General features: G+C 40.1%; 6 protein-coding genes and 1 pseudogene across 8 annotated transcripts; 4 read left to right on the top strand and 3 right to left on the bottom strand.

Annotated features, from left to right (window-relative positions):
* The first annotated feature begins 1377 nt into the window (after window positions 1-1377).
* Window positions 1378-2469, top strand: LOC124860603 (annotated as a pseudogene).
* Window positions 2470-10439: 7970 nt separating this feature from the next.
* On the bottom strand, window positions 10440-14039 carry LOC124860346 (rho-related GTP-binding protein RhoG-like). The gene is made up of 2 exons (XM_047353601.1): window positions 13917-14039; window positions 10440-13369 (listed from the first exon to the last, which is right to left on the bottom strand). The coding sequence occupies exon 2, from the start codon at window positions 13338-13340 to the stop codon at window positions 12765-12767; it is 576 nt and encodes a 191-aa protein (XP_047209557.1). The 5' UTR covers window positions 13341-13369; window positions 13917-14039; the 3' UTR covers window positions 10440-12764.
* Window positions 14040-18209: 4170 nt separating this feature from the next.
* fhdc2 (FH2 domain containing 2) lies at window positions 18210-29260 on the bottom strand. The gene is made up of 12 exons (XM_047353600.1): window positions 29079-29260; window positions 27423-28006; window positions 27263-27324; window positions 24622-24724; window positions 24303-24388; window positions 24002-24102; window positions 23637-23707; window positions 23382-23489; window positions 21813-21883; window positions 21295-21412; window positions 21045-21206; window positions 18210-20952 (listed from the first exon to the last, which is right to left on the bottom strand). The coding sequence occupies exons 2-12, from the start codon at window positions 27882-27884 to the stop codon at window positions 19081-19083; spliced, it is 3216 nt and encodes a 1071-aa protein (XP_047209556.1). The 5' UTR covers window positions 27885-28006; window positions 29079-29260; the 3' UTR covers window positions 18210-19080.
* Window positions 29261-54197: 24937 nt separating this feature from the next.
* Window positions 54198-70059, top strand: ogt.1 (O-linked N-acetylglucosamine (GlcNAc) transferase, tandem duplicate 1). Of its 2 annotated transcripts, none has more exons than XM_047353026.1 (22): window positions 54198-54554; window positions 57370-57520; window positions 58741-58984; window positions 59072-59140; window positions 62373-62489; window positions 63171-63250; window positions 64079-64274; window positions 64377-64517; window positions 64610-64710; window positions 64798-64951; window positions 65129-65230; window positions 65326-65505; window positions 65793-65951; window positions 66045-66134; window positions 66634-66759; window positions 66897-67067; window positions 67153-67269; window positions 67502-67675; window positions 68096-68248; window positions 68443-68695; window positions 68789-68912; window positions 69002-70059. In XM_047353026.1, exons 1-22 carry the CDS (start codon window positions 54518-54520, stop codon window positions 69180-69182), a joined length of 3120 nt encoding a protein of 1039 aa, XP_047208982.1. In that variant the 5' UTR covers window positions 54198-54517; the 3' UTR covers window positions 69183-70059. The 2 variants fall into 2 exon arrangements, with proteins under 2 accessions (XP_047208982.1, XP_047208981.1); XM_047353025.1 differs by having other exon boundaries at window positions 57340-57520.
* An 881-nt stretch (window positions 70060-70940) lies between these two features.
* gcna (germ cell nuclear acidic peptidase) lies at window positions 70941-78503 on the top strand. Of its 2 annotated transcripts, none has more exons than XM_047352864.1 (13): window positions 70941-71096; window positions 71335-71449; window positions 71555-71663; window positions 71760-71832; window positions 71923-71972; window positions 72063-72129; window positions 72212-72282; window positions 72600-73016; window positions 73097-73262; window positions 73370-73514; window positions 76955-77090; window positions 77239-77443; window positions 78013-78503. In XM_047352864.1, the coding sequence occupies exons 2-13, from the start codon at window positions 71363-71365 to the stop codon at window positions 78239-78241; spliced, it is 1755 nt and encodes a 584-aa protein (XP_047208820.1). In that variant the 5' UTR covers window positions 70941-71096; window positions 71335-71362; the 3' UTR covers window positions 78242-78503. The 2 variants fall into 2 exon arrangements, with proteins under 2 accessions (XP_047208820.1, XP_047208821.1); XM_047352865.1 differs by having other exon boundaries at window positions 70986-71096; window positions 71331-71449.
* A 1494-nt stretch (window positions 78504-79997) lies between these two features.
* cetn2 (centrin, EF-hand protein, 2) lies at window positions 79998-83195 on the bottom strand. The gene is made up of 5 exons (XM_047352858.1): window positions 82905-83195; window positions 82554-82718; window positions 82327-82455; window positions 80995-81132; window positions 79998-80800 (listed from the first exon to the last, which is right to left on the bottom strand). Exons 1-5 carry the CDS (start codon window positions 82905-82907, stop codon window positions 80711-80713), a joined length of 525 nt encoding a protein of 174 aa, XP_047208814.1. The 5' UTR covers window positions 82908-83195; the 3' UTR covers window positions 79998-80710.
* A 790-nt stretch (window positions 83196-83985) lies between these two features.
* Window positions 83986-94251, top strand: nsdhl (NAD(P) dependent steroid dehydrogenase-like). The gene is made up of 7 exons (XM_047352888.1): window positions 83986-84220; window positions 84306-84467; window positions 85910-86056; window positions 86122-86250; window positions 86451-86593; window positions 92677-92779; window positions 93380-94251. The coding sequence occupies exons 1-7, from the start codon at window positions 84200-84202 to the stop codon at window positions 93710-93712; spliced, it is 1038 nt and encodes a 345-aa protein (XP_047208844.1). The 5' UTR covers window positions 83986-84199; the 3' UTR covers window positions 93713-94251.
* Window positions 94252-105035: the final 10784 nt, after the last annotated feature.

Genomic DNA, 105035 nt, shown 5'->3' with positions numbered 1-105035 from the left:
TGCCATATCACAGCATTCCTTTGGCCCAATACTTGTGCTAGATGGACGCGTCATTGCCAAGGACTACCGAACCATTCTTGAGGACCATGTGCATCCAATGGTTCAAACATTGTATCCTGAAGGCGGTGCACCAATACACACAGCAAAACTGGTGAAAGATTGGTTTGATGAACATGAAAGTGAAGTTGGACATCTCCCATGGCCTGCACAGTCACCAGATCTAAATATTATTGAGCCACTTTGGGGTGTTTTGGAGGAGCGAGTCAGGAAACGTTTTCCTCCACCAGTATCACGTAGTGACCTGGCCACTATCCTGCAAGAAGAATGGCTTAAAATCCCTCTGTCCACTGTGGAGGACTTGTATATGTCATTCCCAAGATGAATTGACGCTGTATTGGCCGCAAAAGGAGGCCCTACATAATACTAATAAATTATTGTGGTCTAAAACCAGGTGTTTCAGTTTCATTGTCCAACCCCTGTATATTCCCGCACTAAAAACAGTTAATTTGTGTTAATTTGTGTCACCGAAAGTGTAATTTTCCACAATTTACTCACAGCTTTTGTTGCTATGGTCCGCCATGGCTTCCCCTGCTTGACCAATCCGCTTTCGACCCGCAATGAATTATGGGAAATGATGGGCCGCAAAGGATACTCACGACCCATCCTTCAAATCGGGCAAAATAAGGACACATTTGTCGTCCGCATTTGAGGGAGTCATGATTCATGAATTGGGACAGCCTTTGTCGCCGCGCTGTAACGTAATCGGCCTACAAATACGGCCTTCGAAGGATGCAGCCCTGAGGCTGACTTCCGGGTCAGCCTTGGCGTTGGTACATTCCCTTTCCGGTTGATTTTCTGAAATGTAAAAGTATTTTCTGAAATGTAAAAGTGTTTTCTGAAATGTAAAAGTGTTTTTTGAAATGTAAATGTTTTTCGGTACTTGTAAAAGTGTTTTGCACCCCCCGGCCACCGTACGAAAAGGATCGAAAACCACGAGCTGGTAAGTCAAATAAGTCCTTCAACATCTTACTGCTAATAAAACTGATTTTATTTTAGACTTTTATAGGACGAGAATAGAATGTAGAATAACAGTTTTGGAGAAATATGACAAGTTTTGGGTCAGACACTGAACTTTTATATATGGATTTTGTAAATATTGAGAAATAAATATAAAGAATGTATTTTAAAGTTAATTCACTCAATGTTGATGGATAAAACGCTACAAAATACTTCCTTCTAACATTTATGTGTTAAAAAGACTGTATATTAAGTACATTTGTATAGTAATAGCATAATATGTTAGCGATAATTGATAAATACTGCTATTTATTTATTTCCATTTCCGATCAGGTGCTGCAGCCGCAGGTATTGTAAGGGGAATGCAGACCATAAAGTGTGTGATAGTGGGTGATGTGGAAGTGGGTAAAACCTTTCTTCTCATCGCTTATACAACCAGTGTTTTTAAGGACAAGTACCTTTCTGCACTGTTTGACGATTGCACTGGTGACATAAGTGTGGATGGCCACACTGTCACCCTAAATCTATGGGACACAGCAGGCAGTGAGGGGTACGAGCAGCTGCGTACCCTCGCCTATCCTCAGGCAGATGTTTTCATCGTCTGCTTCTCTATTGGTAGCCCTTCCTCTTATGCTAACATCAACCTCAAGTGGAAACCTGAGGTGTCCCAACACTGTCCTAAAGTGCCAATCCTGCTGCTGGGCACCAAGAAAGATTTGCGACGAAGAAACGGAGAAGAAGTTAAAGGAGCAAGGTGTGGCCCCTACCACCCATCAGCAGGGGGACATCCTGGCCAAGCAGATCGGGGCTGTTAAGTACATGGAGTGTTCTGCTCTGCAGCAGGAAAACATCAGAGAGGTGTTTGAGGAAGCTGCCAGGGTGGTGTTGTTTCCAGTCCCTAAAAGAAAACATAAAAAGTGTGTGCTGCTTTAATAAATAGTTCCCAGATTTGGACAATGAAGGGAAATAATGGAGATCAACAGTAACAAAGTCACGCTGAGGAACAAAGGAGTAGATCTGGTTTCTTCAGTCCTCAGTTTTCTCAGGCATTACTCCTTTCTTTCTTTTGATCTCCTGGAGGAGAGCTGTTAAAGGACTGTCCAAATAAAAGCAACAGACCACATGTCAAGTATCAATTTGTTCTTGATTTTGTTTTAAAAATTTTAATTTGTTTCACATTTTCAGTGTTTTAGATTATTAGTATGTGTTTTACACTAAAGAATTATTTTGATCATTTTGTCTTCTTTCCTCTGGGCTTCCTGTAAGTTTTTGTCTGTTTCTTGGACTCTTCCCATCTTAGCTCCAGGGTTGTTTTTTTTTTTTTTGGTTTTACAAAAGAAACACATTTTTTGAAGTTAATGACTAAATATACTTTACTAATGTTTTAAATGATATGCCAACTCAGTGTAGAACAAAATTTTGAAATGGATTTTAATATTTGTTTTTTAGAGTTCTGCTGGAACTCGTTTCTAGTCTCAATTCTTTAGCAGTCTCTAACAGGTTTTCATTTGGGATGTTCATGTACTTGTAAAAGTGTTTTGCACCACCCGGCCACCGTAGTATTTCGCCTGATAATGGCAGCTTTCTCAGGGGAACTGTCCATTATTTAGAAGTTACGAGCAGGAAGTAATGCAACAAGGTACTTGTAAACAATGTCCTAATCACAGAAAGCCCCTTCGGTGTAGTCTGTCTGTTAAGGCGAGTTTTATTGCAGCGCAGTCGAGAAGCGTTGAAATCTTTTTTCTGTAAACAGTAGTACCTCCTCTCACCTTTAGGGGCATCAGTGTGCTCCTGAATCTCCGTCTGTTTAAAAAACACAGACTTTGATAACAAACATTTATATCTCTACATTAAAATTATTGTTAAAATACGATTGCACTTAAGTGTTTTTCAGTGTAATGGTGCTGTTTCTAAACATTTCTAAATATCGCAAAACTTATCTGTCAACTAATTAAAATTTGTATTTTCAGTTGCTAGAATACACTTAAAGGAAAATTTTTTGGAAGCAACTAATCAGTTGCTTGTTGACAAAAACAGGGAATCAAACAATGACATGGCAGCAGCTCAATATAGACATCTAGATGTGATGAAGATTACTCACTGAAGTTCAAACTGAGCATCAGAAAAAGGAAGTGGTATGACTTTTGTCGCTAGATGACCTTGTCTAAATATTTTAGAAACTGTTGATCTACTGTGATTTCCACACACAACTATCTATTAAGGAGAAAGAAAGTGGAAAAACAGATTAGTATTGCCTAGTCCAGTGAGTCTTGATTTCAGCTGCAACATTTAGATGGGACCATGCCATCCAGATCCAAAGACAATGTAGCACATTTGGGGTGTTGTTAAATGAAAGATTCACTTCATGGATATGCAGACAGCAAATCTGCAGCAACTGCATGGTGCTATCATGTGAATACATCAAAACCTTTGAGGAATGTTTCTGAAACCTTGATTAATCAATGCCATAAAGAATTAGTGCAGTTCTGAAAGCAAACATGGCTCCAACCTGGCACTGGCAGGATGTGAGTGTAAGTAGACAGATAACTTGATAGACAGAATCTATTAACAGGTTTTACTCTTGATCTTTTTTGACACACTCCCCAGGATGCACCCAAGACTTTTACTTGAAAGGTTTTTTTTTAAACAGGAAGACACAACCTGACTTCTGACTGTGCAGGGAGGCCCTGGATGTGCTGCTTGACCTTCTCCAGGAACAAAAACTGCAGAACAAAGAAATTTATGTTTTTGTTCTCTTGCTGACAAAAAAGCACATTTTGTCCCCCTGGTGCTAGAAAATCTGCAAGGGAGACACATCATCCCAAAAGGATATTTTTCTTTCAAACTACAGAAAAGTTTTATTCATGTGATGTTAAATTGGTATAAAAACTTGGAAGACTGTAAAAGAGGAAAGAGCAGAACAAAGTTTAACAGAACTCTAACTCTTATTTGTACTCACCTGTCTTAGGTTAAAGAGCACAAACATAGATCCATTTTTTCTGGAATGCTGTAAGACAACCCTAAAAAATCAAAATAAAATAAAAGAAGATGTTAGACCTGATATATGTTGTAATAAGCTGCAAGAAGCACACATGAAGTTGTATCAGGGCAAAACATCTGATTATAAATAAGATCCAGACTGAAATTTCTATTTTTGTTTATTTAGTTATACATCAAGGTTGGTCAATCTGGCACAAACACCACAGCTAAGCTGATTTTACAAGTGTTCAATAGAGGTCAGGACTTTAAATTAAGGCAGTTCCCTGCTCCCCACTTCCAAATTCTGGAGAAAGTCTTTGTTAAAACTCTACTCTGTAAGGGCGAGGACTGACAGAAAAATAAAGTTTGTTCCCAAACACAAGAGAAGAAGAGTTGTAACTTCCTTAAGTACATTGAATGTAGCAAGATTTAAAGTTCGAGTTCAGCGTGAGTTAAAACCTTAGTTGAAAAACATTTCCCTGAGCTTTTATTCTGACACACAATTAATCATACAGATGATGTTTATGCTTATTCTCAACCTCATCTGGGGTCCTGCTGTAAAGCCTTGGATTTAACATGAATTTACTGAAATACTTCATCATTACACTAACAAGTAATTGATGTCATACAAGAATCTGAATGCTTATTTGTTTAAAAAAAAGAACATACCTGATTGTTCAAAGGTAGAGAGAAGTGAGACAAGACCAAGACCAGAAGTAAATTGTTGACTAAGGCAGAAGAGAGTCTGCCCAGTGTCGTTATGAAGACACAGCAAAAGTCAATTTCATCTGAGACGCACAAGTCAATACGTTACGTACACCCACAGGACTTCCTGCTCCTGTCTGACGTGCCATTATTTATATGATCCCAGTTATGAAGACAGATTGATGCCAGGCTGCTGCCAGGAACAATAAAGCTTCAAGGCCTGGAGGAGTTGTGAGATGAGCTTCACTGTGTGAATCTGCAGAAATGAAGTAAGTTCCAAGTACTTTCAATAGGAGTGATTCTTTTCCATCATCTAACACTAATTTTTCAGTTTACATTGTATGTTTTTTGAGTTCTTTGCCTCATAGTCGACCTCATTCAGACAATCTTTAGCCACACAGACATCTTTTACACATAGTGAGTCTTTAATTTGATATTCTTTCTCATATTCGATTTTATGTGAATGATCAAAAATCACTTTCACAAACAGTCAGTTGTGGGGTCCCTCAGGGGTCAGTTCTCAGCCCTAACCTCTTCGTAATCCTTATCAGTAGTCATTAAATCTCCTTTCACTGCTATGCTGATAACACACAGTTGTACATAAAAACAACTGCTGCAGCTCCTCGTTCATCTGCATCTCTACCTTCATTATTGGCACCATCATAATCGTCATCATCTCAACCTGCCGTATGTCTGGAGGAGATAATTCAATTCAATTCAGTTTATTTATATAGCGCCAATTCACAACACATGTCGTCTCCTGGCACTTCACAAAAGTCAGGTACATACATTCCAATTAATCCTAATCATTGAACAGTGCAGTCAGATTCAGTTATTTATTCACCTAGATAAAGGTGTGGATGTTCCACAACTTCTTCCAACAGCTCCAAGATGGAAGCCATCATAGTAGCCCCCCCCCCACTAGATTCAGTTATCTCCTATAAGCAGCATCACTTTCTTGGGTCACGACATTCCCCATTTTGATTATGTAAAGTGCAGCACAGATAAAATGCATTACACTATTATTAATATTATTGTTATTATTATTATGTTCTATGCCTTAAAAAACTAAATGGCTACATTGATGTGAGAGCATCATCATATCCTGCAAAAGGTGACGGTGGTTCAGGTGGAAGGGGTTCGTCTTGTAACCGGTGGGTTGCTGGTTTGAACCCCCGCGCCATTCATCTCAGTTGTTGTGTCCTTGGGCAAGATACTTTACTGGTGGTGGTCAGAAGTTCGGTGGTGCCAATTGTATAGCAGCCTCACTTCTGTCAGTCTGCCCCAGGGCAGCTGTGGCTACAGTGTGGTCTTCCACTGTCAGTGTGTGAATGGGTGGATGACTGATTGTAGTGTAAAGCGCTTTGGGTTCCTCAGGACTTGACACAGCACTGTACAAGTACAGGCCATTTATCATTTGAAGCAAGCATTAAACTGAAATACTGATCCATTTAAAGAATAGGTTCTAAATCTAAAATATAAATGGGCAATACAAGCATCCATGTCATTTTTTGAGAGGCTTTGAAGACGGAGGCTCATCCATGCACCTGATGGAGATGTTTCTTCTGGTAACAACGAGTGATTTCTTGAAGGAAATACAACTTAATCTTCAGTTTTCTTCCCCTAAGTGGACAGGCCCTGATGTGCCAGGTTTTAATGGTTAAACAGGAACTTAGTTGTCACATGTCTCAGAAGACAGTAGCTTCCAGAGGCTGAAGAGCTGAAGGAAACCCCGAAGACATAAATGAGGTTGATTCAGGACTTCCAGAAGCCTGAAACTTAGAGCAATCAGCTGTTCACCGATCAAGTTCACTTCTGTTGTCTGGATAAAAAGGGCTGTAGATGAAATCAGATTCTTAATTTTGAGGCACAATCTAGGCACAAGCTTGGTTGGTCTCACTCTTGTGCAGGTAGTGTTTTTCATCAGGGTGTGGATTGATTTTGTTCCCTTGTTGGATTCTTGGTATCTCTAAGTGAGGGGGATCTTTCGGCTTCTTCTCATCCATCTTTTCTACTAACGCCAGCTCTCTCTTCCTCCGACTCTTATGCTGGCTAAGGGAAGTGACGATGACTATTTCGGTCAGTGAGGCATCTGTCAGAGGATTCTTGACTACATGGTGTGCTGTGGCAACGGCTACTTTTTCTGCTGACTGGCAGGTCATGTGATCTCAGTCCGTCTAGGCATATTGTTACCCTTCTCAGGCAGTGGTTGATGGCAGCATTCAGTCCTTTTTACAGGGCTACCCACATTTTCTCTCTGTACTCTTTCAAGTCTTCTCCTTTTTTGTAAGCGGCAATGGGAGAGTGGATGACAGCATAATAAGAGAGGTTGGCCCCACTAGTCAGATCCACCTTGCTTGCTTTGTTCTGGCTGGATTGTCTTCTTAGCTCTCGAAACTCTTTTTTGTAATCTTCCCCTGCCTGGGCTCTTAACTTTTTCCTAAATTTGTTATTGTGGATCTTGAAGTTGTCATTTGGGAAAACTAACAGTACGTCTCCCTCTATGTCCCAGGGGTCTCCGATAACTTGGTAAAGTCGAGTCCCATTTTGCAGGGAAATTCGTCTTGCATCTGTGGGCATTGGGTCTTGGACTTTCCTCATCATGACTCTGTCTGACTTCTGACTAACCTTTCTTGGCTCTTTTTCTTCGACATATGTCTTTCTGGTCATTCTGAGTTGGTTACGGGCACTGTTTTCTTTGGCTTCTTGTTCAAATTGGAAGGTAAGGTCTCTTACTTTACTTGTGTGGGGTCATGCTCCCTGTGGCTTGGGGTGTTGGTCATAAGTTTGAGGGCTCCTTTATGGCACTCGAGGGCTGCTGACAACAGCTGCTTGATAGTCTCTTGCAGTTCTGCCTTGCTCTGGGCAATCCGTTGAGGGATGTTGCCCTTCTGCCTTATGATGTAGGGGGTAATAGTTGGTCCTTGGCTGGCTTCAACTTCTCTTTGGTCTTGCTCTTGTTCTGACTCGTTGGCCTCTTCTTCACTCTCTGTTTCTTCCGTTAAGTCATAAGTTGGTATCTCTAAGTCAGCTCTGTGGTCTTTTCTTTGCTCCGGTCTGCCATACTCACTACACTCCTCAAGCAAACTCTCTTTGTCGTCATCTTGGATGGCTCGGAGCTTTTCTTTGAACTGGGTCATCTTTCTGGTCTCTATTTCATAATCTTTTAACCTTGCCGTGGCTCTGGCATTGGGGTTTGTGAGGTACCCGTTCAGTCCAGACTCACTGGAAACCATCTTTACAATCGGGTCATATTTTTCGGATGGACTGTACAGTGACACCAGTTTCCCCAGTCCCCACAGTTCAAGGAACCCTGTCCACCAACGTAACCATCGACTAATGTCTTCCTTTCTCTGGACTGCCTTGGGGCATGGTACCACAACCAGTCTAAATCCATATTTTATCTCTGAACAATAGTATACTTCATGTCTTTGGAGGTGGTTTGTTAGCTGACTTTCTAGTGCTTCTTTCGATCGCTCTTGGTTGAAACTGAGGAACATTTTCCTTACCGATTAAACCCATGTTGAATATCTGTCTAGCAGCACCTCAGTAGATAAGGTGACTCAAATAATTGAATGTCTACGATTTAACTAGAACTTTATGTGTTTTCTTTAATTAGTAACGCTTATGCAGGGGTCAGTAACAGCTTAAATTCGGCAACACATAATAATTTCAATAATAGAAATGAATCAATCAACTTTTGGCCTTGAAGATTCCAGTAATAGCCATGCAGCAGGCTGTAGTCTCATCCTCCCTTCCTTAAGTTGGTCTTCAAAAGATTCGCTGTCAGCAGGCTCTTGTCACTCCTAGTCATCCTACAGTTCTCTCCCTAATCTGCTCAGTTTTGAACTTTTCACAGTATTACACATTCCATTCTTAGCTTTCTGCATTTACTTTAAAACACAGTTTATTCATGCTTCACAAATGATCAACGTTATATCTCTTTCATATATAGCTGATTGAGAATTTTAATGTTTTTTATTTTAATTATCAGTTCTCAATCATATTTCAATCTTATGTCTTTTAACTTGTTAATCAAAGATTACTCATTCATTTAATACTTGTAGAAAATGGAAAATCATTATACATAATTTTCTTGGTTACACTTCAAAAGATAAGACAGTCAATATGTGGCTCCACACAGGCCTCTCCAGTCTCTCAGTCCCAGAATATGAGAATATGCGTGTTTCACTCTCTATTGCTTCAACTGTGTATTTTAATAATTATTGCATGGATTACACATAAGGATATTTATTGAAATTTTTATGAATTTAACTGTGAGCAGTTAATGAATGTTGCATGGATTACATGGAAAGATCTCACCTTATTTTGACACATTCAACGTGCCGGAACAGGTATTTTTCGGCCCCCTTTAACTTGACAGTGACGTTCTTTCATTTGACAGAACATCAGGCAGTAATTGCAAATAACTCTCCAGCAACTCTGAAACAGGTTTGACTACCACTGATATGTTATTCTACGTTTACTCTCTGATTCTCACATAACTACTGCTCTGTTCTTTGTGGTTTGAAGTTTATATAGCTCATGTGACAATGGTGTGGTTAGCACAGTAAGGAAGGCCACCAGTATGAGTTTCATTCTGTATGGAGAAGCAGAAGTTATTCCCCATCCATGTTAGATTTCTTTTATTGCTATAATTATGGACTCATGTTGAAGAATATCAAGGTTTGACAAGATTATTTTCTTCAAGGATTCCCATGTATTAAGTGCAATCCTTTTTCACATCAACTGTGGCCAGTTTACCTATATTTGCTAAAGAAAAACATCTCCACTGCATGATGCTGCCACCACCCGGTTTCACTGTTGGGTTAGTAAGATTATATCTAGGGGATTCTAAAGTAAAAGGGGGCTGATTACATATGCACACCACACTTTTCGGTTTTTACTCATAAAAGCTTTTCAAAATGTTGTAATCTTCCTTCCACTTCGTAATTATGTGGTGACTGTGTTGATCTATACCATAAAATCCTTATAAAACACATTTATGGTTATGACGTGGAACTGGTTAAGGGTTGTCTATAGGTACTATAGCAATGACACTGCTCAGTCAGGCCACAGTGGAGGTTTCCACAATTCACACTTGGCAAACTTCACTTATTTCCCACTAGACAAGACAATCACATAAATTCTGCAAGCTGTCAGCATCGTCCTCATTGTACAGCTTTCAGAAACAGACCGCAAGAGGAAATGCTTTCTGAATCTTGCTACAGCAATGTTGTAATGAGGCCTTGTCTGAGTTCAATGCATCTGCCACTTGTCAGAACCTCAACCCATAAAGGTCAGAAACATTTCCAAGTAAGCAGCAGCAGCATGCTGGCTCTTTAAGCCCCTCAGATTTCTTTTATACAAGTGATTATTAAATTTAGGTAGCAATTTCCCTTAAAATGTGCAGAAACTTACTAAAGCAGCAGGTTTTGAACAAAGATTTTCATCATTATGTGAACGTTAGCTCAAGCGCTGTTTCCATCTTGTGTTCAGATGTGGTAACTGAAATTAAATATACATGAACATTACAAGCATGCTTTAGAAACACATTGTGGTTTAAAGAGCTAAAAATATGAAAAGCTGTGCATCAATGTGACTCATTACTCTGCACCTCAGTAGGTGTACGCTCTATTATTTCCTCACTGCTATTATTAAAAGGAAAGTTAGATGTACTTGACAACAGACAAGAATCCAATTTAAAAAGGTAGGGGAGTCAAAAACATAATGCTCACTGGTATTAGGCACCATTTTATTAGGCATAATTTAAAATCATCTCACTGTTAGTTCATTTATACAAATATGCTTTTGTTATTTATAAAACAATTACAGATTTCTACAAATCAAGTTCCCAGTGTAAAAGCGTAGTACCACGCACACGGCAGCATATTGCTCCAGGACACAGATACAGAGAGCCCACAGGTGAATGTTCTGCTTTAATAGCACTTTCTGAGTAAATTTGGGACATGATGAAGGAACAAGAGGGAAAAAAATAAGTCTTCCACAGATAACGGTTTTAAATACTGTGCACACACACATTCAGCGCTTGTCAGACCCCTTCAGAAAATTTCACACTTTTAGTAGATCTCAAAGCGCATCCATGTTGTCACACAAAACCTTGTGCTTGTTTTACTCTTCATTTATTCAAGACTCTGCACAAGGCACAATCTAAGTAAAAGTATTGAATACCCCAGATGGCAGTGTAAATACAATTAAGTGTAAGGGTTGCTATTTTTGCAGCTACCTGGAAGCACAAACAAGCAAAGAGTTATAAAAATACTTTAGAAAAATATAAAAATCTTTAAATGTGGGGCAGCGACAACCAACGCAGCTCTTGGAAACAATAAGCACAAGTTGCGCTTGTGCTTTGCCCTCACTGCACTATGCAAGGCAGGGATGTAAACCACAATCTGTTAAGAGCTGTGAACCCCGTTTCACAGATGCACACAAGACTTGCTGTGCAAGATGACAGCTTAGCACCTGTGTTTTACCCAAAAAAAAAAACCCCGCTGAAAGTAGACTGTATTTACTGGAAGGAACTGAGGAAGAATACTGCTAAGAACTTACAAAAACAAATCTGAGCTTTTGGATTTGTGCATCAACTTTTCTTGTAGTAATTGTAGCAGTATGATGCGACCCTCTGGGCAAGACGAAGATGTAATGGTCTTTGGTTTAGATAAGGCACCCAATCAAATGAACGGCTTCTTCTGTACTGTCAATATAGTATAGCTGGGTTAAAAGGCTACATATGATGCTGCCTGAAAGTTAAACCACAAAACACAGGATGACATGTAAATCGCTTGATGTGAACCAGTGAAACTTATTATGGTAATATATGGTACAAGGAGTCGATTATACAGTGGTCTTTCTCCAATGACTCTAGACAATGATGTGGTTGAAAAAAAGGGAAGCATTATGGTGCTGTAGTTTATCATATGTGATTAAAAATAGAGAAAAAAACATTTTACCGATCAAATAAACATGAGCCATTACAAAAAATATAGTCAACTTTGGCAATAACTGCACATGTAAGTTAAAAACATTTCAGGATTAAGTAAATCATTTAAAGAGTAAATTCACAACTAAGAAATACACTCTCCTTAACCCCACCTCGTCAAAGAGGAACTCTTAGGTACGTTTCTATTGGCGCTAAAAATAAGCCTGAGAATTCAGATGCAAAACAGAGGAAAGCTAAGCTGCGGTACAGCTTCCTGACTTGGTTGACTTGAGGAATCGTGAACCAAAATGTAATAATTTGGTAAAATTAAGATGTTTACTCCGCTATTTGGGAAATGGGCACTTAGTTTGCAGCTCCTAATGGGCAAAGCTTATCTGCAAAGAGCCATTAGCTCTTACTCATAAGACAGTAAGAGAACAGAGCAAGAGGCAGGAAGTGCAACTTGCCAGTCAACTCTAACATACCAGAATAAGCTGAAGAGGAACTGCTGTGATTTTAACCATTAATCTGTGCATCTGACTAAGAAGCAATGGCATTTGTCCAGGAGTCATAACACATTGTCTGGATTCAAGCTAACTGAAGTCAAGCACAAATTCAAAGATTCAGGATCATGTTGTTGACCTCAAACTTGGCAGTTCAATATACATCAATAGGCAACTCAAAGGGTATTGATGGCAACTTTGCTTGAGACTCAATAAGATGCAACTTAGGTGAGAATATGAGGTAGTCGCTAGTTCTCCACCTGAACAAACGCAGATCTCCTTCCTCCAGTCAAACAGGGAATGGCTGGTTGATTTGGATATTTTGGCTTGTGGCCACCGTGATCATCATATTTTTTAAAGCACAGAAGCTATTAATCAAGAAGCTGTAAAATCAAAAAGCTGTAAATAATAAAAGTTAAACTTTTAAGGTCTGTTGCCTTCATTTTGAAACAGTCACTTTGGTGATGAAGGCAACTCTGTGAGATCCTCCAGGAGATAAGAAAGGACAACTGTCAGGTGGGCTGGAAGCAACTAGATGGCGTTCTTTGTTCTACAGCCTCTCTTTTGCATCCATGGATCTCCATCATTCCTCTCCATAGTCCAAATCTGAGAACCATTTATTACAACAGAACACATTTTTTGGGATTCTTCTTTGTGACTGGATACAACACCGCCCTCACAGCGTCTGCAAACACCTCCCTGACATTATCTTGCTTCAGCGCAGAGCATTCCATGTACTTGACAGCTCCAATCTGCTTGGCCAACGCGTTGCCCTGCTGGTTAGTGGTAGGGGCCAGACCCTGCTCTTTTAGCTTCTTCACAGTTTCTTCATCTCCTCTCAGGTCTTTCTTGGTGCCCACCAGCAAGATAGGAACGTTGGGGCAGTGGTGGGACACTTCAGGGTGCCACTTGTGCCTCACGTTTGCGTGGGATGAAGGGCTGCCAATGGAGAAGCAGATTATAAAAACGTTGGTCTGAGGATAGGAGAGAGTACGCAGACGATCATACTCCTCCTGGCCCGCAGTGTCCCACAGGTTGAGGCTTACAGTGCGGCCATCCACACTCATCTGAGCGCTGTAATTGTCAAACACTGTGGGAATGTATTCTTCTGGGAAGGCATTAGTGGTATAAGAGATTAGTAGGCAGGTTTTACCCACTGCCCCATCACCCACCACCACACACTTAATGGTCTGCATCCTGCCAACGACCACTGGGGCTGTAGCACCTGACAAGAGAAACACAATAAATAAACACCTGAACGTTTACAAATTTCAACACTAAAACTTACTATTCTAAAAGCCTGTGACAACAAATCCCAGAGATTAAGTACAGTTTCACATTCAGTTGGGCTAGCTGTAGCTACCGTTAGCTCTTTGGCTTAGCGTTAATTACCGTTAACCAGATAGGTGTGCGATATTCCTAACTGTTTAATACCTAAATCAGTCAAGAAAACTGTACTGAAATGATGGCCACGAAAGGAACACGTAGTCACACGCACATTTTCCTACTTCTTAATATTTCACGATATTCATTTATAACACTAGGCGTTCCCCTGTGACTGGAATCAAGCTAAGGAACTAGCACGTCTGTTGCTAACAGGCTAGCTAATTAGCAAACAAGCTGAGCCTTAATTTCCAAACACTTTATAAGAGACTGATTTCTGCCAGCTTACTGGTCTAACAGTTACCCAAAAAATTTGATTTTATTCTAAGGTATACCTCAAATCTGATAACTTGCTGTAAAAGTGAAACATGAATAACTTAGTGACTTACCGCCACTTAGCTTTCGATCTTTTCTTGCCTGGTATAGTCAATCACAGCCGCATCCGGGGAGTTGCCCATTACGTAAAAGTCAACGTGAATAGCGTAGGCTGGTAAATGTAGTTTCACTTTGTGACAGCTGTTTTCTTCCAGCAGATGGCGATGCTACGCCTTTCTCTTTTTCTTCGATTTTCAAACTCCTTTTTTTACATCTCATAAGCTTGAATCAAAGCTTTAGTGATACTGAAATCCATTGGAAATACTTGAAAAGTATCTGAAACTTTCAGTTTTTTCCTTATTTTCGCATAGCATACCTTATTTTGTGTACGGATTTTTATTTTGTCAATATATTTCCAAATTTCTCAATAAGCAAAAAGTTTACAAAACAAGTTTATTTACATACTGTGCAAATGTTGTTAAAAGTATAATTTTTTCACATTTCACTATGCATGTATTTTGTGTATCACATTATTGTCACATTACTACCACAAACTTAAATCTATTGTACTGAGATTTTACGATAGATCAGAACAAAGGACTACCTATTTACAATTAAAAAAGAAGCATGATACATGGTTTTTAACTTTTTTTTTTAACATATCAAGATCTGAAAGTGATCCGTGCATTTGCATTCAGCACCCTTTACTCTGGTACCTCTAAATAAAAGCCTAATTGGTAAATACTGTATACTTGTGTGTCATTCTCAGTATAAATACAGCTTGCTCTGTAAAGGCCTCAGAGGTTTGTTAGAGAGTATCTGTGAACAAAACTCACCATTAAACACTAAGGTACAAACCACAAAGGTCAGCAAGACAGTTGTGGGGAAGTTGGAATGAAGTTATAGAACCAAATTCTAAGGCAGCTGTACCAGAGATATACCTTTTGGACTACATGCAAACTGCTAAATGTGGAGGACAACTAACAATGGACATCACTTTGAACCATCCCCAAGGTAAAATATGGTGTTGGCAGCATTATGCTGTGGGTGTGCTTTTCCTTGGCAGGGATAGGGAAGCTGCTCATAATTGATGGCAAGATGGAAGGAGCAAATTACAAGACAATATTGGAAGAAATCTTGTTAGAGGCTGTAAAAGAATTGAGAGTGCAGATCTACCTCCCAGCAGGATAACAACCTAACATATTCAACTAGAGCTGTAACATAATGGTCCAGATTGCATCATCACAATTCTGATTGCAGCAAGATCTGGTTCTACAAAGCATTGACTTGGGTGAGCTGAATATAAAATGCACTCTAAGTTTCTTAAATTCTTATTTAGAAAATAATTTTTAAGATTGTGTTTTTTTAAAACATACCTCATTTGGATTTTGGACAGAACATATTCCAAATTATTAGAAAAGTAAATAAATCAAAAATTCTAATACATAGCATTGAAGCTCTTGAAAAACGTTACAAGAAATGAATATGTTAGATTTAAATAAAGTTTAATAAATATTCATGACTATAAAAATAAAATTGTGTGGGGCAATGTTACCCAGCACCATTTACGTTTCTCAGAAACCCTGTTTATCTCCCAAAATTTTATTTTCACCTTAAAGAACTCAAATATTGGATTACATAGTCACATGTATAAATCTGACAAATCAGATTTCAAGACAAATCAAAAGGTTATACACTGCTCAAAAAATAAAGGGAACACTCAAATAACACATCCTAGATCTGAATGACTGAAATATTCTCATTGATACTTTGTTCTGTACAAAGTTGAATTACACAGTGGAAAAACACACTACAGGCTGATCCAACTTTGATGTAATGTCCTTAAAACAAGTCAAAATGAGTCTCAGTATTGTGTGTGGCCTCCACCTGCCTGTATGACCTCCCTACATCGCCTGGTCATGCTCCTGATGAGACGGTGGATGGTCTCCAGAGGGATCTCCTCCCAGACCTGGACTAAAGCATCCACCAACTCCTGGACAGTCTGTGGTGCAACATGATGTTGGTGGATGGAGCGAGACATGATGTCCCAGATGTTCTCAATCGGATTCAGGTCTGAGGAATGGGCGGGCCAGTCCATAGCTTCAATGTCTTCATCTTGCAGGAACTTCTGACACACTCCAGCCACATGAGGTCTAGCATTGTCCTGCATTAGGAGGAACCCAGGGCCAACCGCACCAGCATATGGTCTCACAAAGGGGTCTGAGGATATCATCTCGGTACCTAATGGCAGTCAGGCTACCTCAGGCGAGCACATGGAGGGCCGTGTGGCCCTCCAAAGATTTGCCACCCCACACCATTACTGACCCACTGCCAAATCGGTCATGCTGAAGGATGTTGCAGACAGCAGATCGCTCTCCATGGTGTCTCCAGACTCTGTCACATCTGTCACATGTGCTCAGTGTGAACCTGCTTTCATCTGTGAAGAGCACAGGGCGCCAGTGGCGAATTTGCCAATCCTGGTGTTCTCTGGCAAATGCCAAGCATCCTGCACGGTGTTGGGCTGTGAGCACAACCCCCATTTGTGGACGTCGGGCCCTCATACCATCCTCATGGGGTCAGTTTCTAACTGTTTGTGCAGACACATGCACAATTGTGGCCTGCTGGAGGTCATTTTGCAGGACTCTGGCAGTGCTCCTCCTGTTGCTCCTTGCACAAAAGCGGAGGTAGAGGTCCTGCTGCTGGGTTGTTGCCCTCCTATGGCCTCCTCCACGTCTCCTGGTGTACTGACCTGTCTCCTGGTAGCGCCTCCAGACTCTGGACGCTACGCTGACAGACGCAGCAAACCTTCTTGCCACAGCTCGCATTGATGTGCCATCCTGGATGAGCTGCACTACCTGAGCCACTTGTGTGGGTTGTAGAGTCCGTCTCATGCTACCACGAGTGTGAAAGCACCACCAACATTCAAAAGTGACCAAAACATCATCCAGAAAGCATAGGTACTGAGAAGTGGTCTGTGGTCCCCACCTGCAGAACCACTCCTTTATTGAGTGTGTCTTGCTAATCACCAAAGATTTCCCCCTGTTGTCTATTCCATTTACACAACAGCTGTGAAATTGATTGTCAATCATTGTTGCTTCCTAAGTGGACAGTTTGATTTCACAGAAGTTTGATTTACTTGGAGTTATATTGTGTTGTTTAAGTGTTCCCTTTATTTTTTTGAGCAGTATACATTCTATGATTGCACTCATTATCTTGAGCAACACATTCGTATCAATAAAGGCACTGTGTTACAGTGTGCTTTAAACCACAAACACAAATGTTTGCAATATACATTAACTAACTTTTAAAGAGATACATTTTGTAGTGTTGGTGGTGTCCTGCATGCCTGGAGACGATGGGGATGATGTCATCTCCAAGTACTGAGGCAGGTTAAAAGGCCAACTGCTGACCAACAAGTGGAGACTCCAGCACCCAAAGAGGCATCAGTTTATTGCTTTTCCCAAGAGGTTTTGGCGTCACTGCAGGCTATAAAAAGCAAATTCCCACTGGGACCCAACACCCACAGTCACCCACCACACCAGCCCTCACACCCCTTCAATTTCACCAGGGGATTCCACTGGAGGACTATAGCATTTCCACGGTAACGGTCACTGAAAGAATTGGGGCGACTGTGTCAAGAGATGCAGGAAGAGGCAGTTTTAAACAAGAGGGAGGGGATAAAATGAAGGTGAAAAGAGAAGCTGTTGTTGTGGATGAGTGGAGAGTAAAAGTTCTCAATGCAAACAAAAACAAAATAGTACTGAACTTTTTCATTGTCACATTACTACCAAAAATAACTTTATTAGGACTTTATGTGATAGAGCGATAAAGCCATGAGAAGTTCAGTTTGCAGTTTGTCAGCAATAAATGGGACACATAAAACATGTGGAAAAAGCTGCTCTGGTCAGATAAAACCAAAATTGGACTTTTGGACTTGATGCAAAATGCTATATTGTTTTGAAAACTAACACTGCACATCAACCTAAACATGCAGTACCATGATTACTGAGGAAAGATGTTGCTGGCAGCATCATGCTCTGAGGATGCTTTTCTTCAGTAGGAAGCATGGTCACAACTGATGGGAAGATAGATGGCACTAAATACAGAGGTTAGTGGAAGAAAGCCTGCGAAAAACGTGAAACAAAACAACATCCCTAACCGTGTATTAGAATGGCACAGTCAAAGTATACACCTAAAAATAATTGGAAATCTCAATCAAGAGTTGAAATTTGAAATTAATGGACACTCTCAGCCAAACTTGACTGAACTTGGAATATTTTGTAAAAAATAAAAAAAAAATAAAGAAAAATCAGCACATCTTTAATTGCATGGAAAGGTGGCCTTTCAACATTTTGACTCAGGTTGGGTACACTTTCAAATTTTATTTGTAATAAATGTTGTAAACCATGTACATTTGTCCTTCCACATCACATTTATACAGCAATATGTGTGGGTCCATCACATAAGAACCCAATTAAATACATTAAAACCTACAGGTTGTCAGGTTGTAACGAGAAAAAATGTGGAAAAATCCAAGGAGTATACTTCAGCAATACTTCAGCAAGGCACTGTGTACATCATACAGGAACCTTTAGAAGACTGAAGACACTATTTTCACAATAATTTCTTATTTTTTTTCCTCTTTCATTTGTTTTTACAAACACATATCTTGAAGTGAATAATTATATTCAATAACGTTATTGATTTTTACATAAAATAAAATTGACAGTAACCATCTCTTTAAGCCTCGTTTCAGTTTGTAAAGTGCAGCTTTTTGATGAGGCCAATCAACAACAAAATAAACTTTTCAATATTGTACCAGGTTCAGCTCAAACAACACTGAATACTAAGGGAGAGGGCCACAGTGTGCATACCATTTGATTACTTTCTTGAAAACTACTTTTCAACCCAGGATATGGACTAAAATAGCTTCCTAAAGTGTGTCTAAGCATTAAGGCTATTCGACAGGATAAAGTCTTTTGTTGTCCTACTGCCTGCAAAGGACACAAATGGGTGTAAATAGAGGTAGATTGTAGAAAATCCACTACCCAGCTAATGTGTGAAAAACGAGATAAAACGTATCCCCAAAGCTCTCAGTGCCAAATCACATATAGGCACTCAAATGGATGAAAACACTTCACTTAAGGTTAACTGAAATTAACTCTAGGTTTAGCTAAAACTGAAGAATACCAGAAATCCATACAGACATGAGAAATTTGACAAGAACAAGCCCTGTCGTCATCTCCACAGGGGCTGAGCTGCAGTGCCCCGGGGCATTTTGAGACTAGGAATCCGTGAAGTAGCTGGGGTTTTCGGGTTAGCAGGTGAGGCAGCCCCGCATGTTGTTGTCTTGGCTGTTTTACTGCGAGCAGCTGAAATGACAGCTGTGCGTATGGTCTTGGCAGTGGCTGAGGATGGGCTGTTTGCGGTCCCCGACTGGGATGGAAGCTGGGTCTCAGAGTTTGGAGCAACACGTTTGGACACACGAGTAGAAGCTCCTCTGATAAAGGCCGACTGGGTGCTGCCAAAGACCTTCTCATGTGGAGTTCTGTCTGAAGAACTCCGAGTCAGAGTGGACTTCTCTGGAATCTGTGACTCATTTGCAGTTTTCTCCTGCATGCTGGTACTTCGCTTCACTTCCACCTGAGCTACAGCTGGTCGAACAGAAGGGGATGAGCGGGCTGAAGAGCTGCGGGGAATGGACGGCCGTGTAGGCAGAGGTGGGTTAACAGTTGATGACGCTTCGTTTGAAGGCTCAGTTTTGGAGCGCACTCTGGGGATGCCTTTGCTGTTTGAAGGAACTTTCCGTGACACAAACCCTCTCTTTGCTCCAATACCACTACGCACCGCGGTCTTCACGGTTCTAGCCTCCTCCTTTGATGCTTCAGACCTTGGCTCAGTCCCCTCATTGAGGTCGACTTCTCTCTCCTTCTTCCACTTGGAGCAAAGGCTTGGTGTGGGTCGCGGGAGTGGAGAGGTTGTGGGAGATAGTATCTCATAGGACCGTAGACCTTTAACCAGAGTGTGGCACTCCAGTGTTCCACCCACTCGTGAGAATGACCTGGCAGTCTCTTTACCAGCAGCTGGCAAAGTAGAGGCCTCCTCTGGCTGTGAATGGCTAAACTCTGGCTGACTGGAGGGCATCCAGTCCTCCTCCACTGGGGTTAAAACCATTCCAGTTTCTCCCTCTTTTGTTAAACTTGCCTCAGGTAAAGAGATTCCTGCACTTATTTTAGCTGTTGGACGATGCTTTGTCTGTGGTTGGGATGTTACCTCCTCTGTGGATGATTGTAATTTAGTTTTAGTCATTGTGTCTCTGTTGGAAAGCGGTCCACAGGTATTATTGGACTCATGAACTGAAGAGCTTCCAGATTTAGACTGAGCAGGGCAATTGCTGTTGGTAAGCCTCTGTCTGTAAGTGGAATTCTGGCTTTTAACACCCTGGGCTGATGCATCGGTGCTTATAGCAGCAGAGTCTGTACTAGAACTGTTCAAAGCCATGTGTTCATGAGAAAAATCTCTCTTTTGAAGAAGTCCTGTTGTCCTCAGTTGGTCACGTAGTGAGTAAGAAATGCTCTCAGGCCCATATTGCTCCAGAGTGAAGCTATTTCCATGTTGAGAGGAACTAAATACTGCAATGTGGGAGTCTTTAACTGCTTCCATGCTCTGTTTCAATGTTCTAATGCCTCTTTCCAGAACAGACTTTTGGTCAAAGGGGGAACATCCGCCATCAGTCTCTGCGGAGCTGCAGAGTAAAGCACTAGTCTCGTGGTCTGAGGAGCTGTTTGAGTGGTAACCAGGGGATGTCGGGCTACTACCCAAAACTGGGAAACTCTTGAGAATGGAGCTGTTGAGATGAGTGTCATTTTGCATGTGGTGTGTGAATCTGCGAGAATTAGTAATTCTAAGACTACGGCGACTCCAAGTGTATCTCAGGTTCTTCTCTAAAAGTCTTTCCAGTTCATCTTGGTTTTCCTGACTGTGAGGCTCTCTGGCAAGACTCAGCCCCAGGTCCAGACCTGTACAAACTGCAAGGGAGCGACGTTTTTCCACAATCTCACGTTGACGTTCTATACGTTTCTGCTCCTTAAGTTCCCGTTCCTCATTTTCCTATTTAAAAAAAGGGAAGAAAAATAAATATTGGTCATGTTAAAGTGATCAACGGTGCAGTTAGGTTTCTGCATCCCTCCACAGCAACTTACCTTAACAGCTCTTTGGAACCTGTGGCAGAACAAATGGAAGACCATGCAAGCCTCCTCTAGCTGTGTGCCATCATCTTCACAGAAAAACTCCATCAATGCTTGACTCGACATCCTCATACCCTCTACCTCATCATCGGCCTCCTTAAGTTGCTCTTCAGCCCTCTGCACAGAGATAATAACACACATTTAAAAATTTTCTTTGAAATTGATCTTTATTTCAAAGCAGGTGATGTATACCAGTGATGTATACCTCCAGAAACGATTGTGTCTGTTGCTTAATATCTGTTTCATTCTCTATACTTGTCCTGAGTGCAGCCACTCTGCTTTTTAACTTTGCCAGGTCATCTAGGACACCCTCTTCACACAACCTGCAGAGATATACAATAGGCACTGTTGTAACTCTTGTATGTTTAATGAAAGAATACATGCCTAAAACATAAAGTGAAAGAGGTAAAAAATAGATGTGCATGATCCAAAGTGGAAATACAGAAATTACATCACATCTTTATTAGATATATACACAGTATTGCATAGCCTATTACTTAAGGAGCTCAGATGTTGGCTCAGAGTAAGAGCATTATCCTAATGAACTTTCACAGTGGCAACTAGCTAAAGGGTGTGTTTAAATAATGCAATGGATTGCGATGTTTTAGCAGACTACAAGGACATATTTTTTTTTTTTTTTGAGTGGGCTTTTTATATTCCCTAATAATTAATCACCGCAGAATCTAGGATTCGACAGGATCCAAGGTTTGGGAAGAGACTGACCTGGAGGCGGAGCCAACGTGGCCTAGTTGGCTGGGAAAAGACAGTAAACTCTGGTCTTTTTTCACAGCTTCCTGTGGAGGCAAACACAATTGATTATCTATCCATTGTCTAAGAAGATGTAACATGTCATTTGTAAAAAGATGCTTATTAATGTGCTCTAAGGAGCTTTTGGTTTTGGGAGCTTACCTCACAAATTGCTTTATACTAAGATGCCTAAAACTATTTCTTCTTGCAAACGTTATGCTACCTTTTTAATTTGTAAATCTAGCTGTTCAAATATAATGATGTAGCATCGAGGTGTGAAAGGTGTAGCCACAATGACTTGAAGGAGGCATTTATTTTTCAAAACGTCAATGTCATGTAGAGCATGAATGATGACAATGACAAACTGTTATTCCTGACTATTTTTCGTTGTGATTTCCAACAAGCCATGACAGCAAGTGGGAACGTAAGTATTAAACAGTCAAATTAAAACTGGCCCTCCATAAACCGATGGAGAACATCACTTTTTAAAAAGATGTTACAGCTCTAGTTGCCTTTATTCCAAATTATTAGACAAGAAATAGGCACAGAGGGGGGGCATGCACCACCCGCGGGAATATCCCTTAAATCTACTGTCCGATTTTATTAAATACAACCTTATTACAAAGAACAAAGGTAGCTGTATCATACTGCACTTCTATCTCTAAAAGGGTATTTCCACCAAAGAGGTTCCAGTTCTACATCAGGGTTGGTTTGGACATGTTGCTTTTCCATACCTAGTGAGTCGCCACAGAGCCACATCAGTACGTTCAAGTAATAAAAGTGACTATGAAAGTAGCTATTGTGCTCTGTGCTCACCATTTTAAAACAAAGAACAAGAAGGTGATGGACAGAGCCTCATTTTAAGTATGTTTGGCAAAAAAAACAAAACGTGCTGATCCTGATTCAGGTTTTTTTGTTTGCTGTTGGTCTCATACCCCTTCCCCCATTGCCTCACAAAAGCAGCTCTTCACTCAAGCCCAGAAAGGGGTTGGCCCTACAGCAATATCAGTTTATTGCTGCTAGAATTGACTTTGTCGATGGAAACAGAACAAACACTAGTGCTAAGCATTCATGGGTTCAATTAAAAAAATATTACAATAAACTATCAGTCCTTAGAAATCTGCAAGCAAATAGCAGTTTTAAAAATCTTTCTAAAACAGCAGGGCTGCAGGACGGATGGTGACTATCTCCAATGATTATTGAGCAACTGGCAGGGTGCTCCCTGGACAGTTTGATAGTCCAGCACATAGATAGGGTTAGCACAAAGACACACAAAAGGCAACAGTGGACAAATGTAGTTACACCTTGGGGCAATTTAGAGTGGCCAGTTGATCTCAAATACATCTTTTGGAGACTGTAATTAAGCCAAAGTAGCCTGTACATGCAAGGGGAGAACATGCAAACTCTACACATCATGACCCTGGTCTGGATGGATTTCAAATTCGCATTATGCGGCAACAGTGCTAACAACTGTACCAATGTGCAGCCTACCTACTGGTAATAATAGGTAGGCCCCCAAATTTAATCACACTACTTAGAACATACCAGAGCAACAAAATGCAGCAAATTCATCCCTGGCTTGTTGGCTTTGGTGTCTGCCAATTTGAGAAGTGATGAAATTCGAAAGCCAGCTGCATTCCCTGCATACCCACCCTGAAAAGAAATGCAGACAACTTTAAACAATGGAACAAAACCTTGAATGCAAACCTAAATCCATTAACAACAAAAGCAGAAACAGAAACGAACTGATCTGGCATTTTCAGAACTATTCAATAATTGAGTGATTGACTGACTACTCACAGCATTCATGTAGTTTCCCGCTTTCAGCACCAAACGGAGGATGGAGTGCAACTCCGGACAGCTCAGCAGTTCTAGGAGTGTAGAGATAATCAATATTGTGCCTTAGGGTTTAAGTAATGACAATTAATGTGTATCCAGCTGACATCATAGCCATGAAGCAAGTCAGCAGCTTATATCCAAAGAATGAACAGTGAATGCAAGTTTCTCCTAAGACACAGAGTAAGCCTGAATGCTAAATAGCTTATCTCTTTTCCAGTGCGGTGCCTGACACAACCACTCAAGACTAAACACAAGAATTTTAGCCAATCAATACAGTCTTGTGTCTTTGTGGCAGCAGAGTACACAACTCCCTGCTGTTACTTTACCTCTCGCCGCCTCCCTCAGACATCTGGCTGCCACACACAGAGAGGTCAGAGCAGGGTCAAACTCTTGCTGTAGGATCATGGCATCCAGACGAAGCCGAAAACTGGCAGAAGAGAAATGAGTAAGATGGATTAATCAGCGGGGAGGTTTGACTGATGACTGAGACAGAAAGGCATTCGAGATCAGTCTTCTATATAACAAACATGTCAGAAAGAGTAAAGAAGTATGAGACAGAGTGAAAATGTAACGAAAACGTATTGGGATGCATGTATATTTATATTTTTATGGCTGACGGGGTTGTACCTGGGAACTTCCACTAAAAGCAACATGAAAAGATCAGGTTCTCCAAGACAGCTCTGTTCTCCACTAAACCTCCTAAGGCGACATTCCTGAAAGAAAGAAAATATATGCTGTAAAAACTCAAAAACAACTTGTTAAGAGTCAGGTCCCATATATTTCAGCAGAATCTTCATCTGGGAACAGACCACATCATACAAAGTGGTGTAATGGCAAACTTTTGATTATCCTAACCAAAGCCAGATGAGTAAGGGGAGCAGGGTGGGGGAAGGTGAAGAGGAAGCAGACTGTCACTCGTAGTTGCACGCTAGATTAAGCCCTTTACCTCCTCACTGTCAGGCAGCAGTTTGTAGAGCTCCACGAGCTTCTCTGCTCCATAGCGATCTCCAATACCGTGCCTGATATCTTTGACAATCTCCTTAGCTGGCCTGTAGAAAGAAATGTACCAACTTATTTTACTTTGACAGCTTAAGACAAAAAGAAAACTAGAAGAGTGCCTAGAAAGAAGAAAAGTAACTGATGAAAGAAAGTGACCAGAAGACAAACAAAAGGCAGACATGCTCAGGAGACATTTAAAGACTTTGGATGTCATGGTGAAAAAGGGAAACTGAGACGACTGTTTATCCTCTGCCTTACTTTCTCAGATTGAGACCTGGGTCTACTATTCCAGCAATTTTTCATTATACTTCCCTTCCTGTTACATCCCCCTACTCATGACCATACTACAGAGAGTATTCCTTATCCTCAGAGCAGTTCATTTCATTCAATGCTCTCTATTCAAATGACAGACAACAGTTGTTAAACTCACCTAAAGGTGCCAAAGAATAAATTATTTTTGAAGCAATTTTATTTTTTAATTGGAAACACTTATCGTTAATCTACTAGAAACAAAACACTGAATGCAATGACGTACATAAAGACTAAATACTAAATTATATTCAAGTCTCAGTCAGACAAAGAAAACACAAAACCAGATTTTGTTTAAACTGCAGTTGGGTTAAAAAAAACTGTTAGTGTTGCTCTTTATGACAGATGGTAAACAGGCGCCCAACAAGACAAATGCTTATGTACAGACGAGACTCTTTTCACAAAAAAAGGCTTTTCCCTGCAAGTCCCAACAAATCTAGTTTAGAAAAGAAAGCATCTCCAGTTGAGAATCTTATGGTGGAATGGCAGCATCGCAACTTGGCACTTTCCATGACTCTGTGAGCAAGGATTGCATAATTGTCAACATAATAGTTCCGGCTGTCCTAGAGGTTAGTGTATTTAAACTCACCTAAATGGTTATAAAGCAGCTTTTCCCAATATAATAGGGGCAGCTTTGAATCACGCATATGTACCAAAAGGGGCTTTTAGAGAACGGGTGAATAAAACAAGCCACGGGTGGCTTCTATGTCTGCGGGGGGTAGATTTAGGATTAGGCATTTCTTTACGGGTATCAGCAGGTGTCACCTCTGTCTCCTAAAGAGCCACTTACTCATTGCCATCCGTAAAACTCCAGCTGCTTAGGGTGCTCAATCCCTAACAATACACCAGACACCCCCTTCACTGAAGGGGTTTTACACCTCTGACACCTGCTAACATCTGACATATGGCTGTTTCCTGCAGTTCAAGTCAAGTAATAACCCCTTGGGTCCAATTGAAAACATCTGTGCTCCCTGTTTTTTAAAATCTCCTTTCAATTTTGGTTTATTTGGTGAATTGCAGGTGGAATATCTGAGTGCCCAAACTGTTGACCATAGCTCAGAGTAAAGGTTTAAAAGGAACTTCCTTGGGTTATCATTGTGTCAAACAAGGTTCAAAGTGTACAGACCTGTGAAAAAGTATTATTCCCTTATATTTTTTCTGCTCACACTTGAATGTTTCAGATCAAACTAATTGTGATATCAGAAAAAGATTGGTAGTCAAGTAGTCTGGTGGTCCTTTGGTGCCTCAGGACCTGGGAGACTTCTTGAAAGACAATATCCAGACATCAGTTTGTGACTTTAACCTCAAGTATACTGGCTTATGCCACAGTTCAATGATCCAAAGCACACCAGTAAGTCCACCTCTGAATGACTAAAAAAAAACAAACAAAGGTTTAAAAGTGACCTAGTCAAAGTCTAGACTTCAATACAACTGAGATGGTGTGGCATGACATTAAACAGGCTTCAAAACCCTCCAATTAAAACAACTCTACAAAGAAGAGTAGGTCGAAATTTCCCAACAGAGTTGCATAACAGACAACATAACATAACACTTGATGGAAGTTGCTGCCGCCAATGGTGGCACAACCGGTTTAGGGTTTAGAGGACGATTACTTTCTCACACAAGGCCAGTGTGGTTTTGACTGCTTTCAGCCCTGAATGGATAAAATCATCATTTGGAAGCTACATTTGTATTTATTCTGGTTATCTTTAATATTAAAATTGTTGTTTGGTGATCTGTTTGACGGTCTGAAACATTTAAGTCTGACAGAAAAGCTAAGAATAAAATAGTAAACTTTTTTTCCCACTGCACTGCAAAATCAGTCAGGCCATTCAAAAGCCCAGTTCCAAAGACTATTAAGTCAAGGCCTATACAATATATTGCAAATGTACTATTATCACTGTACACAATATGCACATTGCAAAGAACGTCCTGTACTGGAATAAATGTTAGCTTATAATTTAAGAACCAGGCATTTAGGCTCTCTGTGTCTGTAATATATTTTGTGATGCATGTTTAATGCAGCGAAACATGCATTAGATGGTAAGAGGTGGTGGGGTGAAAAACTCACAGAGAATATATAGATATGTTTTTCAGTGCTAAAACAGCAGATGACAGCCAGAAGCACCTTTTACAACAAAACTTTGTAGCTGAGATGGAAATAATATTTTGTTTTCCTTTTCTAATCAAATCCTAATGATATAGAAGGAAGACAACAGTAAACCTTCAGCAATGATCCGTTTGAAACTTTAAATCTACTGAGGAGTGAAGAATCTTACATTTTGAACTGACGTAGAAATATTCCTATGTTCATACTGCGTTTGGAATCCAGTAGGAAAATCTGTAAAGAAGCAAATACATACACACAGGTAAGACCATCGGTGACATCACATTGAAAGTAAAACATCAAAAAGTTTGTTGCCATTTAAATGTTCTGACCTCTTCCGGGCCTTCTTGTGGGGATCTGCGTCGTAGCAGTGTCGACTGTCGCCTCAGTGTCACAGTTCTGTCCCTTGGCTTGCTGTCTTTCTGACCAAACAACTCATCTAGAGAATGGAGGTCTATAGGAAACTCGTCCTCACCAGGGGCTGCACCACTCCACACGCTTTTCCTCCCTTCCACCTTCTCTTTGGGGATACGCTCCCAGTTCAGCTTCCTCAATCGACTCTGACGGACAGTATCTGCCCGGCTAACTGGTGAGGAAGATGCAGGTGGAGGCGGGGGAGGAGGTGGAGGAGGAGGGGGTGGAGGTGGAGCTGGGGGTCCTGGAGGAGCAGCCAACACCTGATGTGTCTCCATGGCTTTTACTACCATAGCCTCAGTGGTAGCAGAGCAATTTGGGAGCTTAGTTCCATGAAAGGCTTGAGATTCCTTGACAGCCACGCTCAGGTTGATATGCATATATGCGCGTCTTGTCTGGTAGTTGGAGTATGGGGTTGCCACGGGTGAGCAGGCTCTGCTCCCCTGCTCTAAAAGAAGTATTTTTAACACTCCAGAGTTTTTGCTCTTGGTCCAAGTTCGGTCTGTAAAGTTTAAGACACAAACGGATGTAAAAATGGGAATTACAGATCAAGAAATCAAAGTTTCGCCAGAGTTTTACCAAACAACCAGCTTTAAATTTTGATGACTCACATGACACCTAGCCCCATTTACTCTTTTATTATCAACCTGCTTTTGGTGCACAGGATTCCCCTGATCTAAAAGTCCAGCCAGTGACTCAACTTTCACTGAAAATATCAAGGTATTTTTTACAGGAAAGTACAGGGAAGGCAAGACGAGTTCTTCCCAAATGCGGGTTGTGTGAACAGCTTGTCTTATCCTGTTTCACCTCATTGCATGTGCACACACACCTCATCATAGATCTTCCTTTCTAATTATAAAAACCAGACGCACCAAAGGCAAGCAAAGGCAGAGGGTTAACCATAAAAACAAACAAATGAAGGGTCTGCAGCCTTACACATCACTCCTTTCCCTACCTACATCTGAAAGACTGCAACAATGCTCGTATCACCAAGTTCTAGACTGGGTCAGTTGCACACTTGGGTCTACTTTCAGACAAATCTAATGAACTATACGGCTTTGTCTCTGCATTTGATACAAACATACCATTTCTTCATCTCATGCGCTATTTGCCGTAAGTCATGACTTTTAGAAAACTCAGCAGGGACGCGTTTGATGGCCCATCTGATCCATGGCGATCCGCATGAACGCGCTGCAAAAACCACCGCCAGCAATCTCAGTCATGATCGGTTCCTGAGATCTGTATAACCATTCAATGAGACCTCCATCCTGACAACTGAAAAATGTCTTGCGAGAAAATTTGTGTATTACTTAGATTTTAAGAATAGTTGCTGAGAAGCAAAAAACGAATTAAAGAGCAAAATAGTGTCTCTTGATATTGAAAGTTTTCACCTTTTTCCATGTTGCCACTGGATGTAAGATAAGCTGTATCTTACGAAATTATTTTTATATTAGTATAATGTAGGTTACCCAACAATAACTTGTATTCCAGCTATGTTTTAAGGAAAAAAATATATTGTTTTCATTATTTTCGTTTATGCTTCAGAGTCCAGTCAGGTTGTTAATTTGACTTACCTGAGGTCCACACAAGTGAGTCTTAAAGCCGACAGAAAAAACAGCGAACTCCGACATTTGCGCTCACTTTATTTGCGTTTCTGTAGATTCCTTACTACCTAACATTTTTGCACGCTGCTCGCTGTAATCTCATGTCCTCCTCAATTTGCGGAGAAACTTCCACACTGCTCACCGCGAGCGCGCAGGCGCGCACCCCACATTCATGTGCGCTTTTTTTCCGCATCCTCCCAGTTTTCCCATGGGCGGACTGAGGGTTGTCAGGTGGTATAAGGTCAGTCTCTAGCTTTAATAAACATCTACACTTTGAACATTTCGATGCCAGGGGAATTTATGGGATATTTATAATGCAACATTTGATTTTATAAGTAGTCTTCAGCAAAGTATGGTAGCTATAACTCCTTAACCCACATGCCTTCTCTTTTTATAGTAATAAGAAATTATTTCCATGTTTTAATGTCTCATTTAGATGTTTGCAACCCTTGCCAGCCCAAAATAAGACTATACCGGGCCTTGGAAAATTAATCACATATTTTTTCACATCTTGTTATGTTACAACCACACATTTATAATGGAACTTTTAGTAAAATGTATGGTAATGAAAAGTAAGAAGTATGAATAATGAAGTGAAAAATATTACATTGTCAACATGCTTTAGAGAAATAAATCTGAAACATGCGTTGTGCATTTCTATTCAGCCACCTTTAACTGTAACTATATAAAAAATCCAGTCACTTAATTAATGAACTGAGTCAACATCTATGTAATTTAATCTGGACTTTTTTGTGACACCTAATGTGTGGAGGACCAATCCTGCCACAATTAAGAATACACACAGAAATAAATACTTTAATGACTCAATAAAATAGTTACTGGGCCAAAAGTAGCCAGAAAGATAAATTAGTGTGCCATTAAATGCAACAAAATACAGAAAAGATATTTATTCAATAATTGATTTATGAGATATAGATTTATTTTTCTATATTAATCTTTAACTATTGTCATTTATTCATTCATTTTCTATACCACTTATACCATTTGGGTCATGGGGAGCTGGTGCCTATCTCCAGCAGTCTACAGGTGAGAGGCAAGTACACCCTGGACAGGTCACCAATCCATCACAGGGCAACACAGAGATGTACAGGACAACCAACAACGCACACACTCGTTTACTACTAAGGGCAATTTAGAGAGACCAATTAACCCAACAATCATGTTTTTGGACTGTGCAAAGAAGCCTGGGTACCTGGGGAGAACCCAGGTACCCAGGACCTTCTTGCTGCAAGGCGACAGTGCTACCAACTGTGCCACTGTGCAGCCCTTGTTGTAAATGATCTCTTTGCTATTACGCCTATGTTGTATTTAAACCAATAATGTTTACTCATACTTTTTTGAACTCTATATTTTTCCTTTGTTTATTTAATACAAGTAGAATTTTTGCTGTTTTATTTTTTTCCAGCCTGTATTGTTTTTGTAACCACCCAAATATATTTAAAACATGTTTTCTCTTATCTGAAAAAATATTTTTCTAAGCCCATTTATTTCTGTCTTTCTTTTTCACATTCCTTGGTCTCTGTATTGTCTTTTCCGCCTCAACATGCAGCTGGAAATGTAAAAAGGAACAGGGCAGGACAGAGACAGAGGGGGCAGTCTTTGGAACAGCATCATCGCCTCAGCTTCTCTCCTATTGGCTGAGGTCAAGTCTCCAGGAAGTAGCTGTTGAGCCTCATATGGCTACCTACCTGGTTCTGAAAAGGAGCTGCTAGCATTCCAGCAGCTAGCAGGAGCTTCTGCCATGTTGTTGCTTAAGAAGTCAGGAGCTATGTAGATTTGCTAGTCGGGATAGTTTACTGTATCACGTTGACTTTAACTGAGGGAATACTTCTGTTTGCTGACGTACAAAGAGGCATTCATGTTTACGGACCCGCTTTCAAAGTAATAGCATGCATCAGTGACTGAACTGTATTCCCAATCTAACCAGAGGAAACATATTTCAAGAACTTCAAAATTAAATTTGCATCTTTAAACATTTCTAATAATACTTCATGAAAAGATTCAGCTATGTGTTCATAAGAAATAAAGCCTGATAAATATAGGAAATATTAATTGATAATCCTTTTAATGTAAATTGCCATTCAAGGATTCTATCCTGATTAAAAGTTCACCTTCTCAATGGTGTCGCTTAATATGATTAATTCATATGTCATGTGGGATTTTGAAATTAAAGCTGCATAAAGATGTCTCTTTCTAATTTTATTCAAAGAATAAACCCCTCAGAAAGTCAATGAATGGGCTCAGACAAATATGTTGGGTAAGAAAATACAACAGGGGGATATTAGAGGTGAAAATATATCAATGCTTAAGAAATTTAAAAAACAGCAAAATCATTTGGAAAATAATATACTTCTGAGGAAAAAAAACATTTTTAAATATATTTGGCTGGTAATACATATGAAAGAAATGAAAGGGGTAGGAAAAATAAAACAACAAGAAAGTCACTTGTATTAAATAAACAAAATATATATATAAAGTTCAAGAAAAAAAGTATGATTAAAAATATGTGGTTTAAATAAAAAATAAGCATAATAGCAAAGAGATAGATTGTTCAATTATTGAAAATCTCTCCCTTTTATTATTTTGTTGCATTTGATGGTGGACTAATTTATATACCTAGCTACAATTTGGCCCAGTAATTATTTTATTGAGTCTTTTATTTATTTCTGTACATATTCTTAATTATGGCAGGTTTGCATTTCCATACCTCAAAGGTTAATTAGAGAACTTTAGTGAATAAACAGCATCATCAAGACAGAGGAACATAATAGCAAACAGGTCAGAGAGTGGAGAAGTTTATAGTAGGCTTCGTAAGGAGCAGTCTTCAACACATCAACTTTAAATTGAGTTGGAGTATGGCACAACTACAAACCTACCAAGATATGGCTGTGTTGAAGGTTTACCTTCCTTCTTGTTTTAAAATTGCCCAGTCAAAGTCCAGACCCCAAATCCAATTGTGAATTAATAGCAAAACTTGAAACCTGCTGTTCACAGATGGTATCCATTTGGTCTGACTGAGCTTGAGCTTTTTTTGAAAAGAAGAATGGCCAAAACTTTTACTCTGTAGATGTGAAAAGACATCATGTAAGACTTATGCGAGTAACTATTTTAGATTGATATAATTAAAAATATGTATCCTGCATAATTTTCCTTCCACTGGTTACTTTGAGTTGGTCTACCACATTAAATACTATTAAATTACCAAGAAGTTTGTAGTTGTAATGTGACAAAATACAAAACAAGTTCAAGGGGAATTTTTTGAAAGCCACTGTAAAGCATGTCCAGTGTCAAGAGCTCTAAAGACAACATGATATGTCTCTGTTTCAGGTTTATAATCAGATCTCTGATATGTAATTGGTGTAGAAGACCTTGATCATGCCTAGAGGGGTATGCTATTGAGAAGCTGAGAGAAGGAGCAGATGGGTATTAGACATGGGAAATGATGTCTGCATCTCCTCCCTGAAGCAGGAATGACACATAGGTGAAAGCTAAGAGGCCAGAAGTCCCTTCAGGGTGCTGAAATGTCCCAGGTGCTAGGATATGGACCCATGACGCCAACCTTTCATCTAAGGTGCTGGAGCACTCCTGGCCCACATCACCTAGCTCTCTCCAAGTCCAGGTCAGGTAGCCCCTTTCACAGGCTGCGCTGACAGACCCTCTTCATCACATGTGGGGCTGCAGTAATTAGCAGGTTATGACCCCAAATATCTGGCTTTTATTGTGTTTGAGCCATGAAGTATGTTATGGTGTACCCTGCCAGAATAAACCTCTCTCAGGAAACTTCACTTTCTGTTCAGTCACTATCTTCTCATAGTTGAGTGCACCTCTCAGAATACAAGGAAGTGCTTCTGTTGAGAGACAGCAGCTTTATAGTCCATGAGGGGCCTGAACAACACTGCACAATTACACCTATTATGCCAGCATTTCTGCGGTAAGGACATTGCAACAGTGATTAATGAATAGCAGGGACTTAACTTGGCTCCCCCCACTGGTTTCACTAAAATGGGTTAGACTGGAAGGACACAAACAGTCCTCCAGCTGGACCAAATAGAGAACATCAGTGTTTGCGTGTCTCTTGGCTCATCCTTTTATGAATGACGGTGCTCATTTGTAACATTTGCAAGTATTTATCCAAGACAGGAACAAGAACTTTGAGCTTTTTCTGTTATGCGTAGCCTTTCTTTGATGTCTAAACCTGTTATACTTTATTTCCTAATGGAGACATAAGGCGTAAACACAAGACTGCAGTGCCAACTACCCTGAAGCTCAGCTCTTAGATCAGTGGGGTGGTTGCAGCCATGGCAGCCAGCTTTAGCCCTTCATCGTCTCCCCCTCTTAATCTCGCTTTGAAGTCCTAGAAGGGTTGCTCGAAGGTGAAGGCTATTAGCTCCCATCTCCCCTACTTTAAACACATGTTAGAGATATATTGAAGTCTTTACAATGCTCTTAAACAATCCCAAAATTCAAAATACACAAAAACGTGTTTTGCATATTCTTTTTTGATACAGTGATCAGTTTCTCTCCAGTGACCTCTGCTAAAATTGGTATTAACGCTGCAGAAATGAATCTGGATGCAGCTAGATCAGTGGAATAGATTTTTTTTTTTGTCCAGATGCCCCATTCAATAGGTAGTTGGTGAATGAGGCAGTAAAACTGTCCAATGTGAAACTATTTATGCTATGAGTGAGGGTTTTTAGTGTTGATCTGTCTCTGGTATGCCTTCTGGGTCTAGGCTACTTCCATGGTTGAATAAAATAGGTCACAGTGATTGTGCCTCTGCAGGGGTACCCAACGCATGCATGAACTTAGTGTGTGTTTAATTGTGCAAGAGGAAAGCTGTATTTATGCACACACACAAACTTACACATTCACCTGGATCTGATTCCGGACTGTGGGTACAGCAGGTCTGTGGTGGTATTCCTAATCAAACCCAGCTTCCTCAGATCTTTCTTGGTTTTCCAGCTGCACTCACGTGCAGTTGTCCTGAATGGACCGACAAAGATTTCTGCCTCCGGTTAGAGGACCTGATAAGGAGTGACAGCAAGAGACGAGCAGGATATGTTCAGAGACAAACATATGTGAAACCTAAGACTGGACACACATTGGTCATTATCTGACTTTTTAGGTACCCTGTTCTGTGCATAGCTGCACAAAATATTATTTGAGACTGCAGAGAAGAAGCATTTTTCTTTTGGGAGTATGTCAGCACGTCATCTTGTGATTTTGGTTATTTAAATTACCTTAGGTTAGACAGAAAGAACACATGAGGTTTGTGTTGACATGGCCTTGAATAATGTGTTGTAATTGCTTCAGTTAGACTATGCAGGGCTGAGGTGCTTATGGTCAGTTGTCCATGGGGGAAGGGTTGGCCCTGTTAGTCTTGCCACATCTGGTCACTGAAGCCACTTCCGACTCCAATTAGGATTTCCTGAGACTCAATAAAAGGAATTATTGGCTCACAAAAACACACAGGCATACTCACTCACTTGTCCATTGTCTTCAGCAAATTCAGCTGCTGTACTCATCATACAAAATAGAACTACGGTCTTACTATCTTTTTTGTCTGAGATCAAAACATTTTGTATAATGCCTAGCAAAAGTATTTTTACCTCACTTTACAACTATACATTTCATTAGATTTAGTTAAAATCTTATGTCATAGACCAACACAAAGTAGCAACATATTGTAAAGTGGAAGGGAAATCATTTATGGTTTCCATGTCAAAGCTGACGACATAAATCCCCACAGCATGATGCCATCAACATTTGTTTAGTGGGGAGATGTGTTCAGAATGATGTGCCGTGTTTTCTGGCACACAGCATTTTACATGCTGGAAGAGACTTTAATACCAACCAAAGAATGGCTTTCTGCTATCCTCGCATCCATTAAGATCAGGCATTTGGAGTGCCCAACTAATAATTGTCCTGTTAACAAACTATCTCACCTGAGCTGTGGATCTCTGCAGCTCCCCCAGAGTTACCATGGTTCTTTTGTGTGCTTCACTGATTAATGCTCCCCCAGGCCTGTTGTCTTAGATGAACATCCATTTCTTGGTTGTTTTTCAATGCGGTACTCTCTATTTTCAGACGATGGATTGAAAAGTTCTCCATGAGATTTTCAGAGCTTTTGATATTATTTCATAACATAATCCTGCTTTAAACTTCTCCACAACTTCATTACCGAGCTGTCTCGTGTGTTCCTTGTTTTTCATTATGCTGTTTGTTCAGCGATGTTCTAAAACCTCTGATGCCTTCACAAAACAGCTGTATTTACAATGAGCTTAAATTACTCACAGGTGGACATCAGAGAGCAGTTGGACTTTATTTTCAGGGTATCACATTAAAGAGAGGAAGAATACTGAAAACCACATGTTTTTATTTTTCTCTGTAAAAACGTAATAAATTATATATCCTGTTTTCCCACTAAACAGTTATGTACTAAATACATTAAAGTTTGCAGTTCTAATCTAAAAAATGTGAAACAATGAAATGAATGTAAACATTTTTGTATACACTGTATGTGATTGATAGTAAGATGATAAAAAGAATACATGTCAGGAAATAGAAAGTAAATTTCGCCCTTCATCTCTGAAACAGCATGAGAATGGATTCAGAGAAACACTGATAGGGGTTCTGAGCGGCTGCTTGTGTGGCTAGAAGGATCACACAGTTAGTATATAAAGGGCTTAGCCTGTTGTAAAGAAGCAACTAAATAGAGATTGACAAAGCGCGTCGGTCAAACAAAGGCCTCTCCCTTGGTAGGCTGTGTGTATATAGCACGAAGAGTGGTAAACGAATGGACTTTGCTGGGTTGGTCTTGTATAAAATCTATAGAGAGTTATCAAAGCAAGGCCCCCACCATAACAAACTCAACCACACATGAAACTGGACTTTAATTAATTCTATTGACTCAAAACTATATTTTGGGGTTCCAAATGACATAATTTAAAAACTCTTGAAAACACTTTAATTTGGCTTAGTTTCCATTAAACCACCCAATGATATGATCTGGAGGAACTGGCTTCTTACGGTTGGTTACATATCAGTGTTGATCGTATGGTCTACGTGCTTTAAGTTGAGTAACGCAGATTCCCCTCTACATCAACCCATACTCACCAAGCTCATAAACACACAGACAGTCACTTCAACCATCCAAACCTAATTATTCCAGGCCTGCTTCCCTGTGCCAACTAGTGATGTCACCCATCGAGAGACAGTGGGATTGCTGGCTTGGTGCCTGATGGCGGCCACACTGACAGGGAGAAGAGGCGAAACAAAAAGAGGAGGAAGTTAGAAAAGAATTAGTGGTTGAGAGGTTTGCAAAGAAGGAAAATGCGGGGACACCCCCAGAGTTTTGGCCTGCCCCTCTTGTTGGAATTGTAGAGATTAACCTGCTCTGCTCCTGAACCCACAAGCCCCGGTCTCCTACTTTCTGCTCTTTCTGCCTCTCCTGTAGACTTTCAAATAAACTTTTAAGGCTGAAAAGAAAATACAGGGGGAGCCATGAGAGGAAGGTCCCAAGTGGTCTCCCTCTGGGATTAACCTAGCTGCCGCTCTCATCCCATCATTTCCACTGGAATTCACTGAGGCTCTGCTGAAGCTTGTTCATTCTCACCAGCTTGTTACATAACAATGCACGGTGCCTGCAGCACTGGAGCTGTTGGTACAACAAGGCACCCTTGGGCCCCAGAAGCCCTGAGCCAAGGCCCAGTTTCTGATGTTGTGAGGGGAACTGGTTGACGCTGTAGCTGTGGTGTGACTGACTGGACATTTGGGACAGACGTCACAACTGCTAACTAATGAGTGCTGCAAAATTGTTGAATAGCTTGAAAATATTGTTCAGAGTGATGGGAAATATGTTCAATTTCTTTCTTGTGAATAGAGAAATTGTATGCAACAACTTTTTCTTTCCACGTGTACTCGTGCTAATGCGTCAAGTATGGCCTTATGGGAGTGTTTTGTCTTTTTTTGGCAAAAATGCTAAACGAGCAGTTTGTACTGGAGATATAACAGTTAAAGTGCCTTGCAAGTGTTTCTATCCCTTTTGATATTGTGTGGTGATACAACCACAAACCAGTTTGTTTTATTGGGTTTTGATGTGATAGACAAACACAAAGTTGTCAATAATTGTGAAATGGAAGGAAATAATGCAAGGTTTTCAAAGTTTTTCACAAATAAAAGCCTGAAAAGTGGGATATGTGTTTATCTTTAGCTCACCTTGAGTCAAACCACCTGTCAAATGTAAGAAACACTGGTGATTTCTGGTGGTTTGCATCAGCAAGTCTGATTTGAAAGAGAAAGGAGGAGTTTAAAGCGGCTCAAGTGGTAGTTGGTAGAAGGTGAGTCTACATTCCAAAACTACATAAATTTACAAAAAACATTACAAAGTTTGTCTTATCAGAGCAGAATATAAATAAATATACTTTGATCTAAACCATTTCATTGTCACTCAGATTGTATGTTTAAGCTCATGCCCAGCTGAAGGGTGAACGTCCACCCCAGTCGTTGGCAGCCTGCAACAAGTTTTCTCCCAGGATGGCTCTGTATTTAGAGTCCTTCCAACTTCCAGTCCGCTCCGACTAGCTTGCTTGAAGAAAAGCATCCACCACCATGTTTCCCAGTATGTTCAGGGTGTTTACCACATACTTCCACATGCTTGCTGCGTCCCCCTGCACGGCGTTTAGCAAACAAGCAAATAAGGGACAATAGGATGACACATCTTAAGGTTTTCTTCTAACAAGGCCAGATAAAGGCCTGATTTCTGTACCGCACAATGACAGATTCCCCCAATTTAGTTCAAAACTGTAAATACTGATAAAGCCCCAACTATGTGGTTGGTACAGCTCCCATTGATTTCCAGCATTTTGTTTCTTTTGGTACTTTGTGCGTTTTTGATTAAACTCAACAGTATTAAGAATAGCATTGTACATGCCGGCCATCATTAGCTGGAAAAGATGCCTGAGCTAAGTTTGTATAACAATCTAATACATTTGAGTTTAGATAGCGATATTCAGGTCAATAGTTATTTTTGATTTTTCTAAATAACTGTTTAGATGGAGTATCAAAATGGGTACTCCATTTTGATACCCGCTGTACTGCTTTGAGTAATACTGACTCAAAATCTCATTATCTTCCTAATCAGACAAAAATACTTACTTACACCACTTCTACTGTAAGGATGATCTCAAAGGCACGAACAGGATGCAATAGAATAAAATACAAATGACTTAATGTGAATCAGATAAATAGGAAGCATGGGTTTTTTCTTTCTCCTCTCTGGAAATCACGTGCAAGCCCCCTCTCCTTTCCATCCTCTCCCGCTGACACATGGAGAGCTGGCGTGTTTGGCAAAGGGGGAAAAGAGAACAAACAAAGAGATGAGTGACCAATGTGGAGATGTGACAGCCAGCTGAGTTATTTGGTCAAAACCAAGTAAAATAGAGAAACAAGTTGTTGCTAGGCTGTGCTGTAAGGAAGAGAGAGTAGTCCAGCTGAGCTGCATTGAAAAGAACCACCCCTCTGTTTACTTACACACATATACCGCTTTATAAGCCCTGCGATTACCATCAATTTCCCACTATTACCTTTTATCACTGTTTTTGAGCTTTATTAACCACTCAACCTTTTAAAGAGATCTGAAGGACTTACCAATAGAGTGGACAGAAGTTTGCAAATAGCAGAGAATGTTGGTTGTAAGAAAAACACATTTTATATAAAGGTTTTCCATTTCATAAATACCTTGACATATTTGGTAGAGATTAGTCATTCTGATCACATCTATATTTTAAGGTAGAACCAAGGTTTCAGCTGGTTTCAATTTATTTTGTGCAGGCTTTTACTGTGCGGCGTTTGCAGCTTTCACCCAGGTCATGTTAGTAATTACCCTATTCCCAAAGTACAAAACCATGCTTGTGGGGCACAATGTCTATGTGCAGAGTAATTTGTTTCTTGAATTTGTGTGTGATAAACTGAAAACACTGCAATGCATAGACACAATATATAGTTTGTCGAATTTTTATCAATGCCATTCAAAAGCTTGTTGAGCTGTAAGTCAACTAATATAGATATTTCAACATGAATACATAAAGAAAATACAAAATAGTTAAATAGGTTTTTTTTATAAAATCTATTTATAAAAAAAGACTTGATTTCAGGATGAAGTCCTTAGACCCACTTTTAGACCCTTTGCTGGTACTGTGGGTCCTGGGTTCTTCCTGCATGATAATGCCTAACCTCATGTAACAAGAGTATGCAGGCAGTTTCTGGAGGATCAACTAATTTATACCATTTTCTTTTTCAAAGATATTTTTTGCGGCACTAGCGGCGTTTATTTTTATTTGAAAGTAGGCAGACAGGAAGTGGGGTGAAGAGAGGGGCAAGGACATGCAACACAGATCACCGGATACGGGATTCGAACCAGGGACAGCTGCGTCGAGGACTGAAACCCCCATATATAAGTCGCCCTCTCTACCACTACGCCAATGTGCACAGAATGTTCTTTTATTTGCTTGTTTGTTTCTTGATTTGTGTATATACAGGGGTTGGACAATGAAACTGAAACACCTGTCATTTTAGTGTGGGAGGTTTCATGGCTAAATTGGACCAGCCTGGTAGCCAGTCTTCATTGGTTGCACATTGCACCAGTAAGAGCAGAGTATGAAGGTTCAATTAGCAGGGTAAGAGCAGAGTTTTGCTCAAAATATTGAAATGCACACAACATTATGGGTGACATACCAGAGTTCAAAAGAGGACAAATTGTTGGTGCACGTCTTGCTGGCGCATCTGTGACCAAGACAGCAAGTCTTTGTGATGTATCAAGACCCACGGTATCCAGGGTAATGTCAGCATACCACCAAGAAGGACGAACCACATCCAACAGGATTAACTGTGGACGCAAGAGGAAGCTGTCTGAAAGGGATGTTCGGGTGCTAACCTGGATTGTATCCAAAAAACATAAAACCACGGCTGCCCAAATCACAGCAGAATTAAATGTGCACCTCAACTCTCCTGTTTCCACCAGAACTGTCCGTCAGGAGCTCCACAGGGTCAATATACACGGCCGGGCTGCTATAGCCAAACCTTTGGTCACTCATGCCAATGCCAAACGTCGGTTTCAATAGTGCAAGGAACGCAAATCTTGGGCTGTGGACAATGTGAAACATGTATTGTTCTCTGATGAGTCCACCTTTACTGTTTTCCCCACATCCGGGAGAGTTACAATGTGGAGAAGCCCCAAAGAAGCATACCATCAAGACTGTTGCATGCCCAGAGTGAAGCATGGGGGTGGATCAGTGATGGTGTGGGCTGCCATATCATGGCATTCCCTTGGCCCAATACTTGTGCTAGATGGGCGCGTCACTGCCAAGGACTACCGAACTATTCTTGAGGACCATGTGGATCCAATGGTCCAAACATTGTATCCTGAAGGTGGTGCCGTGTATCAGGATGACAATGCACCAATACACACAGCAAGACTGGTGAAAGATTGGTTTGATGAACATGAAAGTGAAGTTGAACATCTCCCATGGCCTGCACAGTCACCAGATCTAAATATTATTGAGCCACTTTGGGGTGTTTTGGAGGAGCGAGTCAGGAAACGTTTTCCTCCACCAGTATCACGTAGTGACCTGGCCACTATCCTGCAAGAAGAATGGCTTAAAATCCCTCTGACCACTGTGCAGGACTTGTATATTTCATTCCCAAGACGAATTGACGCTGTATTGGCCGCAAAAGGAGGCCCTACACCATACTAATAAATTATTGTGGTCTAAAACCAGGTGTTTCAGTTTCATTGTCCAACCCCTGTATATCCTATGCGGTATAGTATAGTAGCATCTCTACACAACAAAGGTTCACTTCATCCCAGAAAATATGCAGAAAAAGATACTCTCGTCTTCATGCGTCCCCCACAGTCACCTCTGATTCTGCGTTAAAAACTATAGAGGAAATGGCCTCAGAGGATAATCATGGGCTCGCCCAGTACAGAAACCACAAAGACAGAGGAGAACAAGATAATGGAGGATCAAGGGAGACCCCAAGAACAAACAAAGTAAACAAAAAAAAAAAGGCAATAAAATATATGTGTTGAACCACAAAGGTCAAAATCTAGTTCAAAGGATAAACTCAGAGGCCACAGGTTACCCTCAAAGGTTATCAGCGACTGGGGTAAAAGTGCCATTGTAAACTCAGATCCATCATCCAAATACCAATCCTGATAACAGATTTCAGTGTGCTGTGCTGCATTCTGGCTGACTCACTGGTGGTGACTGTGTGGCTTGTTGCTCTGGGCGTGTCTGAATTTGGAGCTGGGGTGTGAGAGGAAGTCAGTGGAGGGCAGAGGTGTTGAACCCAGTCATCCTGTTGTTAGTGGTCACACCTGTCTGTTGTTCACAGAGAGAGTGAAGAGTCAACAGTACGTGCTAAGTTTGTACATTGTGAAATTTAATAGGGGGGAACCAGTTAATTATACCATAACAATAATATGGCATGGAAAAAGATGCATGGCTTAAAAGCTGAATAGACACAACAACCAAACAACAATCCTGTAATACACCCTCTTCTGTTCAGTTGCAGTCTTGTGTAAATTGTGATAGCAAAGGTATTTAACGTCTTTCTTGTTCAACAACGCCATGTACTAGAGTGTGTACTTAATTCTTAATGGTCCAACAACTCTGACTTGAACAAAAGGAGAAAAAGGAGAAACTGATGAGGGAGGTGATGACTTCAGAATCTCACTGTTGTAAATCCAGACCCAACTTGTTTTATTTGCTTATGTTCGCTTTGTCTTGGTTATGTAACCATCTTAAGCCCTCCTTGGTTGATTCATTATTCCTTTTCTTGTCGTGCAGGAGACCCCACAGTGAGTCCTGTGCATCTCAGTCTTGTCCAGCGAACTGCAGAGTCACATATGTGTCATTGCAATCTTAACGCATAGGTTTGTACTGTGTTCAGGCAGAAATAGAGTACACTTCATAACTGTTGTTGGACCCGTTAACAATGTGGCCATCATAGTTGTTAAGAGTGGTATGATGTGGCACATGGGGACTGGAAGGATCCAGGGGCCACAGATCTGGGCACAGAGTGGGTCATTTATACATCGACCCTTTGAATCATGAATGACATGGAGGTTTTCTTTGAAGATCTTTCTGGTGAGCCCTACAATGTAAAGCTGGTTTTGCATGTTGATATGGATCCCTTGTATTGTTGTACTGTATGTATTCACACATATCTCTCATACAGTGCCTTGCAATGAATTAACATCCCTTTAACTTTTAGCATTTTGCCACGTTACAACTACAGAGCATTGCATATTTGATAAGGATTTTTATAATTGACCAAGACAAAGTAGTGTAGTTTTAGTACAAATAGAAATCTTAACCGTTTGGCAGTCATTTGTATTCAGCCCACTTAAATAAATGCTTCATTGAACCATTTACAGCTGGAAAATGGTTCAACAGCTGGAAGTAATTTGTTTTCTTCTTTGCACACCTGGAGAGTGAAACATTTGCTCATTTTTCTTTGCAAAATAGTTCAATCTCAGTCAGACTGGATGGAAAACATCTGTGAAGTCTTGCCACAGATTCCCAGTTAGATGTAGGTCTTGACTTTGACTCGGCCATTTTACAATTTGAAATTTGAAATGTCTGGTGTGCACAGTGAGCCCCTTTTCTTTTATACCCGTATAACTTGACCAGCCATGGAAGAAGGGCAATAATCACAGAAACAGCCAAGTGGCCTATTGTAACTTTGAAGGAGCTGCAGACATACACAGCTCAGGAGGGAAACTCTCCAAAAAGGCCAGTTTGCAGTTCACCAAAAGCCATGTAGGGAACACAGAAAACAGTTAAATAATGTACTATTGTAGTACTCCGACGCCAAAACTGAACTTCATGCCCACCATGCAAAGAATGTACCATGGAAAATTAACACTCTGAACATATTTAAGCTCCTTCAATAAAATGACAGAAGCAGCATCGTGCTGCTGGGATGCCTCTTCTGCAGGACAAGAAAGCTAGTCATAAATAAACATACAACCAGAGCTACAATAAAAGACTTTAGATTAAAGCTTAAACATGTATAAGAATTGCCTAGAAATAAGAGAATGTTTGGTAAGACAAGAAATATTCACACTGAGTTTAACCTATTATTATTACACAAGAGGATTATTTTTAAAACAATTTCAAAACTATACAATATGTATCATTGTCCTTTTGCTTCACAATTATGCACTATTTCTGTTGGTCGATCACAAAGATCCCAATAAAATACATTGAAGTTTGTGGTTCTAACTTATACAAAGAGTGAAAGAGCTCAAGGAATGAAACAGAATGCCACCAAAACAATTTTTACTGACTTAAGTGGGATGACTTTGGCTAATTAACAAAATGACATGCTCATGCTGGTGTGCTACCAGGTGCTTGATATGATTGTAAAAACATGGGAGGGCTACAGACTGTGCAGCCAGGTCTCCAGTGGCCATAATAACATAGTACTCTCATAAAAATAACAGATAAGCTAAGGGTGCCTATTATAGCTGAAAACAGTGATAGAGCATAGTTAAAGAACTATGTTCTGCCCTGTCTGAATAGGTTTAAAATAAATGAAGATGAAAACTGTAGAAAGTTTTGGTGTGAGGAAAGACTACAAACATTTTGCTTTGTGTGTTTTGAAAAGACATTAACAAAATAGTGAATAGTGACTTTATCATAGATCCATAAGCATACATCCAGTATTTTATGTTCTGGCCCCATTTCCCCAGCTGCGCAAGGCAGAACATTGCAGAGTAATCCTAATTACGCGTTTGTTGGTTTTAGTATTATGTATCACACAATTGGGGATTTGCTCAACTGCAAAAAAGAAGAAAAAAAAAAAACAGGTCTTCACAACCTGCATATGAGTTCAAATTGCTGGTTATGTCACAGAATTTTTTTCTCCCCTCGTTTCACAACATTAAACACTACATAACAACAATTACAACTACTTAATGGCATTGCTTTACAAAGACAAAACCTACAATCAGAATAAACATATTAAGATATATTCACTGCTTGATTACAGCTCAACATGTTTTAATATATTAGACTGTAATCGGTGAAAGGGCTTGAAGCTTAAACGCTTAAAATTAATATTCTTGAATTTTCATTGTGTGTCAGATATCTCACAATCAGAACTTTAGTTTTTTTTCCCCACTTCCAGTAAATTAGTAAATTCCTCTTTCTGTTGCCAGTTTCTCAGGCCCAACGTCCTATCACCACTGTTCATCTGCACAGCCAAAGATGAAAGTTACTGAACCAGACTGAAGTAAACATGACAGCAGCCACATTCTCCATTGTCTCAGACCGAAGTGTCTTTCCCTCTTGTTTTGGCCAGAAAAGTGCTACACTTCAAAGTGACAAAGCATTAGAATCAAAATGTCTGCTATCAATCTTTTCCACGCAGCTTTTGATATGTTATTTTTCCATTTAGAGTTGCTAGAACAGCCAATATCTTTGAGACCTGCTTGTGTGTTTTCCCCTTATTTTCAGCAGAAAACAAATGGCCCTTATCTGGAAAACAACATGCTCTCTTGTGTTTGAGTCAGTGCTTCAATCTGAGCCAATATCCATTTCCTATTGTTGATGTGCTTCCCATCTTAATTGTGGCTGAATTCAGTTATCTTCCTGGTATGGGTTTTCACACGCTCTCACAACAACCTGGGGATGCAAGCACAATATAGACCATAAAAACTGGTTTCTGCATAATTCCTTTGCATAATACTTGTGTAGATAAGCCAAGTTACACACTGCTTCCATGGTTCTCAAACTGTGGTACCAGTACCACTGGTGGGACCTGGGGGGGTGTCTTAAATTGTTTTTTAAAGAAAGTTTCAGACAATTTTATAAAAGGTAAATGCATGCAAGCTAACTGTGATGCAGAGATAACATCCAACAACAACAAAAATGATTTTTACGTTTCACTTGAATATTTGTTTTCAGGCCTGTTGGTAAATGTAGCAATGATTTTAACATATGTCTTGGATTATTCACAACACTGGTTTGTAACCACAGGAAAAGGACAAGTGTTATAATAAATAACTTGACCATTGCATCTTCAGACAACAAATGTTAATGATTGTTAACAATGCTGCTATCACAAGAAGGTTTCTCACAGCAGGTATTGGTATTTCTTAAACCATTTCTGTAGTTTATATCACTAAGGTGAAAATAAACATATTTGAAGTGTCAATTTCTTGCATTGGTTAAGTTAGTAGCCTAAACAATGTTTCAATGATGTGGACCATTAAAATGCCTATAAAAGATCCATCATTTGATATTATTTGTCTCTCACAACGGCTAGTAATAAAAATGTTACCTCTGTCCGTCAACATATTGCAGACAACTTTGTGCAACTTCAGACTGGTGAAGGTGACTTACATCATAAAATTAGCAAAGATGGTCAGAATGCGAACGACATTTAAGAAACACAAAAACATTTGGCAATCCAGTGAAATTCCTTACAAGGAATGAAAATTGTTAGAATATAATTGATCGAGATGTTTAACTTGATGAAAGGCCAAGGAGTCAGCTACTCTATTGCTACTGCCAAATGTCACTTGTATGTTGATTCTCTTGACCTGTAACTCCTTTGTTTTAACAGTACAGTTGGATACAGCAGTTGAATCTACCTTCAAAGCATTATTTCCAGGCAAGGGAATTCTGTGCAGAAATATTAAGATAATTCTGAATAAACAATTATAGATTTGAAGTTTGCTACCAAGGTTCACTGTAATGTGTGTAGGGAATTTCTCTGCAATGTGGGACAGAAATTATCTGACCTCTGACTCAGTTTTATATCCTTAATATTTTCACTTTCTTTTACCGTCAGCAAGTCACAGATTCTCGTTATTCCTGTAATTGTTTCACAGGAGATAAGAAAGCAAAAGTAAGGGATGTGGTCATCTAAATATGAACAGCTTCCTAATAAATCAAAGTACATTTGTTTAAACTTCGCAGAAAAAGAAGGTCCTTTTACAGAGATAAGAACATTTAGCTGAACACAGTCTGTTAAGCTTTCAACAACAGAAGCTTTGCAAAAAAAAGCACTGTTATGTGATGTTATGTGACTGTGATTTTGCAAAGCAGGGTTATTCCTTTAATAAAAAGAAGATGTACAGGAGTATTACCAAACCCTTTATATAAAAGGATCGTTAACATTGTGTCAACAAGAAAAAGATGTTGCTAACTAATAAATAAACAGAATTATTTTGTCATTTGGACTTGTGTCTAACTTTGAGTGGATAAGTGATTACTATTTGCATGAAGTTCAGTTTGCAGTCAGAACAGGGTGTGATCAGCTCGTTTAAGCCAAGGTCCCTCACAAATTAGTGGTACACAAAACTGCCCTTTTTAACTTCTAAGCCTAAAGTTAGACCACAGTAGTGTGGACAGAGCACATGACATATTGCAGAAAATGGGCAGCATACCTGCAGCACTGACCTCATCTGTACTTCATCATTCTGATCTTGCTCCTTGCATTGTTGCATGTGTTTTCATTGTGTGCACTGCAGACACAATTTATCATAATATGTTTCATTGCACTCCATGGCAAGAGTTGTGGAAGTAGCAGTTGACAAGCTGGAACTACGCCTTTTCCTCCAGACTCTTTCCCTGTTCCCTCCGCAGCCGCCTCGGTCCAACCCTTTTCCGACTTATGCTGTGTACACACAGATAAATAGAAGTGTGCTTTATGCATGTGCATAAATTGCAAAAATAACTTTTTTTGAGCTACAGAATAAAAAAATAGACTTTTAAGGACTACAGCTAACCTAAAAAGATCCAATTTTGAACAATGGTGGACAAGAGTGACAATATTTGCAAAATGTTGTCAAAAACTGATCCTTCAGACACTGGTGAATAAACTCTGTATTGTATATTGAAACGAGTCCCTGTTTCCGCAACATTTCTACAACTGTGTGTGTCATATAAACAGGATATCTAGAGAGGAAGAGCATGTGGTGGGAAAAGACATGGACATTCAGGGGCTAGAGGTACAGCTGTAGCTGCATGAACAAATAATTGTATGAGAGGAACTAAAGAATCGCCACATTGGAGAAGAAGCAAAAGTGGGGATCTAAATAAGAAGATGACCCCAGACTAAACTGCTATGAGCTATGGCTGGGAGCAGGAAGTGGAGATAAGGAACACAACATGAAATATCCTGCAGAAATCCAGTTCTGTGCTGCTACTGCTACTTATTATGATGAAGCTTATCTTCTCTTACTTGATTTAATCCTTTATTGTGGCATGTGAGTGGTTACATAACTTGGAACAGTGTCAATAAGTCAGAGAAAGAAAAGTTATCATCTACACTGTAAGGCATACGGTATAGACTGTCCATATTTAATGCGAACAGGTGCAATAAGCACAGTTTAAAAGCAAGCGTTCTTTTAAGCTGCTTATATGAAATATGCAAGTGGAGCTGATTTAGTTTTAATTGTCAACAGTGGTGTATTGTGCTTGGAGAGGGTGATTTCTTCTCTCTAGTGGTGACCTTATTTGAGAACAAAGTGTTTCCCCCAATCATGACTGACTCAGAAGGTACAGCCGATTATGCATCAAGAGAGGGTTAGTAACGCATGGTCCATTTTTTGGGGATAAAAGGTTTTGTAAAGTGGAATGACTCCTGCGTGAGAATACGGTCCTAGAAGTCCTGTTCTGTTTGCTCCTGGCTGCATGCTTCAGGTCAATTACTCAGTAACTGTTACTGATGAGGAAAAGCATTTGAGAGTTGCAGAAAAACAAGGAGACACTGAAAGAGGTGGTAACTGGCAGGTAAATTACCAGCAACATTAGTCAAAAAGAAAAAAGAGCCACAGCAAAGCAAGATTTCTTTGTGATTTAGTGTAATAATCAGAGTTTGGTAGTACATCAGTCTCCCAGTTTATGGTTACAGTGCATGTATTGTTTCATCCGGCTCTCAACAGGTGTACACCTTCAATTGAACCCAAATAAACAGTGGAATATGCCAAGACAAATGCTTTGTATTCAGTATTAAAGACAGCAAAGATGTCAAAACTTCAGGGATTTTTGTGTAATAGTATTGACAAGAACACCTAAAATGTGAGACTTTACACATCTTTAACTGTCTAATTACCTTGAAAATGCCCTGGCCGGACTTTTACAGTTATCCAAACAACATCCTATCCTGGCTCTGAGACTTTAAAACATTGGTGTTATTAGGACCCTGAAGAGTTATGCTTAAAAAAAAGTGTTGTATGAACATCAGCGAATATATGTCAAAATATTTTTTATATTAATAATTTCTATTTAAAGGTAACTCACGGGGCGTATTTTACAAACTATTTTCCGAATTTCTAAATCAGCAACATAGGATCTTTCAATTAAAAAGTCTAAAATGTGAGTTATTACATGTCTTTAAAACTGAAGAGCAAATAGATCCAAGCCAAGAGAGGTTTATTCTACAATGATTGTTCACATTTCTATTCTCTCTGAGATTAAACCAGATGGTAGAAACTTTTTTTTTGTATTTTTCTTTTTAAATGTGTAATGTGAAAATCAGACAGGAAATTCGTGTAGAAGCGGGAAAGACATACAATGAAGGGTCATGAGGTTGGGAGTTCAACCCCGCACAACCACATTGATTACCAACAGATGATATTTTGAGACTGATATGTTTAGGCGACTGTATGATTTATACACATTATTATAAATAAAATAACTTAATAACATAATATGCTACATGCTAAACATCCTTCATTCTTTGTCAATTTCATTTCGGATTAACTATAAAAAATTTATATGGCAAAAGATAGGTTATAAACCTAAAATATGTTATTCTAAATCACCACAAGAGACTGGGATAATTGTCCCACACAGCAATTCAATTGGCAAGTGAATGCGGCGAAAGAAGTGTATAAAACTGTCAAAGTAACACAAAATTAGATATTTAAAGATTATGTTTGCTCCCACTTTAAAACTGGACAAGATATGTAGTGAAAATGAGAAGCCACTGCACAAATCAAGTCATGCATACACAGGAACGTTTATGGTGCCAAAACAGCAAGGAAGATACTGCACTCATCCTTCTACACAGCTGTGTCATTCCCAGAAAAATCAGAATCTAAAAAGTTCCTTCCACAGAAATCACATCTAAACTGTGGTCCGTTCAAAATATTTTAAATAATACAAAGTAGAAACAAATACTATAGCAAGGGTCTTGGGGTCATGTATGCGTGGCTCCACAGAGGCAAAATCCCAGGGAGTAAAAACCACTGGTGACCACTGGTGACCACTGGAGCTAAAAGTCAGTCAGTTGGTGTAACTGAGAGCAGAGACTGACAGCGCCAGGTATGAAAGGAGTATTAATGTCCTCTGCACCATCACTCGACTCCATGTGGAGAAAAGGTGTCAGGATGGAAACTGGGAAAGAGAGACATATAGGGTGAAATAGGTAGGGATCACAGTCAGATTAACAACAGGTGCTGAATGCAGAGATTTAAAAAAGTACTGGGCAAGTCCTGACACTTTCCCTGCAACAAAGGAGCCCTGATGTCCCTCTTCTGTGCTCTCTGACACTGCAATGGACACAAAAAACAGGTAGGGTCAAAGTGCAAATGAATCCTGCAAGATATCTGTCAAGAAGGAGAGATCCACAGCTTGGGTGAAAGAATATGTCCACAGGACTATTAGTCATGTACTTTACCAGTCTTAACCGAATAGAGACCGGAAGAAATTCACTGTTGAGTAAAGGGTCATACCCATTTGCAGGTTCCAACAAGACCCAGAGTGAATCCAACAAGCATGTTGAAGAAGGTCCTCTGGTCAGATGAGAACAAAATTGAACATTTTGGCCTGCATGTAGGGCAACACTAACAATGGACATCACCCTGAATACACAGTCCCCACAGTCAAAGATGGTGATGGCAGCGTCATGCTATGGGGAGGCAGAGCCAGGGAGGCAGGTCAGAGTTGATGGGAAGATGAATGGGGCTAAATGCAAGGTAATCCCCAAAAAAAGTTGTTAGACTTGAGACCAGAGGTTCAGCTTCCAGCAGAACAACAAATTCTAAACATGCAGCCAGAGCTACAACATAATCAAAGCATTTACATTATGTGTCCGAAAGGCCAAGTCAATGTTCAGTCTGAAATCAAGCTGAGAATCGATGGCATGAGTTGAAATTGATGTTCAGATACAATGAATCACTATTTCTCATCTGAAAGGGCTTGGGTATTTTGCAAAGAATGGGCAAAAATGCCCATTTCATGTGCAAAGTGGGCAGAAATATTCCCCCTAAAGACTTGCAGCTGTTGTTGCAGCAAATGAATGACTCAGGGGGGCTAGCTACAAATGCACTTAACATTATCAGACTTTTATTTCCAGAAACATTTTCAAAAAACAAAAATCTTTTTTCTACCACTTTCTACCTGCTTTGTGCTTGCTAACTGCATAAAATTCCAATAAAATACACTGAAGTTTGTGGTTAAGATGACAAAATGTGAAAAGGTTCAGTGAGTATGAATACTTTTACAAGCACTGTATACTTTGCTGTAAACTAGTGACCTTATGTGCAACTTGGAAGAATACAGCAGATAGCAGTGCAGTTTTATGCATACTTGTTATGTTCAGACACAACCTATTACCACAACATTGATGGCTATAAAACACCAGTCTGCAGAAATGTCTTAAATAAAGGGCAGGAGGATGAATCAAACCTGATGATTAACCTGTTTGGCACCAGGAAGGCTAATTTTGGCCTAGTTGGACTGCTATAATGTTTTCCACAGAGAGAACACTATTAGATTACTTATAAACATACATTTGGAAACAAATGGTCTGCCTTGAAGTATGTTAGTGTGGCAGTCACAGCTATACCATAAAAGTGGAGGAAATACCTTTGTTCTGTTGTTTCTTTGCTTTACTCAGTGGGAAAACTCATAATGACAAACATGTCTGCTGCTGCAAGCCATCTGGAAAAGCAATAATGCATTAAACCCAAAAATTACAGTTATCTGCTATTCATATATTGGTTTATTATTAATGTCTATCACTTCTAAAATTCATCAGTGTAGCATTGAATGTAGTTTATAATCAGTTTGCCCCTGCAGTGCTTTGCTGATGTATTTATACCCCTAAACTATTTCAGTTTTTGTCACATTGCATAATAATATTTAGTGTATTTTACTGAGATTTTATGTGACAGACCAACAGAACGTAGTCAATAATTGTGAAATGGAAGGTAAAAAATAAATGGTTTTCAATGTGTTTTAAAATCTAAAAAAAGTGCCATGCATTTCACAAGATATACATAATTCAGTAACAAATTGCAAATGATTGTATTTATGGGGTGTCAGAGGGTGACTGAATATAATATATGCAGGACAAATGTTTCTGATTTTAATTTTTTATTTTAATTTTTATTTTATTTTTTCTGATTTGCAAAAATGTTGAAAACATTCATTTTTCCATCACTTTAGGTTAGTCTATCACATAAAATGTTTGTAGTTGTAATGTGACCAAATGTGGAAAAGTCTAAGAGATATGAATCTTTTTGTAATGTACTGTATGTATTATGATGGCATGAAAATGCATAGTCATGCAATCTTTGCTTTCCTGGAAAATAAATGTAAAAAAAAAATGCTTCCATGTACTTTTTCAAGGGGAAAATAAAACAAAAACATGTTTTTGAAGTCTTACTGCAGCGTCAGAGTACCCAATCTAGAAAACGCCAATAACAGTTGTAAAATCAGGACAATTCATTCATAGCATGAAATGTAGCTGGTTTATGAGGTCGTTACAACTGGACAACGTTCACTCATGGGAGAAATAGCTAACTGTAGGATATGAGCAGCTCTACAGTATATCCCAAAGCACCTTAACTGGTCTAAAGGGCTGTAAATAATATGGGTCACTGGTGTGCACTGAATCTTACCCTTAAATTAATGGGCTGCAGTAATTTAGGCCATCCACTCATTTGCTCAGAAAATATTCTTTACTATTAATTACAACAGCAGAACAAACACTACTTTTCTTGTTGCTCTTCTTAGCCTTTAATAGAGACCCTTCTAAATAGATCAGTGAGTGAATTAACCTCTCACTCACGTGTCTCCTAAAATAGCTTCAGTGAAAAGAAGGTCTGTTGTGGTGCTGTCACAGACCCTTTTCGGCACCAACAAGATGTGCTCCCTTCCTGCAGCCTTCCCACTGACTGCAGCATGCACAAAGATAAAGCACGTCAGATGCAATTGCCAAAGACACATAGCGGCCATGACATCATTCTGCACACAAGTGACCCCCCCCCAGCTTTGTGAAGAGGGAGAGCGGACGAGCGCAACGTGTGGAAGGGTACACAAACCCAGCACCCTCTGCATGCTTTGAGCACACAGAGCTAAACCAACATGGTCAGTGATGTCAACTGCTTTCCCATAGAGAGGTGGTGGGAAAGACTGAGCTGCAGAAGCACCCTTTTCAACACGTTTAAAAGCACTTTATGAACTACATAATGCATTATCTTGTGTCTTATACGTGAGGCAAGAAGATCTAAAATAACCTTACATTTTGTCATGATAGTAAACTGATGCAGCAAAGACAATGTTTCAGCATCCTGAAGAATAAGCTGTTCAATTGGTTTTAAATGAGCGCTGGAATCCGAACTACAACACAGTTATTTTAATTTTACTTTTAGTTACGGCAATAAAATTGTAATAAAACCATAAATGATGCTGTCCAAGGTGAGTTAGTATGGATGCATGTGAATATGCTTTGCCTCACATAGGTTGCCCCCTGCTGGTGATTCTAAAATCTACACAATGTCTGCTTAAAAGGCAACCTATAGGTCCAGCACATATGAATTAGACTGGCTATTATTGACATTTACTGATCATCCATAACATTATGACCTCTGACAGATGAAGTGGATGACACTAATTATCTCTTCATCGTGGCACCTGATCGTGTGTTGGATATATTTACAACACAGAGCAATGACAATGTATCACATACTGAAACCAGTCAGTCATTTTCTACCGCTTCTTCCATAGTGGGACGCGGGGAAGCTGGTGTCCAGCAGTCTGTGGGCGGGAGGCGGGGTACCTTCTGTAGTATGATACACTTATTTGTAAAATAAATAACGGTAACTTCATTTTACAAATAGGGAGTAATATATTTCTTAACAAAGCCAAGTATTCATTTAGTGCTGGTAGGAAATTGCAATTAATATGTCTAATACAGTGTACGTCCTGCATCACTGACTACAATTCCATTGACATTTTGATCACAGATGTAATTGTCATAGCAATAATAACTAATTTTGTTATTGCAGTGTAACTTGCTGTTTTTGGTTACCAAAACTATATTTTGCGCCGATTAGTTTATTTGTGCGAGCTACAATTAGGGTATTTTTAATTTATAAGGCTGAAATGCGGTGCATGGTATAAAAATGGAGGATGGTGTGGTGGGGGATAGTAAAACTAGTACGCCTACTTAAGTCAAATGCATACGATGCAAGTAAATGGCACTCAGAAAAGGAAGAATTGTCTACTGGATGTGGTGACAGTGAAGCTGAGGATGCTGAAGTAGATAGATACAGAGAAAGAGGATGATTTGCCACCTGATAGAGGCCAAGAACAAAATAGAGCAAAATATCATAATATATGGATGCTCAGTAAGGACCTGTGTAATGTGGAATGCTCGACTTTGAGATAAATATTTTTTTCTCTAGGTTTGTAATGGACTTCATTGATTGCTCTGATTTCTATGCTCTTTTTTTTTTAACCTGTTTTTTACGCCTAAGCGCCATGTTGCAAATGTGCTCCGGTGCTCTCCACAGCATTCGTGCTTTGTCTCACTGCACCAATGTGTTCTTCCGCAGAATAGGTTTACGACGACAATTAATTTTGTGAATTTATTTATCACAATTAGGAAAGCAGCAATTTAAGTTTGTCGTTACAGTAATGTTCTTTAAATAAATGTGCAATTTATTATAATTCCTGCAACGTTTCTTGTATTGGTGATTTTAGGACCTAGTTTGTCTCAAAAACAAGATCCACCCATTTCGCCATTTTATGTTCAATATTTGCTTTGTGGAGCAGAGCGATCTTAGGCTTAGATGCTTTTAGCAACAACTCACTAAATTATATTGAAAATTTAGATAATAACAATCCATTATTATCTTAGGATATAGTAGTTACAGCTAATCTTTTTACATTAAATTATTTCATGAAGAGTGGGAAGTCAGAAAGGTTTGGAAGCGAACCTTATCCAATCAGACAGACAACGTGTTTTCCTATCGCAAGCTAGGGAACAACAGAAGAGAGAGTCCAAACTTTCTCTCAAACTGTTATTTGTTAGAAGACGAGTTGACGACCAACGTGCAATCCCCGAAGACCGAGGAGATGGCGAGTTCAGTGGGAAATGTGGCCGACAGCACAGGTTGGTTGTATCTCTCACATACGGCTAACGGCAACTAGCATGCTGTTGGGCAAATTAAACAGATTTACAATATTTAATTTGAACTAAAATAGTAAAATATGTCATTAATTGAAGCCATCGGAAGGTTCCTTAAGTTGGCTTTCAGCTACGGAGGTTTAATGATTTATTTAACTCTACACAAGGAGCGACCTGCAAGGCAGGCCTAGTATATTAGCATCTGTTAGCATCGCTTTTAACGTATCTTATGGTCTCTATTTGTCACTTTAACAAATAAGAAGCCTAACTCTGTGCTAATTTGTATATTAGATACGCAAGTCTTTTTTTTTTTTTTTTTTAGATATTCTTTATTAAAGTATCGAAAGGGACTGCATTTAAGGATGTGGCATTTCCACGCGTGTCAAAAACGACTTCCTAAATTAAACGTTGGGGGGTTGAGAAACCAATATTTACGCTCTGTGGGATCTGTTAATGAGGGTTTTGCTAATAAAGCTGATTGTGTAGACACTGTGTGACGCAGATGCTGCAGATGGCGGTGACTTTTCCAGCCACCAATCGCTCTGCATTACATTTTTTTTTTTTTTCTCATCCCAAAGCAGTTACGCTGCACTGCGGTCACTGAACGCTTCGCACCTGTTTTAACTAGTGTTTTGTGTTTGTATAAAGCTTTTAAAACCTCCGTCGTTATGTGTTAAAGCATGATTACTTAATTGTCTCCAAGGTCTACAGCTATGGTATCTCTAATATTTAATATCTATGGTCGAGTAAGACATGCAGGTGTTCGATGCTGCTCTTTCCAGTTAAACCAGTTTGCATTTCACGTGGGGATTATGTTATTGTATTATACTAGATTAGTCATAATTATGTAATTGTCTTAGAAATACCTGCCACTGGATGTTATTAAGCCTGTATGTTTGGACATTTGAATTAAAACGTATTGTCTTTGTTTTAGGTTAGTTTGCTTAAAAAAAAGTTATGAAATCAGGAACTTTATTTACTATAACATCAGGTTAGGGGTATGCTTTGATGCATAATTTCGGATAATCTTGTAATTTAATCTTTTTTTTAACTCCATCAACTAACCTGTAGCACATTTTTGTCTTTCATGCATTTGAGTCCTAGAAAACAAACACAAGAATTGGTAGTTAAGACCTTAAGGCAGACCAGTAGTCGGTGGGAACTAGGAACATCCTAAATGGGGCTTCTCCAATTTAAACCTACCAAACTCTAATTTCAAATACTTTTGAGTTGATGTAGTCAGAGTATGGGTTTGAACTGTGGCTCACTTCCAAAACTTTGACCACACCTTGCCAGAGAAACCTGATTAACCACAGTCGTTTAATGGTGTCAACTGTAGGGAAACATTTTGAGGAAAGTTTTCAAACATCAGCTGTACTTTTATATTTCCATGGTGCAAAATGTATATTTTCCCAGAAGGTTTTGTATGCAAATCCCCATTTAAAAAAAAAAAAAAAGTTCTATTAATATTACAAATTCAGATGCATTTATATTAGGGCTGCACAATATATGGCAAGTTCATTGTTATCGCAATGTGACTGGATGCACTATGCATGTTGCAGAGAACTGACTGGAGTGCAGTAAATGTTAGTTAGTACCATAAGCTATTTATGCCTGTAAATATTTAACACTTGTTGTTTAATGTAGGATAAAAAGGGTTTTGAAGGTCAAGAGGTGGTTAAGTCATTAAGAAACTACAAAACTAAAGTGTTTGTTTTATCGCAAGTCATATCTTATTGTGATATTCACCATTATTATAGGATATTCCTTGTTTCCATTACAAACTATGAATATTTATAATAACATGGTTTGGCTAAGAGTAAAAAAAAAATGCTTATTTTTTACCTGTACGTCATCCATTCCCTCTATTTGTTTAATCTCACACATTTACATTTTTTGTCTTTGTTTAAATACTTTAGCATCTTTTAATGAATAAAACCCTGGTTTATATCTTGGTTAGGGATGAAACATTTAATCGGGTAAATTGTGATTAATCGATTAAAGAAATAATCTTCAACTACTTCAGTAATCAAATAATTGTAAACTGTAGTGTAAATACTCACTCTAAAACATACTATTTGCTGAAAGAACAACCCACTCACAGTGGTAATTGAGCCAAAGCTGTACAAAAATATACATGGTTTGCATTTAAGATGAAAAACCTTCCTTGTCTATAAATATGCTCTATCCAGAACAGCTCAAGTGGAGTAGTTTTAGCTTCACCTAAGCATTGTTCATGTTCTCACAAATGCACCTTGAAACATGCAACAAAATGCATTGCCATATTACTTTATTTAAAGACTTGATTATTAAAATGACATGTTCTGAGCATTGAATTGAGTTTATTCTTTTACATGTTTTTGCCATTTACAATGCATTTAAAATGTGCTATAAAGTTTTTTTTGTTTTGTTTTTAAATGCTTACTTATTGAGGTATATTAATTTACTAAGAGTATTTCTTGTTAGATTATTCGATTAATCGAAAACAAATGGCTAGATTAATTGATTACTACAGTAATCGAAAGCTGCAGCCCTAATATTGGTGTACATGAAACTGAAATAATCCCAAAATGATTCAGATTTCAGTTTGTCAAACATCACTGCCTTACTTTACATTGATTTTGCTCGTTGCCAGTTTAATTTCCTTGAGTTAAGTTTGTTTTATAATGGAAACATTCTCATCCTTTTGTTTTCATTTGTCTGTTTTCATTCCTTCCATCACCTCTAACGTGTTGTTTTCCCCCCTCCTTGGCCTGTGTTGGTGCTCCAGAACCAACAAAACGTATTCTTTCCTTCCAAGGGTTGGCCGAACTGGCGCACCGCGAGTACCAGTCAGGAGATTTTGAGGCAGCTGAGCGCCACTGCATGCAGCTATGGAGGCAGGAGCCTGATAACACAGGCGTGTTATTGCTTCTGTCCTCCATCCATTTCCAGTGCCGAAGACTTGACAGGTATCACTTATAGAGCCTTAATGCACACTGAACATGCGGTGTGGTGGTAGCTGACAGCAATGGGGCTTCTGGGTTTGTGTGCACACAACTGAACTGGAATATGCTCTGAATACACTTATGATGCAATATTTAATGATTTCTTCTACTTTCCCCTGTGGTTGTAAAAGGTAGCGGTGGTGTTCTTTGGCTCTCAAGGCATGTGATGAGGGCTAGGCTCCTGAAAGTTGTCTTGCTTTCACAGTTTAACACAAGGCCTTTTATTAGACTGTTTTTAATGACAGGATAAAACATTCACACATTACACTGCATCACTACTCTTATTTGTTATAGGGACAATTTTGAATTGTTAGTTTGGTTATGTAAAGGCAGAAACACTGGGAATTGTGCCGCAAGTTTCAGGCTGATGTGCACAGAGAATACATAAATTACTGAATTTTAGCCACAGTTAGTTTTTTTTTTTTTCACAATTGATGCTTTAGGCACCGGCTGGTTTGAGGTTGTTAAAGTCAAATATTCTAAGAGTTTCACAGTATCATGGTAGCATTACCGAAAAAATGTAAGCCTAAATATGCCAGCAATATATAAGCCAAAAATGTTCCAACTGCTGCTAGAACATATTATATAGAATATCAGAGCTTTTGTTTCTTTTCTTTCCTGTAAGTAGTAGCCTTTTTTCTCAGCTGACTGGCAGTGTGCAGCCATAGGGGTGGTCAGGGGAACCTAAGCTCCATACAGCCAGTACAAAGTCTATTACATCTCATTTTAATGACTTAAACCATAGAAATGATGTATTGGACCATTTTTGCCTATGCTGAAACCATAGCCAGCCCAAGTCTATTGCTTGAAAATGGAACAGTGCCAAGATGGATCCTTTGGCATGGAGTTGCTGGCCAGAGACCAACAACGTAGATTAAATCAGCTAAAAGTTCTACTTTTTTTGCCCCTTTCGCCCCTTCAGAATCCCTGTTCTCTTTCAACATCTTGTCTATCTTCACAGTTCTTCATATTACTTTGCCACGCTTGCTACAACTTAGCAGAAGTGGGTGAAAGCATCTTAAAATCTCACATTTCTATGTCTCAACATGTCAAACTCTGTTGGGCTTCCAAGGGCTTAATTACACCTCCTTAAGATGAGCCTCTCCATTCTGCCTCTTGTTCACTGCTGTTTCTGCCCAAAGCTACTGGAGCATAAACATTGTTGGCTCCTTTTTGCTTTCCAGGTCTGCTCACTTCAGCACGTTGGCGATCAAACAGAACCCAATGCTTGCTGAGGCCTACTCCAATCTCGGGAACGTGTACAAGGAACGTGGGCAGCTGCAGGAAGCCATAGAGCACTATCGCCATGCACTGAGGCTGAAGCCAGATTTCATTGATGGCTACATCAACCTGGCGGCAGCTCTGGTGGCCGCAGGAGACATGGAGGGGGCTGTGCAGGCATACGTGTCTGCATTACAGTATAACCCGGTAAGTAAAAGCACCATTTGTGTTGCTAAAAAAATGTAGTCACCGGTTCAGCTCAGTTGTAAAAATAAAATCCGTCTCCCTCTCCAGGATCTCTATTGTGTGCGTAGTGACCTCGGTAATTTACTGAAAGCTCTTGGACGTTTGGAAGAGGCTAAGGTATGTCACAGTGGGTTGGCTCTGATGTATTTATGTGTTGTTCATGTTTTTGTTTTAGATTATGTTTTTTTTCTTTCTTTTATAAGTAAAATGCCCACTAAGGCCAGATAGATGCTCTTCATATTTCCTATTTAATGTTTTGAACGGCATAAAAATTCCTTTTGAGCAAAGCCTCCAGCTAAGTAAAGGAGAGAAAACTTACAGTGAGCTAAACAATCCATCTTAGCAAAGTGCTTTGGGAAATATTGGACTGCAATCAGTCTGCGTCCATATGAGGCAATCTGGTTTTAACCACAGCACTCCAAAACAAAATCCCGATGATTACTTTCTAGACAGCCTCATTTTGTTTTTCCGCAAGTTTTACACGTCTGTCCATACAGTATTATTTGTATGCTGACCTTTTAGCAAAGGTCAGACCGTGCCCTTTCAGGAAGAAAGGCTGGAGTTTTTTAATTCACCCAACAGTTCCAATATAAGCCCTACATTTTTATGTGGCCCTAATTGCAGGGAAAATGCTGGCTCGGTCTTGCAAGTAAATATGAACTGATGAGAAGCTAGATTATCTTTGAAGTGCAAAAGATAAGATGGTTTATAACCTAATTGCTATACTCCTGTTTTGTATGTAAAATGCTAAATGGTTATCTTTTCATGTTGGTTTGCTGACTGTGGGGGTTTTTTCCCCCTGGAGTTACCACTTCATTTTGTCTCATGGAAAATAGTTTATTCTAGGGGGTGGCTACCTTGGTTGGGTCAAATCTGGAGGCATGGAGTTGTCCTTCTGGTTACAGGCCATCTTATTTTGTGCTAGAGGGGGGTAAAGGAGTGTGGAAGAGCATCAGGGAGTCACAAGCTCCCCAGCTCTGTCGCTCCGCCCCCCGCGCGCTCGCTGAGGTTTGGTGGGTTGTACGCGCTACGAGTTGTCTTCCTGACAGTTCAGCTTTACCTTATCTGCACAGCAGCACACTCAACACAGATTTAACTCATAAACACATATCAGTTGGCTTTAGATCATAGCTGATGATTGAAGTCTCATACAGATGGTTATCTATTCTGATAGCCACAGCCTTTAGATGTTTCTTCAATTGTGTAACGCTAAGAGAAGTCTCCAGGTCTTTTAAAATGGCTGAAGAAGTGTCAAGCAGACAGCTCACTATCTGTACTCCACCGCCTGCGTCAGATGCTTGGTTAGAAAGACAGAAACGTGCGTGGCAACTGCGATGACCTCTTTATTTCAGAACTGTGGAATCTTCTAGATACAAGTAATTAATCCACAGACTTTTTCTCTCTACCCACTGGCCAGGATTCAAGAAAGCAGGCCAGGATAAAGAAATCAAAGTTTTAAATATATTTCATGAAAATGCTAGAAAGTAAAAGACAAGCAATAAATAATATTTTTTCCCCTTTCCTTTAAATATGTAATAATATTCCCAAAGACATGGGATCAGTTCATTTGGGAAAGATCAAGCCAGTAATCACCCTCATGTAAGTTGATTTCAAAGCTAATTTGAAGGTTAACTGGAAGTCTGACCATACGTCACTGACTGTTCACATGAAAGCCTTTCTTCCCACCCGGTTACCCCGTAAGCATTCCTTTTGATTTCTTTGAAATGCTACATTCATTGCATGACTGAAAACTAAGCATAGGGTTATGTTTTTGTTTGGTTGTTGTGTTTTGGTGTTTTATTTCCATAGCTGAAAAGAATGTATTGTTTGAAACCTTTTACTAATGATCTTGTTTTCTGATTTTGTCTCTTTTGGTTTTTTCCACAACTGATACTGTTACTTAGAAGGTTTCAGGTGGGTGACACTATTCCTGCGTAGGTGCCTGGCGGAAAGGAACACTAGGGCAGCCTCAGTCCTCTCCTCTTCTTCCAGCCAGCTGCGACCGCCACTCTGACAAAGTCCAAAAATATGGTAACGGGTTTGTAAATGCCAACAAAAGAAAAACCACCTCACTTCATGCTTGAGCTCCTCTGTCCTGTGGCTTCCTTTGAAGAGCAAAAAGAAACAAAAGTAACATAATTTACAGTAAGCATTTCTTAAAATAAGCTATACTAATTAGCCAGTTTTATATGAAATAAAAAGACACTTGGATATGGAAGCTATAGTCGTGTTTAATGAAAAAAGAAAACGAGTAAGAACCCTCTAACTCTTACATATTGGTTATTTTTCCTGTTTTATTTTGTTTTTCCCTTCTTTATTTGGAGTTTCAGCGTTCTGATGATGATGCAGATAGTGCGCTGTGAGTCTGCAGTAGCGCAAGGGCTGCGCAGCGATACCCTTCAAGCAACCAAAATGGCGGAAAGCGCAGGCATGCTCACCCTTATCCCCCTCATCCCATTTGGCCTGTTGGTTGTGGACCTCTCCCCGCTCGAACCAGCCTCACCCCCGAGTGCACCTAAATCGACAGTCAGAATTGGCTTAATGAGAAAGACTTTTGTCTCTCAGATAAAGTATTTCTCCAGTTTTCTTTATGTTTCTCTCAAACCTTACTCCTCTTTCTCTGGGCCTTAAAGATTTTGCCCCTGGTTTGTTTCTCAGCCCGTAACAGCCCACCTTCTTCAATCTGATCAACCCTCTGGGTGCCGAGTGTGGGCTAGTCTGGTGTTGCAGTTACTCTGCCAGGGGTTGGTGGTCTGCAGCTGTCCCATTTGGCCAATAAGCAAGCGCAGCAGCAGCGAAGTAAAACCTTTGCCAGGCGCGAGGTCATGCGAGCAGCGATAAGTGGTGCATTGTGGTTGTGGCCATACAGCGCGCTCGCGATTGTTGCGCATGCTTTACAGGGACCATCACCTGCACTAACTGGCCAGCGTCCACGGTTGTGAGGTTTTATGCCAACATAAGTATTGGATGTTCATGCTAATTTGTTTTTCTAACGCCTTATATTGAATATACTACTTCAATGTATAACTCCAGGTGTGAGTAGTTAATATGCCACTATATTTTAAAATGTGGTCATAACTGCAGGACGAGGGCCTACATGTAGGTGTTGGTTGGATCCGCGCAGCGTAGGAAAAAGCAAAGCAGCTTTGCGCGGCAGACTTTTGCGCCAGCGAGCCCATGCTGTAGACTCACTTTTTGCAATCCTTGAGAATAGACACTAATTTTGTTCTCTCTGCCCTTTTTGTTTTTCTTGCTTTTATTTTCAATCTATTTTATTTTATTTTACAATCCCTCCCCCACTCTACCTCTTGTCCTCTTTCCTGTGGTTTTCATTGGAAACCTACTGAAGGCTTGTTACCTGAAAGCCATTGAGACTCAGCCCAACTTTGCAGTGGCTTGGAGCAACTTGGGTTGTGTGTTCAATGCCCAGGGAGAAATATGGCTTGCCATTCATCACTTTGAAAAGGTAACTATGATCCTAATTGTGAAAGTTTTATTATCATAAGGTCCCAACAGCCTTTCAAAAGTCTTGTAAAAGATTTTAAAAATTAATTTCTAAAAATCAGGTGCCTTTTTGATTTATTTATATTTTACCTATTAATCTTGTAGCTGGGAGACAAATAGTTTTTATATTTCAAAGCTTTTCAGACCTATGGCTCCCTTTTAAAAATCATTTTAATATGAACCAGTGGGTCTTACTAGTTTTATCAAAGGTGGGTAAGATGCCAAAGTATTGATAAAGCTATTTTTATTTTTGTTTTATTTACGAAATCAATATTTTAAAGTTAAGTGCATTGAGGCTTTGGTATTGATTTAACAAATGTAAGCATCATAATTTAGATGCCAACGAAGGCAGAAGTTGGCTTCTAATCCGACAAAATCTGTCATTATTTCAGGATTTGTAGTATCAATAGTGAAACATTTTTAAGGTAAATGTTTTATATTTATGTTTTATAAGTTTCCAGAATGTTGTAAAATCTATTGGGCCAAATCTAAAAAAAATTTGGGCTGGAAAAGTGTGGAATTTTATAATGGACAATTAGCAACTCTGTTTTTGTGTTTTGAGATATTTCTAACTGCTTCGTGTTAATGTTGGAATTAATACATTTTTATATATAATTTGCTTTTTGCTTATTTTTAATGTTAGGCAGTGACTCTGGACCCAAACTTTCTTGACGCATACATCAATTTGGGCAACGTTCTGAAAGAAGCCCGGATCTTTGACAGGTGAGTCTAAAAGATCACCCAAAACGGATCCTACTTCTTCCACAGCCTTTATGAAAGCAAACATTTTTGCTTTATCCACCGAAACATCAACGTTTTTGAATAGTTTACACATCTGCCTTGGTTCCAGAAACGGCCTCAAACACGAGTCGGATGCGTTAGGATTTAGAAAACATGAGCTGGTAAAGTTGAACAAAATGATATTGTTCATGAACACATCTGCAGTGAGCGTTTATAAATTCAGTTTAAAATCTACATACTGTGCATTAAGTTGCACTTCAGTGCTTGAGAGGCAATAGTCCAACAGTCAGATAGTCCTGATTTAATTTTTAATTTTAGCATTTCTAACAGCTTTATCAGAAACTAACTCAAGTTAAAAAAAATGGGACCTTGGTATTGCAGCCTTGTGTTGGTCTTCATTAGCGCACTTATATATCCTCTGATAAAACGGTTTCCTCTGGCTCAGCAAATAGTGGTTTTGACAGTGAAACAGGGTGGTGCTGATCAAGAGCTAGCCTCTGTCTAGAACGGGAACTGGACTGGTGAAAGCAAAAGCCAAGCACAACATCAAGTAAGTTTGTCTTTGTTTGCCTTGATCGTGTAGCTTTGTTTTCCCACATTCAAGTGTTCAGACAAAGCAAATACATCACACCTATGTTAGTGCAATTTAATTCAGGGCTGTCACGGAACTGGTAAAGCAAAAGTTTTACCAGAAGGATTAAACCTGTTTAACAGCACAAAGCATATTCAAAAAGATTAGTTTTTATAGGACTTGGTAACATGTAGACTGGTGCAAAGCAGAGGTTTTAAAGATAGCCTGTGTGTTTTCAGAGCTGTGGCTGCCTACCTGAGAGCCCTGAGTCTGAGTCCCAACCATGCTGTCGTCCATGGCAACCTGGCCTGTGTCTACTATGAGCAGGGACTCATTGACCTTGCCATCGACACCTACCGCCGCGCTATTGAATTGCAGCCACACTTTCCTGATGCCTACTGCAATCTGGCTAATGCCCTGAAAGAGAAAGGCAATGTAATGTGCCCTTTGTTTGTTTTTTCTTCATATTTTAAGTATTTTCTGGTCCTACTTGTACCAGTCAGCAATTTCTAAATACGACTTGTCTGTCGTGACCAGGTGTCTGAAGCAGAAGAGTGTTACAACACAGCTTTGCGTCTGTGTCCAACACATGCCGACTCCCTTAACAACTTGGCCAACATAAAGCGTGAGCAGGGCAACATTGAAGAAGCTGTTCAGCTTTACAGAAAAGCCTTGGAAGTAAGTTGTTAAATGTTATTTTCTTTTTTTTATTGTGAACTGGTTTGATGGGATTGTGAACACAGTAACCTATTTGTGTTTTTGTTCTTCAGGTGTTCCCAGAGTTTGCTGCAGCTCACTCTAACCTGGCCAGTGTCCTGCAGCAGCAGGGCAAACTCCAGGAGGCCCTCATGCATTACAAGGAGGCTATAAGGTTTGTGCTTTTTCTGTTGGTGTGACAGGAGATGTGTAGTCTCATATTTATATTTTACACCTGTGTTAATGTCTGCCTTAATTTTAGGATCAGCCCCACATTTGCTGATGCCTATTCCAACATGGGCAATACATTGAAGGAAATGCAAGATGTTCAGGGAGCGCTACAGTGCTACACTCGTGCCATCCAGATTAACCCAGCCTTTGCTGACGCTCACAGCAATTTGGCCTCTATCCACAAGGTGGGGCTGTTTTCTGGTTTCAATGTTTTTCTATAGTGATGTTTATACAATTCTTTTCACAAGAACAATGATACATTAAGAGTTTAATTCAAACTTGGAGTTCAAATAAATCTGACTTTGATAGCACATTAAACCTGCTTTGCAGCTTTTAAATTAACCTTTTAATGTGTTCATTAGGATTCTGGAAACATCCCAGAGGCCATTGCATCTTATCGCACAGCTCTGAAACTCAAGCCAGACTTCCCTGATGCTTATTGCAACTTGGCTCATTGCCTGCAGGTGTGTATAATCCTGTTTATTTATATACAATATAATTCACCATTTAGTTTTGAAAGCTCTAAACATGAATTTTTTTGTTTTCCTTACTTTGCCAGATTGTGTGTGACTGGACAGATTACGACGAGCGGATGAAAAAGCTTGTTAGCATCGTGGCCGACCAGCTGGAAAAGAACCGCTTGCCCTCGGTGCACCCACACCACAGCATGCTTTACCCGCTGTCTCACAGCTTCCGCAAGGCCATTGCCGAACGCCACGGAAACCTTTGCCTGGACAAGGTACTCGCAATGATCAAAGCAAGTAACGTTTAAATTATATTTTTGGGTGGTTGGTGATGGAGGGGCCGGGATGTGGGGATGTAGGGATATTGGGAAGGTAAGCCATTATGTACTTGGTACAAAAGGGTAGAGGGTACTGTTGGTGAATTGGTTGGTTGCTATGGCGGAATATTTGAAAGGAGGGTTGGGGTTTATTTTTCTCGATTTTTGCCTTGTGTCAGAAAACGTTGTGTTAGAATTTTCTTCTCTGCTGTATACGTGGTCTAACATTGCTCCTTATTCCACAGATCAATGCACTACACAAACCTGCGTTTGAGCACCCCAAGGACCTGAAGAGCAGCAGCGGTCGCCTGCGCATTGGTTATGTCAGCTCAGACTTCGGCAACCACCCAACCTCTCATCTGATGCAGTCCATCCCAGGAATGCACAATCCTGAAAAATTTGAGGTACATAATGTTATGTTTCACTTTTCAGGATCTCTTGTTAGAAGTTGATGGGTGGAGTTGCCTAAATGGTATCATTGCAATTCTTTTCCAAAGGTTTTCTGCTACGCTCTTAGTCCTGACGACGGTACCAACTTCCGCGTGAAAGTGGTTGCAGAAGCTCATCATTTCACAGACCTCTCCCAGGTAACCTTTCAGAGCTGGAGAATGCTTTCAGGTTCCAGTCTGGATAAATATGGAAAAAATAAAACGGAGTATAGAAAACATTAGTATTTTCAGACTTAATTCCCTATTACATTGCTACGGTTGTATCAGTCTTTTCATCTGTCTGTCCATCATTGTTTTTTTTCCCATCCATTTATCCGTCCATCTGCTCATATTCAAAGTGTCACCTTGGTAGAAATACCTGAAAAGCAAATTAATTGTAGACTTTTCCATTTATATCACTAAATGGACTGGATTTCTTTTTTTTATTTTCCGATTTGAGTCTGGAAAACCATGGATTTTGAACAGGAAAAAGGTGTAGAAACAATGTGCTTCCTAGTAATTATTTTATCTCTTAAAATGCTTGAAAAGCCGTTAGGACGGCATTACCTGAATAGCAATCCTACAATCGTTTACTTTTACGATTGATGCCGAAAACCAAAAAAATGCTTTTCCTTGTATAATTGTCCTTCGGTTTTAGATTCCTTGCAATGGCAAGGCAGCTGATCGTATTCATCAGGACGGGATCCACATTCTGGTCAACATGAACGGATACACAAAGGGAGCCCGCAATGAGCTGTTCGCCCTTCGCCCTGCCCCTGTCCAAGTGAGCTTCTGACATATATGTTTCTGTACAGGAATAAACCAGGAACCTAAATGTCCCAGGTTGCCTTCTGTTGGGTAGTTGTAGCCTAGTAAGTTTGAAGAAAGCTCAAACAGCTGTTTTTGCACATTTCCGAACAGGCGATGTGGCTTGGTTACCCTGGAACCAGTGGTGCTCCCTTCATGGACTACATCATCACTGACAAGGAGACGTCTCCTGTTGAAGTAGCTGAACAGTACTCTGAAAAACTGGCCTACATGCCCAACACCTTCTTCATTGGAGATCATGCCAACATGTTCCCTCACCTCAAGGTGTGTCGAGCGCCCCCATGTTGCCCCAGTTCTCAGTGTTTTGTTGTAGAGAAACGGTTGTAACAATTGTTTGTTAAATCTGCAGAAAAAGGCAGTTATTGATTTCAAATCGAACGGACACATCTTTGACAACCGGATTGTTCTCAACGGCATTGATCTGAAAGCTTTCTTGGACAGTCTGCCGGATGTCAAAGTGATAAAGGTGTGTTTAAAAAAAAAAAAAAACATTTCTGACGGTTGAATAACCAAACTAGTTGATCAGCGGAGAAATCGTGAGTTTTGGTTTACAATATAAGATGAGAAACAAACAAATCATCTCTGCCCATGGGTTCTATTGGCATCATTTGTATATATCAGTTCTGATTGGCTCTATGTTGACATTCTGTGTTCATTAGTGAATCAAATATTTTAAGTTGAAACTTTCCTTTGACCAGATGAAGTGTGACAACAACCAGGATCCTGCTGCCGGAGACGCAAACGGAGCCTTGTCCATGCCTGTGATTCCCATGAACACAGCAGCAGAGGCAATCATCAACATGATCAACCAAGGCCAAATCCAGGTCACGATCAATAACTTCACAGTCAGCAACGGACTGGCCACCACACAGGTATGGCTACTGGATGCATTTGTCTTTTCAAATAGGAAAGAGTAAATTTTATGGATTGGCCATTTTTAATGATTATAGAGAAATTGTAGCTGTTTCAGTGAAGTAGCTTGTTTTGATAATGGGAGAGATGTTTTTTCTTTTAATAGTCTATCATTTCTGTCATCATCAAATTGTGAGGTTTTAGGTGTAAATAGACCATCCCTGGTGCAGATGCAGAACTGAGTTTAGTTTACTGCTTTAGATCTAAAATGAGGCTTGCTTGTGGTGGAGAGAAGGGTGTCTGTGGGTGTGGCAGAAAATTGAGCGATGGATGAGCAACGCGTTTCTGTTGTACCATTTGACTTAAACAGTTTAGACAGTCTTGTTGAAAAAGCTGAGGACAAAAGCATTAAGACAACACTGCCTTGTTCCCAATTTTAGATCAATAATAAAGCTGCAACCGGGGAGGAGGTGTTGCGGACCATTGTGGTGACAACTCGCTCCCAGTATGGTCTGCCTGAGGACTCTATTGTATACTGCAACTTCAACCAGCTCTACAAGATTGATCCTCCTACACTCCAGATGTGGGCCAATGTAAGTTGAATATATGTCAAACTAACAGTTTAGCTTTATAAAAGCGTGTACATTTATCAGAATCAGCTTTATTGCCAAGTTCGTGCATACAAACAAGGAATTTGACTCTGGTACACTTTGCTCTTTTGTTCTGTTTTTGCATTACAGAATATGCTCATTTATGCTCATGTTGTTAATCTCCCATGTCGCTGCAGATCCTGAAACGTGTGCCCAACAGTGTGTTGTGGCTTCTTCGCTTCCCTGCTGTCGGCGAACCAAACATCCAGCAGTACGCTCAGAACATGGGCCTGCCGGCATCTCGCGTTATTTTCTCCCCCGTGGCTCCCAAGGAGGAGCACGTGAGAAGAGGCCAGCTGGCTGACGTGTGCCTGGACACTCCTCTGTGCAACGGTCACACTACAGGCATGGATGTTCTCTGGGCTGGAACCCCTATGGTAACTATGCCAGGTGAGGAAGCTTGTTTAAAATTTAATTTAACAGTTTTGTTTGAAATTGACATTTTAGAATTGAATCAGTCTTTTGAATAAAACCTGCTTGTAGGTGAGACTCTTGCGTCCCGTGTGGCTGCCTCACAACTGAACTGCCTGGGCTGCCCAGAGCTGATCGCTCAAACTCGCCAGGAATATGAGGACGTAGCCGTCAAACTGGGATCTGACATGGAGTTGTACGTAGACATTTTTATGACCACTTTTTAAAAGAAAATAAGTTTTGTGTTGCATCTAATATCGAAACTTTTTTTCTTCCCTCCTGCAGCCTGAAGATGATCAGAGCATGCGTTTGGAAACACCGAATCTGCAGCCCCCTGTTCAACACCAAGCAGTACACAATAGACCTGGAAAGGCTCTACCTGCAAATGTGGGAGCATCACAGCAACGGCAGCAAGCCAGATCACTTGGTCAAACACCAAACAGTGGAGGCCAGCGAGAACGCCTGAAATGTTAAATCCCAACTGTTTTTAACCCTGATCAGCAGCCTAGTTCGAATGGTCAGGTTTCACTCAAACTCCCTCCCCTTCAGGGACTGTTTCCATATTTCTCATTTACTCCAAACTGGAACCCTTACTTTGAAAGAACTCACACATGATTACGCTTGGAGTCCCATTATGTTTGTCATCCGATGAGCCAGATGAACCCTGAGACATTTTCAGGCGACTTGTCTGAGCCTCTTGTACTGAAACACTTGGTGTACTTTGTGAGCATGAGAAGGTTGTGAATACCTTGCTTTCCCTCGGTACTTCAGAGCAGTGGATTTCCTTTTAATCCCGTTGTCATGCGTACAGGACTAATCGCAGCTTGTGGAGAGAATGCCCTGCCATCTTTACTTGTTGTATTTAGAAAAAGATTAAGAGTGTTGTACGTTTTAAAATGACAATGTTACACCATTTAAATTGTTTCGTCAGCTTTATCAAGCAAGTATGAGACATAAACTGCATCTTTTGTTTTGTTTATGCAAGCTATTCTTAAATGGCTGCAACAAGTAATTGTGCGAATTTTGAAAAACTTCCTCCCAAAACAAAAATGCCAACATTTATTGATTTAGTCAAAGAATTTGTTCTGTAGGTGTTGTCCTTTTTGATGTCAAACTGAGTTTGTTCTAATTGATTGGACAAAAAAGTTATTTTGGAAAGCGACTAAACATCAATTAAAGCATCAAAATGATCTCCTAATAGATTTAGTTTTTTAACACATACCAGGAATGGGATTGGTAAGTATTTTCTAAACCGTTTTTGTTTTTTATTGTTTAACTGTGCTGTCGGTGAAGCTGCAAGTCTCTACATATACCGTAAATAAAAAATGGAGATTGAAACCAAATTGTTTTGCTCTCAGTTGTTTTACACAATGACAATTAATAAGGATACAGCCTGTGTTTGTGTTTTTTTTTTTTTATCAGAGCTTGCACACAAGAACACTAGTTTTTGTTTTTTGAACATCACAAGGAAGATTTTGGTGCATGTGACCCATCAGGATGGAGGATTATAGGTGAAGATACTGCAGTGTTTAAAGACCAAAATTACTATACAGAGTCCAAAAGACAGGTCTTGGATGAAGTTGTGGAGAAGTTGAAAGTAGTGTTAGGCTTTGAACAATATTTAAAGTTTTTAACATCTATGAACATTTTCATGAATCCATAATCTGCTAAGAAGCATAGCACAACTAAACCTACATAGACATGGCCGTCCACCTAAACTGCGCGAAAAGGACATTTATCCAAGAGACCCATGGTAATTATGGGCGAGCTGCAGCGCAGGCGGGAAAATCTGTCTACCCAACCATTAGTCTTGAGGCAAATGGCTAAAGAGTTTTCTATGCAGGTGAGAGAAATGTTGAACTATTTGGCTTACATGTAGAGGAAAACGTCACTCAGCTGACCATGGACACATTGAAAACAGTACTGGCAACATCATGAAGTGGGAATGCTTTTATTTAGCAGGGACAGGGAATACGGATGGAGCCACTGTTTGTGTGTTGTAGATATAATGGGCCTAAAACCACTTTTGTTCTCTAAAGTCCATTTTACTCACACACGCGGCACGATATACTGTTGTGTTCAGACGAGGCCTGAACAGAAAATCTTTAAAGATTTTCGCTGAGTGAGAGAACAATATACTGAATTTATGGACGACGCCTAATTTATATTACACCTGCCAATAGACAGCGATAGATGAAATTTAAAAAGCCATACGTGTTGGTAGGCGTACACGGGATGACGTCTTGTTTGAAACCTGCGCTGATTGGTTGTATATCTTCATGACAACGTCTGACGTAATGTTTGCGCACGATTTAAATTTACCATTCGTCTTATAGCCAACCCGTATTTTCGTCTACATTTGTAACCAGAAGTCTCTTTGGTAATTATAGTTTACAGATATTTCGTGTTTTAATGGAGTCGCACATTTAGGTTAAATCATTTTCCACCTAGCTTTAGCATTATGAGTGTTTAGGTAGCAGCAGGTTGCTAACGGATATGCTAACACTTTCTTCCTCCCAAATATGCCGCTGCAGGGCCTATAGTTACAGATGATAAACCATAGGTTTTAATTGAAAGTTAATATTTGGTGGTATGTTTTTTAAATCCCATGTTGACAGTGGTACTGTCCTCAGAAGAGTGAAGGATATGAACGATGACCTCTGCAAGATGTTTGAAAGGGTTGCTAGAAATAAGGGATGGATGGACGAGGGACTGGACGCAACGGAAAAAAAGGTTACCTTTTAAACGTGGCGAACACGACACATACCGCCGTTGCTGGTAGAATAAGCAATTTAAAACATTTATTGGATATTTATGTTTTTTGTTTTTTTTTTGTAGTTGCTGCATATGATTGGCAAGACGCGTCATTTTGGGACAAGTGCTGGATCAGGATGTGCCTTCAATAAAACGGCTCCGAGCCAGTCCAGTGATGAAGAGTTTGATAAGTGTGAGTGATATCTATTGCACAATCTTTAATGGGGCGAATCCTGATTTCTGCATGATATATATATATATTTTGTTTTTTGCATTTTCTTTGTATCAGTTCTTGTGGAAAACTTTACACCCAATGCAAAAACTAAGCCACAGAAGCCCTGCGGTGCTGCAAAGACAGCCAGGTATGGTAAACAAAGCAAGACCTTTTATAAGGCTGTTTTCTCTCTGATTCAGTGATCAGTGTGGAAAATGAGTCATTTTTGTTATTTCAGCTCAAATGTTCTTATAGAGAGCTCAGATGATGAAGACGGCTTTGAGACATGTAAGTCCATTGCTTATTTTGTCTAAATGTACTACAGTTAGCTGGGAGATCTTGTCATTCTCTCATATTTCTTCTTTAAACAACTTGAAGTTTTGCAGAAAGTGAAAACCCCTACTACCAACGCAGAGAAAAGAGCTGAAAGCAGCAGTGAAGATGGGTCAGTTTTTGATGTATTGCGCTATAATTGAAACATTGTTTTATAATGCTACAAAACTTTACTGTTTCTTTCTGTCCAACAGCCTGAAAAACTTCATAGTGAACGATTACTCATCTGATGATGACTTCCTTGAAACAAAATCATACTTAAGAGGTAATATTATTTAGGCCTTTGGTTTTAAATCTGAATCCAGTCATGTTTGTGCATACAGTGCCATGAAAAAGTATCGGTACTCTTTGAACTCTTTTACATTGTGTTACATTACAATCAAACCCCTAAATATCTTTTATTGCAATTTTATGTGATTAATCAACACAAGGTTTTGTCGAGTAAAAGGAAAGTTCAAATCTGAACCATTTAACTTTAAATACACCATTCTTTTAAAACTTTGCCTCAGTCAGGTTGGATGGAGAATGTTTGACAAGACTTTGGCAATTTACAATTTGGATAAATGCTTTCTATTTTTGCAGTTCCTCAGAAGATCAATACTCCCGCAGGACAGCGTACATACAGAAGACCCCTCGCCCAGTTTCACTCACCAGTCTTCTTTAGCGACAGTGAGGACGATGATGAAGATAACATTTTAATGAGGAGTACTTGGAAGACCCGTCACTCAAAGCCCACGCCTCAACAAAAATCTGAAAAGAGTGAAAACAAGGAGGTAGAGAATACTTCGCCAGTGTCACCGTTTCTCCCGAGTCTTTCTGCTTTGCTCCTTCCTCCCAGCAACACTCGGACATTAACGACTTCGCCTAAGCGCACTTTTTCAGCACCTTCCAAGCTGGACGAGTCAAGCGGTTCTGAGGAGGAGTTTGCATCCCTGTTGGAGAGGCTGAAAAAGAAAAACCATCTCTCCAGCAACTCATTCAACCCAAAGACCACCAAAGGTAAAGGCATTTGACCCTTGATGAGCTTGTGTGGTGGATTTCTCTTATCTTACTTTTTTATTTGGTTTGTTAAATGTTAGAAGCTGAAACAAAGCTTGTGGTCTCAGCTCCTGCTGTGAAACCGTTCTCAACACCAAGCTCGAAACCGATAAAGGAGAAACCTCAAGATGTAAAAACACAAGGAAAGTCATCCATCATGAAGCCTAAAGGCAGTCAGACAGAACCCAGACCTGCTACCATGAGCAGGTACCCCTGCCTCCACCTACAACAAGCCTAAATGTTGCCTCCTTTAATCATTATGTTGTCATGTTTATTAGATATGCAGAGACTGATTTGGACTAATTTCTTTCTAGGATTGGGGTGTGTAAGATCCCTGGCTGCTTCCTGGAGTCTCTCTCAGCTCCCGGTTCTACATCTGGATCCATTTTCAGGACAAATAAGGAAGACCTCACAAGCAAACTGTTCCACCTCTACAATACTAGTGTATTCGAAAACAAGGTAATCTGAATTCATTATTTCTCCTGCTTTCATTTACATTCTTTAGAAATGTTTGTATTTATTTGATTGTGGATCCATACTTTAGGAGTAGATTAAGATCTCTAAAAATCTCTGGTGACTTATGCTGTCTTCAGGTTTAAGTAGAGATGCTCCAATCTGGCTTTTACTGGCTGACAAGTGTTTTTATGTTTGAATTCTGCCTTTTTAGGATTTAGATTTTTAATCTTATCTGTCTGACAGATTCCAGTTTGTTCATGTAAATGATAAATCATCTTTAAATTCCAGGGTTAATTGTGGAGTACCACAGGGTTCAGTATTTGGGCCAGTTCTCTTTACTATATATATGCTTCCAATAGGTCAAATTATTAGGCAGCATAGGATACATTTTCACTGTTACGCTGATGATACTCAGCTTTACTTATCCATAAATCCTGATGAGCCCAACCAGTTAGATAGACTACAAGCATGTTTTGAAGATATAAAAACTTGGATGACTTTAAATTTTTTGCTTCTAAATTCAGACAAGACAGAAGTTGTCGTCTTTGGACCGGAGTCTTTAAAAAAAAAAAACTGCTTAGTCAATCACTTAACCTGGATGACATTAAATTGACCTCCGGTAAAAAAGTAAAAAACCTTGGTGTTACTTTTGACCAGGACATGTCATTTAAATCCTATATTAAACAGGTTTCTAGGATTTCCTTCTTTCATCTCTGGAACATTTCCAAAATTAGAAATATCCTGTCCAGGAGTGACGCTGAAAAACTAGTCCATGCATTTGTTACTTCAAGGCTGGACTATTGTAATTCTCTACTATCAGGATGTCCACAAAATGCAGTTAAAAGCCTTCAGCTGATTCAAAATGCTGCAGCAAGAGTTCTGATGAAAATTAAAAAGAAAGATCATATTTCTCCTATTTTAGTTTCCCTTCATTGTCTCCCTGTTAAATCCAGAATAGAATTTAAAATTCTCCTCCTCACATATAAAGCCCTTAATGATCTAGCTCCATCATACATCAGAGATCTGATTGTTCCATATGTTCCTAACAGAGCACTTCGTTCTCAGACTGCAGGTTTCCTGGTGGTTCCTAGAGTCTCTAGAAGTAGAAAAGGAGGCAGATCCTTTAGTTATTAGGCTCCTCTCCTGTGGAACCAGCTCCCAGTTTTAGTCCGTGAGGCAGACACCCTGTCTACTTTTAAGGCTAGGCTTAAAACTTTCCTTTTTGATAAAGCTTATAGTTAGAGTGGCTTAGTTTATCCTGAGATATCTTCCTTATTTTTTACATCCGTCTTCTTCCCTCCCTGTTGGTTGGAGTAAGGGGGAGTCAGGTTTAGCCTAAACCGGCTCAGTTATGGTTGAGGTGCAAACACACCCTCCATTTCTGCTACCTGTATGACCCCTTCTCTTTTCCAGTGGTTATAATCAGTCTGACAGAGGGAGGTATCCCAATCCTTGTGGTTTTTAGTATAACAATGACCATCAGTGGGACCCTTTGTGGGGTTCCTTGAGACGACATTGTTGTAAATAAGCTCCGTTTAACTAAATAATCTGAACTGAAACTATCTCTGTAGTTATGCTGCTATAGGCTTAGGCTGCTGGAGGACATAACAACCACTTTCATCCTCTTCGCTACATTCTCACACTACTCTCCAATTTTGGATTATTTGCTGTTATTTCAGTTTTTAACTTTATGTTCCCTTTTCTCTTCCTAGAAGCTACACCTGGCCTGACTCTGTGTCTACCTGTGACACCTGTCTGGAGAAGGGCATTGTCCAAGCTTGGCCCTGTCTTTCAGTGTTTAACCCTTTCTCTCTCCTAGACATGGAAATTGACTGAGCTTTTAATGTGACAAACTCTATGTGCTCTCTTTCAGACTCTAACCATGAAAACTGGCTCAAAGTTTATCTGTTCTTTCTTTCTAGGTGAAATGACTAAAGGAGCTACATCCATTAACATTTACTTTTCCTTCCCATAGAAAGGACTCCTGGATCAGTGCTTCTTTGTTCTCTTTTCTCTTCCTAGAAGCTACACCCGGCCTGGCTCTGTGTCTACCTGTGACACCTTTCTAGAGAGGGGCATTGTCCGAGCTTCTGCAGGCAACAACTTTATGTTCACCTTCTACAGATGATCCACATAGCCCTGTCTTTCAGTGTTTAACCCTTTCTCTCTCCTAGACATGGAAATTGACTGAGCTTTTACTTTAAGTAATTATATGTGCTCTCTTTCAGACTCTATCCTTGAAAACTGGCTCAGAGTTTATCTGTTCTTTCTTTCTAGGTGAAACAACTAAAGGAGCTACATCCATTAACATTTACTTTTCCCTCCCATAGAAAGGACTCCTGGATCAGTGCTTCTGTATTCTTTGTGTGTCTCTGCTCTGTTCTCTCAAACCCCCATGTGGTCGTGGCAGATGGCCGCTCACACTGATCCTGGTTCTGCTGGAGGTTTCTTCCTGTTAAAAGGGAGTTTTTCCTCTCCACTGTCGCTACATGCATGCTCAGTATGAGGGATTGCTGCAAAGTCAACGCCAGTGACTGTCCACTGTCTCTACATGCTCATCTGGGAGGAGTGAATGCTGCAAGTTACTGACTGGATGCAATCTGCTGGGGTTCCTTTGACAGAAAAACTTTTTATCCAATTTGAATAAATAACTGAATCTGACTGCACTGTTCAATGATTAGGATTAATTGTAATGTATGTACCTGACTGTTGTGAAGTGCCTTGAGACGAAATGTGTTGTGAATTGGTGCTATATAAATAAACTGAATTGAATTGAACCCAAAGATCTAAAAAAAAAAATATAGATGAACGTAGTAGTTATAAATGAAACAGAAAATGAAGGTAATAAATTTTTCTAGGTGGTGCTTTTAAAACAAATGTAATTTGTATCTAATTTATTTTAAACCCAAAGTGCATCAGAGGATGTGTTTGTTCAAATATTAACAAATGGAAATAAATTGAACGTTTTTGGTTTTGGTGCACATCAGGGCTGCATAATATCAGAAATAGATGCAGTAGTGTTAGTTTATGTTATGATAACAATAAAATGACTTGCAAAAAAAATTAACAAATAGTTAAGTCTACAGTGTTAATGCTTGTCTGTTTGGTTTAATTGCAGTCAGACCAGATACTGAGTAGCTGCTGGGCCTCCAGGTTACAGCCTGTGCTGCTTGGTATACCTTGATTCCTGTTGCTGATAAATGCCTAGTTGTAACAAACTTTTAAAAAGAACGCATAGAAAGGCATGACTATTTTAGAAATGTTTATTATTCATTGAAAATGCTGCGTCCTGCAAAGCTAATCTGTCAGCTGATATATATTCGGAAGTTTTTTCTTGTTTTTTTCCTAATGTAATCTAAGAAGAAAAAAATGTGGGAAACAATTTGACTTTGGTGTGTTGTCATTAATAACTTTCATTATATGTCGATGATCGGCACTTTTAGCTTCCAACCCAGATGTCGGTGACCTGGAATAAAAAGATGCGGAAAACAGCAGGCTACTGTATCACAGGGCAGGAGAAAGGTGGAGGGAATCGCTACGCTCGCATCGAGCTGTCAGAGAAAGTCTGCGACTCTGCAGGTGATGTACCTAAAAGTTGGATGTTCTGTAGTTATGTTTCATGATTCATTCAGTCATTCAAACATGATCTACAGTAACATGATGAATGAACATGTAGCATGTAGGGCCATTACTTCAGTTCAATGTTTTTTTTTCCTGCCCGTCCCAGATCGTCTCAGGGACACGCTGATCCATGAAATGTGCCATGCTGCCACCTGGCTGATAAACGGCGTGAGGGACGGACACGGAAACTTCTGGAAGCTGTATGCACGCAAAGCCATGGTGGTGCATCCTGAGCTGCCCACGGTGAAGCGCTGCCACAGTTATGACATCAAGTACAAGTTCCAGTATCAGTGCACCCGCTGCCAGAATACGTAAGTCTGAGAACATTTTTTATTTTTTTTTAATGAACACTAGAGATGCACCAATCAGACTTTTCCTGACCAACACCGCATTTCCTGTCTTCTTTTGATGTCTGACCTGTTGTTTCCAGTTTTTACCAATTTGGATGTTTCTTCTTTTCCTAAAGAGTATAACATTAAGCCATCATTAGGTTAAAAAATTGTTCAGGAAATTGTTTGACAAAATTATTAGTTTTGAATCCAACAAAAAACAGGAATTAAAAGATTATCTACATTTATACAGTAAAAAATATATTCTCTACATTTTTCTGGTTTTTATTACACATTAAATTGCATCAAACTACATGTTACTGGTGAAAAATCCTGCAAGTTTTTAGATTTGAGGCATTATAATAAAACAAATTTCATTATTTGGCCCACCCATAGCGGATCATAGCTTCAAAGGAAAGTTGGCCAATTTCTGCATGATTGATTGGTGCATCTCTAATTAACACCACAAAAATCGTTTCCTTTTGAATTTGTTTTAACCATTCACCATGTACACACATGCCTATAAGTTATCTGTTTATGATTCCTCGCAGGATCGGCCGCCACTCCAAGTCACTGGACACACAGAAGTTTGTGTGTGCCCTCTGCACAGGTCAGCTGATCTTACTGACTCCTTCGAAGCCGCGAGCTCCCACGGCTTTTGCCACATTCGTCAAAGAGAATTATGGAAACGCGAGGCAGGAGCTGGCGGGGCAGAACCATGCGGAAGTGATGCGAAAACTGAGCGCCGACTTTGCCAAGACCAAACTTACTGAAAGCTGACGGAGCAGATTTCCTGATAATCTTTAACCTCATTCAATGATTGTCTTTCTGTTCGGCTGTGATATTATATCAACTCTGTTCTTTTTCTTTTTGGCATTGGTTGCTGTAACTGGAAATGTGAACAAGAACAACAAGGTTGCCTGTCTATTGTCTTTTTCTGTTTTCAAGAAGATATATTTGTCATGGATTTTTCACTGTCTACAAAATGCTGCCTTTTTTGCCAGTTTTAAATTTTACTAATAAATATTTGCAACAAAGGTTACCACGGATTTGAGACTTTTTTCCTTTTTTTTTAACCTCGCTTTAAGTTTTCCAGCACAAGCTTAAAATTTTAAGATTCATATGTTTTCAATTTATTTATCTTTTTAAATAACTTGTTTAGGTTTTCTTTCCTGGAATTTTTAAGGAGTTGTGAAAATTATGGGTAAAATCTGCTGTCGGCAAGTGATTTTAAATTTAATGTCATTTCCAAATTGGGAGGTCTCTCTGTGACTGGTGCCCTGCCTATTTTTACTAGTACTTTTAGGAACATTTATCATTTTTCTACACATAAAGGAAAGCTTTCACAAACTATGTTTGTAGTAAATGCTAAATGATTAAGCCCAGGTTTGAATCAATATATATTTAAACTAATCTTAACTTCAGGTGGCCCTTAAAAGCATGGGCTGATTACTGGTTTCAATGTATACAAAGTTATTAAAAAGTACATCTGTAAGACCACCAAAGCTTTTAAGAAAAATCTCTTTCAAACCTATTCCTGTTGAAATGCTGGTGTGACCAAAGTTCTCTCTGGCTGAATAAAATGCAGCAACACAGACTGCCCTTCCCCCACCCATTGCTGCATGTTGCTTACCAGTGAAGCAATTAAAGGAGTGCTGCACATCACACCAATTAAGGTAATGCTTCTAATTTCAACTGCTAACAACACTTGGGGAAACCACTGCTGGTATTTCTATTAAGCTGACTGCAGGCTCCATACCTGTGCAAATAGCCTGACTTACTGGCTGATTGCGTTTTATTTATGTTACTCTATAAAGAGCACAAAGGCAAAAATATGATTTGCACAGTAAGCATCTAAATAAATACGAAAATATTTCAATGAGTTTTTATACTATATTTGTATTGTATTCCAAAATACATGTTATAACTCCAACAATAAGGTCATATAAAACTTTTATTTTTATTTTTTTACCCATTGTGGTTCAGTGGGCAGAGTAGTCGCCTTGCAATCTGAAGGAAGTGGATGTGCCCTTCGGCAAGACACTTAGCCTCTACTGGCTTCCTGATGTGCAAATCAGTGTATAATTAGGTGAAGTTGGCTTAAGCTCAAAGCATTTTGATTGGTCAATATGACTAGAAAAGCGGTATATAAATACAGTCCACTTACCATATTGGCCTTTCGCTGGAGATTGACTCACAATGCAAGACTGTGTTACGACCCACAATTTGGTCCGGGTGTTATCTTTGGGAATGTCTATTGTACACTAAATATTTTTTATTTTGAGAATGATTTGTTTTTTGTTCACAGAAGTAATGTAACCTGTGTTAAAACAGAGAAATTAGTGTAATTGAAAGATGTTGGTGTGTGTTCTATGACTGGGCCTCTGCTGTCAGACAAATATTCAAAGGTAGAATATATCTCTGCTAAGATGCAGTACTATTGTCCCTGACTGTCAGTTAAAGAAGTCTGACATAAAGCTGATCAAATATTAACAGAAGCAGCTTGTAATAAAAGTGAAATGCAAAAGACAAGACAAACTGCTTCATCATATTTAATCTGTTCTTTAAATACTACTCTGCTACTTGTTTATGCTTTCAATAATCACAATATACAAAGCACTTGTGCACAGCAGGAACATAAATATATAGGAAACATACAATATTCAAAGCTTTGGAGATGGTAGGATCAGTGAGGAAGGTGTGTGGATCTGTTGAGCATTTTCCCTGATTGTGATGGTGGCACCTTTAGCAGGCGCAGGCACAAATCCACAGGGACCGCAGGAATGAGACGGCACTCCCTGTTTATCCAAGGTTGGTACAAATTTCATTAAGATTGACATAAAAGGACAGAAATAAGGAGCCCGGTAGAACTTGTTGCACAAACTCTTCTAGCAAATAAAGCACTAGAATGTAGTGGTTCTCACTGTTTTAGCAGGCACTGAGATTTACTAATGATTACAACTGAATTTTGGCATCAATATGAATCTATAATCCTTATAGAAATCTGCAGCATGTTTAGTTTTAAATTACTATATTAAATAGAATGGCATTTGGCTTTTCACCAGTAGTCTTCAAGTCCCATACATTTTTATTCCATTGTAATATATGACCTTTATGTGGTTTGATACGTTTTAGGTGAAATTTATGGCACAACACAACAACTGACAGTTTTCTACATGAGTGTGGGAGCAGCATTACACACAAAGCACTGTCCGGGCCTCACTGAACTCTTGACATCGTGCTCTGCCTTCAGTACAGGCAGGTTTTCTTCATAATGCGCAGGAACTCCTGCTCGTTCACTTCTCCATCCCCATCCCTGTCCGCTTCATCTATCATTTCCTGCAGCAACAGGAGTTGTAAAAGGAAATGAAACAAGTTATGAAGAGTGAGAAAACCATGCTACTTTGAGCATTCACAAGCACATGATGTGCTGACTGAGTAAATTGCATGCATGGTTGGTTTTGTATGAGACATGCAGATGCTTTCCTCGTTTCTTCAGCAAAGACTTGTTGTTGTGTAAAGTTGAGGCTCACCTGCAGCTCCTCATCCGTCAGGTTTTCTCCGAGCTCTTTGGCCACTCTCTTCAGGTTCTTGAAAGAGATCTTGCCGGTTTCGTCATCATCAAATAGCCGGAAAGCTTTAAGGATCTCCTCTTTGGAGTCTTTTTCTGCCTGAAAATGTATAAGGATTATTATTTGAAATTATTTGAAATGATCTACTGGAAAAGTAAACGTAACACAAAAAATCTAAATCCCATAACAGAAGTACCCTGTTGCAGTCACCTCCACTTGTAAACCCAAAGGGGACTCCATATACAGTGCCTTGTAAAAATATTCATACAACTTAACTTTTCCACATTTTATCAAATTACAACCACGATGTTCGTTGTATTTTACTGGGATTTTATGCGATAGATTAACAAAAGGAAGGGCATGATTGTGAAGTTGGAGGAAATCGACACAAAACACTCAAGAATATGAAAAGTGTACTATGTATTTCTATAGAACCCTTTTTACTTTGCTACCCCTAAAAAAAAACATTTGTAATCAAAAGACCTTAAATTCTTGAGTAATTTAATCTTGGTATATAACTAGTGTGTGAAAGTCTCTGATGTTTTCTAGAGATGAAACAGCATCATGAAGACCAAGGAACACAGAGGACTGGTCAGGAATAAACCTCTGACAGAGCTCTGTTCAATCCATCACCTGAAAATTAGGCCATTACCTGTCTGGCCAGGCAATGAGAGCTTAATCAGAGAAGCAGGCAAGAGGCCCATGGGAACTCTGGAGGAGCAGCAGAGTTCAACTGGTGTCTGGTGTGAGAATCTGTTGACACCACTATTAGCGTTACCCTCCACAAATCTGGTATTTAAGGAAGACTAGCAGGAAAGACAGAGTCCTATTTCAGCTTGCTGCAAGACACGTAGAGGACACAGTTACGGGAGACCTGCTTCCAAACTCCTTGTAATTAGGTGCTCTGATCAGATGAGGCCAGAAATTATTTTTTTGGCCTACAGGAAAAATGCCATGTGTGGCACTAACACTGGATATCACCCTGGACAAACAATCCCCACAATGAAGCATAGGGACTTGCCCAAAAGTTGGGAATCATTGGTTTAGATCAAAGCATATTCTTCTGTTAGAATGGCCCAGTCAAAGTCCAAACCTAAATCCAAAGGAGAATCTATGGCAATACTAAGATGTTCACTGAAGATGTTCAATCTGACTAAGAGTGTGCTATGTTGCAAAGAAGAATGGGCAAAGCTGGTAAACACATACTGGTTGTAATGTGACAAAATGTGAAAGAGTTCAAGGGGCATAAATAATACTGCAAGGTACTATAACCCACAGTATATGCTTGTATACCATTTTCTGAGTCATGATTGCCAGAAAGTCAGCAAAAAAGATCTTCCCTGTCCCATCCTTATCCACTTCTGCAATCATCTTCTTGATCTCCTCCTTCTTTGGTTCGAACCCCAGCGCTCTCATTGCAACCTGGCTCAGAATCAGAAACATGCACTGAGGTGATCCTAAAAATAAAATGTTTTCTCCTGCATTTGTGCTCAGATTGATCAGTGCTGAAGACCTTTTACCTTGAGCTCCTTCACATCAATGTGTCCGGAGCCATCGGTGTCAAAGAGCTCGAAGGCCTCCCTTATCTCCTGCTTTTGCTCCTCAGCCAGCTCTGGCTTGGGAGCTGTCTTCTTGCGAGGAGGGGGCACTGGACCCTGCAGGGATGGCCTCTTGGCACTGGTTGCCTGTTTGAATGGCATAAGAGGAAATAATATTTCAAAAAAATATTTTGTGTGTGTGTGTATGTGTTTCTCACTGACTAATAAAACAAACTCAACAGCTTTTAATTAAAATGAACCCCTCACGTTCAGAAACTAGTTTAAAGAAAAATGCAAAACGTTGCTTCTCTAATAAAAACCGAAGTTACTTACCATTTATTCCTGTGTTTTACCAGCAGATTGATTAAGAAATTATTGTCTCTTGTCCGCTGTAATGTATCAGGTATCAGGGAGGGGATCAGTGGATCGCATGAAAGCTCAGGCTGACACCCGTCAAAACCTCTGCATTATTTAACACAAATATCAGCCATAATAATGGTGAGAGGAATCTCGTTTCTAGCTAACAACCTGTGATCCAGCTACTGTCACGGCGGAATTTAACCGACTGCGTGCCAGCCGAGAAACACGCTATCCGTGGCCATAGAGGAGTCCGGGGAAGGATGCTGAAAGGCACACACTGTGCTAGGAATCAAACGCACCGGACGGGCAAACAGCTGATTGGATGCTAACAATCACAGGGTCCATAGGATTGCAAAATGATTGTAAAACAATAATAAAATCAGTTCCGTCTTTGATGAGTGAGTGATTCAAAATAATACAAACCTTTGCAGCATATGTATATGAAAGTCAGTTTATCACATTTTTAATTGGAGCACAAATTGCCTCAATACACCCCCCAGTGTCCGTTTTGAAAACGGCACCCAGATCTCTGTATTACTAAAGCCCGCTTTGATTCAACATTGTAGTAGTAGGTAAAAAGTGACCATATGCACCTTTTATTGTCTTTTATTGCTACTTTAACGTGTAGTGTGTTTATTTGTCGTTCTATTAAGAACGGGTGTAAATTAATACAGGACAATCTATAATACAAAGTGCGTCAAAAAATGAAAAAAAACAGCAGTCGATATAATATAATATATAATATAAAAAGAGACATAGAAGCCTATAAAAAGACAAAAATGCATATATTACAACTTCTATGGCTATCGCAGTACAAATAAATACAGACAATCCACTATAAACGGGATAAACTCTTGATTTGTGATGAAACGTCATCAACTCGGAGAGGCGTGGTCTCTGAGACAGGGGGTGGGGCTACTCTTAGCGCGGTTTTCCATTGGCCAAAATTGTGGCGTTCTTTGACGTATCTTAAACGTTATTGGCTGTTTGTCAACGTCACCTTTGCGCTTGGCGATGTTTTGACCAATCACACAGAGGTTCTCTCAGCTGATAGAAACAGTTCATATTCATTAATCGTTGACTTAAACAGTTTGCAAGTTTTTTAGTGTATAACTGTAAACGTTACACGCTGTGCACTTCATGTTCAAAGCGTTTACGTCTCACTGCCGTAAGATAAATTAGAAGACGTAACGTTTCTCAAACGTTTTTCTCCTCACTGTCAGTGAAAAGTCTTTATTTCTACACCTGCTGGCCAGGTTTCTCTCATTATGGCTACACGTGTTCGGCCGGTGAGTTACAGATGATCTGGTTTAATGTTTTTAATTAAAATGATGGATGTGTTTGGTTGATAATCGCCGAGATTTTATCTCGCAGAGCAGTAAGCGGTGTGCAGTGATCGGGGGGTCTGGTTTTCTGGGCAAACATCTGGTGGAGAAGCTCCTGGACAGGGGCTATTCTGTCTCAGTGTTCGACATCCGGCAGAGCTACGAGGTTCCTGGTGTCACCTTTCACCAGGGAGACCTCTGCGATAAACAGGTCAGACTTCCTTTGTCACTGCTTTCTCCTGTGGGATCCACAGATGGAGGCAGAAAGCCTTTAAACAGCCTGCCTGGGATTGCTTCAGGGAAGCAGGGAATGTCTTCATCTTGTTCTGCTGTGCTCAGAGGGCATTAATCTAACAACACCAAAAGTATTCATACGCGTTGAATTGTTCTACATTTTCTCACGTCACAGTCACAAACTGCAATATATTTTTGAGGGGATTTTATGTGATGACCAACTCAAAGTATAAGGAAAACAATAACAGGTTTTTGCTTATTTGCATGATACAAATCTGAAAAGTGTGGCATGCATTTGTTTTCAGTCTACTTGCGTCAATACTTTGTAGAGTCTACTTTTGCTGCAAGTCAACGTAGAGCTTCTGTTAACTTTACATTTCTTTCCAATTGAATTTAGGTCTGGAATTTAACTGTCCCATTCAAGGCATGAACCTGATCTAATCCGTTCACTGTAGCTTTGTTTGTATGTTTAGGGTTGCTGCCCTTCTGGAAGGTGGACCTCAACCCCAGTCTCAAGTCTTTTGCAACCTCTTACTGGTTTTCTTTAAGGATTGCCCTGTATTTCGTTCCATCTATCTTCTCATCAACTCTGACCAGCTTCCTGGTACCTGGTGGAAAAAAAGGTCGCCAAAAGTTGCAAAAGACGTCTTTTGGCTTATTTTAACAATGTCTTTCTTCTTGCCACTGTTCTATAAAGGGTAGATTTGTGGAGTTTGTGAATAATTGTTCTTCTGTCAACCGATTCTTCCCTTGAGTTGTGTATCTCTGCAGCTCATCCAGAGCCACCATGGGGCTTTTGGTTGCTTCTCTGAATAACGCATTACTTGCCCGGCCTGTCAGTGCCATACACTTTCCATTTTCGAATGAAGAATTGGATCACGAAATGTTCAAAACTTGAAATACTGTTTTATAATCTAAACCTGCTTTAAACTACTCCACAAACCACTTTACCTCTGACCTGTCTGGTGCGTTCCTCAGTCTTCTCATGTTCTCCAACAAACATCTAAGGTCGTCACAGAATAGCTGTAATAATACTGAGATCAAATTAGACAGACATGGAGTCTATTTACTAGGGATGAACGATATAAGATCGGTATTGGCCAATGTTAGTCATTTTTTAACATATCTGTATCGGTCCGATAAGTAAGACTAGGCCAGTATTAATAACCAGTGTTTATTTCCATCTTGTTGATGCGTGTGACATTGATATTGTTTGTAAACTCTTTAAAAAACAGCATAACCTTCGTATTTTACTTCATATCATCCACCAAATTGTGTTGCTCTTTCTTTTTCTTGTTACCTTTGTCCTCCTCTTGGGTAGAAATCGTTAATGACTCCAACATAGAAATGGGTAAAATTGAAAAAGAGGTTTAAAAAAGCTAGCAGTCAGCAATATTGATTTTTAAACATTTTCTCTAGGCTCTGCTTTCTGCTCTGAAGGACGTGTCTCTGGTTTTCCACTGCGCCTCCCCAGCTCCTGCAAGTGACGATCGGCTGCTGTTTGAGAGGGTCAACATTCAAGGCACACAGACGGTTATTCAGGCCTGCATTGATGCTGGAGTACAGGTAGTGCTGATCTTTATTCCTTCTGGTAGTGAAAACTAACCTAACTAACCAGCCTATGTTGCCAGAAACTGGTCCTGACGAGCAGTGCCAGCGTGGTGTTCGAAGGCACAGACATTAAGAACGGAAAGGAGGATCTACCGTACGCCAAGAAGCCCATCGACTACTACACTCAGACCAAGATTGAGCAGGAGAAGGTAAGAGGCTATGAAAAGTGCTTCTTACCTGAAGCAAAAGTTTGTTGCCTCTAGATTCTACATCATACATTTTCATAATTTTAAGCTTTTGGTTTTTTTTTAACTCTAAATATCAAGTTATTTACAGACTTACCTTGGTAATATTACAATGACTTCATTTATGCTCAACCTCCAAAGTTTACTTCTTTGTTGTGTTTTAGTTGGTCCTGGCGGCCTGCGACAAGATGAAGGGTTTCCTCACCGTTGCTATTCGGCCTCACGGCATCTTTGGCCCTCGGGATCCACAGCTGGTTCCCACCCTGGTGGACGCAGCTTGCCGGGGGAAGATGAAGTTCATCATTGGGTGAGGGATAAGGTCATTCCTTGAAGGCATCAGCCATTAGTTTACATCCAAGCAACCTCTTTTTGAAAAACCATATGTGATTATTTTACAAATTTAAACTATATGTAAGGCTTTGTTAGTGTTTTTAAGGCTCCTGTTCTAGAATTTAGTTTAATTTGGGCCAGAGATGCACTGACAAATTGGCTAGTCACTGAAATTTATTGACCCTGACTGGTGACCACTTAATCAAAACCGTATTAATTTGTACTTGCCGAGGTATGTTTTGTTCAAAGCGACAAGGGAATGAACTGCGAAGACGATTTCAGTAGACACCAGGAAGGCTAAGCAGAGTACAGAAAAGTTGATCTACTTTATTCTTTTGAACTTTTGACCTCTGCAGACCGAGCTGGATTTGGAAATGTTTGGCGCATTTTTGGAAATCTCAGTTAATGTAAGGATCTACATTCTTCTGGGAGTACAGACAGAGGCTAATTTTTACAATGATTAACAATTCCTGTGCTCATTGTTCTAATGACTAATATAAAATGCTGAAGGCTGTTGAAATGTCACCTCCAAATCATTTTGTTCTTGTTCTTGTTTTAAAAGGTTGAAACCCTCTTTAGCACGACTGATCTCTCACACACACAGTGTGACATCACCTCTACTCTAAATATAAATAAGGAAGGGCTCCTCACAGCTGGAAGATTGGAAAGAAATATTTTAAACACAATTAATTACCTAAAAATCTGTATCGGCAGGTCAAAGCTTTACAAAAAAAACAGGGATCGGAAATTGGCCACATATCTCAGATCAGTGCATGTTTAGCACATGCATTTTAGTGGAACGGATTTCATACGAGTGTGTTTATAAATTTTATTGTGAAGTAATAATTTTGTTTCTGCCCCTTCACAACTTGATTCTCTTGTTCATAGTGTTACTTCATCATTGCGTGATGCATTAGACAATGCAGCCCCCTTGAAAAAGAAGGTAATTATTCATAGGAGGCTAGCTCTTTGGTTTAATGTAGATCTGCGTACTTTAAAGCACAATGTTAGAAAATTGGAGAGAAAATGGCGCTCTACACACCTAGAGGATTCCTACTTAATCTGGAAAAAAAGCCTACTGTTGTATAAAAAGACACTTCGCCAAGCTAGAACAGTTTATTTCTCATCATTAATAGCAGAGAACAAGAATAATCCTAGGTTTCTCTTTAGTACAGTTGCTAAACTTACACAGAGTCAAAGCTCTGTTGAGCCATCCATTCCCTTAGCTCTCAGCAGTCATGACTTTATGGGATTCTTCTTAAATAAAATTGATTCTATTAAAAATAAAATCTTTGACATACTCCCGAAGATGATTACTTCATCCTCAACAAGTGAGACAACATTGGAAATAACTGCAGAACCTGATTTGTGTTTGGACTGTTTTGATCCTGTGGAGCTTCCTGAGTTATCAGAAATATTAGCTTCATCTAAACCTTCAACTTGTATGTTAGACCCAATCCCAACCAAATTATTTCAGGACGTGTTCCCTCTGATAACCAGCCCCATTTTAGGTATGATTAATTTATCCTTAGTAAATGGATATGTACCACAAGCTTTTAAGGTAGCTGTAATTAAACCTTTACTTAAGAAACCTTCGCTTGATCAAGATGACTTGAAGAATTACAAACCTATATCCAATCTTCCATTCTTATCTAAAATTCTTGAGAAAATTGTTGCTAATCAAATGTATGAGCATTTATACAGCAATGACCTGTTTGAAGAGTTTCAGTCAGGCTTCAGAGCTCATCATAGCACTGAAACAGCTCTGCTGAAAGTCACTAATGATATTCTTATGGCCTCAGATAATGGACTTGTGTCTGTACTGGTTCTGTTAGATCTCAGTGCTGCATTTGATACAGTCGACCATAATATTCTCTTAAAAAGGCTGAAATATGCTGTAGGGATCAGGGGAACAGCGCTAGGCTGGTTTAAATCTTATCTGTCTGACAGATTCTAGTTTGTTCATGTAAATGATAAATCATCTTTAAACTCCAGGGTTAATTGTGGAGTACCACAGGGTTCAGCACTTGGGCCAATTCTCTTTAATATATATATGCTTCCAATATGTCAAATTATTAGGCAGCATAGGATACATTTTCACTGTTACGCTAATGATACTCAGCTTTACTTATCCATAAATCCTGATGAGCCCAACCAGTTAGATAGACTACAAGCATGTTTTGAAGATATAAAAACTTGGATGACGTTAAATTTTTTGCTTCTAAATTCAGACAAGACAGAAGTTGTCGTCTTTGGACCGGAGCCTTTAAAAAAAAAACTGCTTAGTCAATCACTTAACCTGGATGGCATTAAATTGACCTCCGATAATAAAGTAAAAAACCTTGGTGTTACTTTTGACCAGGACATGTCATTTAAATCCCATATTAAACAGGTTTCTAGGATTTCCTTCTTTCATCTCCGGAACATTTCCAAAATTAGAAATATCCTATCTAGGAGTGACGCTGAAAAACTAGTCCATGCATTTGTTACTTCAAGGCTGGACTATTGTAATTCTCTACTATCAGGATGTCCACAAAATGCAGTTAAAAGTCTTCAGCTGATTCAAAATGCTGCAGCAAGAGTTCTGATGAAAATTAAAAAGAGAGATCATATTTCTCCTATTTTAGCTTCCCTTCATTGGCTCCCTGTTAAATACAGAATAGAATTTAAAATTATCCTCCTCACATATAAAGCCCTTAATGATCTTGATCCATCATACATCAGAGATCTGATTGTTCCATATATTCCTAACAGAGCACTTTGTTCTCAGACTGCAGGTTTACTGGTGGTTCCTAGAGTCTCTAGAAGTAGAAAAGGAGGCAGATCCTTTTGTTATCAGGCTCCTCTCCTGTGGAACCAGATCCCAGTTTTAGTCCGTGAGGCAGACACCCTGTCTACTTTTAAGGCTAGGCTTAAAACTTTCCGTTTTGATAAAGCTTATAGTTAGAGTGGCTTAGGTTATCAGGGAGGGAGCCTTCCTCCCTCCCTGTTGGATGGAGTAAGGGGGAGTCAGGTTTAGCCTAAACCGGCTCAGTTATGGTTGAGGTGCAAACACACCCTCCATTTCTATACCTGTATGACCCATTCTCTTTTCCAATGGTTATAAACAGTCTGACAGAGAGAGGTATCCCGATCCTTGTGGTTTTTAGTATAACAATGGCCATCACTGGGCTCTAGATGGAAAGCTTTATCGGTTTATTATTTTACTTAGTGCCGCTACATGTGGCCCGTTCTGTGGTGGCCGGGCTCTGGCACTCGGTGGTTTGGTCTGGCCTCCCGGCGGCCCCGCACTGTTCCAGGCCCTTTGCGGGGTGCCTTGAGACGACATTGTTGTAAATAAGCGCTATATAAAAAACTGAAACTATCTCTGTAGTTATGCTGCTATAGGCTTAAGCTGTTGGAGGACATAATGACCACTTTCACCCTCTTCGCGACATTCTCACACTACTCTCCAATTCTGCATTATTTGGTGTTATTTCAGTTTTTAACTTTATGTTCTCTCTCTTTTCTCTTCCTAGAAGGTAAGTTTATTTATATAGCGCTTTTCAGTAACGAGACACTCAAAGCGCTGTACATACAATTACAATACAATCACAAAGAACACAGAAAAACAAATCAAATGCTAAGAAATCTAAAAATCTATGAATCCTTCTGAGAAATCTAAAAATCTCTGGTCAGTATTACAATGATACAGATAACATTAATAATCCTTTGGGTTTTACTGGTAAGAGCTGGTTCTAAACCAATCTTTCTGAAGAGGTAATTATATCATTAAGTCCTCTATGTAGGGGAAAGCATCTTGTGCTAAGAAGTCTCATCATTCCACTGAATTCTAACTAGTGAAGCTGAGTCACTGGACCAAGCAGCTTTAATCCACATTTTCAGGTGCTAATAATATATTGCTTTTACTGGTGCTGAAGTTGAACTAAGTAATCTAATTAAGAAAGCTGGGTCATTGGTGTAAGAGCAGCTAAAGTCCAAGTTACTAATAATGTTTGGTTTTCACTGGTAAAATCTATAAAAAATAATGAAATCACACATTTAGGTAAAGTAAGATAGGAGGGAAAAAATCATACCTCAGACTCTATTCTTAGCAGAATACAGTCTGAAACAGTACAAAAAAACCTCAGCAGGGGTAAGCAACACACACATAAGTAAAGATTTAGCAAGGGTACGGTGGAATCTTGAGGGTGTGAATATATATATATAAGTCTGAGTTTATTTGCAAGAATTAGACCGTCAACACTGATAGAAGCGCCATTATCCTTGAGAAGAGAGGTGGAAGTTTTATCAATCGGCCGCATAGTCCTATCAGCACACAGCTGGTAGGGGAGTGCTGGGAAAGAGCGTCGTGTTTATATAACATCCAGGAGATATTTTGTCGATAGCCAGTTAGCAGAAGTTGCCAAGGCCACATTGAGGAGCCAGATTTAGAAAAACAATAAATGTTGTGGTTCAGGCAGTTGTGAATTTCCAACCACCTTAAGAGTTTTACTGGTATGCCTCATTTGTGAATCCAAATAGCCAAATTTCTGGTACTTTCTGCAGATCTCAAGCGTACAAGATTATATCCTTTAACCTCATGAGTCCAACCGCTGCCAGGCTGAGATTCTGTTCAAGAATCTTGTCCAGCTTGTGATTCTGCTCTCTGAACATTTCAGTCTGAGTGTTGATCGCTCTACAGACTCCATCTAACATCACAGGCAGCTTTGGAAAGCTTTTAACAGCCGCCCACGTGTTGCGAATCACTCGATAAGCCAGGTAACAACCAACTCCAAAAAGCAGAAATCCTGTTATCAAAAGTCCAAATATGTACACATCTTCTACGTCTGCGACCGACATCGTAGTCAGGCACACAATCTTCCACTGCTGCCAAGAATCCATTGTGTATCCAGAGAAGAACGTCCCATCTGGACAAGAGGGTCTGCTTTACCATTGAAAAGAAAAAAATTTGATCAATTACGTTGAGAGTCCAGCTGACCAAATCCATAATTTAAAAGTTTGGAGGATATGCAAAGCGAGGCTCTGAGAAAAATACAGACAGAAAGCAGAAGCAGGGATCAGCTGGGAGGGAGAGAAAACGTGTGTCTTCCACCGAGAGCAAGAGCAGAAGCTACAACTGGCCTGGCTCTGTGTCTACCTGTGACACCTTTCTGGAGAGTGGCATCGTCCGAGCTTCTGCTGGCAACAACTTAATGCTCACCTTCTACAGATGATCCACATAGCCCTGTCTTTCAGTGTTTAACCCTTTCTCTCTCCTAGACATGGAAATTGACTGAGCTTCTACTGTAACTAATTGGCTCAAAGTTTATCTGTTCTTTCTTTCTTTCTAGATGAAACAACTGAAGGAGCTACATCCATTAACATTTACTTTTCCTTCCCATAGAAAGGACTCCTGGATCAGTGCTTCTTTGTTCTTTTTGTGTCTCTGCTCTGTTCTCTCAAACCCCCGGTCGGTCGTGGCAGATGGCCGCTCACACTGAGCCTGGTTCTGCTGGAGGTTTCTTCCTGTTGAAAGGGAGTTTTTCCTCTCCGCTGTCGCTACATGCATGCTCAGTATGAGGGATTGCTGCTAAGTCAACGCCAGTGACTGTTCACTGTCTCTACATGCTCATCCAGGAGGAGTGAATGCTGCAAGTCACTGACTGGATGCAATTTGCTGGGTTTCTTTAGACAGAAAAACTTTTTATCCAATTTGAATAAATAACTAACTTTGACTGCACTCTTCAATGGTTAGGATTAATTTGAATGTATGTACCTGACTGTTGTGAAGTGCCTTGAGACAACATGTGTTGTGAATTGGCGCTATATAAATAAAACTGAATTAAAGTGTGTTTTGACAAACTTTATGATGTAAACTTTGCTTCAAGGCATTTATGTTGATTTTTGTTCAAATGGTAATTTTAATAAGATGACTAAACTATTAACAAGTGAGACTCTACTTTCTTTATCCTCAGTCACCCCGATAACGCCCCCTGCTGCTTGCTAACATACTGTGCCTTTGCTCTGTCTTGGGGCATTTCCTGACTCGCTCTTTTTATGTTTTTGTTTCACAACCAGTGATGGAACCAATCTTGTAGATTTCACCTATGTGGAGAATGTTGTTCATGGTCACATACTTGCTGCTGAGCACCTGAGAGCAGATTCCCCTATCTGTGGAAAAGTGAGTGAAACTTAAAAGAAAAAAAAGTTTTACTTTTGACTACCGATCAAAAGGTTTAGACACACTTTCTCATTGACTATTTATATTGTACGTAGATTCTTGCTGAAGGAATATAGACTGTGAATAAACACATGTGCAATTATGTAGCAAAGCAAATTTGTAAAAGAACTTTAAATATGTTTTATATTTTAGATTCCTTCAAGTAGCCGCAATATTAACCTTTGGCCGCTTCTCAATGAACCTCTGGGAAGTTCTTTCAAGGCTCTTTGGAAAACTATTTCAGGTGACCACCTCAAGGAGCTCATGGAGAGAACGCCAGGAGAACAAAGCAGTAATCAGAGCAAAGAGTGGCTATTTTGAAGAATCTAAAATATAAAAATGTTTAGAGTTATTTCACACTTTTTGTTTACTGTATAATTCCATGAATCTACAAAGTAAATAGTTAGGAAAATAAAGGGACCCATTCATTGAAAAACTTTTGACCAGTAGTGTATATCAGGAGCACTTTGTTCTTGAACTTCTCTCTTAGTTTCAGTGTTTTTTTAATTTTTCTTTTCTTTTCACTCATCTTTATCTCGGTACTCTCCATTTCTCCTGCAGCCGTATCACATCACCAATGATGAGCCAATCCGCTTCTGGGACTTCATGTCGGAGATTCTGGTGGGCTTAGGATACGCCGCCCCGCGCTTCCACCTCCCATACAGACTCGTGTACGGACTGGCCCTGCTCCTCTGGCTGCTGACTTTGATCCTACGTCCCTTTATGTCTTTCAAACCCACCTTTACACCAATGAGAGTGGCTTTGGCGGGGACCTATCACTACTACAACTGTGAGCGTGCCAAAGAGCATCTGGGCTACAAGCCGGTGGTTAGTTTGAAGCAGGGCATTGCACGCACAGTGGAGAGCTATCCTCATCTTAGATATGGAGCTTGATGGGTAGAATGAAGATGAATCCAACACAAGGCACTGAAAAAACTATTCAAGTCACTGTTCATCTGAGGAAGTTTTTATGCTGTGTCATGGGATGCCCTGTTTCCACCAGCAGATGGCAGCAAATAGCTCTTGTACTTCTACAGTTTCATTTTGTTATTGCATTTTTTGAACAGTAAGGACGAAACCTATTAGATAATTTCACCTTTTGATTAATTATTTTTTATGTTTTTGTTGTGTTCAGTCCCTGTTATGCACACATTCAAATGTGGCTGGTGTGATTTTAAAAGGCCTTGACACATGGACATGAGGCCACTGACATGAGTTGCTTTCTAAGTATCAAACTCCTCTTGGACAATCTACCAAATACCGCCTTACTACTGTGCACTTACTAGCATGTGAGTGTGTGAATAATAGAAAAGACACACTGTTGACTGAATGAATGCCGTTTGTGATGTGAAAGTGATTTTAGTTTGCAAACCAAACTAGAATGCTGAATTATCACTATTTCTGAAAGTATATAAATAAAGTTTGCCACATTGCTCCTTGCCCTCTGGTGGCCATTTTTTCAGGTTCTGTCCAACTACTTGCAGCTTGCTAGAAAGAAACTAAACGTCTCATGCTTTGCCTCTCTAATTGCTCTTAGGCATTTCTACTACACTGGAAACCACTGTGTTTTGTTTGCAGATGGATATATTTTAATTCCTCAAACTAAAGAAAATTAAATCCTCAATTAGGGGGGTTGTCAAACAGGTGGGCAATCAATTCATATTTTGTCAAAATGACCGCAGCGCCTACGAGGTAAATTTCATCCTGGCATATTTCATGCAGCTGAACCTTGCCACCCTTTTCTTTCTAGTTAAATATTTTAAAAATTGTGTAGTCAAAAACAGGCATGATATCATATAAAATGCTGACTCAGGGATAAGGCAAGGGGCTGGATTTTCAGAACTGGGATGTTAATGTTTTTGTTTCTTTACCAATAGCCATACCACTATTATTGCCAATAATATTCATTGCTTTTCTTGGAATCTGGTATGTTGCATTTATTGCAAAACTGAAAACCTTTATTTTTTTGTTAATTTCTACCAGTTTATGTGTTCATTTAAATATACTAAGTAGTTTAGAATTAAGAAACCAGGTCTTAGGAAAAGCAATCTCCAGCATACGGCAACTGAAAAGGCCACAATCTCAAAGGGACTCGGAAAAAGAAAACTTAAGCACCCTCTTAAGCTCAAGCCACACTGCTGAGCCGCAAAACTAAACCAAGACTAGTTCTCCTGTACTTAAAACACTTCTCAAAAGTCACTATTAGAGGGCTATATCTTTACATACATCAATATGGAAAAACTAACAATTGTAACATATAATCTTCATGGTTTAAATTGTCCTATAAAGAGGAAGAAAATCTTCGGTCAGTTTAAAAAGATGCAATGTTCCATTCCTTCATTACAAGAAACACATTTAAATGAGTTAGAAAATAAAAAACTATGATGAAACTGGATAAATTAAACATACAGTGCGTCATAGAGAGAGAGAAATCAGAACAGATCATTGGCATTCTCCATTGAAAAAGTTATCCAAGATAAAATGGGGAGATATATTATGGTAACGGGCAGGATGTGGGAAGAGGAGTTATCCATTATGAATCTTTATGCTCCTAATAAGTGCACCGAATTTTCTTTTAAGAAATAGGCAATGTAATAACAGAGAATGCTAAGTGAATATTAGTAGTTGGAGGAGACTTCAATGCAGTACAGGATGGAAAAATAGACAGGACACCAGCAGAATGGGAGGGCAAAGTAGAAAAACCAAAACAGAATTGGGATTGGGAGACCAGTGGAGATTTAAGAACCCAAGCAAGAAAGACTTTTTTTCAAAGGTCCATAACAGCTATTTGACAATGGACTTCTTTTGCATTTCTCAAAAACATATACATAAAGTGATCGACTGTACTGTTGAAACAATTACACAAAGTGACCATGCTCCTGTTATTCTACATCTAGATTTATATAAAGACACCCTCTTCAAATACTGGAGACTAAATGTATCACTACTATAAGGCAGTAGTCCAGGAACTAAAATGTAGTCTATTAGAACATTTGGAAATAAGCGATAATGCGGAGGTCACCCTCCAATGATGTGGAGTGGAGCAAAAGCAGTAATAAGAGGACAAATGATCCAGATATCTTCATAACAGTGCCTGGATGAGCAAACAAGACTCGTACTCGTCGTCTTCCTCTTTATCCGGGTCGCGGGGGCAGCAGAGACACCCAGACGTCCCTCTCCCCAGACACCTCCTCCAGCTCCTCCGGGGGGAGCCCAAGGCGTTCCCAGGCCAGCGGAGAGTCATAGTCCCTCCAGCGTGTCCTGGGCCGTCCCCTGGGCCTCCTCCCGGTGGGACGTGCCTGGAACACCTCCCGAGGAAGGCGTCCAGGAGGCATCCGGTATAGATGCCCGAGCCACCTCAACTGGCTCCTCTCAATGTGGAGGAGCAGCGGCTCTACTCTGAGCTCTTCCCGGATGGCCGAGCTCCTCACCCTATCTCTAAGGGAGTGCCCGGCCACCCTACGGAGGAAGCTCATTTCAGCTTGTATCCGGGATCTCGTTCTTTCGGTCATGACCCAAAGTTCATGGCCATAGGTGAGGGTAGGAAGGTAGACCGACCGGTAAATCGAGAGCTTCGCTTTTCGGCTCAGCTCTCTCTTCACCACAACGAAACGGCATAGCGCCCCCATTACTGCGGTAGTTGCATCGATCCGTCTGTCGATCTCCTGCTCCATTCTTCCCTCACTCGTGAACAAGACCCCGAGATACTTAAACTCCTCCACTTGAGGCAGGAACTCCCCTCCAACCTGAAGAGGACAAGCCACCCTTTTCCGGTCAAGAACCATGGCCTCAGACTTAGAGGAGCTGATCTTCATCCCAGCTGCTTCACACTCGGCTGCGAACCGCACCAGTGCATGCTGTAGGTCTTGGCTATAGGGGACCAGCAGGACCACGTCATCTGCAAAAAGAAGAGACGAAATCCTCTGGTCCCCAAACCAGACCCGCTCCGGCCCTTGGCTGCGCCTAGAAATCCTGTCCATAAAAGTTATGAACAGGACAAAGGGCAGCCCTGCCGGAGTCCAACATGCACCGGGAACAGGTCCGACTTAGTGCCGGCAACGCGAACCAAACTCCTGCTCCGCTTGTACAGAGATCGGATGGCCCCTATTAAAGGGCCCCCGATTCCATACTCCTGGAGCACCTCCCACAGGGCATCACGAGGGACACAGTCGAATGCTTTCTCCAGGTCCACAAAACACATGTGGACCGGTTGGGCAAACTCCCATGAACCCTCAAGTACCCTGTAGAGTGTATAGAGCTGGTCCAGTGTTCCACGGCCGGGACGAAAACCACACTGCTCCTCCGGAAGCCGAGGTTCAACTATCGGCCGGACTCTCCTCTCCAATACCCTGGCGTAGGCCTTACCAGGGAGGCTGAGGAGTGTGATCCCCCTGTAGTTGGAACACACCATCCGGTCACCCTTCTTATGTAGGGGGACCACCACTCCAGTCTGCCAATCCAAAGGCACTGTCCCCGTCCGCCACGCAATGTTGAAGAGGCGTGTCAACCATGACAGCCCCACAACATCCAAAGACTTGAGGTACTCAGGGCGGATCTCCTCCAACCCCGAAGCCCTGCCACCGCGGAGCTTTATAACCACCTCGGTGACTTCAGCCTGGGTGATGAAAGAGTCCAACCCCAATTCCCCAGTCTCTGTTTCCACCAGGGAATGCAGGACTGAGGAGATCCTCGAAGTACTCCTTCCACCGGCCGATAATGTCCCCAGTCGAGGTCAGCAGCTCCCCACCCCCACTGTAAACAGTGTTGGCCTGAGGCGCCGGACGGTTTGCCAGAATCGCTTCGGGGCCAACCGGTAGTCCTTCTCCATGCCCTCACCGAACTCCTCCCAGGTCCGAGTTTTTGCCTCTGCCACCATCCGGGCGGCGGCACGCTTGGCCTCACGGTACCCGTCAGCCGCCTCAGGAGTCCCACAAGCCAACCACAGCCGATAGGACTCCTTCTTCAGCTTGACAGCGTCCCTTACTGCCGGTGTCCACCACCGGGTTCGGGGATTGCCGCCGCGACAGGCACCGCAGACCTTACGGCCACAGCTACGGGCAGCAGCATCGACAATAGATGCGGAGAACATGGTCCACTCGGACTCTATGTCTCCAACATCCCTCGGCATCTGGTCAAAGCTCTCCTGGAGGTGAGAGTTGAATACATCCCTGGCCAAGGGGTCCGCCAGACGTTCCCAGCAAACCCTCACTATGCGCTTGGGCCTGCCAAGTCTGTCCGGCTTTCTCCTCCCCCAGCGGATCCAACTCACCACCAGGTGGTGATCAGTGGACAGCTCAGCCCCTCTCTTCACCTGAGTGTCCAAAACATGCGGCCAAAGGTCTGATGATACAACAAAGTCGATCATTAACCTCATGCCTAGGGTATCCTGGTGCCAAGTGCACTGATGGACACCCTTATGTTTGAACATGGTGTTCATTATTGACAATACGTGACTGGCACAGAAGTCCAATAACAAAGCACTGCTCGGATTCAGATCGGGGAGGCCATTCCTCTCGATCACGCCTCTCCAGGTGTCACTGTCATTTCCCACATGGGGGTTGAAGTCCCCCAGCAGAATAATGGAGTCCCCAGGAGGGGCACTTTCCAGCACCCCCGACAGGGACGCCAAGAAGGCCGGGTACTCCGCACTACCACTCGGCCCGTTGGCTGAAATGATAGTCAGAGACCTCTCCCCAACCCGAAGGCGCAGGGATGCGACCCTCTCATCCACTGGGGTAAACCCCAACACGAGACGGCTGAGCTGGGGGGCGACAAGCAAACCCACCCCAGCCCGCCGCCTCTCCCCGTGGGCCACTCCAGAGTAGAAGAGAGTCCAGCCCCTCTCGAGGAGATGGGTTCCAGAGCCCACGCTGTGCGTGGAGGCGAGCCTGACTATTTCTAGTCAATATCTCTCTACTTCCCGCACCAGCTCAGGCTCCTTGCCCCCCAGCGAGGTGACATTCCACGTCCCTAGAGCCGACCTAAGCATCTAGGGATCGGGCCGCCGAGGTCTCCACCTTCGTCCGCCGCCCAATCCTCTATGCACTGGTCCCTCACGGTTCCCCCTGCAGGTGGTGGGCCCACTGGGGGATGGCCTTGCGTCTCTCGTTCGGGCTTGGCCCGGCTGGGTCCCGCGAGGAGCAACCCAGCCACCAGGCGCTCTCTGACGAGTCCTGACCCCAATCCTGGCTCCAGGGTGGGACCCCGGCTCCGCCATACCGGGCGACGTCAGATGCCTCAATTTTGAAGTCGTCAAACAAGACTTGAAAACAAAATAAAACAACTAGAAATTGAACATGAACATAAAGGGACGAATGATATACTGATAGAATTAATTAAGACCAGGAAAGAACCAGACAAAATCCTCACATACAAAGCAGAAGGAGCCCAGAGGTTCTCCAAACAAAGGTTCTATGAGAAGGGGAAGAGAACCAGTCGATTGTTAACCTTCCAACTCCATAAAACGAAATCTGACAGAATAGTACATAAAATAATAGACCCCACACTTAAAACTACCCTATATCAGCCAAAAGAGATGGCCCATGCTTTTCGCTTCTTTCTATAGAAATTTATGAGGAACCTAATCCAATGAGCGAGGGATCAAAACATCAAAGTGATGCACTCCTCGCTAAGTTAAATTTGCCCGTCCTATCTGAAGAAGAAGCATAACTGAAATAGAAATACAAGATGCAATTAATAATTTGAAGAGCAATAAATCCCTAGGGTCTGATGGACTACCTGGGGAATTTTACAGAAGTTTCAAAGACATTCTCTCACCAGTATTAACCAAAATCTTTAATTATGCGCTTAAAAATGGTGAAATGCCAAACTCTTGGTCTGAACCATTATCTCAGTTATCCATAAGAAAGGGAAAGATGCATCCATCTGTGAAGGATATAGACCAATTAGTTTGTTATGTACTGATTTAAAACTTCTGACCAGCATTCAAGCTAAAAGGATACAGACATATATTTAAAAAACGTATTCACCCGGACCAGACGGGATTTATCCCAAATAGACATACTGCAAATAACAAAAGGAGAACTCTAAATATTATAACACAGGCCAAATAAACTAAACAATATTCCATGTTAATTAGCTTTGACGCACAGAAAGGCTATGATACAGTTAATTGGCACTTTTTACATGACATTATTAGCTATGGGTTTCCATCCATAATTTGTGGAGTGGATAAACGTAATATATACAAATCTTAAATCACGTGTAAGAGTTAATGGATGCTGCTCTGAGTTCTTTATTCTTGAAAGAGGTGTTCGCCAGGGAGACTGCCTCAGCCCTTTACTCTTTTCTATAAATATTGAACCTTGGGCAGCACTAATTAGAAAGAATGATCATATTAAGGGCATTATGGACAAAAATAACAAGGAACACCAGATCTCTCTTTTCGGTGATGACATTCTTGCATATACAAGTGATCCGACCACCTCTATTCCTTCACTTATGGGAACTTTAGAAAAATATGGTAAACTCTCAAGCTATCAAATCAACCAATCAAAATCAAAGGAGATGGTAATAAATGGTCACTTACCCTCAATTTTAACGGGACATTTTAATTTTAGAACATCCAAACAGGGATTCCAATACCTAGGTATTTTTATTAAACCTCAATTAGCACAACTGTTTAAGGGTAACTATGGAAAATTGATGGATGAGATTAAGACAAATCTCATGAGATATTCTGCCTCTCTCACTTGTAGGTAGGATAGACCATTAGAATGAACATCCTTCCGAGATTGCTTTTCTTCTTTTAATCCCTACCAATAAGAATACCTATACATTTACTATATTGAACAAATTGCTTTCAAGATTCATTTGGCAAAACAAATGTCCAAGAATTAGGTTGAAGACCCTTATGTGCCCTAAAGAACGTGGAGGACTACTCATACCAAATTTAAATAAATATTACTGGGCTGCTCAACTGAGGTCAATGATCACTTGGATATGCCAAGATGAAGACATCATTTGGTATAAGATGGAACAAGGTGACTGCCAAGACATATTCATTGATACCATTCCTTTTGTAAACAAAAACACTTGGTCTAAGAATAAAATCAATAATGAATGGGTTAAGTCCACTCTATCGATATGGTCAAAGATTAAAAAGGTACTTAATCTACCAGCTCTTTATGTAGAGCTATAAGAATCAATCATAACTCTGAATTCCTCCCTACATCCAGACTACACAACTGGGCTGAGAAGGGGTTAACTCTGCTGGGTCAGTTGTTGGAGAACGGAAACATAATGTGTTTTCAGCAACTCCAAAAAAAATATAATCTCCCAATCCATGACTCATATAAATATCTATAACTATTCACATAGACATAAGGACTGGAACACACTACAAGAGCCTCCCTCCAATATGGAAAAATTATTTCTCTCTGTAAGGAAATAAACTATTACTGCTAGATACATATCACATATTTATAAAATATTACAAATAATATTTGAGGATTGGAAACATACATTTCGAGAGGGTCATTGACTTTCATGTAGTCTAAGACAGAGAATTTGAATGGAAAGTCAAAGTGAGATTCTTCAAAACCCTGTTGCCATATCTACATATAGTAGCACCTCAGACAATTGCTGGAGGGGTTGTGGACTAACAGAAGACTATGCCCACATTTTTGGGACTGTCCAAAATTAAGTAACTACTGGAAAGGTATACAAAAAGAAATTACTGCATGTTTAGGCATTACAATTCCTTTGGAACTATATTCCAACTATAAAATAAACTTGTAAAGGGATTTATTGGGGAGACCAGAAAGGAGGGAGTTACAGTAGTCGATCCGGGATGTCACAAGGCTGAAGACAAGAATGGCAGTAGACTGAGGCGTGAGGCAGGGGAGGAGTCAATTAATATTACGAAGGTGAAAGTAAGCAGAACAAGTGACGCTGTTGAAGTAAATGAAAGTGTGCTCTAAAGGATGGCACCCAGGCTCTTAACCTGAGTAGAAAGGGAAAGCAGAGTGTTGTTCAACTGAAAGAAAAAGGAATCAGATTTGGAAAGAATGTTTTCAGTCCCGACAAGGATGAGCTCTGTTTTATCACTGTTCAGTTGGAAACATTTGCTAGAGAACCAGAGATTGAGCTCACTGAGACAATCAGTGAGGTTTGAGGGTGGGACAGGTAGAAGGTGAGTGTCATCTGCATAACAGTGGAAGTGGATCCCGAATTTACGGAAATGTGACCTAGAGGAAGAAGCTAGATGATGAAAAGGAGGGGCCCAAGGACAGAACCTTTGGGCACACCTGAAGAGACAGGAGAGAACTGGGAATGAAAAGACTGAAGAAAGGAAAGACTGAATTGACTGCGTCCAGAGAAATATGATTTGAACCAATCGAAGAGGGTACTAGAAATACCAATTGAGGTCAGTCTGTTGAGAAGGATGGAGCGATCGATCGTGTCAAAGGCGACACTCAGGTCAAGGACAATGAGGATGGATAGAAGACCAGAGTCAGCAGCGAGGAGAGGATTATTTGTAATTTTGAAGAATCCAGTTTCAGTACTATGGTGGGGGCAAAAACCCAATTGAAATAATTTGAATAAGTAATTATTTAACAGATGTGAGTGAAGCTGACTAGCGACTGCTTTTTCTAGTACTTTGGAAATGACGGTCATGTTAGAGATAGGACAGAGATTATTGTAATTGAAGGGGTCAAGATCTTTTCCAGGCATAATAAAACCTGCACCCTCATCTCTGTGAACCGATTAATAGCAGAGTTGCACCACCTAATGTGTTTTTAAGTGTTAATTTAAGTTTAAATGCTTCTTATATATTAACAGAGAGTTACTGTTACAACAGTAATTGAAGTTTTATTAATGTGCTTGAATAATAATCAAAAAGACTGCAATATTTTCCACAAATTACTACTATAAAACTAAAATTTCATATCCATTTTGCCTAACTGTAGTTCATATAGGTGGAAAGGTAAGATTCATGTATTTCTGTTGGGGCAAACCTTTATATAATACGAGCATAGTTGATACAACTACTGCAATACCAAAACCTTCCACAGATTCTGTTGCTTGTACATATAACCAGCACCCGTTTTTCATCTTTCACATTTTCTCCCACATCAGCTTTTTTATCCACTTCTCTGTAGACCCTAGAGGAGCTCCAACGTCTATTTCACAGGTTACTTTATGGAATAAGAGTTTATAGAGAACACCTGGCCATATCTTGAAAAAAACGCTAAAAAGATTATCTTCTGTTGTTATCTAATTCAAACAATGACGCAGTAAAAAAAGCTGTGGTCTGACTGTGCTAGCTAACCTGGAGGTCACAAGAGCAGTCAGATGAAACCAGGAAATGAATATTTCTACGTTCAAACAAATGAGGCTCAATATTAGGGACTTTAAAATGATTCTGAAAATTTATAAAAAACAACTTTGCCCTCACATTATGATTGAGAATACCATTCTGGGTCAATTTAGACTTTAAGAAATGGAAAACGAATTAAGATTATCTTGTAAACTATCTAATATTTTCAGCATCTCCCCACCTACTGACACCACAGTAAATATATGTAAAGTATCTTAAAATTAAATGTTTCTTTAATTAAAGCAGACGAATCACATATTGGAAATGTTCAATAAAAGCATCAGTGCCACAATTAATATTTCCTAAACTAAAGTATCTGAGTCATTTTTGTGATGTTAATTTGACTTTGCTTTTTACTTTTAATCAGAAAGAGAAGAGAGACAAGTAGAATTATGTTATGGTTCATAAGTTAGAAATGGCTACCAGAAACTACCTGCTTGCCTAAATGTGCCCATATCTACAGTCAAAGCAATAATTAAAAAGTTTCAAACAACTTAAATGTGATAAAGAAGACTGGACAGGTTTACATTTATTTATGTTTTTTTGTTTTATTTATTTGTTTGGATCTCAGATGTTGCTGCTATTCTTCCTGGAGTCCATAAAAGAAAATACACTATTAGACTACTTAAAAAACAGAAAAACTAAAATAATACACTATCAAATTACATAAAGCCATGTCCATTGCACATTTCACAGCTCACAACATTTCAATAATCAGAGTTACAGAAAAGATTAACATTCTATGTTAAAAAAAAAGCATCACAGCAAGAGACCATTTTAAAGAGTGAACTTTTTTAAGTACAATCTTGAATTTAAAATTTGGAAGTTCAATTCAATTCAATTCAGTTTACTTATATAGCGCCAATTCACAATACATGTCGTCTCAAGGCACTTCACAACAGTCAGGTACATACATTCCAATTAGTCCTAATCATTGAACAGTTCAGTCAGATTCAGTTATTTATTCAAATTGGGTAAAAAGTTTTTCTATCAAAGGAAACCCAGCAGATTGCATCAAATCAGAGACTTGTAGCATTCCCTCCTCCCGGATGAGCATGTAGCAACAGTGGACAGTCACTGGCGTTGACTTTGCAGCAATCCCTCATACTGAGCATGCATGTAGTGACAGTGGAGAGGAAAAACTCCCTTTTAACAGGAAGAAACCTCCAGCAGAACCAGGCTCAGTGTGAGCGGCTATCTGCCACGACCGACTGGGGGTTTGAAGTAAATTCCATTAATACATTCCACTATGTTAATTGCACAATTAACAATCACAGCAACCATTTCAATAATCAGAGTTACAGGCAAGTAATAAATTTACATGAAAAAGAAGAAGAAATCATTCCTTCTCTCTCCAATATGTTAATCACAGAGAGCAGGCTACAGGTTTCTTCTCTAACACATTCTGGAGCAGATCATAGCCCTATATTGGAGCAGAATCATGGCATCTCCACTCTAAACCCATATTATATCTACAGAACGTAGTCAAGCGTTAGCCATTGTGTCCACGAACAGTGAGAAGAATCAAACAAGATGTAAAAAAATCAACAAAACTCTCTGATCAAGAACCCCACGTCTCCATGACAACCATTAGGCACTAGATACATGCTGGACATGATGTTTGGAAAGCATGGCAGGGAAAAGTTTTTTCTGTCCTACCATCCCAATACTACTGGAACTTTAATCGAACGTATGGTTGCTGAGGGCCACTCCTTGGAGAGTCGGCTGCCCAACAGTCGGTGCTAGTGAGGATTTTCTGGAAAATATTAGAATTGCGATTTTTTAAAACAACATACGATGCAAGGTGGATCTCACTTGAAATGTTTGGAGAATCTTCTTATGCCCACTGTTAAGTATGGTGGAGGATCCCAAAGC

Source organism: Girardinichthys multiradiatus, chromosome 23 (genome assembly GCF_021462225.1).
Source record: "Girardinichthys multiradiatus isolate DD_20200921_A chromosome 23, DD_fGirMul_XY1, whole genome shotgun sequence".
Lineage (NCBI taxonomy): Eukaryota > Metazoa > Chordata > Actinopteri > Cyprinodontiformes > Goodeidae > Girardinichthys > Girardinichthys multiradiatus.
This window is presented reverse-complemented; position numbering and strand designations above follow the sequence as displayed.

What these genes read in the sequence shown, in the direction of transcription:
- gcna (XM_047352864.1), top strand. Translation starts at nt 71,363, where the DNA reads ATGAACGATGACCTCTGCAAGATGTTTGAAAGGGTTGCTAGAAATAAG. An exon ending in TGGACGCAACGGAAAAAAAG is followed by an intron (nt 71,450 to 71,554) that starts GTTACCTTTTAA and finishes TTTTTTTTGTAG; the next exon opens with TTGCTGCATATGATTGGCAA. An exon ending in CTAGTGTATTCGAAAACAAG is followed by an intron (nt 73,515 to 76,954) that starts GTAATCTGAATT and finishes CGGCACTTTTAG; the next exon opens with CTTCCAACCCAGATGTCGGT.
- LOC124860346 (XM_047353601.1), bottom strand. Translation starts at nt 13,340, where the DNA reads ATGCAGACCATTAAGTGTGTGGTGGTGGGTGATGGGGCAGTGGGTAAA.
- fhdc2 (XM_047353600.1), bottom strand. Translation starts at nt 27,884, where the DNA reads ATGCATATCAACCTGAGCGTGGCTGTCAAGGAATCTCAAGCCTTTCAT. An exon ending in TCTGAGGGAGGCGGCGAGAG is followed by an intron (nt 23,708 to 24,001) that starts GTAAAGTAACAG and finishes CTACACTCCTAG; the next exon opens with AACTGCTGAGCTGTCCGGAG. An exon ending in CGGGAAACTACATGAATGCT is followed by an intron (nt 23,490 to 23,636) that starts GTGAGTAGTCAG and finishes ATTTCTTTTCAG; the next exon opens with GGTGGGTATGCAGGGAATGC.
- ogt.1 (XM_047353025.1), top strand. Translation starts at nt 54,518, where the DNA reads ATGGCGAGTTCAGTGGGAAATGTGGCCGACAGCACAG. An exon ending in CCATTCATCACTTTGAAAAG is followed by an intron (nt 62,490 to 63,170) that starts GTAACTATGATC and finishes TTTTAATGTTAG; the next exon opens with GCAGTGACTCTGGACCCAAA. An exon ending in CACTCCAGATGTGGGCCAAT is followed by an intron (nt 68,249 to 68,442) that starts GTAAGTTGAATA and finishes ATGTCGCTGCAG; the next exon opens with ATCCTGAAACGTGTGCCCAA.
- cetn2 (XM_047352858.1), bottom strand. An exon ending in TTGATGTGAAGGAGCTCAAG is followed by an intron (nt 82,456 to 82,553) that starts GTAAAAGGTCTT and finishes ATTCTGAGCCAG; the next exon opens with GTTGCAATGAGAGCGCTGGG. An exon ending in TGACGGATGAGGAGCTGCAG is followed by an intron (nt 80,801 to 80,994) that starts GTGAGCCTCAAC and finishes CTGTTGCTGCAG; the next exon opens with GAAATGATAGATGAAGCGGA.
- nsdhl (XM_047352888.1), top strand. Translation starts at nt 84,200, where the DNA reads ATGGCTACACGTGTTCGGCCG. An exon ending in GCATTGATGCTGGAGTACAG is followed by an intron (nt 86,057 to 86,121) that starts GTAGTGCTGATC and finishes CTATGTTGCCAG; the next exon opens with AAACTGGTCCTGACGAGCAG. An exon ending in AAGATGAAGTTCATCATTGG is followed by an intron (nt 86,594 to 92,676) that starts GTGAGGGATAAG and finishes TTTCACAACCAG; the next exon opens with TGATGGAACCAATCTTGTAG.